The sequence below is a fragment of the Pseudophryne corroboree genome, chromosome 4, assembly GCF_028390025.1.
Source record: "Pseudophryne corroboree isolate aPseCor3 chromosome 4, aPseCor3.hap2, whole genome shotgun sequence".
NCBI classification, from domain to species: Eukaryota; Metazoa; Chordata; class Amphibia; order Anura; family Myobatrachidae; genus Pseudophryne; species Pseudophryne corroboree.
Genome location: NC_086447.1, coordinates 187,884,561 through 188,028,739, shown reverse-complemented (window position 1 = coordinate 188,028,739; position 144,179 = coordinate 187,884,561). Strand labels below are relative to the sequence as shown.

The window sequence follows — 144,179 nt, the reverse complement described above, 5'->3', positions numbered from 1 at the left end:
GAAGACGCGGAGGAGACAGCAGGGGTTGTGTTTGTACTGTGGGAATAAAGGTCATGTGGTAGTATCATGCCCAGAAAAGCCGGAAAACTTCAGGGCCTGAGGGTGATGGGAAATATCCTGTCAGGCCAGAAGTCAGAATTTCCCAAGAAGACTTTTATCATTCCGGTGACCATGAAGATCCTCGGTCAAACTGTCAAGACTGAGGCCTTTGTGGACAGTGGGGCCGACGGGGTTTTTATGGACCGCCAATTCGCCCTGAAACACTCTGTTCCCTTAGTACCCTTGGCATCGGAAATTGAGATTTGTGGGTTAAACGGGGAACCATTATCCCAAGGTAAAATTATCTCTTGCACTAGCCAGATTTCTTTGTTTATTGGAGCCACACACTCTGAAAAATTGTCCTTTTATGTGACTGTCTGTACTTTTGCCCCATTGGTGTTGGGGTTACCCTGGTTAAGGGCCCACAATCCTCAATTTGACTGGGTCTCTGGGGAGATTCTTAGTTGGGGTACTGATTGTTTCAGGAGTTGCTTGAGCCTTCCAGTCAGGCTCTCGCAGCTAAGTTTGCCAGGATTGCCAGGGTGTTATGCAGATTTTGCGGATGTGTTCTCCAAAAAAGTTGCAGAGGTACTACCTCCCCATCGCCCCTATGACTGTGCCATTGATTTGTTGCCAAATGCTAAGCTTCCCAAGAGCAGGTTGTACTCCCTGTCACGTCCTGAAACTCAGGCTATGGCAGAGTACATTCAGGAGAACTTGGCTAAGGGATTTATCAGACCTTCACAGTCTCCAGTTGGGTCGGGGTTCTTCTTCGTGGGTAAAAAGGACGGTTCGTTGCGACCCTGCATCGACTTCAGGGAATTGAACCGTATCACGATTAAAAACTCATACCCACTGCCTCTCATTTCGGTCTTGTTTGACCAGCTTCGTACTGCCACCATTTTTTCTAAGATTGACCTACGCGGTGCGTACAATCTAATCCGAATAAGAGAGGGGGATGAATGGAAGACTGCCTTTAATACCCACTCAGGGCATTATGAATATTTGGTGATGCCTTTTGGGCTCTGTAATGCCCCGGCAGTCTTCCAGGATTTCATGAATGATGTGCTCAGGGAATATTTGGATAGATTCTTAGTTGTATACTTAGATGACATCCTAATCTTCTCCCATTCCCTGGAGGAACATCGGAAGCATGTACGCTTAGTCTTCCAGAAACTCAGAGACCACCGGCTAGGGGCGAAGCTGGAGAAGTGCGAATTTGAAGTTCAGCAAATCGCATTTCTAGGATATATTATCTCCCCAGAAGGTTTCCAAATGGAGGGTTCCAAGGTACAGGCAGTCCTGGATTGGGTGCAGCCCACTAGTTTGAAGGCGCTTCAGCGTTTCCTGGGCTTTGCGAATTTTTATAGACGATTTATCGCTGGATTTTCGTCTATAGTGGCGCCCTTGGTGGCACTCACTAAGAAAGGGGCGGATGTTGCTCACTGGTCTTGTGAGGCTAAAGCGGCTTTTGCCCGTCTCAAAAGGGCATTTGTTTCGGCCAAGGTGCTGCGACACCCAGATCCAGAGCGTCCTTTTGTGGTGGAGGTGGATGCCTCTGAGATGGGTATTGGGGCAGTGCTTTCTCAGATGGGAGTGTCTGATAATCGCCTTCATCCCTGTGCTTACTTTTCCCGTAAATTTTCGCCTGCCGAGATGAATTATGACGTGGGTAACCGGGAATTGTTGGCTATTAAGGATGCACTCGAGACACTGGCTTGAGGGGGCCAAGTTTGTGGTCTCAATTCTCACTGACCATAAGAATCTGGCATATTTAGAGTCAGCGAAGCGTCTCAATGCCAGGCAGGCACGATGGGCTTTGTTTTTTGCTCGCTTTAATTTTTTGATAACATATCGCCCTGGGTCAAAAAACATCAAGGCTGATGCGCTCTCGCGGAGTTTTGCTCCAATCCAGGAGACCACCGAGGAGCCGTTGCCCATTGTTTCCCCATCATGTATTAAAGTGGGCATTACCCAGGACCTCTTATCATTAGTCCTTAGAGCACAGGAGCAGGCTCCTCCAGACCTTCCGGTAGGTCTTTTGTTTGTGCCTCCTAGGTTAAGACAGCGAGTGTTCCTGGAATTCCATGCCAAGAAGTCGGCAGGTCACCCGGGTATTGCCAGAACTCGGGAGTTGCTATCTAGGGCGGTGTGGTGGCCCTCGGTGGCTAAGGATGTGGATCAGTGGATTCGGGCATGTGACATCTGTGCCCGAAATAAGACTCCTAGAGGGGTTCCTGTTGGCCCATTACATCCACTCTCTATCCCATCTAAGCCATGGACCCACATTTCAATGGATTTTGTGGTGGACTTGCCCAAATCCTCGGGGATGACAGCCATCTGGGTTGTCGTTGACAGGTTTTCGAAGATGGCGCACTTCGTTCCACTGGTTGGGCTGCCATCGGCCAGACGCCTGTCTGAATTATTTATGCTGCATGTTGTGCGTCTCCACGGGTTGCCACTTGATGTGGTCTCTGACCGCGGATCCCAGTTTGTGGCCAAATTCTGGAGGGCATTTTGTTCAGATCTCCAGATTTCTGTCAGCTTGTCGTCAGGCTACCATCCGCAGTCTAATGGGCAGACTGAAAGGGTGAACCAGTCCTTGGAGCAGTTCCTCAGGTGTTATGTCTCCAAGTGTCAGACTGACTGGGTTGCTCATCTGTCCATGGCGGAGTTTGCCTATAACAACGTGGCTCACTCTGCTACAGGGATCTCTCCCTTCCTTTGTGTGTATGGGCATCATCCTAAGGCCAATTCTTTTGACCCCCTGGACTCCACGCCTGGTGGTTCCTCTGTGGTTTCGGTCCTTAGAGGTATTTGGCGGAAAGTGAAGAAAGCCCTTGTGTCTGTGTCATTAGTGACCAAAAGGGTTTTTGATAAGCGGAAAAGACCCTGCAGCTTCAAATTAGGAGACTTTGTCTGGTTGTCTACCAAGAATTTGAAGTTGAGACAGCCATCTCATAAGTTAGGCCCCCGGTTCATCGGCCCTTATAAGATCACCAGGGTTATCAATCCGGTGGCATTTCAGTTAGATCTGCCCCGTTCTTTGGGTATCAATAAAACATTTCATTGTTCCCTTTTAAAACGGGCGATTAGTAATCCTTCTTCCAGTGGAAGACCTTCCCCTCTTCTGATACGTGGCCAGAGGGAGTTTGTTGTTGAAAGGATTCTTGACTCCAAGGTGGTTCGGGGTCGGCTGTCATTTTTGGTGCAGTGGAAGGGGTATGGCCCGGAGGAGCGGTCGTGGGTGCGCAGTTGTGATCTTCATGCCCCCAGACTGATACGCTCTTTCTTCTCGCAGTTCCCCGATAAACCCGGTGGTAGGGGTTCTTTGACCCCTCGTCAGAGGGGGGGTACTGTTAGGGTCTCCTGCCCTGTGCTGCCACGTCATCATGGCAACCAGGAGACAAGTGCTAGCGGAGTAACCTGAGCGCAGCTGATACTCCGGTTCGGGTCTTTTGCTGTGCAGTGGTTATAGGCTCTGTGCACGGCAGGGGATCCGGTGCTGGTTTTTGTGCTCACAGTCTGTGAGGTCTGAGTAGGGCGTGGACAGCACCTGCTTTATAAGGTCTCTTCTCAGGTTAAGCAGATGCTGCTGAATCTTTGTTGGTTAGTCAGTTCCTGAAAGTTAGCCAGTACTGTGTAGCTTTGTATTTGTTTGTTGCTTACTGCAAATAGGCCTGGGGATTTGGTATTACACTCTGCCAATCCAGACCTAGCAGTAAGACTGGAGTCAGTCGTTTAGCTTGCTGGGGTTCTGTTACTACTCTGTGAACTTAGCAAGTTTGCGGCTGTATTCTAAGACTTGCCTGTCTAATCCTGTCTCACTGTGCTAGGTGTCAGGGGTCAGTTTAGTGGCAGTAAGCTGAACCTGTGCACTGCAAGTGAGAATTAGGATTGTGGAGACTCTCCTTGTGTCTATCATTCCATCTCTGACCAAGGAGTTTACTGCCACACCCGTTGGTAACCCTTTAGGGTTTTGCTGTTGCCCTTAGCAACAGCATTTCGGGTTCTCTACGTATTAAAACACAACATCTTGCTTTTCTCATCTGAGCATTACTAATACAAGGGAGACACCCAGTTCCTTAGCCTCTGGGCTTCTCTGTTCACTTTGTGTGTGTTTTGTTACCCTATCACCTTCTGTGTACGTAATGTCATATTCCCCAGTCTGTCTGTGAGTCCATTTGTTTTGCATACCTATCTGTTCTGACACCAGTGCTTTCCTGCAGGCACTGGTGTGCATAACAGACGGTGACAGTAAATCGACATCTCCGCCAAGAACCACTAACAAACCCGGGTTTGCAACATTCAAGTTTCAACTACTATGTCACTCCGACTTCTACTGTCAACCTAATTCATCAAAATATAACATTTACAACAGGGATAGTGACTTCACCCTTAAGGAAAGGAAGGGAACAGCTCTCACCCTAAGCGCGCCAACGGTATGTCAGTCAGCTGAACGGTCTTAAGTGAGCTCAAGGGAGAGTATTTAGTATACCTGATTATAGGGTAAAACGAGGGGTCAGGTACTTACTATTCTAATGTATGTATGTAATATCTGAATCTTCATACTAAGTCATAGAGGCGGCAACTATAAAAATGCTGTTGTAAAAGTCTTGTATAACGATATATAAATAATCCACTGTATTCACGTGCTAGTGTAGACACTATATTCATTTGAGTTAAATTAGATTATTTACTCTTGATTTCTAATTCTAAAGAAAAAAGGATACCCGTTCCAGTATAATAAATTGAAGTTTATTATTTATTCTGTTGTAATCAGTTATTATTCTGTCAGGAAATTCTGAATTGTCCGAAGTCCTACTATTCTTACCTTTGAAAGGCTGAAAGCTAGAAGATCTAGTCCATCGATCCAGGTAACAGAGATTCACAAACACTCTTGTCACCGAGTCTTAATAATACACTTGTCCGGGTATTACATAAGCACAGAATGTATTTATGTTTCATATACACCTGGGGGGTAATTCCAAGTTGATCGCAGCAGGAAATTTTTTAGCAGTTGGGCAAAACCATGTGCACTGCAGGGGAGGCAGATATAACATGTGCAGAGAGAGTTAGATTTGGGTGGGTTATTTTGTTTCTGTGCAGGGTAAATACTGGCTGCTTTATTTTTACACTGCAATTTAGATTGAAGATTGAACACACAACACCCAAATCTAACTCTCTCTGCACATGTTAAATCTGCCTCCCCTGCAGTACACATGATTTTGCCCAACTGCTCAGCCTGAAGGTCATTTAATACAATATTTTTAATAACTTTGTGTATTAAACAAAGTTTGTGTACATTGAGCCATCAGAAAACAAAGGTTTCACTATCTCAGTCTCACTCCAAAAATTCCATATTTCGGAATATTCCGTATTTTGCAATACTTGGTTATGGGATACTCAACCTGTACATAGATGCAGCAGTATATACATGTGGCCATTATACACAGATGCAGCAATATATACATGTGGGTATTCAGAGGCGGAACTACCGCCAGTGCAACCAGTGCGTTGCACTGGGGCCCGCCACTGTCCTGGGGCCCAAAGCATGTAATGAGTCAAACTGACTCATTACATGCCGCTGTGTGCTGCGGGCAACCGCTTCCCGCAGCACACAGCCGCCTGGACAGGAGAGGAGAGCAGCGCAGGCAGCGGACACGGGGGGGAAGGAGGAGGAGGGAGGTGGAGGAGGGAGGTGGAGGAGGGAGCCGCAGCAGCGCTGTGTTATAGGTTGAGGCGCTGCTGCTGCTCTCCCTCTCACTGGCGCACGCGTACCCAAAAAAAACCCCTGATTAACTTAAAAGATTTTTTTCGGATCGCGGGTCACGATCGTAGCTCCGCCCACTCGGGGCATTAGGCTCCGCCCAATCGCAGCATTTTATCCGCTATTCGCTTGCCTGTGGTGAGGGGATGTCATCATTCCAGGCAGGATCCCTAGTGCTGGAGAGAAGATTCAACGGAGTAAAATAGGTCTGTGCATTATGGTATAGTTCACTTATACACCCAGAATGCACATGTGCACAGATGTTCATTATGCTCAAATCTGCCTATTTGTCCTAGAGCTTGTCACATGGGCCCTGAAACGTTGGTTATTTCATGACACCTCAATATACGATCGATTATTTGCAGGGGGCGCATGTTGTGGCTGGGGGGGCTGTCTGCCGTAATGTGTAAAAAGGCACGCTGTCTGCCGTTATGTGTAACAAGGGCACGCTGTCTGCCGTTATGGGTAACAAGGGCACGCTGTCTGCCGTAATGTGTAAAAAAAGGAACGCTGTCTGCCGTTATGTGTAACAAGGGCACGCTGTCTGCCGTTATGTGTAAAAAGGGGAATCTGTCTGCCGTAAGGTGTAAAAGGGTCTCTACCTGGTGTAGTGATGCTACTGTGCGGCATAATTTGAATAATGGAGACTACTGTGCACCGTTTTATGAATTGGTATTATTTTGTGGCCACACCCCTTCCCCATGAAGCCACGGCCCTATGTATTTTTGCGCACGCCTACGGCGCGCACTGCCCCTGTTTTGCATGCAGGGGTGGGGCTCCGATGCTGTTTATTGCACACGGTGCTAAAATGTCTAGTTACGGCACTGTTGCTAGGTATCCATTTCTCTGGCCCTGAGCAGATCCCCCTCACCAGATCCTCTCCAGGGATGAGGGGGTGGACTTGGATGGGATGAGAGGGGGGGCCCAAAGCATTTGTCGCACCTGGGCCCACCGCTCGCTAGTTCCGCCACTGTGGGTATTATACACAGATGCAGCAATATATACTGCTGTAAATTTGGTGATTAGGAGGCACTGCATCACCTGTCATAGACTTTTTCCTCCAGAGTTTTGGCTATAAAAATGATTACAATAATACAAAGAAAATATTTCTAAAATTTTCTCTCTATTTTCCATATACTTTATATAATCAAAACTCTGTCGTATACATTAGTATGACCGGAAAAAAGGGCCGGATTAAGGTCTGTGGGGGCCCCCGGGCAACAAATTTATGGGGCCCCCACACACTGTCCTCACAAGTGCAAAAAAAACCATCGGAGTGGGAGTACAGCATTTACCTGTCTCCTCTCCGTCCTCCTCGGCAGCTGAGCTGTTCCTTTACTTCTGCGGCCGCCGAGGAGCTTTACAGCAGCGTGAAGTCTCGCAAGATAATGTCAAATCACGCTAGACTTCACACTGCAGTGAGTGAAGCTCCTCGGCGGCCACAGCTGTAATGGAACGTCTCAGCTGCCGAGGAGGACGGAGAGGAGACAGGTAAATGCTGTACGCCTACTCCAATATCTTTTTTGCAGTTGTGAGGACAGTTAATCCGGCTCTGCACAAAAGGCTCTGCCTCACCTCACTGCACATCACTGATGTCGCCCCCATTTTCTGGCTGGTGTCTACATCTTCCAACGCAGATGTACTGGCCTTGGCTACAGATCTGAGATGGCTATTCAGAGTAACTTGAGGATTCTTGCAAGTGATATGATGCTGCGCATGCCGACACAGCAGCGGATCACACGTTATGGAAAGCAGATGTTATCCCAGGGCATTATTTGCTGTGTTTTCATCTGCACTTTTGGATGCAGCTTTACTGGCCCTGGCAGCGTGATTTACCCAGACATCCTGAGTAACCTCTGGGTTGCTGAGATGTCCGATGTCCACACAGTTGATCTGATACTGCGTATTTGATTGTAGCAGTGGATCAGAGAAGCTGCCAGGAGGCATCTATTTACACAAGACGCCTCCAGTGGCATTTACATATAGTCACACAGCCACTCGTATAAAGACACATCGACGACAATAGACTCCACCTCTGAATCAGCCCCTCAGATCTAAATTGTAGTGTAAAATAAAACTGTCCAGGTTTTTGGCTACATGCAGTGGCATAGCCAGAACTTTGTAGGCCCCATAGCAGCAACATTTTAAGTAGCCTCCATCCTAATGCTTCTGGAGAAACACTTTCTTAGTATGGGTTGCTCATTGTATGCTCCATTGTAGTGCTCTAGTGGATTTTATGCCACATAGTAGTGACCTAGTTCATTTTATGCCCCATAGCAGTACCTCCAGTTCATATTATGCAACATTGTAGTGCCCCCAGGTTATATTATGCACACAGTGACCTGTGTCAACTCCATTGACTGTTCTGACTGTGTTGCTTTATACGGGTTCAGTATGAGTTCCCGATGGACAGGATGTCGGCGTTCAGAATACCGACAGCGGCATTTCGACTATCAGAATCCCAACAGTCCCATGTAAAGTACCCTAACCCTCCCCTGCCTCCTACCCCAACCCTCCCTTTCCCACTGCCTGAACCTAACCCTCCCCGCTTGGTGCCTAACCATGAGCTCCCCTTCTAAGTGCCTAAACCTAACCCACCCTCTCCTATACCTAACTCTATCCTTTCCGTCCCTGCACCCTAACTCTAACCCCCTTCTTGTGGTTAGATCTACCCTCTTATCTCCCGCATCCTGCTGGAAGAGCATTTGGGATTCCGGCTGCCGATATTTTGACGCTGGTATCGCGAGTGGCGTCGGTATCTAGATGCCAGGCTTGTGGTGTCCTTCGGGATCCCAGCGTCGGTATTTCGTCTGCCATGATTCCGTCCATTGGGAACTTAACTGCATCCCCTTTATGTTGTTTTGTAGTGCATGCATGTTAATCAAGGGAATGGGGGGGTATTAATGCAATGTCAGGCGTAAATATTTTGTCATTTGTATGCAGATTCTTCATTTCCATGTGATATTTTGAAACACCAGGGACTGAGATGCCTGTTTTCCCAACTTCACTCCCCCTTATGACAATAGCGGAATATGTCACCGCACATAGGCATGTATCTATAATAATTAAGCCCAGGATTCTTAGACTGTAACCTGTTCTAATCCTATCCCATTACACTAAGAATTTCAGTTTCATTTTATGTTTTATGCACCAGGGAATAACATACTGAATGTTTTCAGGACCTAAAATAACCTAATATGAGTGTCAGAACCTAAAATGACCAATTTTGACTGTTAGAAACTAAAAAGACCTAATTCTGTTACTTAAGAAACTATGAGCCTAATTCAGACCTGATCGCTCGCTAGGGTTTTTTTGCACTGCTGCGAACAGATAGTCGTCGCCAGGGGTTAAAGTGGGCCGGAACGGGGCGGAACTGTAATTGGAGGCAGAACGCAGTTCCGCCGCCGTTCCGCCCACATTTTCAAAGTAGCTATCTACAGAACAGTACTAACAGTAGAACTAGTATTGTGTACTGTCTGTCACGGTGGCACTGCTCTGCCGCGCGCCCCCCCCGCAAAGTGTACTAAGTGAGCTGCACTGCACTCACAGTCAATCAGGGGCAGGGCTGCTGCTTATGGTCACCACGGACGCGATTCACTGACCTGGCTGGCGCCCGTCCCCCATCACAGTCTTACTGGCTGACAAAGTTCCCGACTCCGCCCCCTTATCTCTCGGCATACTGCTGCTGCGTGCGCTGATAGTAGCCGTAAGGACATAGGATAGTCTCATAAGCAGAGAGAGAAGGGGGCGGAGTCGGGCACTTCGGCAGCCAGTAATACGGGGAGAGGGGGCGGAGTAATACGGGGGGTGGAGTTGGACACTTCGGCCCTTCACTACCGCGGGGCTGGGGGAGCGGGCGCCAGGGCGATGAGGTGAATCGTGTTCGTGCATGGTGAGCAGCACTGAGTGACTGTGACTGCTCAGCTCACTGTCTCAGCCTGAGACATCAGCTGAGCTGTATATAGTGTCTGTGTCTTTTTAACTTTGCGCAAGCGGAGGATGGCTTCTTCTGGGCGGGCTACCGTTGATGCTAGATTCAAGTGGCCTAAGGGACCTTTTACGCCAGGGGGAGGAGCCACGACACAAGGTTGAGGAGCTAGGCCAGGGGGATAGGTCCTCTACTATCCACGCCACCAACTATTACTTTTAGTAATCAGGTGGTGAGCGAAGTGAGCCTGTGAGGGTACTTTTTGGGATACCCTGTTCGCCCGTAGCTCCTCCACCTGGTGACGTGTCTCCTCCCCTAGTGAAGTCAGAAGGTCCCTTCTCCCACTCCGATTTAGAACCAACCTTACCGTTATGGCTGTGCTGTGGGTCTGCCCGCTCATGTCACTAGACGTGGTGAGAGGGGGTGGGCGGTACTAAAGATTAACCCGCCCCACCTCTAGTCCCTTTCTGGCGTCGGGAAAGAGACACCTCCTCCTCACGTATCCTTGTCTCCTGATGTGAGGATAGAGAAAAGCCACACCACCCTTACTGAGAATGCCCATGCGGATGCTGAATGAAGGGCCACACCACCCTTACTGAGAATGCCCATGCGGATGCTCAATGAAGGGACCAGAGACTGGTAAAAGTTAAAACCAGTTCCACCTTCTCTGACTCACCTCACCCGATGTTAGCCCGGTGCTGCAGGGAGATGCCGGGCACCCACTGAGATTGTTTTACCAGCGGGCGCCCAGCTCCCTCTCCACAGCAGAAGCCAGAGGCAGGAGCTCACTACTGAGCTCCGGCTTCCGGCTCTGTCAGTGTGCGCTATGGGAGAGATGTCATGACGTCTCTCCCATAGCGCTGAAGAGCGGATGCCCAGGGGACTGCAGTGGTCGGACGCGGGAGCGGGGCACGGTGAGTATGGTGTGGGTTTTTTTTTTCCATATGTGTAGCGGCGCGTCTACTGGGGCTAACTACTGGGGGGGTTTTACTATTGGGGGCAATCCACATGGGGCAAGCTACTGGGGGGCATTACTACAGGGGCATTACTACTGGGGGGAAAAATACAGGGGCATTACTACTTGGGGCATTACTACAGGGGCATTACTACAGGGGAGCAAACTATAAGGGGGAAAGCTACTGGGGGGCATTACTACAAGGGGGCTAAACTACAGGGCGGCTAAATTATTGGGGCGATTACTACTTGGGGGCATTACCAGTGGGGGCTAAACTACAAGGGGGCATAATTACAGGGGCTAAACTACAAGGGGGCAAGCTACTGGGGGCTAAACTGCTGGGGGCATTACTAATGGGGGCTAAACTACAGGGGCTAAACTACTGGTGGCATAACTGCATGGGGCATTACCACTGGAGGCTAAACTACATGGGGCAAACTACATGAGGACTAAACTATGGGGGGCATTACCACTGGGAGGCTAAACTAAAGAGGAGGTTAACTACTTGGGTCATAACTTCAGGGGCATTACCACTGGGGGGATAATAAAGCCAGCCTGGTCCCAGATCCGCTGCAGCCGCACTCAGCCTTATTTGCCGCCCTCAGACCTCTGCATGCCCACAGCCTCCTCCTCCGCAGTATCTCCGAGTCCCACAGCCTCCTCCACCCCACGCCTACCACAGCCTTCTCGTCCACCGCAGATCACTGCCGCTGCTAAACAGGTAATCTTACCCTGCTGCCTTTCTCTCTCCCTAGTCCCTACTGTATGTCCTCACCCTCTCTCTGTCACTCTCTCTGTCCCTGCTGTCACTTTCCATGTCCCTGCTGTCACTCTCCCTGTCCCTTTGTCACTCTATAATGTGAATTTCGGCTCATTCTGTGTGCTATAATGTGAATTTTGGCTCATACCGTGTGCTATAATGTGAATTTTGGCTCATACAGTGTGTTATAATGTGAATTTCGGCTCATTCTGTGTGCTATAATGTGAATTTCGGCTCATACCGTGTGGTATAATGTGAATTTTGGCTCATACCTTGTGCTATAATCTGAAGTTTTGCTCATACCGTGTGCTATAATGTGAATTTCGGCTCATACCGTGTGCTATAATGTAAAGTTTTGCTCATACCGTGTGCTATAATGTAAAGTTTTGCTCATACCGTGTGCTATAATGTGAATTTTCGGCTCATACCGTGTGCTATAATGTGAATTTTGGCTCATACCGTGTGCTATAATGTGAATTTCGGCTCATACTTTTTGGCATAATATGGAAGGGGCACCGGTAAGGGGTCCTACTATTGTGGTGCATAATGTGTATAAGGCGTATATGGGGGGTAATTCCAAGTTGATCGCAGCAGGAATTTTTTTAGCAATTGGGCAAAACCATGTGCACTGCAGGGGAGGCAGATTTAACATGTACAGAGAGAGTTAGATTTGGGTGGGGTGTGTTCAATCTGCAATCTAATTTGCAGTGTAAAAATAAAGCAGCCAGGATTTACCCTGCACAGAAATAAAATAACCCACCCAAATCTAACTCTTTCTGCACATGTTATAACTGCCTCCCCTGCAGTGCACATGGTTTTGCCCAATTGGTAAAAAAATTCCTGCTGCGATCAACTTGGAATTACCCCCATGGTGTGGTAAACTACACGGAAGGACATGCCCCCTCTGAGTGGCCATGCCCCCTTTTCCAGAGCGCGCGCGCCTTGGGCGCACACATAATTACAGCCTTCACTTGTCCATACCCCCACTTCAAAATTTCCACCTCAACCACTGGGTGCTAAAAACTGTGGGCATTATTACTATTGTGTGACCACACCCCTTTCTTTCTCAAGACCACAACCCTTTTTCTGCTGTGTGCGCCTACGCCGCGCACAATACCTTTATTCCATGGGCGCCGTGGGGAGGGGGGTGAGTTCCAACACCTCTCTAGGACCACTTTAAGCACTGGTCGCCGCCCATAGTGGAGTGGTTTTTCGCTTTGCAAGTGTGCGATCGCATGTGTAGCCGAGCGGTACAAAAAGATTTTGTGCAGTCTCTGAGTAGCCCAGGACTTACTCAGCCACTGCGAACACTTCAGCCTGCAAATGCACGGACACGCCTGCGTTTTTCCAGACACTCCCTGAAAATGGTCAGTTGATACCCACAAACGGCTTCTTTCGTCCGTACGAATGGATGCTTCGAACAAACCCATTGCTGAACGGCGATCCGCTTTTTACCTGTGCGACGCGCCTGCACATTGCAGTTCTGACGTGATCGCAGCACTGCAAAAAAACGAGCAATCAGGTCTGAGTTACCCCTTATATACATTTACTGTGGAAATGTGTGGCATGAGCAGTTTCATATGTAATTCATATATATAGATGTGTCCTTTACAGTGATAGTTTTTAGATCCTAAAAATCCGGGGACTAATAATAATGCACCCCAGAGCATGAGCCAATGGTTTGAAGACATTGCTGCAGAAATGGAACATATGCAGAAGATAGCAAGACCAGTACACCCTTGATGTCACAAAAGAACATTTCCATTCTTGCATGCATATGGGTGGTCATTCCGAGTTGATCGCTAGCTGCATTTGTTCGCAGCACAGCGATCAGGCTAAAAACGGCAGTTCTGCGCATGCGAATGCTGCGCAATGCGCACGGACGACGTATGGGCACAACGAACGATGCAGTTTTGCACAGGGTCTAGCAATGCATTTCAGTCGCACTAGTTGCCGCAGAGTGATTGACATGAAGTGGGCATTTCTGGGTGGCAACTGACCGTTCTCAGGGAGTGTTCGGAAAAACGCAGGCGTGGCTGGGCGAACGCTGGACGGGTGTGTGACGTCAAATCCGGAACTGAATAGTCTGAAGTGATCGCAAGTGCTGAATAGGTTTTGAGCTACTCTGAAACTACACAATTTTTTTTTGCAGGCGCTCTCTAATAAAACCGTTCGCACTTCTGCTAAGCTAAAATACACTCTCAGTAGGCGGCGGCATAGCGTTTGAACGGCTGCTAAAAACTGCTAGCGAGCGATCAACTCGGAATGACCCCCCTTATCATATGCAGAGGGAATGTGCTTATCTGGTACTTGTTATTCCTGAAAAAAGTACATATCACTCTTTCCAGAAACAGAAAGTCTGAGAAAAAACATTTGCGTAATTATATCATTTTCTTTGCTCTTATGGAACAGTATGACCCACTTTTATCATTATACCACAGTTCATCATTATAGCTCCTAGTCCTAACCATCTAAAGATGAATTACAAAACTGTCTTATCACTTTTACATGTAACCTACTTGAGTATCACTATAAAGCAAGATGATTCTCTAATGATGCACATATCTTCTTCGCTGCATAAAATAATGTGCAACACAAACAAAAAATGTGCAAATATGCCTGTTCCCTACTTATCTGCAAATAAACCCATTCCGTACTTATCTGCAAATAGACCTGTTCCCTACTTATCTGCAAATACTGTATACCGCTTCCCTACTTCTCTGGAAATATACCCGTTCCCTACTTATGTGCAAACATACCCATTCCCTAAATACTTGCAAATATACCCGCTCCCTACTTATCTGCAAATATTCATGTTCCCTAATTATGCGCAAATATACCCGTTCCCTACTTCTGTGCAAATATACCCATTCCCTACTTATTTGCAAATATACCGGTTCCCTACTTATCTTCAAATAGACCTTTTCCCTACTTATCTGCAAGTAGACCTTTTCCCTACTTATCTGCAAATATACCTGTTCCCTACTTATCTGCAAATACCTGTCTCCTAATTATGTGCAAATATACCCATTCCCTACTTAGTTGCAAATATTCATGATCCCTAATTATGCGCAAATATACCCGTTCCCTACTTATCACCAGGCTCCTTCTAGGCCAGGCAATAAATCTACCACTACCATTACACATTACAGCGGGCCTCTCCACCTCTGTCTTCTCAAGAGGTCTGAAGACCCAGATTGGCCCCAGTAAAATGAACCGTTCATGAGAGAGAACCTTTCTTTCCTGGCGGAACACTGTGTCATGTGTACTGTATTCAGAGCGGGACAGTGCTGGGCGGACGGGTCTTAAACTAATAGTGTGGGTCTGCGTGATGACAATAAACCCAGCTTCTCCCACTGTCTTGTCCTTTTGTATTTTATCTCATTGTCTCTGATCACATTGTCTTCTCACAACATACAGTGGGTGGGATGTACTAAAGGGAAAATGTGGTAAAACCAAAGTTTTCGGGTGTTTTACGGCATTTTCATATGTACTAACCCCCGGCCGCCGGGTTTTCAACGCCGTGGGTATCACCATCTTTTTTGTGGCGATACCCTACAGAAGCCTATGAGCTTCTTACCGCATCCTGCTGCCCCCAACCCCCCCCCCCCCCTGGCATACCTCCATCCAGTAAGCCTCCTGGTGAGGCTCCATGATGCTGGTGCGGCCCCCGCACCTCCTCCTCTCTTGCAGCACTGCCATTTATCCTTCCGGCTGCAGGGGGGAGGAGGAGGAGCCCGGACACCCCCTGCCCAGACCCGGGAGGTGATGGAGACCCCCGCTGATCCCTGCAGACCTCACCGCCAACATCGCAGGGGGCCTCTGATACTGCAGTGCAATGTTAATCGCATATGTTAGTATATATGCGATTAGCATCTCTGCAGTGCGCATGGAGGGGGGTCGATGTATTTTAATACATCCCGCCCAGTATCTGCTGTCCTGTGCTCCCACTGAATGTAGGAATTTATGTATCACCTTACCTCTCATGTACACTTGCTTCTGCCATCTCATTACACACTACCCCTTCTCTCCAGCCCCCTGAACACCCTTTACTATCTCCCCCACTCCACAGGCTTGTCGACAGGGGGGGACAAAGGGGACATCCATACCGGGCCCCGAAGGTCAGAGGGGCCCGAGGATCGAGGGAACAAAAAATGGGTACACAGTGCTTAAGAGTGATTTTTTAAGTTGTGCGCTCTGGACTGCAGACAAGTGAATTAAAAAAAAATATATTATCAGGCACACTAACTCTGAGGGACTCTTGGTAGCTAACCACCTGATGAGTATACGTTTGCCTCTGTCACCAGAGATTTTATATGCTTTTAACACTTCATTGTTTGTGAGTGTATTTTTATTACATTTATTTCCCTTTAAGTGGGAGTCTGCACTATTGCTTTGCTTCACTTTTGCAGTAGATCTCAGAAAGATGCCAAAAGAATTCACCTGAATCCAGAGCCGGATTAAGCCTTTGGGGGGGCCAGTGGCAAACGCAGGATTTTCATGGGGGGGTTTCCGACATATACAATATATATATATATATATATATATATATATAAAATAAGATTTTACTTACCGATAAATCTATTTCTCGTAGTCCGTAGTGGATGCTGGGACTCCGTCAGGACCATGGGGAATAGCGGCTCCGCAGGAGACAGGGCACAAAATTTAAAAGTTTGACCACTAGGTGGTGTGTACTGGCTCCTCCCCCTCTGACCCTCCTCCAAGCCTCAGTTAGGATACTGTGCCCGGACGAGCGTACACAATAAGGACGGATTTTGAATCCCGGGTAAGACTCATACCAGCCACACCAATCACACCGTACAACTTGTGATCTGAACCCAGTTAACAGTATGACAAATGTAGGAGCCTCTGAACAGACGGCTCACAACAATAACAACCCGATTTTTTTGTAACAATAACTATGTACAAGTATTGCAGACAATCCGCACTTGGGATGGGCGCCCAGCATCCACTACGGACTACGAGAAATAGATTTATCGGTAAGTAAAATCTTATTTTCTCTGACGTCCTAGTGGATGCTGGGACTCCGTCAGGACCATGGGGATTATACCAAAGCTCCCAAACGGGCGGGAGAGTGCGGATGACTCTGCAGCACCGAATGAGAGAACTCCAGGTCCTCCTTAGCCAGGGTATCAAATTTGTAGAATTTTACAAACGTGTTCTCCCCTGACCACGTAGCTGCTCGGCAGAGTTGTAATGCCGAGACCCCTCGGGCAGCCGCCCAAGATGAGCCCACCTTCCTTGTGGAATGGGCCTTGACAGATTTAGGCTGTGGCAGGCCTGCCACAGAATGTGCAAGTTGAATTGTGCTACAAATCCAACGAGCAATCGTCTGCTTAGAAGCAGGAGCACCCAGCTTGTTGGGTGCATACAGTATAAACAGCGAGTCAGATTTTCTGACTCCAGCCGTCCTTGAAATATATATTTTCAATGCTCTGACAACGTCCAGCAACTTGGAATCCTCCAAATCGCTAGTAGCCGCAGGCACCACAATAGGCTGGTTCAGGTGAAACGCTGAAACCACCTTAGGCAGAAAGTGAGGACGCGTCCGCAGTTCTGCCCTGTCCGAATGGAAAATCAGATATGGGCTTTTATACGATAAAGCCGCCAATTCTGACACTCTCCTGGCTGAAGCCAGGGCCAGTAGCATGGTTACTTTCCATGTAAGATATTTCAAATCCACCGATTTGAGTGGCTCAAACCAATGGGATTTGAGAAAATCCAAAACTACATTAAGATCCCACGGTGCCACTGGGGGCACAACCGGGGGCTGTATATGTAGTACTCCTTTTACAAAAGTCTGGACTTCAGGAACTGAAGCCAATTCTTTCTGGAAGAAAATCGACAGGGCCGAAATTTGAACCTTAATGGACCCTAATTTGAGGCCCATAGACAATCCTGTTTGCAGGAAATGTAGGAATCGACCCAGTTGAAATTCCTCCGTCGGGGCCTTCCTGGCCTCACACCACGCAACATATTTTCTCCAAATGCGGTGATAATGTTGTGCAGTCACCTCCTTCCTGGCTTTTACCAGGGTAGGGATGACCTCTTCCGGAATGCCTTTTCCCCTTAGGATTCGGCGTTCAACCGCCATGCCGTCAAACGCAGCCGCGGTAAGTCTTGGAATAGACACGGTCCCTGCTGAAGCAGGTCCCGTCTCAGAGGTAGAGGCCACGGATCTTCCGTGAGCATCTCCTGAAGTTCCGGGTACCAAGTTCTTCTTGGCCAATCCGGAGCCACGAGTATCGTTCTTACTCCCCTTTGCCGTATAATTCTCAGTACTTTTGGTATGAGAGGCAGAGGAGGAAACACATACACTGACTGGTACACCCATGGTGTTACCAGAGCGTCTACAGCTATTGCCTGAGGGTCTCTTGACCTGGCGCAATACCTGTCCAGTTTTTTGTTGAGGCGGGACGCCATCATGTCCACCATTGGTCTTTCCCAATGGACCACAATCATGTGGAAGACTTCTGGATGAAGTCCCCACTCTCCCGGGTGCAGATCGTGTCTGCTGAGGAAGTCTGCTTCCCAGTTGTCCACTCCCGGGATGAACACAGCTGACAGTGCTAACACATGATTTTCTGCCCAGCGGAGAATCCTTGCAGCTTCTGCCATTGCCCTCCTGCTTCTTGTGCCGCCCTGTCTGTTTACGTGGGCGACTGCCGTGATGTTGTCCGACTGAATCAACACCGGCTGACCCTGAAGCAGAGGTTTTGCCAGGCTTAGAGCATTGTAGATTGCTCTTAGCTCCAGTATATTTATGTGAAGAGACGTCTCCAGGCTTGACCACACGCCCTGGAAGTTTCTTCCCTGTGTGACCGCTCCCCAGCCTCTCAGGCTGGCATCCGTGGTCACTAGGACCCAGTTCTGTATGCCGAATCTGCGGCCCTCTAACAGATGAACACTCTGCAACCACCATAGCAGAGACACTCTTGTCCTTGTGGACAATTTTATCCGCTGATGCATCTGCAGATGCGATCCGGACCATTTGTCCAGCAGATCCCACTGAAAAGTTCGTGCATGGAATCTGCCGAATGGAATCGCTTCGTAAGAAGCTACCATTTTTCCCAGGACTCTTGTGCATTGATGCACAGATACTTTTCCTGGTTTTAGGAGGTTCCTGACTAGATCGGATAACTCCCTGGCTTTCTCCTCCGGAAGAAATACCTTTTTCTGAACAGTGTCCAGAATCATCCCTAGGAACAACAGACGTGTCGTCGGGATCAGTTGGGATTTTGGAAAATTCAGAATCCACCCGTGTTGTTGGAGCACTACTTGGGTTAGTGCTACTCCGACCTCCAGCTGTTCTCTGGATCTTGCCCTTATCAGGAGATCGTCCAAGTAAGGGATAATTAAGACGCCTTCTCTTCGAAGAAGGATCATCATTTCGGCCATTACCTTGGTAAAGACCCGGGGTGCCGTGGACAATCCAAACGGCAGCGTCTGAAACTGATAATGACAGTTTTGGACCACGAACCTGAGGTACCCTTGGTGTGAAGGACAAATTGGAACATGAAGGTAAGCATCCTTGATGTCCAAGGACACCATAAAATCCCCTTCTTCCAGATTCGCTATCACTGCTCTGAGTGACTCCATCTTGAACTTGAATTTTTGTATGTACAGGTTCAGAGATTTTAGATTTAGAATCGGTCTTACCGAGCCGTCCGGCTTCGGTACCACAAATAGCGTGGAGTAATACCCCTGTCCCTGTTGTAGGAGGGGTACCTTGACTATCACCTGCTGAGAATACAGCTTGTGAATGGCCTCCAATACCGTCGCCCTGTCGGAGGGAGACGTTGGCAAAGCAGACTTTAGGAAACGGCGAGGAGGGGACTTCTCGAATTCCAACCTGTAACCCTGAGATACTACCTGCAGGATCCAGGGGTCCACCTGCGAGTGAGCCCACTGTGCGCTGAAATGTTTGAGGCGACCCCCCACCGCCCCAGAGTCTGCTTGTAAGGTCCCAGCGTCATGCTGACGCCTTTGTAGAAGCCGGGGAGGGCTTCTGCTCCTGGGAAGGAGCTGCTTGTTGCAGTCTCTTACCCTTTCCTTTGCCTCGGGGCAAATAGGAATGTCCTTTTGCTCGTTTGTTCTTATAGGAACGAAAGGACTGCGGCTGAAAAGCCTGCGGCTTTTTCTGCTGGGAGGTGACCTGGGGTAAAAAGGTGGATTTTCCGGCCGTTGCCGTGGCCACCAGATCCGATAGACCGACCCCAAATAATTCCTCCCCCTTATACGGCAATACTTCCATATGTCGTTTGGAATCCGCATCACCTGACCACTGGCGCGTCCATAAACTTCTTCTGGCAGATATGGACATCGCACTTACTCTTGATGCCAGAGTGCAAATATCTCTCTGTGCATCTCGCATATAAAGAAATGCATCCTTTAACTGCTCTATAGTCAGTAAAATACTGTCCCTATCCAGGGTATCAATATTTTCAGACAGTGACTCCGACCAAGCCACGCCAGCACTGCACATCCAGGCTGAGGCGATTGCTGGTCTCAGTATAACACCCGTATGTGTGTATATACTTTTTAATGTATTCTCCAGCCTCCTATCAGCTGGATCCTTGAGGGCGGCCGTATCAGGAGACGGTAACGCCACTTGCTTTGATAAGCGTGTGAGCGCCTTATCCACCCTAGGAGGTGTTTCCCAGCGCGCCCTAACCTCTGGCGGGAAAGGGTATAATGCCAATAACTTCTTTGAAATTAGCAGTTTTCTGTCTGGGGTAACCCACGCTTCATCACACACTTCATTCAGTTCCTCTGATTCAGGAAAAACTATCGGTAGTTTTTTCACACCCCACATAATACCCCTTTTTGTGGTACTTGCAGTATCAGAGATATGCAAAGCCTCCTTCATTGCCGTGATCATATAACGTGTGGCCCTACTGGAAAATACGTTTGTTTCTTCACCGTCGACACTGGATTCAGTGTCAGTGTCTGGGTCTGTGTCGACCGACTGAGGTAAAGGGCGTTTTACAGCCCCTGACGGTGTCTGAGACGCCTGGACAGGTACTAACTGGTTTGCCGGCTGTCTCATGTCGTCAACCGACTTTTGTAGCGTGCTGACACTATCCCGTAATTCCATAAACAAAGCCATCCATTCTGGTGTCGACTCCCTAGGGGGTGACATCACCATTACAGGCAATTGCTCCGCCTCCACGCCAACATCGTCCTCATACATGTCGACACACACGTACCGACACACAGCAGACACACAGGGAATGCTCTGATAGAAGACAGGACCCCACTAGCCCTTTGGGGAGACAGAGGGAGAGTTTGCCAGCACACACCCAAGCGCTATAAATATATATAGGGACAACCTTAATAAGTGTGTTCCCTTTATAGCAGCTCAAATATTATAAATATCGCCAATAAGTGCCCCCCCCCCTCTCTGTTTTTACCCTGTTTCTGTAGTGCAGTGCAGGGGAGAGTCCTGGGAGCCTTCCTCGCAGCGGAGCTGGGCAGGAAAATGGCGCTGTGTGCTGAGGAGAATAGGCCCCACCCCCTTTTCGGCGGGCTTCTTCTCCCGTTTTTTTTGGAACCTGGCAGGGGTTAAATACATCCATATAGCCCCAGGGGCTATATGTGATATATTTTAGCCAGAATAGGTATATTACATTGCTGCCCAGGGCGCCTCCCCCAGCGCCCTGCACCCTCAGTGACCGCTGGTGTGAAGTGTGCGGAGAGCAATGGCGCACAGCTGCAGTGCTGTGCGCTACCTCATGAAGACTGAGACGTCTTCTGCCGCCGGTTTCTGGACCTCTTCTCTATTCGGCATCTGCAAGGGGGTCGGCGGCGCGGCTCCGGTGACCCATCCAGGCTGTACCTGTGATCGTCCCTCTGGAGCTAGTGTCCAGTAGCCTAAGAAGCAAATCCATCCTGCACGCAGGTGAGTTCACTTCTTCTCCCCTAAGTCCCTCGTTGCAGTGAGCCTGTTGCCAGCAGGACTCACTGAAAATAAAAAACCTAACAAACTTTTTCTAAGCAGCTCTTTAGGAGAGCCACCTAGATTGCACCCTGCTCGGACGGGCACAAAAACCTAACTGAGGCTTGGAGGAGGGTCATAGGGGGAGGAGCCAGTACACACCACCTAGTGGTCAAACTTTTAAATTTTGTGCCCTGTCTCCTGCGGAGCCGCTATTCCCCATGGTCCTGACGGAGTCCCAGCATCCACTAGGACGTCAGAGAAATATATATATATACACATACAGTACATCTGTGTACATAGACATACATACACACGCATACTGTACAGTAGCATACTTACGATCGCAGCATACATACATACATGCACACAGCATACGTACTTGCACAGCATACATACATGCAGACACACAGTATACATGCACACATACATGCATAGACACACAATATTCATGCGCACACAGTACATACATGCACACACAGTATACATACATGCATAGACACACAGTATACATGCACACAAACATACACAGCTTACATGCATACATATCACATAGTATACATGCACACAGCACACATATATACACACAATATACAGTACATGCACACATAAATACACAATATAGATGCACACAGCACACATACACACACACACAATATACAGTACATGCACACATACAGACACAATATACATGCACACAGCACACATATATATACACACACACACACACACACACACATATATATACACACACACACACACACACACAATATATACAGTACATGCACACATACATACACAATATACATGCACACAGCACACATATATATACACACACACACACACACACACACACACACACACACACATAATATACAGTATATGCACACAGCATACATACACAGCATACATACACAGTATACATGGACACAGCACACATATATACACACACAATATACAATACATGCACACATACATACATACATACACAATATACATGCACACAGCACACATATATATATACACACACACACACACACACACACACACACATAATATACAGTATATGCACACAGCATACATACACAGCATACATACACAGTATACATGGACACAGCACACATATATACACACACAATATACAATACATGCACACATACATACACAATATACATGCACACAATACATATACACACACCCATTAACAGGAAGCACAGCCCCCAGCACCTATACACATGACATGCTACTTGCACAAACAGTGCTGGCTGGGGGAGGTACATACTGCAGCAAATTATTTTCAGAGTGCCCCCTCCTTCAACCCCTAACATACAGTTGGTGGTAGATGCATCTGGCTGCTGCAGATTCAGTGTGTGTGTGATGAACACAACACACGCTGCCTGACCCGTCTCTGAATCAAAGTCCGTTGGCTTCTACTGCCTGAGAGGAGCTGCACGCTTCGCTGCAGCTCCCCCTACAGGCAGCCGGCTTCTCACTGTCACTAGGACACTGACAGTGAAGCCGAGGAGAGAGCTTCAGGAACGTAAGCTTATCTTTCTCAAAAAAAAAAAAAAAAAACCCTCGTCCACTAGCACCGATAGAGCGGCGGCCAGGGGGGGGTTTCTAGGTACTCGGAAACCCCCCCTGCGTGCGCGTGTGGGGGCTTAAATTTATTTTCCTTTAAGTGGGAGTCTGCACTATTGCTTTGCTTCACTTTTGCAGTAGAGCTCAGAAAGTAGAGATGAGCGGGTTCGGTTTCTCTGAATCCGAACCCGCACGAACTTCATGTTTTTTTCACGGGTCCGAGCAGACTCGGATCCTCCCGCCTTGCTCGGTTAACCCGAGCGCGCCCGAACGTCATCATGACGCTGTCGGATTCTCGCGAGACTCGGATTCTATATAAGGAGCCGCGCGTCGCCGCCATTTTCACACGTGCATTGAGATTGATAGGGAGAGGACGTGGCTGGCGTCCTCTCCATTTAGATTAGGGTTGAGAGAGAGAGAGAGAGATTGACCTGAGGCTGTGATACTGTAGAAGAGAGTGCAGAGTTTAGTGACTGACGACCACAGTGACCACCAGACAGTGCAGTTGTTTGTTTTATTTAATATATCCGTTCTCTGCCTGAAAAAAACGATACACACAGTGACTCAGTCACATACCATATCTGTGTGCACTGCTCAGCCCAGTGTGCTGCATCAATGTATATATATATCTGACTGTGCTCAGCTCACACAGCTTATAATTGTGGGGGAGACTGGGGAGCACTGCAGTGCCAGTTATAGGTTATAGCAGGAGCCAGGAGTACATAATATTATATTAAAATTAAACAGTGCACACTTTTGCTGCAGGAGTGCCACTGCCAGTGTGACTAGTGACCAGTGACCTGACCACCAGTATATATAATATTAGTAGTATACTATCTCTTTATCAACCAGTCTATATTAGCAGCAGACACAGTACAGTGCGGTAGTTCACGGCTGTGGCTACCTCTGTGTCGGCACTCGGCAGCCCGTCCATAATTGTATATACCACCTAACCGTGGTTTTTTTTTCTTTCTTTATAGTCATACTAGTTACGAGTATACTATCTCTTTATCAACCAGTCTATATTAGCAGCAGACACAGTACAGTGCGGTAGTTCACGGCTGTGGCTACCTCTGTGTCGGCACTCGGCAGCCCGTCCATAATTGTATATACCACCTAACCGTGGGTTTTTTTTCTTTCTTTATACATACATACTAGTTACGAGTATACTATCTCTTTATCAACCAGTCTATATATTAGCAGCAGACACAGTACAGTGCGGTAGTTCACGGCTGTGGCTACCTCTGTGTCGGCACTCGGCAGCCCGTCCATAATTGTATATACCACCTAACCGTGGTTTTTTTTTCTTTCTTTATACATACATACTAGTTACGAGTATACTATCTCTTTATCAACTAGTCTATATATTAGCAGCAGACACAGTACAGTGCGGTAGTTCACGGCTGTGGCTACCTCTGTGTCGGCACTCGGCAGCCCGTCCATAATTGTATATACCACCTAACCGTGGGTTTTTTTTCTTTCTTTATACATACATACTAGTTACGAGTATACTATCTCTTTATCAACCAGTCTATATATTAGCAGCAGACACAGTACAGTGCGGTAGTTCACGGCTGTGGCTACCTCTGTGTCGGCACTCGGCAGCCCGTCCATAATTGTATATACCACCTAACCGTGGTTTTTTTTTCTTTCTTTATAGTCATACTAGTTACGAGTATACTATCTCTTTATCAACCAGTCTATATTAGCAGCAGACACAGTACAGTGCGGTAGTTCACGGCTGTGGCTACCTCTGTGTCGGCACTCGGCAGCCCGTCCATAATTGTATATACCACCTAACCGTGGTTTTTTTTTCTTTCTTTATACATACATACTAGTTACGAGTATACTATCTCTTTATCAACCAGTCTATATATTAGCAGCAGACACAGTACAGTGCGGTAGTTCACGGCTGTGGCTACCTCTGTGTCGGCACTCGGCAGCCCGTCCATAATTGTATATACCACCTAACCGTGGTTTTTTTTTCTTTCTTTATACATACATACTAGTTACGAGTATACTATCTCTTTATCAACCAGTCTATATATTAGCAGCAGACACAGTACAGTGCGGTAGTTCACGGCTGTGGCTACCTCTGTGTCGGCACTCGGCAGCCCGTCCATAATTGTATACTAGTATCCAATCCATCCATCTCCATTGTTTACCTGAGGTGCCTTTTAGTTGTGCCTATTAAAATATGGAGAACAAAAATGTTGAGGTTCCAAAATTAGGGAAAAATCAAGATCCACTTCCACCTCGTGCTGAAGCTGCTGCCACTAGTCATGGCCGAGACGATGAAATGCCAGCAACGTCGTCTGCCAAGGCCGATGCCCAATGTCATAGTACAGAGCATGTCAAATCCAAAACACCAAATATCAGTAAAAAAAGGACTCCAAAACCTAAAATAAAATTGTCGGAGGAGAAGCGTAAACTTGCCAATATGCCATTTACCACACGGAGTGGCAAGGAACGGCTGAGGCCCTGGCCTATGTTCATGGCTAGTGGTTCAGCTTCACATGAGGATGGAAGCACTCAGCCTCTCGCTAGAAAAATGAAAAGACTAAAGCTGGCAAAAGCAGTAGCACCGCAAAGAACTGTGCGTTCTTCGAAATCCCAAATCCACAAGGAGAGTCCGACTCCAATTGTGTCGGTTGCGATGCCTGACCTTCCCAACACTGGACGTGAAGAGCATGCGCCTTCCACCATTTGCACGCCCCCTGCAAGTGATGGAAGGAGCACCCGCAGTCCAGTTCCTGATAGTCAGATTGAAGATGTCAGTGTTGAAGTACACCAGGATGAGGAGGATATGGGTGTTGCTGGCGCTGGGGAGGAAATTGACCAGGAGGATTCTGATGGTGAGGTGGTTTGTTTAAGTCAGGCACCCGGGGAGACACCTGTTGTCCGTGGTAGGAATATGGCCGTTGACATGCCTGGTGAAAATACCAAAAAAATCAGCTCTTCGGTGTGGAAGTATTTCACCAGAAATGCGGACAACAGGTGTCAAGCCGTGTGTTCCCTTTGTCAAGCTGTAATAAGTAGGGGTAAGGACGTTAACCACCTCGGAACATCCTCCCTTATACGTCACCTGCAGCGCATTCATAATAAGTCAGTGACAAGTTCAAAAACTTGGGCCGACAGCGGAAGCAGTCCACTGACCAGTAAATCCCTTCCTCTTGTAACCAAGCTCACGCAAACCACCCCACCAACTCCCTCAGTGTCAATTTCCTCCTTCCCCAGGAATGCCAATAGTCCTGCAGGCCATGTCACTGGCAATTCTGACGAGTCCTCTCCTGCCTGGGATTCCTCCGATGCATCCTTGCGTGTAACGCCTACTGCTGCTGGCGCTGCTGTTGTTGCTGCTGGGAGTCGATGGTCATCCCAGAGGGGAAGTCGTAAGACCACTTTTACTACTTCCACCAAGCAATTGACTGTCCAACAGTCCTTTGCGAGGAAGATGAAATATCACAGCAGTCATCCTACTGCAAAGCGGATAACTGAGGCCTTGACATCCTGGGTGGTGAGAAACGTGGTTCCGGTATCCATCATTACTGCAGAGCCAACTAGAGACTTGTTGGAGGTACTGTGTCCCCGGTACCAAATACCATCTAGGTTCCATTTCTCTAGGCAGGCGATACCGAAAATGTACACAGACCTCAGAAAAAGAGTCACCAGTGTCCTAAAAAATGCAGCTGTACCCAATGTCCACTTAACCACGGACATGTGGACAAGTGGAGCAGGGCAGGGTCAGGACTATATGACTGTGACAGCCCACTGGGTAGATGTATGGACTCCCGCCGCAAGAACAGCAGCGGCGGCACCAGTAGCAGCATCTCGCAAACGCCAACTCTTTCCTAGGCAGGCTACGCTTTGTATCACCGGTTTCCAGAATACGCACACAGCTGAAAACCTCTTACGGCAACTGAGGAAGATCATCGCGGAATGGCTTACCCCAATTGGACTCTCCTGTGGATTTGTGGCATCGGACAACGCCAGCAATATTGTGTGTGCATTAAATCTGGGCCAATTCCAGCACGTCCCATGTTTTGCACATACCTTGAATTTGGTGGTGCAGAATTTTTTTTAAAACGACAGGGGCGTGCAAGAGATGCTGTCGGTGGCCAGAAGAATTGCGGGACACTTTCGGCGTACAGGCACCACGTACAGAAAACTGGAGCACCACCAAAAACTACTGAACCTGCCCTGCCATCATCTGAAGCAAGAAGTGGTAACGAGGTGGAATTCAACCCTGTATATGCTTCAGAGGTTGGAGGAGCAGCAAAAGGCCATTCAAGCCTATACAATTGAGCACGATATAGGAGGTGGGATGCACCTGTCTCAAGCGCAGTGGAGAATGATTTCAACGTTGTGCAAGGTTCTGATGCCCTTTGAACTTGCCACACGTGAAGTCAGTTCAGACACTGCCAGCCTGAGTCAGGTCATTCCCCTCATCAGGCTTTTGCAGAAGAAGCTGGAGACATTGAAGGAGGAGCTAACACGGAGCGATTCCGCTAGGCATGTGGGACTTGTGGATGGAGCCCTTAATTCGCTTAGCAAGGATTCACGGGTGGTCAATCTGTTGAAATCAGAGCACTACATTTTGGCCACCGTGCTCGATCCTAGATTTAAAGCCTACCTTGGATCTCTCTTTCCGGCAGACACAAGTCTGCTGGGGTTCAAACACCTGCTGGTGAGTAAATTGTCAAGTCAAGCGGAACGCGACCTGTCAACAACATCTCCTCCTTCACATTCTCCCGCAACTGGGGGTGCGAGGAAAAGGCTCAGAATTCCGAGCCCACCCGCTGGCGGTGATGCAGGGCAGTCTGGAGCGACTGCTGATGCTGACATCTGGTCCGGACTGAAGGACCTGACAACGATTACGGACATGTCGTCTACTGTCACTGCATATGATTCTCTCCCCATTGAAAGAATGGTGGAGGATTATATGAGTGACCGCATCCAAGTAGGCACGTCACACAGTCCGTACTTATACTGGCAGGAAAAAGAGGCAATTTGGAGGCCCTTGCACAAACTGGCTTTATTCTACCTAAGTTGCCCTCCCACAAGTGTGTACTCCGAAAGAGTGTTTAGTGCCGCCGCTCACCTTGTCAGCAATCGGCGTACGAGGTTACATCCAGAAAATGTGGAGAAGATGATGTTCATTAAAATGAATTATAATCAATTCCTCCGTGGAGACATTGACCAGCAGCAATTGCCTCCACAAAGTACACAGGGAGCTGAGATGGTGGATTCCAGTGGGGACGAATTGATAATCTGTGAGGAGGGGGATGTACACGGTGATATATCGGAGGATGATGATGAGGTGGACATCTTGCCTCTGTAGAGCCAGTTTGTGCAAGGAGAGATTAATTGCTTCTTTTTTGGTGGGGGTCCAAACCAACCCGTCATATCAGTCACAGTCGTGTGGCAGACCCTGTCACTGAAATGATGGGTTGGTTAAAGTGTGCATGTCCTGTTTATACAACATAAGGGTGGGTGGGAGGGCCCAAGGACAATTCCATCTTGCACCTCTTTTTTCTTTTCTTTTTCTTTGCGTCATGTGCTGTTTGGGGAGGGTTTTTTGGAAGGGACATCCTGCGTGACACTGCAGTGACACTCCTAGATGGGCCAGGTGTTTGTGTCGGCCACTAGGGTCGCTAATCTTACTCACACAGCTACCTCATTGCGCCTCTTTTTTTCTTTGCGTCATGTGCTGTTTGTGGAGGGTTTTTTGGAATGGCCATCCTGCGTGACACTGCAGTGCCACTCCTAGATGGGCCCGGTGTTTGTGTCGGCCACTAGGGTCGCTTATCTTACTCACACAGCGACCTCGGTGCAAATTTTAGGACTAAAAATAATATTGTGAGGTGTGAGGTATTCAGAATAGACTGAAAATGAGTGGAAATTATGGTGTTTGAGGTTAATAATACTTTGGGATCAAAATGACCGCCAAATTCTATGATTTAAGCTGTTTTTTAGGTTTTTTGGAAAAAAACACCCGAATCCAAAACACACCCGAATCCGACAAAAAAAATTCGGTGAGGTTTTGCCAAAACGCGGTCGAACCCAAAACACGGCCGCGGAACCGAACCCAAAACCAAAACACAAAACCCGAAAAATTTCCGGCGCTCATCTCTATCAGAAAGATGCCAAAATAATTCACCTGAATCAATGTATCCATTTAAAGCAGCGATACATTACATGCCCTCTTTTGATTGACCCATTGTGAGTGCTATATCAGAATAAAACTCAATTTCATTGAATTGGATGCCTGCACTATTGCGTTCATTATCTTTTTCAGTTCATTTATCTTATTGTTGGATGGTATTTGAGGAATTCACCTCTGTCTAAAAAAGGGAAGTAATGTTATTTATGTAACCATGCAAACAGTTTTTGCACAATTATACATTTAACTTCTTGCTATATTGATTGTATGGAAAAACAGTGAATTTTTTCTTAAGTGTATATGCTGCAATTGTTTACTGTTTATTCAGCGCAGAAAACACAGTACCTATTGTTTATCTTGGCTAAGCTATAACTAAGAAATTGAACTAATTGAGTTGTAATACACAGGGTTGAAAAAGCGAAGGCAGGAGCTTATCTACCCCTTGGTCAAGAAGGCACTCAACAGGGGAGCCGTCCGGCGGTGTCACCCGTGGCCAAGGGGTAGAGTCATATAGTAGAGACAGTACTTGGTGCGTCCCTCTGGGCAGTGCCTGGCTCGGAGTCTCTCACAGCAGGCAGGAGCCACTGTTACTGGCATTGGGGTCTGGTACCGCACCGCACTACAGTGAAGAAACTCTAAATAAACTACAGCTCCCAGAAGCCCATGTGCCTGGGAGCTCCTGGCAGCAAAGAGCGGTAGTTTATACATGTATATAGTAGAGATGAGCGGGTTCGGTTCCTCTGAATCCGAACCCGCCCGAACTTCAGGTTTTTTACACGGGTCCGAGCAGGCTCGGATCTTCCCGCCTTGCTCGGCTAACCCGAGCGCGCCCGAACGTCATCATCACGCTGTCGGATTCTCGCGAGGCTCGGATTCTATATAAGGAGCCGCGCGTCGCCGCCATTTTCACACGTGCATTGAGAGTCATAGGGAGAGGACGTGGCTGGCGTCCTCTCCGTTTAGAGAAGAGAGAGACACAGTATTTTCGGGGAGCATTATTAGGAGGAGTACTACTGTATACTACTATACTACTTGCTGAAGTGATATTTATAGATTAAATAGTGTGACTGTAAGTGTATTATCTGACTTGTGGGGGAGACACTGACAGTGGGGAGCAGTTAGAGTCTGAGAGCAGGACTCAGGAGTACATATAACGTACAGTGCACACTTTTGCTGCCAGAGTCAGTGCCACACTGCCATTGTTGTGACCACACTGACCACCAGTATAATAATATATTTTGTGATTGTCTGCTTAGGCCTCGGAGTACTAGTTGCAAGTTGCTACGTGACCTGTCCTGAAGTGACCACCAGTTTAATAATCAATCACCACCAGTTTAATATATATATATATATATATATATATATATAATTGTATATAATATATATATATATATATATATATATAATATTGTATACCACCTACCCGTGGTTTTTTTTTTTCATTCTTCTTTATACATACTACTATAGTAGCTTACTGTAGCAGTCTGCGGTGCTGTGCTGACCTGACAGTGTCCAGCAGGTCCGTCATCAGTCATTACATAATAAATATATATAGTACCTGTCCGGCTGCAGTACTAGTGATATTATATTGATTTCATCTCATTATCAATAATTTATCATCCAGTCTAGACCCTATATTAGCAGCAGACACAGTACGTTAGTCCACGGCTGTAGCTACCTCTGTGTCGGCACTCGGCAGTCCATCCATAATTGTATACCACCTACCCGTGGGTTTTTTTTTTTTTCTTTCTTCTTTGTACATACTACTATAGAGTATAGTAGCTTACTGTAGCAGTCTGCGGTGCTGCTGAGCTGACAGTGTCCAGCAGGTCCGTCATCAGTCATCATTACCTAATAAATATATTATCTACCTGTCCGGCTGCAGTACTAGTGATATTATATATACATACATATATATATTGATTTCATCTCATTATCAATCATCCAGTCTATATTAGCAGCAGACACAGTACGTTAGTCCACGGCTGTAGCTACCTCTGTGTCGGCACTCAGCAGTCCATCCATAATTGTATACCACCTACCCGTGGTTTTTTTTTTTTCGTTCTTCTTTGTACATACTACTATAGTATAGTAGCTTACTGTAGCAGTCTGCGGTGCTGCTGAGCTGACAGTGTCCAGCAGGTCCGTCATCAGTCATCATTACCTAATAAATATATTATCTACCTGTCCGGCTGCAGTACTAGTGATATTATATATACATACATATATATATATTGATTTCATCTCATTATCAATCATCCAGTCTATATTAGCAGCAGACACAGTACGTTAGTCCACGGCTGTAGCTACCTCTGTGTCGGCACTCGGCAGTCCATCCATAATTGTATACCACCTACCCGTGGTTTTTTTTTTTCTTTCTTCTTTGTACATACTACTATAGAGTATAGTAGCTTACTGTAGCAGTCTGCGGTGCTGCTGAGCTGACAGTGTCCAGCAGGTCCGTCATCAGTCATCATTACCTAATAAATATATTATCTACCTGTCCGGCTGCAGTACTAGTGATATTATATATACATACATATATATATTGATTTCATCTCATTATCAATCATCCAGTCTATATTAGCAGCAGACACAGTACGTTAGTCCACGGCTGTAGCTACCTCTGTGTCGGCACTCAGCAGTCCATCCATAATTGTATACCACCTACCCGTGTTTTTTTTTTTTCTTTCTTCTTTGTACATACTACTATAGTATAGTAGCTTACTGTAGCAGTCTGCGGTGCTGCTGAGCTGACAGTGTCCAGCAGGTCCGTCATCAGTCATCATTACCTAATAAATATATTATCTACCTGTCCGGCTGCAGTACTAGTGATATTATATATACATACATATATATATTGATTTCATCTCATTATCAATCATCCAGTCTATATTAGCAGCAGACACAGTACGTTAGTCCACGGCTGTAGCTACCTCTGTGTCGGCACTCGGCAGTCCATCCATAATTGTATACCACCTACCCGTGGGTTTTTTTTTTCTTTCTTCTTTGTACATACTACTATAGAGTATAGTAGCTTACTGTAGCAGTCTGCGGTGCTGCTGAGCTGACAGTGTCCAGCAGGTCCGTCATCAGTCATCATTACCTAATAAATATATTATCTACCTGTCCGGCTGCAGTACTAGTGATATTATATATACATACATACATATATATATTGATTTCATCTCATTATCAATCATCCAGTCTATATTAGCAGCAGACACAGTACGTTAGTCCACGGCTGTAGCTACCTCTGTGTCGGAACTCGTCAGTCCATCCATAAGTATACTAGTATCCATCCATCTCCATTGTTTACCTGAGGTGCCTTTTAGTTGTGCCTATTAAAATATGGAGAACAAAAATGTTGAGGTTCCAAAATTAGGGAAAGATCAAGATCCACTTCCACCTCGTGCTGAAGCTGCTGCCACTAGTCATGGCCGAGACGATGAAATGCCAGCAACGTCGTCTGCCAAGGCCGATGCCCAATGTCATAGTACAGAGCATGTCAAATCCAAAACACCAAATATCAGTAAAAAAAGGACTCCAAAACCTAAAATAAAATTGTCGGAGGAGAAGCGTAAACTTGCCAATATGCCATTTACCACACGGAGTGGCAAGGAACGGCTGAGGCCCTGGCCTATGTTCATGGCTAGTGGTTCAGCTTCACATGAGGATGGAAGCACTCAGCCTCTCGCTAGAAAACTGAAAAGACTCAAGCTGGCAAAAGCACCGCAAAGAACTGTGCGTTCTTCGAAATCCCAAATCCACAAGGAGAGTCCAATTGTGTCGGTTGCGATGCCTGACCTTCCCAACACTGGACGTGAAGAGCATGCGCCTTCCACCATTTGCACGCCCCCTGCAAGTGCTGGAAGGAGCACCCGCAGTCCAGTTCCTGATAGTCAGATTGAAGATGTCAGTGTTGAAGTACACCAGGATGAGGAGGATATGGGTGTTGCTGGCGCTGGGGAGGAAATTGACCAGGAGGATTCTGATGGTGAGGTGGTTTGTTTAAGTCAGGCACCCGGGGAGACACCTGTTGTCCGTGGGAGGAATATGGCCACTGACATGCCTGGTGAAAATACCAAAAAAATCAGCTCTTCGGTGTGGAAGTATTTCAACAGAAATGCGGACAACAGGTGTCAAGCCATGTGTTGCCTTTGTCAAGCTGTAATAAGTAGGGGTAAGGACGTTAACCACCTCGGAACATCCTCCCTTATACGTCACCTGCAGCGCATTCATAATAAGTCAGTGACAAGTTCAAAAACTTTGGGTGACAGCGGAAGCAGTCCACTGACCAGTAAATCCCTTCCTCTTGTAACCAAGCTCACGCAAACCACCCCACCAACTCCTTCAGTGTCAATTTCCTCCTTCCCCAGGAATGCCAATAGTCCTGCAGGCCATGTCACTGGCAATTCTGACGATTCCTCTCCTGCCTGGGATTCCTCCGATGCATCCTTGCGTGTAACGCCTACTGCTGCTGGCGCTGCTGTTGTTGCTGCTGGGAGTCGATGGTCATCCCAGAGGGGAAGTCGTAAGACCACTTTTACTACTTCCACCAAGCAATTGACTGTCCAACAGTCCTTTGCGAGGAAGATGAAATATCACAGCAGTCATCCTACTGCAAAGCGGATAACTGAGGCCTTGGCATCCTGGGTGGTGAGAAACGTGGTTCCGGTATCCATCATTACTGCAGAGCCAACTAGAGACTTGTTGGAGGTACTGTGTCCCCGGTACCAAATACCATCTAGGTTCCATTACTCTAGGCAGGCGATACCGAAAATGTACACAGACCTCAGAAAAAGAGTCACCAGTGTCCTAAAAAATGCAGCTGTACCCAATGTCCACTTAACCACGGACATGTGGACAAGTGGAGCAGGGCAGGGTCAGGACTATATGACTGTGACAGCCCACTGGGTAGATGTATGGACTCCCGCCGCAAGAACAGCAGCGGCGGCACCAGTAGCAGCATCTCGCAAACGCCAACTCTTTCCTAGGCAGGCTACGCTTTGTATCACCGGTTTCCAGAATACGCACACAGCTTAAAACCTCTTACGGCAACTGAGGAAGATCATCGCGGAATGGCTTACCCCAATTGGACTCTCCTGTGGATTTGTGGCATCGGACAACGCCAGCAATATTGTGTGTGCATTAAATATGGGCAAATTCCAGCACGTCCCATGTTTTGCACATACCTTGAATTTGGTGGTGCAGAATTATTTAAAAAACGACAGGGGCGTGCAAGAGATGCTGTCGGTGGCCAGAAGAATTGCGGGACACTTTCGGCGTACAGGCACCACGTACAGAAGACTGGAGCACCACCAAAAACTACTGAACCTGCCCTGCCATCATCTGAAGCAAGAAGTGGTAACGAGGTGGAATTCAACCCTCTATATGCTTCAGAGGTTGGAGGAGCAGCAAAAGGCCATTCAAGCCTATACAATTGAGCACGATATAGGAGGTGGAATGCACCTGTCTCAAGCGCAGTGGAGAATGATTTCAACGTTGTGCAAGGTTCTGATGCCCTTTGAACTTGCCACACGTGAAGTCAGTTCAGACACTGCCAGCCTGAGTCAGGTCATTCCCCTCATCAGGCTTTTGCAGAAGAAGCTGGAGACATTGAAGGAGGAGCTAACACGGAGCGATTCCGCTAGGCATGTGGGACTTGTGGATGGAGCCCTTAATTCGCTTAACAAGGATTCACGGGTGGTCAATCTGTTGAAATCAGAGCACTACATTTTGGCCACCGTGCTCGATCCTAGATTTAAAGCCTACCTTGGATCTCTCTTTCCGGCAGACACAAGTCTGCTGGGGTTGAAAGACCTGCTGGTGACAAAATTGTCAAGTCAAGCGGAACGCGACCTGTCAACATCTCCTCCTTCACATTCTCCCGCAACTGGGGGTGCGAGGAAAAGGCTCAGAATTCCGAGCCCACCCGCTGGCGGTGATGCAGGGCAGTCTGGAGCGACTGCTGATGCTGACATCTGGTCCGGACTGAAGGACCTGACAACGATTACGGACATGTCGTCTACTGTCACTGCATATGATTCTCTCAACATTGAAAGAATGGTGGAGGATTATATGAGTGACCGCATCCAAGTAGGCACGTCACACAGTCCGTACTTATACTGGCAGGAAAAAGAGGCAATTTGGAGGCCCTTGCACAAACTGGCTTTATTCTACCTAAGTTGCCCTCCCACAAGTGTGTACTCCGAAAGAGTGTTTAGTGCCGCCGCTCACCTTGTCAGCAATCGGCGTACGAGGTTACATCCAGAAAATGTGGAGAAGATGATGTTCATTAAAATGAATTATAATCAATTCCTCCGTGGAGACATTGACCAGCAGCAATTGCCTCCACAAAGTACACAGGGAGCTGAGATGGTGGATTCCAGTGGGGACGAATTGATAATCTGTGAGGAGGGGGATGTACACGGTGATATATCGGAGGATGATGATGAGGTGGACATCTTGCCTCTGTAGAGCCAGTTTGTGCAAGGAGAGATTAATTGCTTCTTTTTTGGTGGGGGTCCAAACCAACCCGTCATTTCAGTCACAGTCGTGTGGCAGACCCTGTCACTGAAATGATGGGTTGGTTAAAGTGTGCATGTCCTGTTTATACAACATAAGGGTGGGTGGGAGGGCCCAAGGACAATTCCATCTTGCACCTCTTTTTCTTTAATTTTTCTTTGCGTCATGTGCTGTTTGGGGAGGGTTTTTTGGAAGGGACATCCTGCGTGACACTGCAGTGCCACTCCTAGATGGGCCCGGTGTTTGTGTCGGCCACTAGGGTCGCTTATCTTACTCACACAGCTACCTCATTGCGCCTCTTTTTTTCTTTGCGTCATGTGCTGTTTGGGGAGGGTTTTTTGGAAGGGACATCCTGCGTGACACTGCAGTGACACTCCTAGATGGGCCCGGTGTTTGTGTCGGCCACTAGGGTCGCTTATCTTACTCACACAGCTACCTCATTGCGCCTCTTTTTTTCTTTGCGTCATGTGCTGTTTGGGGAGGGTTTTTTGGAAGGGACATCCTGCGTGACACTGCAGTGACACTCCTAGATGGGCCCGGTGTTTGTGTCGGCCACTAGGGTCACTTATCTTACTCACACAGCTACCTCATTGCGCCTCTTTTTTTCTTTGCGTCATGTGCTGTTTGGGGAGGGTTTTTTGGAAGGGACATCCTGCGTGACACTGCAGTGCCACTCCTAGATGGGCCCGGTGTTTGTGTCGGCCACTAGGGTCGCTTATCTTACTCACACAGCTACCTCATTGCGCCTCTTTTTTTCTTTGCGTCATGTGCTGTTTGGGGAGGGTTTTTTGGAAGGGACATCCTGCGTGACACTGCAGTGCCACTCCTAGATGGGCCCGGTGTTTGTGTCGGCCACTAGGGTCGCTTATCTTACTCACACAGCTACCTCATTGCGCCTCTTGCGCCTCTTTTTTTCTTTGCGTCATGTGCTGTTTGGGGAGGGTTTTTTGGAAGGGACATCCTGCGTGACACTGCAGTGCCACTCCTAGATGGGCCCGGTGTTTGTGTCGGCCACTAGGGTCGCTTATCTTACTCACACAGCTACCTCATTGCGCCTCTTTTTTTCTTTGCGTCATGTGCTGTTTGGGGAGGGTTTTTTGGAAGGGACATCCTGCGTGACACTGCAGTGACACTCCTAGATGGGCCCGGTGTTTGTGTCGGCCACTAGGGTCGCTTAGCTTACTCACACAGCTACCTCATTGCGCCTCTTTTTTTCTTTGCGTCATGTGCTGTTTGGGGAGGGTTTTTTGGAAGGGACATCCTGCGTGACACTGCAGTGACACTCCTAGATGGGCCCGGTGTTTGTGTCGGCCACTAGGGTCGCTTATCTTACTCACACAGCTACCTCATTGCGCCTCTTTTTTTCTTTGCGTCATGTGCTGTTTGGGGAGGGTTTTTTGGAAGGGACATCCTGCGTGACACTGCAGTGCCACTCCTAGATGGGCCCGGTGTTTGTGTCGGCCACTAGGGTCGCTTATCTTACTCACACAGCTACCTCATTGCGCCTCTTTTTTTCTTTGCGTCATGTGCTGTTTGGGGAGGGTTTTTTGGAAGGGACATCCTGCGTGACACTGCAGTGCCACTCCTAGATGGGCCCGGTGTTTGTGTCGGCCACTAGGGTCGCTTATCTTACTCACACAGCTACCTCATTGCGCCTCTTTTTTTCTTTGCGTCATGTGCTGTTTGGGGAGGGTTTTTTGGAAGGGACATCCTGCGTGACACTGCAGTGACACTCCTAGATGGGCCCGGTGTTTGTGTCGGCCACTAGGGTCGCTTATCTTACTCACACAGCTACCTCATTGCGCCTCTTTTTTTCTTTGCGTCATGTGCTGTTTGGGGAGGGTTTTTTGGAAGGGACATCCTGCGTGACACTGCAGTGACACTCCTAGATGGGCCCGGTGTTTGTGTCGGCCACTAGGGTCGCTTAGCTTAGTCATCCAGCGACCTAGGTGCAAATTTTAGGACTAAAAATAATATTGTGAGGTGTGAGGTATTCAGAATAGACTGAAAATGAGTGTAAATTATGGTTTTTGAGGTTAATAATACTTTGGGATCAAAATGACCCCCAAATTCTATGATTTAAGCTGTTTTTTAGTGTTTTTTGAAAAAAACACCCGAATCCAAAACACACCCGAATCCGACAAAAAAAATTCGGTGAGGTTTTGCCAAAACGCGGTCGAACCCAAAACACGGCCGCGGAACCGAACCCAAAACCAAAACACAAAACCCGAAAAATTTCCGTCGCTCATCTCTAGTATATAGCAGTATACGTGTACAAAGCATTTATAGTACAAGCTACTGGCACTGGTTTCATTGCATGTTTTATTGTCCAGATTTAAAAGACATTTATGTCCCGGAAAGTGTTCCTTTTTTTCATTGTGACCAGTTGCTCAGTACAATTTATTCTGTAAAATGAATACAGCTCTCACGATCTATTCTTATTCATTGGGCGTTCTAAGTTAATATTTATTCAGAGTATACAAAATTCCAATTAGTTACATCAGTAAGTGTAGTACATAACATACAGAGACAATGTACCGGTTCATCAGAAACATTTTCAGGGGTATTGAAAACATAGTTTTCCATTTTATTTTCCATTTATACATACACACATACTGGCAAAGGAATGAGGGGCACCCTACAAGTCCGGCTCACCACTTGCAGCCCTCTACTGTCTGCCAAACCTGCCAAATGGCCCCCAAGCTGAAATAACTGCTCATCCCGGCCTTTCAGCCACAGCTCAGTGCAGGCAAGTTTGGTAGTGGTGAGCTGCTGCTGCTTCTACCGGCCATGGGCATGGGTAGGGAGAACAGAGGAATTACATTGCCTATGTCCCAGCATGTACCAGAGGTCAAGGGCGTAGCCAGAACTTTGTGGGCCCCATAGCAACATTTTGAAGGGGGCCCCTGTCCCAGTGCTTCTACACTTCTCTGCAGCAGTTGTTAATTTTATGCTCTACAATAGTGCTCTAGTTAATTTTCTGAACCATAGTAGAGCATTATTTAATGTTATGCCCCATAGTAGTGCCCTGGTTTCTTTTATGAATCGTTGTATTGATTAAGTTCACCCTAATGTATGTTACATTTCAGAGCTGCCAGTACACATTATGCCGCACAGTACCCCAATACACATTATTATATATAGTGCTCCCCATTAATATTGTGCCTCATTACAGAGCCCCGGTTCATATCATATAACATTAAAATGCCCTACAGTTCATTTTATACCACACTACAATGAGCAGGTCCAGAGGCATACATAGATATATTGCAGGCCCCAAGGAAAAAGTTTAAAAGGACCCCTACGTACCACCCAATGGCGAAAAATGTATATAACACATAACTTTGACAGGGAAGGTGGGCCTCTCTCAGCTCTGGGCCCCATAGCAGCTGTACTGCCTGCACCTATGGCAGCTACGCCCTTGCCAGAGGTGATGACATCCTGGCAGGAGCTTGAGCGCACACATAGTGTGTAAGAGGCACTACTGTGTAGTGTAATGTTAATAAGGGTCTCCTTGAGTGGCGTAATATGACCAAGAGACACTACTATTCAGTGTAATGTGAGAAAGGGGCAGTACAGCGTGGTGTAAATTGGATTGGGGGTAATATTGTGTGACCATGACACTTTTTCGGCATACGCGCCTTTCCTATTTCAAATATGGGCGGAGTGCCATTTCATTGCTTTGCCAGGGGCGCTCAGAGTCCCAGTTACCCCCGAGCAGGCTCGTACTGGCCTGCCGGGGAACCAGGGGATTCACTGGTGGGCCCTGGTGGTTTATAACAACGCCCACTTATGTAGAGGAGCAGGGCCTGCCACAGGTTTTCAGACCACAGCGGCATGGCAGTTGTGCTTGTGTTATCGCCGGCGCTGCAGAGCAGTGATCAGCTTATTTACCCGGCAGATGCAAGCTGGGAGGCAGCAGGATCTCACCTCTATTTTTGGGCTCTGTTCCCAGAGGAGCCGTGCGAGGAGCGGGGGCACGTCACGCCGCGTCATGATGTCACGCGGTGGATCCTCCTGCACTCGGAGTCTTCACAAGTAGCGGGGAGTGCTTGCCGGAGCCGCCCAGCCCCATCCAGCCTGCCCTCAGCACAGCCCCAGCACACAGCAACGCTGCAGAAACATGTTTTCCTGATTAGGTAAATTATCTGTGGGCTGCCTGTCATTCATACAGTAGATTGAAGGTTATTAGTGTCATAAAACTTCCCCAAATGGATGATATCGAACATTGTCTACACCATGATGTTTTATTTATTTATATATATATATATACATATATATATATATATATATATATATATAAATCATGGAGTGCATGATGTCTGATATCATGTCTTTATGCCTCTCTTTCAATATTGAGTGCTACAATATACACACATCGGGGGTCATTCTGAGTTGATCGCTAGCTGCCGTTGTTCGCAGCGCAGTGATCAGGCTAAAAATCGGCACTTCTGCGCATGCGTATGGCGCGCAGTGCACACGTGCAATGTACTTTCTCAAAAGCCGATGCAGTTTCACACAAGCTCTAGTGATGCTTTTCAGTCGCACTGCTGATCGTTCAGTGATTTACAGGAAGTGGGTGTTTCTGGGTGGAAACTGACCGTTTTTGGGGAGTGTGTGTAAAAACGCCGGCGTGCCAGATAAAAACGCAGGAGTGGCTGGAGAAACGTAGGCGTGGCTGGCCGAACGCAGGGCGTGTGTGTGACGTCAAAACAGGAACTAAATAGACTGAAGTGATCGCTAGCTAGGAGTAGGTCTCCAGCTACTATGAAACTGCACAATCTGTTTTTGTAGCAGCGCTGCGATCCTTTCGTTCGCACTTCTGCTAAGCTAAGATACACTCCCAGAGGGCGGCGGCTTAGCGTTTGCACTGCTGCTAAAAGCAGCTAGCGAGCGATCAACTCGGAATGAGGGCCATCTTTCAATGGCAGCACTCATGGATATATCAACGTTTCAGCGCTTTATTTCTCTTTTTTGAAGATCAGTGTACGCTGATCTTGAAAAAAGCGCATTAAGGGCCTGATTCAGGTTGGATTGCAAATTTTTCTAAGTAGCAGAATTTGCAATCCTTGTGAACGCATGCTGGGGGCCGCCCATCACAGGGTAATGGGCGGCATGCTGCCCGGCGCTCCCCCCCCATCCTTGATCAAGCAGAAGTAGCGATCTTACCGCAATTTCTGTTTGATCGCAGAAAGTAGGGTTGCCTGATGCCATATTTTTGATCGTGGTGGTTGCGTGTGATGTCACACAGCAGAAATGGGCAGAAACACTCGGCAGTTTATAACATATCTATGAAACACTGACACAGCAGTGGGAGAAATGAAGGTTGGCACCATGGGGGCATATGTGTATCTGGCACTGTGGGGTCAGTATGTGCATCTGCCACTGTGGGGCCATATGTATATCTGGCACTACTGGGGGCATATGTGTATCTTGCATTGGACTACTGCGAGTGTATGTGTATCTGGCACTGCTGGGGGCGTATGTGTTTCTGGCACTGTGGGGGCATATGTGTCTCAGACAATACTGGGGGCATGCAGCATATGTGTATCTGGCACTACTGGGGGCATATGTGTATCTGGCACTACAGGGGGCGTATGTGTATCTAGCACAATTGGGGGCATATGTATATCTGGCACTGCACTACTGAGGGCATATGTGTATCTGGCACTATACTGGGGTCATTATGTGTATTTGGCACAATACTGGGGTCTTTATGTGTATTTACTGTTTTCTCCCAGTGTAACCCAGGCACATATACAACAGCTTGAAGTGGGCAGTGAGACAGATCTCTTTTTCTTTATATACTATGCTAGGTGGTGCCTATAATGCTTGGCCACTCCTCTCTGGTCATGTGACCACACCCCTTCCAGCATATAGCAATGCTCCTTAGTGGGCCCCTGTGATTGCATTTCCCTGGTGGGCCTTACATGCCCCAGTCCGATACTGCCCCCGAGTGAAGGCTATACAGTATTTCCTCTTTTCTGCCTCCATGTCAGCATGCATAATAGGCTTCTGTTATTTATTCATGTTTGACACTGAATTTCCTTTTTGTCATTCTAAATAACAATGAGCTATTTTTATTTATGTCTCTCTTCTGTTAGAAATAGTTCCGCCATAAATAGGATAACAATTGCATTGGCTTAAAAATAAAATAAAGACGAGAACATCACACCTTACCAGCCACATATGATAACAGATACACTTTTATTTACAAGTTCCCACAAACTCAATCCCTGGTTCGGCCAGCATCTTGGGTGCTTGCTGAGAGGACTGTACGTACGACAACTCTATGTATGCAATTCCTCACTGCGGCAAGCTCTTCATTGCACTTCATACGAGCCCATTACACTAGTGACCGTCTGCTATCACACTCCAAACACAGGTTGATGCCAAATTATGGGAACGGCCAAGTGGAGAGGCTCATGGAGGACAACAAAGGACAAGGTGCAGAAAGTGGATGGACAGGAGCAATAACGAGGTCACAGGTGGAAGAAAGGTTTCCGCAGGGTTAAGTGCAGAAATAAACTGTAAGATACAAACAATAGGGAAAATTGCTATTTATTCATTGGATACAGCTCAGTGATGGGAAAACATAGGATAATTCATTTGTACTAAACATTTCCTCTTTTTTTTACAGCTTTAGACAAGATCCGACTGATTAGTGAATGAGCACTCCCGGGTTAGTGGGAGCCATGAAGGCTGTTTCAACATTAATGGGCATGTTTTTACAAAAAGAATGTGAAAAAGGGTGTTTTCACATTATTTTAGTATCACCTGATTGTACTAATGGGCAATTGAAGAATTTGCAAAATGCGCCTCCAAACCCTTAATTTTATTATTTTTTATTAATTATTATTATTATTATTATTATTCAGATCACATTTGCCATACTTGTAATGGAAATGCGATCTGCCTGACTTTACAAAAAAATAAAAAATTGTAAAAAAAAATACCGGAGAGAGCCCTATGACAATAACACTACCTTCAGATGGCGTTATCCAGCCTTTCCTCAGGTTCCCCGACTCCTGCAGAGCCTTCTCTGTTTGCTGGCAGTGAAGGGTGAGCTCACAGATGCTGCTGTTGATCAGCCATATTTGTCTAATAGACCACAGGCTGATCATTGTGTAAAAAAAAAAAAAAAAAAGTTAGAAAAAAACGTAATACTTACCTGCACCCAGGGACTGGTGATTGGTGTCCGGTGAGGGCAACTTCACTTGTCCCCTTTTAAGATTTGATACTGTACATTGCACCTTGTTGATGTCTCACTGTGTTTTGAAGGGGTGGATATGGAAACTGTGATCCTTCAGCAACAGTAGGCAGGGCGCAATGTTAAAATTCTAATACATGACTATTTTGCCTTCTAAACAATTACCACCTTAAAAATACGTGCTAACTCATTGGTACTACTCCCATGCCTCCATCTCGCAGAATGTTGCATTAAGCCCATAGGATAGTCAAAGATGCCGCTCAATTGATGAGGTTTTCACTTTTCAGGCTGTGCAAATGAAAGTATACAGTAAATATATGTGTCACAAAACCCTATAAAAGATTCTCTCCACCAGTGCCGTAACAGGGTGTGCTCCCTGTGACGGCCATGCCCCTGACTGGATAATTTCATGACATCACACAAGGGGCGGGGTCTGCCAGCCTAGGGAAATACAACACTGCCCGAAGCAGCCTCAGGTACAAGCTGCAACATGCATATTTAGGGAGCACTAATGCTGATGGGGGAGCAACTACTAATTACTTGGGCCCGGGCTTGCTGGTGGGGCCGGCAGGGGCTGGAGTCCGCCGTACCCCCTCCAAATCTTAGCAAATAACTCAGAAATGGCCGCAGCAGCCATTTTCCAAGTGATTTGTGCCCGCACTGCAGAGCTCCCGAACCTAGGGGCCTGTGTGCACAGCACACAATGCACCCATTATAGAAATGCCTATGCTTGCACAGCTGACAGTATAAGCAGGATGCATGCAGTTCAGCATAGGTTACATGCACCTGTTTTACTCCAGGAGAGAACAATAGTATATGCCCCTGATTTATGCCAGGAGGTGGGGCTGCACAGTGGGGGTTATTCAGATGTGGTTGATTATCGGTACTTTTACACATGTGCAGACCCTTTCTGCAACACAGGACGAAGGACGGCAGCAGTCAGTGATTAACAGTCTGATGCCATTTGGAGAGCGGTGATGACCTCCGTTTGTGAAAGGGATCTCTGTTGTTGCACAAAGATTTCTTGACCTCTGCGACGGGCAGCTTGCGCGTCCTCATGGGTGCCGCAAGCCGCCCAATGGTGAGTGAGTGATCCGATGTTGCGTCCTAGGATGCAGGTCGGATCCAGAGCTGGATTAAGGCTTCGGCGGGGCCCGGGTACTTAAAGCAGGGGGGCACTAAGATGGTTTGACATTCCGTTTTCAGTAAGAGGTGTGTGTAGTGGAAGTTATAAAGGTACGGGTGCACTGTAATGTGGCATAATATGAACTGGGGACACCGTATGTCATAATATGAATTGGGGGTACTGTGTGGCATAATGTGTACTGGCAGCCCTACACTACTATGGTTCATAAAATAAACTATGGGGCATAAAATTAACTAAGGCACTACTATGTAATTAGGGCATAAAAAGGTGTCTCTCTAGAGCATTGGGATGGTATCCGGTTGATAGATAGACAGTGTCTAGTTAGACAGTCAATAGATAGACACCATATGTTAGACAGACATTAGGTCGACAGGGTCAAAAGGTCGACATGAAAATGGTCGACATAAAAAAGATAAATACTTTTTTAAAATGTAAAGTTTTTGGACTATTTCATACCTTCTGTATCCATGTCGGCATAGAGTTGGTTATAAACCTTGTGGCGAGCGCAGTGAGCCACCGAGCCCGAAGCGTGGCGAGCGAAGCGGGCCCTGCAAGGGTATGTCTTTAACAATTGGGGGTCCCAGATGACAAAACTATCCACACAAACCACAAAAATGCAAAAAACATGGGTGGTCATTCCGAATTGATCGCTAGCTGCCGTTGTTCGCGGCGCAGTGATCAGGCTAAAAATCGGCACTTCTGCGCATGCGTATGGCCCGCAGTGCGCATGCGCGACGTACTTTCACAAAAAACTATGCAGTTTCACACAAGGGCGAGCGACTCTTTTCAGTCGCTCTGCTGATCGGTGAGTGATTTACATGAATGGGGCGTTTCTGGGAGGTAACTGACCACTTTCCGGGAGTGTGCTAAAAAACGCAGGCATGCCTGGGAAAATGGGGGAGTGGCTGGCCGAACGCAGGGCGTTTGTGACGTCAAAAGAGGGAACTAAATAGTCTGAAGTGATCGCAAGGTAGGAGCAGGTCTGCAGCTACTCTGAAACTGCATGAAAATATTTTGGAGCAGTTCTGTGATCCTTTCGTTCGCACTTCTGCTAAGATACACTCCCAGAGGGCGGCGGCCTAGCGTTTGCACTGTTGCTAAAAGCAGCTAGCGAGCGATCAACTCGGAATGAGGGTTATGGTGTCTACCTTTTTTATGTCGACCATTTTTATGTCGACCCTATTGGGACAGGGGCCCTTTCAAAATGGTGCTATTGGGAGCACAACGTTTTGGCTACGTCCCTGCATATGAGTACTGCTGTATATACACATACACACAATAACAATGATATATAAGACTAATAAATACTGATTAATATGGGTGTACTATGTTATGCTGGCGGTCAGGATCCCGGCACCCAGCATACCGGCGGCGGGATCCTGACAGCCAGCATGCAGGCAGCGGGGTGAGCACAAAAGAGCCCCTTGCGGGCACGCTGCGCTCACCATGCTGCGGGCACGGTGGTGCCCTCCCTACAACCCACGTCTCTCTATGCCGTCCCTACCACCCCGAGTCTCTCTATGCCCTCCCTGCCGCCCCCACATCTCTATACCCTCCCTACCGCCGCGCATCTCTCTATGCCGTCCCTGCCACCCCGAGTCTCTCTATGTCCTCCCTGCCACCCCGAGTCTCTCTATGTCCTCCCTGCCACCCCGAGTCTCTCTATGTCCTCCCTGCCGCCCCACATCTCTATGCCCTCCCTACCACCCCGGGTCTCTATGCCCTCCCTACACCCTGTGTCTCTATGCCTTCCCTACTGCCCGCGTGTCTCTATACCGTCCCTGATGCCCCACGTCTCTCTATGACCTCCCTCCCACACCGCGTCTCTCTATGCCCTCCCTACCGCCCCATGTCTCTCTATCCCCTCCCTACCACCCTGCGTGTTCACCCGCTGAATTACTTTTCCTTCACTCCTCCCTCAACTTCTTCACTGGGTACTTTGGTCAGGCATCTCTAAATCTCCCTACTGCCCGCGTCTCTCTTTACCCTCCCTAGTGCCCCGCATCTCTCTATGCCCTCCCTACCACCCGCGTCTCTCTATGCCCTCACCTACCACCTCGCGTCTCTATGCCCTCCCTACCACCCCACGTCTCTATGTCCTCCCTACCACCTCATGTCTCTATGCCCTCCCTACCACCCCACGTCTCTATGTCCTCCCTACCGCCTGCGTCTCTCCATGCCGTTCCTGCCACCCGCATCTTTCTATGCCCTCCCTACCACCCCGCGTCTCTATGCCCTCCCAACCACTCTGCGTCTCTATGCCCTCCCTACCACCCCACGTCTCCATGCCCTCCCTACCATCGCAAGTCTCTCTGTGCCCTCCCTGCCACCCCACGTTCTCTACGCCCTCCCTACCACTCCGCGTCTCTCTATGCCTTCCCTTCCACCCCGAGTCTCTCTATGCGCTCCATGCCACCCCACGTCTCTATGCCCTCCCAACCGCCCTGTGTCTCTATGCCCTCCCTACCACCCCGCGTCTCTATGCCCTCCCGACCACCAAGCGTCACTCTATGCCATCCCTGTCACCCCAAGTCTCTCTATGCCCTCCCTGCTGCCCCACATCTCTATGCCTTCCCAACTGCCCCACGTCTCTTTGCCCTCCCTACCACCCCGCGCCTCGATATTCCCTGCTTACTGTCCTGCATCATTATATTCCCTCTCTATCAAACTGCGTGTCTGTCCCCGTCTTACCCTGTCTTTATCGCTACACTATGTAGTTTAGTATATGTGCCTCTGCCTCCCACTCCACACCCCATATGTGTCTCTGCCCTTCCTCCACTTCCCACGTGTCCACATAAAAGCCCTTCCCTTGTGTCTACATAAACATTATTTATACAGCACTAATAACACCCTCATATCAGTATTCACACATCTGCCGTGCAAGTCACACTACCTGCAGTGGCACATAATAGTATTCCTCCAAATTCATGGAGGCGATGGGTCGGGACCTTTACACCCCGGAGCCAGTGTGGCCTATGGGAAAGGGTGCGCGGCCTCGCGGCAGTGCAGCGATCACAAGCCACTCCCCCATTTTCCGTTACTGTAGAGGCATGCCAAACGCTGTGTGAGCTGCTGGTATGCTCCCAGTACAGCTTTGCTAACAGATCAGCAAGTGGCAGGAGCCTCCCAACTGGCCCCATCCGCTCCCCCCCACCACCGTGGGACACTGCTGCCCTCAGGTGGGAGAGTCCCAAAAAAAATGACTGTCCCACGAAAATCAGAACAGTCGGGAGGTATGTAATAGGCCCTGCAGAAATTTCAGCTCCAGGCCCATAAGGACCTTAATCTGGAACTGCCTTCGTGGCGTGCGGTGCCCGCGCTGGTATTTTTATAATGAATGTAGACGGGAGCTAGGAGAGCCGGAACAGCCGTCGCCCAGTTGCCTGCCCTGCTTGTGGCGTCACAGCGGCCGCTCAAGAATCTGGCAGTGCAGTGGGAAGCTGGGAGCACAGCACTGCAAAATGGATCTGAGATCCGATCTGTGGTGGGTGGTGGGGCCGCGGGAGGCCCTTTTAAAAAGGGGGGCCTGGGTACTTAACCCCAGGCCAGCCCCCTTAATCCGGCTCTGGTCATATCAGTTTTGCAGCAGGAGGCATCTGCTTGCAATAGACGCCTCCTGCTGCATTACCATACAGCACTACCACTGCTGCTTCTAAGGAAGCAGTAGTGATAGCAACTCCAACCACATCTGAATTAGTCCCAGTGTTACTAGTAAATGCTAAAAATACTGTATAACACACAATTCATACACAATATAGTACATAATCTATAAACACGAAGAAGAAAAGCTCCTAAATGTAGTGCACTGTTGAGATCTTGCAGCTATTTCATGTATATTTGACTTTTATTTCAAAAGTTAATATTTATTAATTTCAATGAGGGAAATCTCAAATCAAAGTGAAATATCCAATATAGTAATAAAAGAAAAAGTAAGGTGTGATAGGAATTAAGATTGTGTGCAGGGGCAGATTAGGAGAGGAGGGCGCCCTCCTCTCTGGCAGCTGCTGCAGTGCTGTAGCCTGGGTTTGCGCCTTGTTCCTGGGGACATATGTACTGCACATGCACAAATCACCAGGAAAATGGCCACCAAGCCATTCTCCCAGTGATTTATGTCTACAGCGCCAGCCTCTGCAGGATCCCAGAGGGGTAAGTAAGTATAATTACTTGGGGCCCCCTGGACCATACTTGCCAACTGGACTCCCGATTTTTCAACAGTCCCCACACCCACCAAAGAGTGGCTGAATCTCCAGCATCCAACCCACTTCTTAGAGAAGTGGGCAGGATAAGGAGATTATAGCTGGGATTCGAGACTCCATATATAGGGGTGGGGCTAAATGAAGCAAATTCCCATAATTAGGCCCCACCTCCTCCAGCGGACACACGAATCACAGCATTTTGCAGTGATGGGGTTGGGGCTTAGCCAGTGGCACCAAGAGGGGGAATAGCGCAGTGGCTAACGTAGTAGTTCTAGAGGAAGGTTTCTAAATGCAGTCCACAATCTCCCACTCTGCAGAACATTGGAGCAAGTGTGAGAGTCTGTGGGAGAAGTAGATAAAACTAGTACCGACTCTCTTGGAACTTTTTTTACAAGCTTCTCCATCGCCTATATCTAACCCCGTCCAGACTCCATTCCATTTGGCCGTCCAGCTCCAACATGTGTTGGCGCAATTGTAATAATGTTGGTACTTTGCTCCATACGTTTTGGTCCTATCCAGCTCTCACAAATTTTTGGTCAGCGATATTTACTCTTATTTCTAATGTATTAGGTTTCCGTATCGCCCCACTACCTAAATTGGCCCTCCTTCATATATCCCCAGGTTATATTACTCCAACCGATCAATATTTGATAGGCCATATCCTGATTTCATCCAAATTACTGATTGCTCAATATTGGCGTACGGCTCAAATTCCAACTGTAATAGCGGTTGAACGTGCGGTTCAATCTCACTACGAATTTGAGACTGCAGGCTTACCATTCTCCAACTGCCAAACGAACCATTCGCTCCGCTGGTCTTCCTGGTGTGTTTATAGGTCTCATGGTACCACAATAGACCCCTGACATCCTCTTCCGTTTTCTTATTCTCAAATGTTTGTTGTATTTGCTTACTGACTAGTATACGTTTATATATGTTTCTGTGTTTATATACGTCTATGTACGCATGTTAATTTTCTATAGGCGGAATGCCTAGCCGCCTTGTATCTGTGTATTTGTTCCCCTCCCGCCCCCCCAGTTCCCTTTTCTTCTTTCTGTATCCCCCCCCCCCCATTCTTCTATATTTTGTGTTGTATAAACTCTCAATAAAAATCTAATTATAAAAAAAAAACTAGTACCGACTCTGGAATATAAATGTGCACATTAGTCTTTTTAAAAACTAAATAGTGTACTGAATACAGTATTAATAGTTATCACTATAGTCTATAGCAGTGGTTCTCAAACTCGGTCCTCAGGACCCCACACGGTTCACGTTTTCCATGTCACCCAGCAGGTGACCTGCAAAACATGAACCGTGTGGTGTCCTGAGGACTGAGTTTGAGAACCTGTGTTCTATAGTATAGACCAGGGGTGGGCAATTATTTCAGCTGAGGGGCCACTTGACATTTCCTGTCAGTATCCGAGGGCCACATACAAAATAGCAGCTCCCCCACTTGCCAAAAATATAGGGACGTGCTTCATGTGGAAGGGGTGTGGGCAAAAAATAATACAGATTCATATTAGGCTGCACAATAGTCTCCATTATTCAAATTGCGCCACACAGCGCCACTTACACACATTACACCAGATAGAGCCCCTTTTACACAGTATGGAAGGTAGAGCACCTTTTACACATTACAGCAGGTAGAGCCCCCTTTTACACATTAACATTTTATTTAGGATAATTATTGTGCAGCAAGCAAATTATCCAGTGTCTTATGGCCCCTGGGGAAAGGTGTGACACAGTGACAGAACACGGGGAGGGGGGGTGACAGTGACAGAACACGGGGGGGGGGTGACACGGTGACAGAACACGGGGGGGGGGTGACACGGTGACAGAGCACGGGGGTGACACGGTGACAGAACACGGGGAGGGGGGGTGACAGTGACAGAACACGGGGGGGTGACACGGTGACAGAACACGGGGGGGGTGACACGGTGACAGAACACGGGGGTGTGACACGGTGACAGAACACGGGCGTGTGACACGGTGACAGAACACGGGGGGGGGGACACAGTGACAGAACACGGGGAGGGGGGGTGACAGTGACAGAACACGGGGTGTGTGACACGGTGACAGAACACGGGAGGGGGTGACACAGTGACAGAACACGGGGTGTGTGACACGGTGACAACACGGTGGGGGTGACACGGTGACAGAACACGGCGGGTGTGACACAGTGACAGAACACGGGGGGTGTGACACAGTGACAGAACACGGTGGGGGTGACACGGTGACAGAACACGGGGGGGGTGACACGGTGACAGAACACGGGGGGGGTGACACCGTGACAGAACACGGGGGGGGTGACAGTGACAGAACACGGGGGGGTGACAGTGACAGAACACGGGGGGGTTATACGTGACAGAACACGGGGGTGACATGGTGACAGAACACGGGAGGGGTTGGTACAGCGAGAGCTAAAGATCTCTCCCCCAAACCTAAAAACAGACTGACGCCACTGCCCGCACACACAAATATACGCACACTATCCCGTGTAGCTCCGCCCCCTGATGTCCAGTGTATCCCCGCCCCCTCCTCGGCACGTAACTCCGCCCCTTTTCGGCTGAACCCAGCCGTGGTCACTGGGGACTCTGGAGGAGGGAGGAGGCTGCTACAACGCAGCAGCAGGGGAGAGAGGTGCCGCCGGCAGCTTGGAGGTACTGCAGCTCAGAGCAATGACAAGCAGCTCAGCCGTTCGGGCCGCTTGTCATTGCTCGCTGGTGGGAGGCAGTGGGCCGGACAGGATCGGTTTGCGGGCCGCATCCAGCCCGCGGGCCGTATTTTGCCCACCCCTAGTATAGACTGTATCAAACATGCTTAATATAAATAACATACAGCATAGGTGTGCGCAGGGGGGGTGCCTGGTGCGCACAGGCACCCCCTAATGTCTGGCATCTCGATCTCACATGCCTGATGCAGCGATCGCCGAGCAGGCTGATTACTGTCCCCTCTCCGCTGCACCCTGTCAGGATTGCCTTACTGACCGGACGCCTGATTTAATCAAGGGTGCCACTGACACCAACTTTCAAACTCCCGGCTCCACCTCCATGTACAAAAACAGTGTGATGTGACGTGACTGCGTCATGCTGCTCGCATGCCCACCCATCACACCCACACCTCTCTCCTTCTATGCTATGCCAACGCCAGCCACTGATGAGGAGCAGCATGCAGCCAGCGTTCCTCTTAGGAAGACAAATTCAATACTGGCAGGCGGTCGGTAGCAGCATTGACACGTCACTCGTTTTTCCAGCAGCAGCAGTACTAGTCTGCGACTGTCAGTGTCAGTGAGTGACTGACTTGTAAGTAAGCTGCTGCAGCTTGCAGGGGAAAGAGAGGGGCAGCCAGACCAGGCTGAGAAGGAGCAGTGTAATTACAGTGAGTGCCATCAGGTGTGTTTGTTTGGTGCACACCACAACATCTGACAATGTATCTGCTTTATTAAGATTGATACAAAGATGGATATTTTATATGCATTGACCATCAATAGATGGTACTAAACATGCCCAAAAGGTGGTGCTAGACACACCCCTCCGACGGTGCACCCCCTAATAAAATGTTCTGCGCACGCCAGTGACATACAGATGTAGACATGCTCAGCTTACTTTGATGCATTATGATGCATCACATGCCAGGACCTCCCCTTTTGCCTATGCAGCAGGTACTAATTACCTGGGCCTTATACTCAAGGTCAGAGCCAAGATGGTGCCGGCGAGGAGGAGGGAGAGGAGACCAGGTGCACCATGTGTCCAAGAGACCCATGTGCACTGCACATCTTGCACCTATTATGGATACTGTACGCCAATGATTGTGCAATTAAAGATTATTTTGTACTGTAGCATCAGTTGTCAGCATATGGGCCGGGATGTAATGAAGTCCGAGTTTGGCAGCTGTGCGGGATGCCGCCGAACTTAGACTTTTTTTAAACATGCAATTATTTACAAGGCATGGTTTAGGTACGTGATTGGCCTTTTAAAAAAAACGTCTGAGTTCAGCCGTCATCCCAAACTTGGACTTCATTACGTCCCGGCATGTTCTTTCTTTGTGTTACGCATATGTATTCAATCACTATTTTTTCATAGTATTGTAGCTGTTAGGTACAGTGTGTTTTTGTAATGTTCAGCGATCAAAAATAATTAAATGGTTTTGCTAATTAATTGGTTAGTGTTTTGTTCATATGTTTGTAAATCCATTCATAAGGACACAGAGACATGTGAGTTCACTGCTGTGCTGTTTATTCCATCACCAACTCCAGGCACACTGCACACTGGACCACCCACTTCCCAGCATCCCCCTTGTCCCAGGGACCATCACTGAAGATTCAGGCTTACACATATTAGTAAGGGAGTGTCTACAAATATTAAGCATTCTAATACACTAACATCACATCCTCTTTTCTTTAAAGATAAGCCCTGTACGCTTCAATGCAACAATTAACAACGTCATATTAAGAACATCATCTAACACGTTTCAATGAGTCTCTCAGGTCTGCGTATTTCCCTTTTGGGTCTTTCATACACAGTCTGCATTTCATCGACCATGTTGGACCTTTCTAGAATCGTGGTTTGTTCACCATTATCAGGATCATCATACATGTCAGATGAAGGTTATTCTTCAGTCATGTTGTCTTCATTATGGTTAGGTTGAGATCTTAAATCCACCTGATTTCTTCTTACTTCCGTTCCACGCTCTGTACGTATAGTATAAGATCTTGGTGCTACTTGTGCTTGCACAATACCTTTCTGCACCCAAATACCTTTCTCGTGATCTCTGAGACGGACTTGGTCATCTGATTTTAGATCAGACAAGCTTTTTGCTCGCCTGTCATGAAACAGTTTCTTTTTCGCCTGTTGACGTTCCTTACTCAGTCTGACCAACGCTGAGTTATGTTTATTAAGCAGTTCATCATGTATCGGGAGATTTGCTCTAATCCTCCTTCCCATCAGCATTTGTGCAGGAGAAAGTCCATTCTGTAAAGGTGTACTGCGGTAGATTAAAAGACTTTTGTAGAAATCTTCTTTACCTTCTTGAGCTTTTTTCATGAGACTCTTTACAGTTTTTACTGAACTTTCCACCAACCCATTTGAGCGTGGATAGTGGGGACTTGACGTAGTATGGACAAATTCCCACTCATCAGCAAATTATCTAAATTCAGCACTGGAAAACTGAGGACCATTGTCAGTGAACACTTCCATAGGAACACCATGCCTTGCAAAGATTGACTTCATGCAATTGATTACGGCTTTACTAGTAGTTGTATGTAGTGTCTTCACTTCAGGGTAGTTAGAGTAATAATCAGTCACGACAATGTATGTTTTCCCATTACAATCATTACATTACAAATCTGCGCCAACTTTCTGGTACGGTCTCTCTGCCACTGTGTGAGGACTCAGTGGCTCGACCCGTTGTTTCGGTCTATACGTAAGACATAATTCACATGTAGCTGTAGTCTGTGCTATGTCTTGGTTCATTCTTGGCCAATACATAACTTTACGCGCTCTCCGCTTACATTTTTCTTCTCCTAAGTGGCCTTCATGTATCTTGCACAGCATAGTTTTTCTTAGTCGTACAGGTATGACAAACCTATTGCCTTTGTAAATAATACCATCGACAACTGTAAGGTCACTGCGGTACATCCAGTAATCATGGATAGACAGCGAGCACGCAGCTTTTTCTGCTGGCCAACCTTTCAGAATGATATCTTTTAACACTTTCATTGTGTCATCTGTCTCAGTTTCTTTCCTAATCTGTTCTGGTCTTGCAAGAGACACTGGTAGAGAAGCTACGATCAAATTAACATAGGCTTCTATCTCTTCATCCATCAGACTTTTGGAACCTTCACTTTTGTCCACAGCACGAGAAAGTGTATCAGCAATGTACATGTATTTGCCGGGACAGTACAGCAAGTGTACATCATATTTCTGTAGTCTGATAAGCATTCGTTGAATTCTCATGGGACAGTCATGCAATGATTTAGTCATGATAGCTACCAATGGCTTGTGGTCAGTTTCCACTATAAATGTTTGACCATACACAAACTGATGAAATCGCTCACATGCATATGTGATCGCTAGAAGTTCTTTTTCTTACCGAATTTACTCACTGACCATCAACTCGGTTTTGTAGCGGGTCGGCATTCGGTTCGGGCTATAAGATCTGCGATTGCAGCGACCATTTCCTCTATGCAGTCTCCCAACTCAGATAATATGGTGCTAAGTGTAGACACTCATAAGGCATTTGACACAGTGCTTTGGCAACATATGTTTGCTGTTCTAGAACGGAGGGACTTTGATGAAAATTTTATACGACTCATTTCTTTTTTTTATCAATCTCCCTCTACCTCAATTTTGGTTAACGGTTTAAGAAGTAGCACGCTTGCCTTACAGAGAGGCACCCGACAGGGCTGTCCGCTTTCCCCCTTGCTCTTTAATTTATCTTTGGACCCTGTTTAACGGATCCTTCAACATTGGCCACAATTTAGGGGAATACGTATTGGGTCAAGTGAGGTGAAAATCTCGGCTTTCGCAGACGATCTCTTGCTGTACATTAACAATCCTAGTACTACAGTCCCTCTTCTTTTGGATAAAATTAATTCTTATGGCGAGATCTCTGGACTGGTTATCAATGCGGACAAGTCAGTGGGAATGCTTCTAGGGCATGGTGGGTCTATTCTGCATTGGAATGAACGGGTTCCCATCCAATGGTCTTCTTCATCTATCAACTACTTAGGCATAACTCTATCTAGAAATCCTTCTCAATTATATAAACACAACATTAGCAAAGCCATATCTACTATTTCCACAGAATTGGCTAGCTGGAAAAATTTAACTCTTTCCTATTTAGGAAGAGCGAATCTGATCAAAATGGTCACTTTCCCTAGGCTGCTCTATCTGTTACAGGTTCTCCCTTTGCTCCTTACTCAAAGAGATGCAAAACTCATTAACAGTCTCTTCCGCTCCTTTATCTGGCAAGGTAAACGTCCCCGTATTAATTTTCTTAAATTGTGCCAGACTAGGGAACATGGGGGCATTAACTTCCCAGACATAGTGCGTTATAGTCACGCAGCTCACCTACGGTATATAATTGATTGGATACATGGAACCAATATTTATGCAAACACGGTACTAGAATCTCAACTACTGGGAGACTTAAATATAATTAGTTTTCTCCACATCCAAGACCAGAATATGCCGATGGCTCTTCGAGATAATTTTCTCTTGTGGAACACGAGGAAGGTCTGGCATATTTTGAGACACAAGGGCGGGATTAATGGTCACTTATCTGTTCACCTCCCCTTCTGCAAAAATCCTGACTTTCAGGGCGGCATGGCGGCTCACCCCTTCACCTTGTGGCGGGTGGGGGGGATCTCTTCAATAGGGAATTTAATCCACTTCAAGGACAGGAGGACCCTCACTTTCTCGGAAGCAGCGACTAAATTTGATATACTCCAATACTACCCAGTAGCGTTTTTACAGGCACAACATTACACTGCCCAGGTGTTGAGAGAATTCAAAAGCCTGGACTGGGATAATCCCTTGGACATTTTGATGCGGAAGGGTCCCTCTAAAAAAAAAAGCGATTTCCTACCACTACACCTTCCTTGATAACCCTATTGATCATACCAATATACGAACTGGAATGAGTCAATGGTTGGTTCATTTTCCAACCTTCTCTACTGAGGACCTTTTGAAATCTCTCAACAACTCATGTAAACTCCTTTCCTCAAACATGTATCAGGAATTATTTTACAATGTTATACATAGAACTTATCTCTCTCCCACTCGACAGTTCCTTATGGGCTTAATCCCTTCTGATAGATGTCCCAAATGCTCCAAGGACGCGGCAAATTTATTTCATTGCTTTTGGGAATGCCCAATAATTAGAGGCTTTTGGATGAGAATCAAACGAGATGCAGAAACTAAGCTTCTAAATTATGTCCCTTTCTCCCCTGAGTGGGCCATTTTCGGATTCCCCTCAAAATCGCAGCGTATAACCAAGGGAGGGAGAAAGCTGCTTTTGGCCATAAGCTCGGCAGCAAAAAAAACAATTTTACAGAATTGGATCCATCCAGGTCCCCCTTCAATCTCCTTATACAAGGAAAAGTTCCATAACATTTTTAGGATGGACTGGTTGGAAACCATGTTTGATAAGGATAGATGGGTGGGCCCTTTCTTCGATGTATGGGAAAGCTATATAGCAACACAACCTTTATCGGTACGGGAGGGAATCTATAAGAGTCTGCGTCTGACCTCGTGGTACGGGCTACGTGTCCTTGATGGGGACCTCCCCATTGCCTTGGATGAACCATTGATCTAATCTATACAAAAAGGGGAAAAGAGAGAGAGAATTTTTTTTTTTTGTCTTGTTGTTTGAGATGAGAGGTGGTAGCCACGTATTCTATTAAGGGTTTGGATCGAATATTTGTAACCTCAAACTATGGTCGCCAAGTGATAATGGTTTCTTCTTTTACTTTTTGACTTTCCTTACGGGTTGATAATTAATGACTTTCACCAGAAAATTTCACTGATGTTATACCATTGTTTCACTATATCTTTATTGTATTATAATACTTTGTGAACTTTGTATGTTCTTATCCATGCTTCAACAAATAAAAAAATAAATAAAAAAAAAGAAGTTCTTTTTCTATCTGAGCATACCTTGTTTCAGCACTTGTCAGTGCTCTTGATGCATAGATTACTGGTTGCCATGTATCCTCATGTTCTTGTAACAGCACTGAGCCTAGGCCAAATTGCGAAGCATCTGCTGAAATTCTTATTCTTTTCGCAGGATCAAAGAATTTTAGCACTGGTTGCTCTGTAATGATCTGTTTCAAGTTTTGCCAACTTTCTTCTTGTTCATGTGACCACATCCACTCGTTATCTTTGTCCAACAACCATCTAAGAGAGGCTGTTCGTTCAGAGAGTTGAGAAATAAACTTTCCTAAGTAATCATTCCTAGGAATCTTCTGACGTCGTCTTTGTTGTTAGGACGTTCCATGTTCACTATGGCTGATATTTTTTATCTTGGGTCTGGTTTTACACCTTGATCCGAGACCACGTCGCCCATAAAGGTAAATTCACATTTGTCCTTGTTTAGCTTTAGATTCACTTTCTTGACAAGTTCCATTACTTGTCTCAGTCTAGAATCATGTACTTCCTTTGTAGATCCCCAAACAATAATGTCATTCATCATTGTTTCAACACCTGGAATTTGTTCAAAAATCATGTGTATCTTTTTGTAATATACTTCTGGAGCAGACAATATTCCATATGGTAATCGAAGAAATCTGTATCGACCTTCTGGTGTATTAAATGTACAAAGCTTTGAGCTGGCCTCATCTAGCTTCATTTGCCAGAATCCTGAAGATGCATCCAATTTACTGAACCATTTTGCTCCCGCAAATTGCGACATGATTTCATCTCTGGTTGGTAGTTTGAAATGTTCTCGTTTAATAGCTTTGTTTAAAACTCTGGGGTCTAGACATATTCTGAGTTGTCCATTTTTCTTTTCAACAATTACTAAGGAGCTTACCCATTCAGTAGGCTCATCAACTTTCTGTATCACACCCAAGGCTTTCATGTGATTTAACTCGTTTCATTTTTTCTCTCAGCGCAAATGGCACTTTTCTACAGGGGTGTATCACTGAAAAAACTTGCGTGTCTATATTTATTTTATGCTCTCCAGGCAAACAACCTAGACCTTCAAACAAGTCTCTGTATTCTGTAAACATCGATTTGCAGTCATCGTCTACTTGTGATGTCACCATAAAAACTTTATTTAGCAAGCTTAGTTTCTCACAGGAACTTAATCCTAGAATCGGTTGCACATTTTTATCCACAATCAGTAGAGATGTTTTAAACTGTTGTCCCTTATATTTCAGTGTCACTATGCATGTACCTTTCACAGAAATTTCCTCCCCAGTGTACCCTGTAACTTTCACTTTGGCTGGATGAATTTTAGGTTTTACTCTAAAAGTCTTATAGTCTTGAAACAATATTAAATTCACCTGCGTGCCAGTATCAAGCTTAAAGGGAATGACAATCTCGTTCACAGTTAAAGGGACAATCCATTCTTTCTTATCTGCACTGCAAAGTTCAATGCAATCCACAAAGAATTCCTCTGTTTAACAGCATGCACATTGGTTGCTTCACTTTTCATTTTACTGCATTTGGCAAAGTGATTAAGTCTACCACATTTCATGCAGGTTTTACCATATACCGGGCACATTTTAAGATTGTGAGCATTTCCACATCTACAACACATTTCCTTATTAGACTGTGGCTTAGACTGCTTCATTCTTGAGAATGGAGGTTTGCTTGGCTCTGTTTTCTGCACTACATGGACAGCAGCATCAACTTCCTTGTGTAACGTTTTGGCTTGAAATCTAGTTATTTCTGCAGATCTACACATAGTCACTACCTTGTCTAGTGTTAGGTCTTGCTCTCTCAGCAGTCTCTCTCTGAGTCCATTATCAGGTATTCCACAGACAATACGATCTCTAATCAGTGAATCCTTTGAATCACCAAACTCACAGGTTTTACTGAGTGATTGCAGCTCTGTAACATACTGATCAAATCCATCTACAGACTTCTGATCACGTGAAAAACTTATATCTTTCATATGTCACATTTTTCCTTGGCACAAAGTAATGTTCAAACTTTTGCATTATAGAAGATAGCACCATATTCTGCCCCTCAGCAAACTGAAAACTATTATAAATGTCCAGCACATCCTCTCCTATTACATGGAGGGAAATGGATGCCTTAGTTTTGTCAGCCTCTGTATCAGCTCCACATGCAGCAAGATATATATTAAACCTTTGCTTAAATCTTTTCCAGTTTTCAGACAAGTTACCAGACATCAGCATGCCAGTTGGAGGAGCTAGTTTATCCATGGTTACTCACTGTTTGAAGATAGGAGCACACGGCAGGCTTTGCAGACACTGAGTATCACAGCCTTACAGACTTCTGCAAGATTCTTTCACACTCTGAGAGCACTAGCAGTCCAAGTTAAACTTCTTCTGACACCATGTTTTGTTCATATGTTTGTAAATCCAGTCATCAGGACACAGAGACATGTGAGTTCACTGCTGTGCTGTTTATTCCATCACCAACTCCAGGCACACTGCACACTGGACCACCCACTTCCCAGCATCCCCCTGGTCCCAGGGACCATCACTGAAGATTCAGACTTACACATATTAGTAAGAGAGTGTCTACAAATATTAAGCATTCTAATACACTAACATCACAGTTAGTATGTCAGAAACCTATTTAGTGGCCCTGATTCTCATTAATCCGCATGATCTCTGATTAGGGTTGCTAATAGAAGTACAGTATATGGGAGTGATTCAAAGATGTATAATAATAATGCCACCACCACTGCGAATGTGCGCTCAGATACTGTGTGAAAATACACAAATGCTGCAGCCACCTGATTTGTATTGAGACTCCCACCAGTGGCAATATGATTCCCAGCAGCTGCGTACGGAGATGCAGCGCCGGACACAGATCAGTAGCCCAATGGCCATGCAGCATGGCCACAGGAAGTGAGCCGCTGGATACACAGTTACTGCGTATGGGATCAGGCTGAGACATGCCTCAAAACCCATTGTGCCATGCCTGCATTTTTGATGCCACTCCCCATAACTGCCTCCAAATGGTCCCTGACTGTCAAATGATGAATATTAAGCCCACTTCACTATCCACCCCTCCCCTCCGTATTAAACACCCCCTACCACCCTGGAAGTCAAGTACCAGGGCCCCTTCATTCAGCCTAATGCCCCCTTCTACAGTTAAGTGTTCTCCCTCCCGCCCCATCACCCACCATCTGTGCAGTAAAGGAGTAATTAGCAGAAATTACTGCTCTATATCCTACATGTTGAGCAGAAGATAGAACACCCCATACCGCCCACAGGATATCAAAGCTGCCACTCATAGCACCCCGCACCCCTACCGCTGGAGGATGGGTAGGGGGCCCAGTGCATTGCTGTGCCCAGGGGTCTACACTGCTGTTAAGACGGCTCTGGTTGGGTAACCTGCCGCCAAATCGCACTAGGCAAATAGGAGTCAAATATGTTCTGTGCAAAAGAAGTAACTGTATCTGTTTAAATCTGATAGATGTGGTCGTCTCGCAGTGAAAATCCCGAGCTGTGTAAGATTCCTCATCACTAAAGGGTCCCACTAAATCTTTCTATCTACTACGCACCACTACAGACTAAGTACCTTTATGATAAAAGGACAGTAAAAAAATAATATGTAAGGGAAACAGATTTCACCGGTTCCAGATTTAGCACAAACTTTTTCACAGGCAAAGGGGTAATAGTTGGGGGACCGTGCCTAAATTGGACGTTTGGGGTGTGTCGGATTTGCAAAAATCTATAAAAGTAAGTATTCGGTAAACCAAACTCAACCATCAATTGCCTAAAAGATTTCAGAATGCCATTAAAATATAATTGCCCTAATATACCAATATCTCCAGTGTCCCAGATCTGCCTCATTGGGAGAGCACCCAATTCAGAAAGCCAACAGGAATGCCATAGGGGTGTGTCCGGGTCAAGATCAGAACATTTGACTAACAAACGTACTTCACAACAGATCTTAATTGACTGAATAAGTAACGGATGACTATGAGTAGAAATCTTACCACCTAACAAGGCCTGTAAGGGAGTATGTCCTGAAGATGATGCAAAACAGAGTAGGCAAGGAGTTAACAGAGCTATCCTGTAATCATGACCGAATCTGTGACAGCTGAGCAGCATAGAACCGGAAATGCAAAGTGCTAAACCACCATCCACTCTGGCCATGGTGAGCACATCTAGTCTAATCCAGGGCTGCTTACCTGCGCATGTCAAAGAAGTAAGCATACTATTCAATTTCCTAATAGGGAGGCCTGATTCAGAGATGGACACAGTGAGCATTGTCATTCAGGACACAGCACTGCAGTGACCGCCATACAGTATGCACAGCAGCCAAATAACTGCCACACAGGACACAGAATTGCAGCGACCACCATACAGTACACACAGCAGCCCAGTGACTGTTATACAGAACACACAGCAGGGAGCTTCTGTATTTATTGACATATCAGCCAGGTTGGATGACAGGGACTCGAAGCACTCCTCTCAGTCAGATGGGAATATGAGCAATGCAATCTACTGCTTTAAAAACCCTCCCTAGTGCTGTATGTGAGGAGGAGAGATCCCAACTCGTGCACGCCATCCTCCTTTATGTGCATTGCGCAGAGGGGGCAAGTTATCTATTTATGGGGCCTGGGGAGGTATTTTAATGTACAATAAAAAAAACCTGTAAACCTGAGAGTGACCACCCCACTGCTAATCCAGCACTGGATTTCCCTCCATGCAGACACATATGTGTCTGACTTGTCATCAGCAAAAGATTCATTTTGTGCAATTGTGCCCATAGATGTGGAGCAGGTGGAACTTGTCTTTTTTACTTTCAAACCTTTAATTAGATCATTGGGACCATCCACAAGTGTCAGGCAGAGCTGCACCTATAACTACCGCGTCTTTCAGTACCCAGTATTGGTCCTATAAGGCTTCTGTAGGATCAATCCTGGTATTATGAGTGACTCCATAACTAGTGGAATGTTTTAGTGCAGTGACAGGGTTCCATCCTTCAGATGCACTCGACACTGACTGACCTCTTGAACTTGCAGCAGCACAGAGCTTGGAGGTAAGTGTGTCCAATTATTACACATTTATCTCCATATGCACCCACATGAGAGAAGACTGAGGTGTGATGAGACAGGAGCAAGAAGCAGGAATGGCAAGAGGGTGGGGTGAAGTGAAAAAAAGAGACTTCAGGGATGGGAGATGCAGGTGACCGCTATCCCCAGGCAGGGCCGGATCAAGGCTCCAGGGGGCCCGGGGTACTTTAGACCAGGGGGGCCCCTGAGGGCTAAATATAGTGTATATACTGTAGGAAGGGGAGGTTCCTTACAAATATATATATATATATATATAAGATTGATAAAAGTGTGCTGTTGGAGGCAGAAACAAAGGATAGCACATTTTATTAAATAGAAAATTAGCATACATTCACACAACACACACATAGCATACATAAACTCACAAACAACATACATACATACATACATACCACACAGCATACATACACACATAGACATACACACCATGCATACACACACACTACACACCAACATATACACACACACACACTACACACCAACATATACACACACACACTACACACCAACATATACACACACACACTACACTCCAACAACATAGACACACACACACACACACACACACACACACACACACACACACACTTACAACATATATATATACACACACACCACTAACCAACTGAACAGAGGAGAAAAGGAGGAGATTCTGCCGGAGTCCATGTGAGTTAAACACAGCAGCTGCTGCTGCACATGCTCATCAGCTCCCTCCACTGTGTGAGAGAGGCTAGAGAGCTCAGCTGATCAGAGACAGAGCTCAGTGAGAAGCAGCGTACACTTCATTCACGGCCATTCGTTAGTGCCTGTGGGTGGCCCCACCGGGTGCAGAGACGGAGATAAGGCTGTCTCCGTCTCTGAAACACAAAATTTGTCTGCAGAGGGGAAAGTTTACACCACTGCCACCAATGAATGAACTTCCTAAAATAAAATAAAAACTACCAGTGCTTGACGGCAGGCACGGGGGGCCCTTAAATATGGGGGGCCCAGGGTAATGTGTCCCCTGGGCTCCCCCCTTAATCCGGCTCTGTCCCCAGGATGTTCCTAGAGAGTAGGCAAATAAAATCTAACAACTGAGCATTTGACTTCCAGCTCCAAATGATGCCCAGTAAAAAGAGTGCAGCAATAGAGTATAAATACAATTAGCACTGCACATGGGCCCTCATTCCGAGTTGTTCGCTCGGTATTTTTCATCGCATCGCAGTGAAAATCCGCTTAGTACGCATGCGCAATGTTCGCACTGCGACTGCGCCAAGTAACTTTACTATGTAGAAAGTATTTTTACTCACGGCTTTTTCTTCGCTCCGGCGATCGTAATGTGATTGACAGGAAATGGGTGTTACTGGGCGGAAACACGGCGTTTCAGGGGCGTGTGGCTGAAAACGCTACCGTTTCCGGAAAAAACGCAGGAGTGGCCGGAGAAACGGTGGGAGTGCCTGGGCGAACGCTGGGTGTGTTTGTGACGTCAACCAGGAACGACAAGCACTGAACTGATCGCACAGGCAGAGTAAGTCTGGAGCTACTCTGAAACTGCTAAGTAGTTAGTAATCGCAATATTGCGAATACATCGGTCGCAATTTTAAGAAGCTAAGATTCACTCCCAGTAGGCGGCGGCTTAGCGTGTGTAACTCTGCTAAATTCGCCTTGCGACCGATCAACTCGGAATGAGGGCCATTATTCTGTATGTGGTTAAGGAGACATTGCATTTACTTACTGATAAGAATGATGAATATTATTGCACACACCAATCCCATGACTATCATCATCTGTGGAGAGATAGAGACATTTATTGTCACACTACTAGACATGAATAACTGAACTGCTACTATAATACCCCTTTCACACCGCACAAATAACCCAGTATCGACCCAGCATATTGCCGGGTCAACACGGGTCAACCTACGGTGTGAAAGCGCCATGTCGGAAATCCTGGCTCGCCTGACCCGGCAATTCAACCCGGGAATAAAGCAGTGTTATACCCAGGTTGAATACCGGGTCATTGGCAGCGTAAACGGGCTCGACACTGGATCACTTTTCCACTCTTTTCACTGCTTCATGAATAGACTTCAAAGTACTAACCAATCAGCTCCTAACTGTCATATTATAGAGAAATGACTCAGTCCGTATTGCCCTATTTGCTCAAAACACATTGGACCAGGAGAGAGTGAGCATACTGTATGTTTTGGAATCCTACCTAGAGAAACTTACTGAGGTACTGATAACCAGTTGGATATGCTATAGATCTTTTGGAGCCTCCAGAATCCATTGACTCATTTCCCCATGCTGTTTATAGGATACTCAGCATAGGAAGCTAAAATCATGTAATTTTTATCTGCTTTTGTTCCTACAGTATTATTAACCTCAATGACATTGATTTCCAGTCAATGTTGACCACCTCACAATTCACAATATTGTTCAACAATATAGGACAAAGGCTGCAGCGAGCTGGCTAAAGTAAGGAACAGAGCAGCCGTACAAACACACAGCACTTTAAAAGACTAAAGCATATCTATGAAACATTGCCACGCAGCAGTGGTAGACAGGATGGTAGTTTAATTAACTATATGACCCAAAGGAGGACTTTTATCAGTACCTACAATCTCCCGTAATTCACCTGAGGGGGGGGGGGGGGGGTGTCTGGGGGCTTTTAGCTATGCTATTATTATTATTATTATTATTATTATTATTATTATTACTACTACTACTATTTTTAAATCACAAGAATCTGTTTGGCAGCCAGAAAAGGCCATAAAACAAGAGTACAGCCTTGTTTGGCAGCCATCTGTTTGGCAGCCAGAAAAGGCCATAAAACAAGAGTACAAGATTGATAGCCAAGGGTCCCTGACAATGGTTAAAAGAACTGATTAATTTGTTGATTCATTTATTAATTCAGAGTATAAAAATCATAAACTGTTTTGCAGCCACTGACAAAAGGCCATTAAGAATATTCTATTATTAGCCAGGAATTCCTAATAAGGGTTAAAAGAACTGACTTATTTATTGATGAATTGATAAATTTAGAATAAAAAAAAAATCACACTAATAAATATTGGAAATTTGCAAGATGAAATTAAACTCCCACCCACCATTATGTGATATATTAAAAAGGACATACATAAGCTGCGTCTGTCGCTTACTATCCTTTAGGACCCTTTAATTTCATTTATCTTTTTGACTTCTTTTATTGGACAAATGCTGTTATTGTGCATGTGTATTACAAGTTGTCAGTTGCAGAACTGTGTCTACTTTACTTTGCTTTTTTATGTACAATGCATATCTCAAGGTGTGCTCCCTTCCCGTCTCCCTCCCTTTTTCTTTTCTGTATCCCACCCCCCTGACTCTTGGTTTGAAAATCTAATAAAAATGTAATATTGAAAAAAAAGGACATACATAGTTTAACAAACCAAGCACTTCAGTGACAAGGACTGCCACTTTATTTGGGCCCCCTACAAATTTTTTTTTTGGAAGGACTACCTCCGATTATTAACCACTTGATGCGACAACACCAGCAAGTGCTTTATCTGACCTAGTAGCACAGAATGCGACGAAGTCAGATAGTGTGTGCAGCTTCAGCGAAGATAAACTTAAAGCTACTGCTGCTCTCAGAGGGACCCTCCCCCATTGCTGATAGGTCAGCATGGCAGGACCCCCACCCAGCGACACAGAGAATAGCAGCCGCTGGGGAAGTGTAAACTAACCGCCCCATAAAAAATGAAAGCCACAATGGTCACAATAGTTTTGATGTTCAGTTAGTGTCAACAGATGTTCCGATGTTGTTGTTTTTTTTTAAACTATGTTTTTACAAATATAAAAAAGGTGTTTTTTTGTTTTTTTATTATAAAATCATTCTGGGTAAAATTAAATATATGTTCTTCACCTAGTTCACTCATAACCCCCCCCCCCATCCCCCCAACAATTTCTGAGTGGTTTTTGGAATTCAAATTTGTCAATTAATTGGTTAATGAGGAGGTTGATGATGAGGGTGTTGGTGGTGAATATAAATAAAATTATTATTATTATTATTATTATTATTATTAAATCACACTCTCTTTTGCAGCCACTAAGAGAAAAGGCCATAAAAGAATAAAATGCAATAGCCAAGGATTCCTGACAAGGATTGAAACTAGCTAAGAAAATGAATAGTTGCACTGCAGAGCTGCAAAATCCAAATCATCCTATCTTACACTAATACATATTAGGAGGCTGACCTGTTGGCCATACTACCTCCCTCCTTCTTAATTGTGTAACACACCCCAGTAGTACATTTTTGAGGTGCATGAGAAAGTCTGAGTATGAGGGATTAGTACCATTTTATTTCTACTAAATCTAGTCCACAAGTAGTGCAAGATGGAATTGTCCTTGAAAGTTCCACCAACCCCCTTATAGGATGTGCACAGTTTAGCAAACTAAGCACTTCAGTGACAGGAACTGCCACTTTTGTGGTTAAAGTGCTTGTTTTGTTTGTTTGTTTGTTTTTTGGAAGGACTACCTCTGATCACTAAATGAGGTTGATGATTATGATGATGGTGTTGGCGGTGGAGATTGTATGTGCTGGTCTATACTGCTGGTAGCTGATAGTGGACTGCTTGTTATTATTTTGCAGGATTTTTTTTTTCTTCAGATTTTGATAAATTACTTGCATGAACTCTCTGCAAATGTTGTAACAGGGTGGAAGTGTTTAGATGGTTTATGTCCCTACTTCTAATAACTTTGACCTCACAAATGGAACAGATGCCTTCACAAATGTTGGCAGGATTTGGGTAAAAATAATTCCACATATAAGAGGTGGCTTTTGGTCTTATGCCCAGGCATGACAATGGCCTTCTTTTTTATCACAGGCAAGAACTTCTACCACTGGCGGCTGACTTACACAAACAAAATCCTTATTAGCGTCAGATATTACACAAATATTCCTCTCATCCTGTTGCACTTCCACACTAGCATCTTTATTTTCTATGTCACCATCTTTAGTTTTACTGCCCATCCTCACATTTGCAGATGGTGCAGAAAAGTGGAATGATTCTTCCCTACAAGTACATTGTTAGAAATGTCAGACTCACACATACTGTTGCTAACATGGGCATTCTCCTCAGCCTTATTGTTCTTCTTGTTTTTTTGGGCACTGATTTGTCTGTTTTAAAGGTGACAACTCTCCTCTTTTCTTTAACGTTGTGAAATATGCAGGTGCCCTTTCTAAAACTTTGTGTCCCCTGGTACACTTTTAGTAGAAGTTGAAGTACTATCATGACTGGCAGCAGCCTTAGTACTAGTACTGGGTTGCTAGCTACCCATCTATTCTGATCCATATAAACTCACAGCGCTAGTAGCGATGGTGGCACCTTTTGGATGCTATTTTTTAATCATAGTGCCTGAACAACAACACGTTTTTTTTTTTTTGTTTTTTTTTAATAATGATGATTTACCTAACACTGACAAAATCACATGTGCTGCAGCCCATGGCCCTTCACTGATGACTCTGAGTCTTACGGCAGGATGTACTAACCATTGCATCTGCAAAGCGGTACATCCCAGCTCTTATCGTGTACATACTAATCGCATATGTACTTACAGAGGACAGCTCTCCTGATAAGAGCTGTCCTTTGCAATCACAGTACTCCCAGGATTAAAGTGACGCTGGAGCCACGGGGGGTGCTGGGAGGGATCCGACTGGGGAATCCCCCCTCTCAGAGGGAATTGTGAAGAGAAGCCTATAGGCTTCTATTGGGTAATGCTAGTTACAGATGGCATTACCCATTGTATCCAAGCTTTGGAATGCATTGAATTCTGAAGCTTGGTACAGTAAATCCCGCCTTGAGGGTGACACAGTATCCCACTCTCCCTTAATCACAGTAGCTCTTAATTATTATTAACAGTCATAGCAGCGCACGATAACCCTTAATCACACTGCAGCCTGTCCCACACCCTCTCCCTCTGGCATTCTGGGTGAAATGGCACCTGAACCATGAGGGAGGGACTTTTATTGAATCCAATACATGCAAAATCCAACACCAGGAGAATGGCATTTTGCCTCATTTTCAGATCTGAGCATGGAAGGAAATACCAAGCTCGGCCTTGGAAATACTCTGAAACTGATCAACACATCTCTAGTTTGGAAAATGACAGGAGCTGATTGGTTGGTACTTTATCTCTCTCTACTTTATCACTCTCCAAGGTCTAGTACATCTGCCCATTTGTGTCTATTGTTCTTCCACACATCACTTTGCAAAGACGAAAGGCTCCCTATGATATTTGCATGAAGGCTGTAAACGAGAGAGAGAGGAGAAAGAGAAAGAAAGAAATAAAGAGAGGGGAGAGAGGGAGATAAAGAGGGAAGAGTGAGGGCGCGAATGGGAGAGAAAGAGAGATAGGGCGTGAGTGGGAAAGAAAGAGGGAGAGAGAGAGGAGACGGAGGAGAGAGAGAGAGAGAGAGAATAGAGAAAGAGGAAGAGTGAGGGACAGAAAGAAGAGATGGAGTGGGGGTAAGAGAAGAGAGTGAGAGATGGGGAGAGAGGGAGAGAGAGAGAGAGAGAGAGAGAGAGAGAGACAACACCTTTTTAAAGAACATCATTTTAGGTCTTGAACGAAGAGCTGAAGGACGCTATTGAAGCATCCTGGTCTTCCATAACACCTCAGCAGTGCCACAGGCTGATAGAATCCATGCCACACCGCATTGAGGCAGTAATTCATGCAAAAGGGACCCAAACCAAGTACTGAGTACATATGCATGATTATACTTTTCAGAGGGCCGACATTTCTGTATTTAAAATCCTTTTTTTATTGATTTTATGTAATATTCTAATTTTCTGAGATTTTGGATTTGGGGTTATCTTAAGCTGTAAGCCACAATCATCAAAATTATAACAAATAAAGGCTTGAAATATCTCACTTTGCATGTAATGAGTCTATATAATATATTAGTTTCACTTTTTAAGTTGAATTACTGAAATAAATGAACTTTTAATCAATATTCTAATTTTCTGAGTTTCACCTGTATGTATACATAATAAAAATAAAAAAAAAGCCATAGTTAGTAGCATTTTTTTATTATTCCATTAAATGGTCTATAATCAAATGAGGACTTATAACCAATTGATAAAAAATAATAAAAATTGGCCATTACTGTTGTGCCTAAGGGCGGCCTCACTCCTAAATCCATCCCTGATAGCACCATTGTAACCCTTCTTCACCACCCCCTCCCCTTTTGTCTACGTATTTTATGGGCCAGCATATAGTATACTGTACTTTTGAAAAAATAAACCTTAATAATACACATTCAGTAAAAGCGCTTAAATTTGTCAGTAAATTGTTTGTAAATTTGGCTCATCTATTATATTGCAAATTAGCTATCAAGAGCCATTCAGGAGTAATACATAGTCTACTGTAAGACTGCTTCATGATGCCTCAAAAAACCTTTTCAGGAACATAGTAAGAATGATGAGCAAGGGCAAGGATGTTCATAATCTCATGAATTTATATATAACTTACAGTAAGTAGGGGACTTTACTGATCTTAGGGGGTTATTCAGAGTTGGTTGCAGATATTACTCTCTTTTTGCAAAATCTGTGTAGCACCCCACAGCTGTGGAACTACATGTCCCAGCATGCCCGTGCAGGGGCGCTTCTAGAGAGGAGAAGGCTTGTGTGCAGGCTCTGTCTGGGCCCCCTCCTCTCTAGTCGGCAGCACTGTATTTCTGGGCACTAGGGTCCCTAGGGAATCCTAGCGCTGCCCCAGAGTATACAGCACAAGCGCAGATCTTTTCCTACTGCGCATGCGCAAAACACCAGGAAAATGGCACCACACTATTTTTCCAGTGATTTCTGCAGCCCTGCTGCTGCACCGCGGGACTCCGGAGGGTAAGAATTAAAAATAATGGGTGCAGAGTGTGCGGGTTGGGCCACCCTGGACCCGGGGGCCCGTGTGCACCGCACACACTGCAGCCATTATACAGTAAATACGCCACTGTGTCCTTGACTGGAAGTCACTGGAGACATGTAGCCCACAGTACACCAACTTTGCCTCACAAGCTGCAGGGACAATAGGGGTTAACCAAGCTAGGGGATAATACATTATGGCCAGCTACAAGCTCCCTACCTGTACCTGATTGGTTGATAAAGAGCGAGAATCCCTGGGAATAGAATGTTGCCCTGGATCCAGAAAAGAGTAAATATACCCTGCGCAGGATAGGAAGCTGTGAAGTGCAGAGTGTCAGTACAGAGAAAGTGTCACTGTAAGGCATGGAGGGAGTCAGTGAGGAGTGCCATGGTGAAGAGAGCCAGCACGGCTGCTGTGGAAGGTAGAGAGTGCTGACCAGCTCAGAAGGGACAGCCACAGAGTCAGGAGCCACAAGTCCCAGCAGCCCGGCTTGTGTGGAGACCGCGGCCAGGTGTGAGCAGCGGTTACGTGTGGGGACAGCCAGCAGGAGCCATGACAGCAGCAGCCTGGTCCATGTGGATGCAGCCCAGCATTGGCAGAGACCTGGAATGTCTGACCGTCCAGAGTGTACAGGTGAAGAAGCCACAGGAGGTAACGCAGGGTCAGAGAGTTGGTCCAGCAGCAGCCAGGAGAATGGTGGGGTAAGCAAAAAGTGCCCTATGATAGGAGCCCACAGTGCCCTGTACCCACAGACATTTAGAGAAACCATGGGCCTGGAAGGACCTAGTCTACACATTTCCAGTTAAGAGGGATCTTTACTACCCAAACTGTGTCCAATGCTGATTGCCCAACACTGATAGCGTTAAAGGGAGCCTTTCGCCATTCATAAGTACATGCACTACCTTGTTCTTTTAAGGGACCAATTACTGGTCCAAGGGTTTTATGTATATGCATATACTGAACATCCCTGCTTACATTGGGATCCTAATCTCTGGATATAGAGCCCTAAAACTATCTTCCAGGAACATTGCTACTGTGAACTGTGTTAGAATTGTATTATACAGTACTTATTACATGCATATTGATTTTTGACAATACGTTAGAAAATGTTCTCCTTATTTCATAGAGTAATTGAAAGTGCTTTATATTGTGAATAGTTGAGAATATGTAAAGGTATCTGATGCCATCACAGATATTAGTAGGAAGTGATTTGTGATGTATATTTAAAGATGATTTATATAGTCAGAATATTGTTGAAGTGATTACTGTTGATCTTGACTAATTTGCATAGCAGGTGTCTGTATTGCCTGATATTATGTTGGTCCCGTCTTACGGGCAGTGTTTCCGTTGCTTAGCCTTAACCTTGTTAGTTTACTAAAATAACCTCACTGAGGTTTTGCATGACATTCCAGAGACTGGTCCAGTACTGTCATCTCTCCACTATCGTCCGTGAACCTGTAGCAGAAGCAACTCGGCTGAAGAATTTACTGAGGTTATTGAAATTTGCATACACTGTGAATTATCCCTACCGGGGTAACACATTTGGCATCACTAAGAACAGGATAGGGATAAAGGAAAATTTCGACAAAAAAAGCCATCCCAGTGGGGGAGAGAAAGGAAGGCGGACTCGGACCAAGCATAAAAGGAAACAGCGGTACAGACCAACTGACTATGCCAGGGCCCCATGGATCCCTACCTATAGTGGTGACCCTTACAGTCAAGATGGAAGCCCCTTCACAGATTTTAAAAGTAGGATGAAATTGATGTTTATTGTGTATATGCTGAACGACCAACAACAGGTTGAAATTCTAATGGGACAGTTGAAAGGTCCAGCTTGCAGAGAAGTCATCTCATAGCCACCAGACAAAAAGATAAATATCAATCAAGTGAGGAAATGGCTGGCCGCCACCTTCGAGACATGAACCATATCTGAATTGAAGATGACGTTCTATGGATTTAACCAATGCTCTGGAGAGACCTTGCGGGACTACGCACTAAACCTACAAGAGGTATTACGCGCAATAACAGCCATTGACGCACAAGAGATCAGGAACACTGATGAGGCCCCAATCACCAAACTGGTCGAATGATCGCTGAGAGAGAACACTGAGGCACAACTGCAACTCCTAAGATAACAGATGCCGAAATGCTCATTCTTAGACTTCAAAGAGGCTGCATTTTTTATAGTTGTGAGACCAGGCGCTAACTGAAATGTAGGATTCACAGAAATGCCTGAATTCCAAGAGCAATCAAGTCTTTGTGGACCGATGCAAGCCACTGGTAGAAGCAAAGAGACTGCGAGTCAAGGGGCCTAGCCCCCAGCCACAGATCCCCTACAGGCAATAAATAAATAATTGGAAGAATTGACCATGGGAATGGCAGACATGAAGAGGGGAATGCAAGATCAACCAAAACCATGGAATCCTGAACAAACTGGATCGGGATGGCGGTCAGGATGGAGAAGACTACAATCCGATTGGTGGGAGCCTCCACAAGAAGGGGGAAGCAGACCCACCGACAAGTTTGACAGCCAGTGGCGACTGATATGCAGGCGCTGCCAGAGAGACAGCCATGTAGAAAGAAGCTGTAACCACCCAGAGAATTTAAAACTCCACCACCCCAGAAATGAAGGGAGAACAAAGGGAGTAGATCCAAACCCCGGAGAATGGTGCCCCCAGTGAAGATTCCCAACGATCCCAATAGTCATCGATGGAGTCGAAACTCTGGCAATGCTAGAAACCGGATCACAAGTAAAGATTTTCCAGTTATCTGCCTTTCAATTACTTTGGGGAGATAGCCAACTGTTGTTACCACCACCTACGTGGCTACAACTCATCGCAAGTAATAGTCTGGGAATTTTATGTGTAGGCTACTAGGAGGTGGATGTGAAGATAGGAAAGACACTCCTTCCACGACAGGGATGCCTAGTGACGGAAACCAGCAAAGCCAAAGTTACACCTTTCATACTGGGGATGAACATCCTACAAAAGTGTCCTGAATAGTTAGTGTCAACATTGAAGGGGAGCTGACCAAGATAGTGCCAAATGGCCAACAGGTAATACAAAAGACCATCAAAATCCTACAGGGGCACCAAAGATTTGTTAAGAATAATGGAGAAATCAGGAAAGTATGACTTACAGATGGCAAGCCTGTCAGGCTACAGCCCAATTCAGAGACAATCTTGTGGGGGAAAACCCTCTATGGACCCATCGGCCAAACTTATGAAGCTATGATCGAACCTTGCCTGATTTCAGCTGAAAGAGATGTAGTGGTGGCCAGTGCACTAGTGATGGTGAAGAATGGGCGAGTCCCAGTAAGCATACTTAACCCCTATAACTACGCGGTCAGGATATACCGAAGCCAGCCTTTAGCGAAACTCCTGTGGACAACGTTCAAAGATTTTATCCATACTTCGCTGCAGATCGAACAGCAGGTCACAACAGCAGGAGACAGCCGAGAAGACGGAGGCACTCATGAATGGTGGACGGAGATACAAGTAGGAGATGCCCAGACACCAGAAAGTCAGAATCAGGGTGTCCTACAAGTAGTCAAGGAGCATGCGGAAGACTTTAGCCAATGCGCAGCTTACCTGGGGGTGGTGGAAGACATACAACACTGATACTTTACTGGAACAACAGCACTCATCAAAGAACAACACAGACCGTTAACACTGGCCCTGTACCAGCCTGACCAGCAGATGTTAGAGGACATGAAAGCTACAGGAATTATTAGAGAGAGCCACAGCCTGTGGGCTGCACCCATGGTGCTGGTCTGAAGGAAAGATGGCCAATTGCATTTTTGCATTGATTACCGCAAGTTGAACAATGCCACCCTCAAAGACGCATATCCTCTACCGCGGATTGAGGAATCTCTCACTGTGCTCAAAGTCTGCCTGGTACTTCTCCACATTAGACCTGACCAGCGGTTATTGACAAATTCCCATGGCTGAAGAAAACAAAGAGAAGACCCCTTCCGCATGTACACTGATACCAGTAAACAAGGGCCCGGAGCAGTTCTCACCTAGAAACAGAATGGTCAAGAATATGTGATTGCATGCGCCAGCAGGAGTCTTCGTAGTATGGAAAGAAACTATGCTAATTATAGCACCTTCAAGCTCGAATTCCCGGCACTGGTGTGGGCAGTGATCGATAAATTCAAGAAATACCTCCCTATGACCCCATTCATTGCTGTTACCGATTGCAACCCATTAGCTCACCAGTCGACTAGCCAACTAGGGGCATTAGAACAGAGATGGGCCTCCAGACTTGCCAACTACATCTACAAGGTGGAATACAGAAGTGGGCGTAGTAACGCTAATGCGGATGCATTATCCCAGTTACCTTGTTCGTACGAAGATCCGATAGAACAGTCATGTCCAAACTGCGGCCCTCCAGCTGTTGAGAAACTATGCATCCCAGCATGCCTTGACACAGCTTTAGCATTCTCTGACAGCAAAACTGTGTCAGGGCATGCTGGGATATGTAGTTTCACAACAGCTGGAGCGCCGCAGTTTGGACATGCCTGCGATAGAAGATGACAAGTGGGAACAGGTCGAGATTCCCAGTTTTGGTTCTTACCCTAAAGTACCTGAGCAGCACACTATGATTTCAGCCACCAACAAAAATGATGCCGCTGAAGAATGGGAAGTAGCAAGTGAATGGGTACAGTGGCAAGAAGAAAGTCTTTGCTTCCGCCAGTTGAAGAGGTGGATAACCAGTCCCTATGGCCTGTCTTGTGCGGAGTGGCAGGCGGCTGAGACAGAAGTAACCCAGTGGTGGCGTCAACGTGACCGACTTGAATTACAAGACAGACTGCTGATTCAGCATAGTATCGACCCAAAGACGCACCAGCCAGTTAAGCAAATTGCGGTGCCTCGAGCCACAGTGGCTATGGTATTGCAGGCTTACCATGATCAGTCTGGTCACTTCGGATGTCAGAAGACGGAATCCAACATCCAGAGGAGGTTCTACAGGAACAATCTGTGTCACGATATGGAACACTGGTGTAAGAATTGCTTAACTTGTGCTACTCACCAACCAGCACTGTCAAGCCAAAGAGCATCACTGCACACTGTCAGTCACCAGCCTCTAGAACTTGTCTCGATTGACCATGTAAAGCTGGAGCCAAGTTGGGTGGGATACAGCTATGCCATTACTATCATCGACCACTTAACAAAATTTGCAGTGACACTCCCAGTTCATTACCTGACGGCCAAGGCAACTGCTGACGTACTCTGGCGGGCCTTCGTGAGACCATAAGGTTACCCAAATTGCATACTCACTGATCAAGGGGAGTAATTCAGACCTGATCGCTCGCTAGCGTTTTTTGCAACGCTGCAATCAGGTCACTACTGCGCATGCGTATGCACCTCAATGCGCAGGCACGTCGCACGGGTACAAAGCGGATTGTTGCTGTGTTTTACGGAGAATCCATTCGCACAGCCGATCGCAAGGAGATTGACAGGAAGAAGGTGTTTGTGGGTGGCAACTGACCGTTTTCAGAGAGTGGTTGGAAAAACGTAGGCGTGTCCAAGCATTTGCAGGGCGGGTGTCTGATGTCAATTCCGGCGTCAGACAGGCTGAAGTGATTGCAGCAGCTGAGTAAGTTCTGGGAAACTCAGAAACTGCACAAAGTTTTTTTGTACCGCTCAGCTGCGCATGCGATCGCACACTTGCACAGCTGAAATACACTCCCCGGTGGGCGACGACTATGCGAACACTGGACTGCAAAAAAACACCAGCAAGCGATCAGGTCTGAATTAACCCCAAGGCCTGGCATTCGAGTCCCAACTCTTTCAGGAGCTATGTGCACTGTACGGATGCAAAGACGTTATGAGTGACCGCATACCACCCCCAGGGCAATGGAACATGTGAAAGAATGAACAATCTACTACGAACTCTTCCACTTGAACAAAGGTCAGGGTGGACCACCTTGTTGGCTGAATTAATCTCCGTGTACAATAACATTACCCATAGCTCAATGGGATATACTCCCTACTACCTGCTCTTTGGGAGTCAGGGAAAACTGCCAGCAGATCTTCAGCTTGACCTTGCCTGTGAGACAACAGTGCAGGAAACCCCGTGGGTGCAAGAGCATCAGAACAGACTGCAAGAGGCCCAACCCATAGTGTCACAGCGCATCGACCTTGCTAGAGAATGACAGAAACAGAACTATGATACTCATGCCAATGTAGACCCGATACCTGTGGGAAGCCGGGTAATCAGCATCACAGTAAATTAGATTCCCAATGGGAACTCGCCTCATACCAAGTAATAAGCTCCCCTGAAGCTGATATTGCTGTCTATTACATTGAAAAGGAAGGTTGCGGTGGCCGAATGTTTGTCCATCGAGATCAACTCAAACTCCATCCCATTCAGCATGGTGAAACCAATGCAAGTAGAATAACCACAACAGAACACTCATCTCAAGTTGACCTAGTTTCCTCTAAAATGCTGAGTGATCCCATAGAACTGTTGATGGGCAGGCATGGCCCCCTCTGGTCCAGTCATGTGTACCCTGGACAAGGAGGGTCACCACAGACTTTAGAAGATGTATTTGTTCCAGAAGCTCAAGACACAGACTGTGGTCCAACAGAGCTCAACTGTTACTGGCCCCGAATTGAGACGCTCAACTAGGAGCACAAGAGGAACACTGCCTGCTGTAAAATACAGGGAATAATGATAATACTGTATTGATGACTGTTAATAACTCAGTGTAACATTCTGAATACCTTAACGTACTTTGATTTATACGTTATTTACTTTTAAATTTATGATGTGTGGACTTTTATGCCTCCGGTGGTATTGGTGGTCAAAGACTTTGGTTTGAGGAAATTCTGGGGGTCATTCTGACCTGATCGTAGCTGTGCTAAATTTAGCACTGCTATGATCACTTACACTGACATGCGGGGGGACGCCCAGCACACCGCTAGTCCGCCCCGCACGTCAGGTGGCCCCTCCCCCCGCACAAGTACAAAAGCATCGCACAGGGGCAAAGCTTTTGTACTTGAAGAGTAACTCCCAGCCAGTGCAGCTCCTGCGGCTGGCTGGGAGTTACTCGTCACTGCCCGGATCGCAGCGGATGCATGTGATGTCACGTAGGCGCTGTGGCCCGCCCCCCTGCACGGTCCGTCCACACCTGTGTTGGCATGACTGTGCCCACAAACGCCACTGTGCCCACCCAATGACCACCTCTACCTGTCAATCAGGCAGAGACGATCACTAGTCAATGACAGCCATGCGCCGGTGCACTGCGGCGCATGTGCAGTTCTGACCTGATCGCTGCGCTGCGATGAACTGCAGCAAGCGATCAGTTCAGAATGACCCCCTCTATGCACAGGGATGTGCATCATTCAAAGTGGGGATGAATGTGGCACCCCACAGCTGTGGAACTACATGTCCCAGCATGTCCATGACCGGAAGTCACTGGAGACATGCAGCCCACAGTACACAGACTTTGCCACACAAGCTGCAGTGACAACAGGGGTTAACCAAGCTAGGGGATAATACATTATGGCCAGCTACAAGGAATCCCTGGGAATGGAATGTTTCCCTGGATCCAGAAAAGAGTAAATATACCCTGCACAGGATAGGAAGCTGTGAAGTGCAGAGTGTCAGTACAGAGAAAGTGTCACCATGAGCTATAGAAAGAGTCAGTGAGGAGTGTCAGGGTGAAGAGAGCCAGCACGGCTGCTGTGGAAGGTAGAGAGGCTGTCCAGCTCAGAAGGGATAGCCGCAGAGTCAGGGGTCACAAGTCCCAGCAGCCCGGCTCGTGTGGAGACCCCGGCCAGGAAAGAGCAGCGGGTACACGTGGGGACAGCCATCGGGAGCAGCAGCCTGGCCCATGTGGAGGCAGCCCATCATTGGCAGAGACCTGGAATGTCTGACCGGCCAGAGTGTACAGGTGACGAAGTTGCAGGAGGTACCGCAGGGTCAGAGAGTTGGCCCAGCAGCAGCAGCAGCAGCCAGGAGAATGGTGGTGTAAGCAAACAGTGCCCTATGATAGGAGCCCACAGTGCCCACAGTGCCCTGTACCCACAGACATTTAGAGAAACCATGGGCATGGAAGGACCTAGTCTACACATTTCCAGTTAAGAGGGATCTTTACTACCCAAACTGTGTCCAAACTAATTGCCCAACACTGATAGCGTTAAAGGAAGCAATGCTTTTCGCTGTTCAGAAGTAATTGCACTAACTTGTTCTTTTAAGGGACCAATTACAGGTCCAAGGGTTTTATGTATATATGCATATACTGAACATCCCTGCTTACATTGGGATCCTAATCTCTAGCTATAGAGCCCTGAAACTATCTTCCAGGAACAATGCTATCGTGAACTGTGTTAGAATTATATTATACAGTACTTATTGCATGCATATTGATTTTTGCCAATACATTAGAAAATGTTCTATTTATTTAATAGAGTAATTGAAAGTGCTTTATATTGTGAATAGTTGAGAATATATAAAGGTATCTGATGCCATCACAGATATTAGTAGGAAGTGATTTGTGGTGTATATTTAAAGATGATTTATATAGTCAGAATATTGTTGAAGTGATTACTGTTGTTCTTGACTAATTTGCATAGCAGGTGTCTGTATTGCCTGATATTGGCCCTCATTCCGAGTTGTTCACTCGTTCTTTTCCTTCGCATCGGTGCGATTTTCCGCTAACTGCGCATGCGCAATGTTCGCACTGCGGCTGCGCCAAGTAAATTTGCTAAGAAGTTTGGTATTTTACTCACGGCATTACGAGGTTTTTTTCTTCGTTCTGCTGATCGTAGTGTGATTGACAGGAAGTGGGTGTTTCTGGGCGGAAATTGGCCGTTTTATGGGAGTGTGTGAAAAAACGCTGCCATTTCTGAGAAAAACTCGGGAGTGGCTGGAGAAACGGGGGAGTGTCTGGGCGAACGCTGGGTGTGTTTGTGACATCAAACCAGGAACGACAAGCACTGAACTGATCACACTGGAAGAGTAAGTCTCGAGCTACTCAGAAACTGCAAAGAAAAATCTTTTCGCAATATTGCGAATACTTAGTTCGCAATTCTGCTAAGCGAAGATTCACTCCCAGAGGGCGGCGGCTTAGCGTGTGCACTGCTGCGAAAAGCGGCTAGCGAGCGAACAACTCGGTATGAGGGCCATTGTGTTGATCCCGTCTTACGGGCAGTGTTACCGTTGCTTAGCCTTAACCTTGTTAGTTTAATAAAACAACCTCACTGAGGTTTTGCATGACATCCCAGAGACTGGTCCAGTACTGTCATCTCTCCACTATCGCCCGCAAACCTGTATCAGAAGCAACTCGGCTGAAGAATTTACAGAAGTTAGTGACATTTGCATACACTGGTAATTATCCCTACCAGGGTATTACATCTGCAAACTCTAAAATCACATGCTGGGTGCTGGCAAGCACAGGGCAAGGCTGCATAGCATGTGCGGCCCTACCCCGCAATGCAATGGCAATTCAATTGTAATTGCATCGCTAAAACCTAAAATAGAGGTTAACCACTACCTACGCAGCGATGGCTGTCTATACAGAGGCACCGCCGCTATGTTTCCACTCGCAGGAAACGCAGGCAATGTCATTGAACTTCCCCAAAACTGCAATGACATGCCCACATTTCCTGCTCTCCTCCCCCCAACGCTGCACCACTGCCCTCAGATGCCCATCTGGCTGCAAAGACAGGCACAGGTCTGCCATCTTACCTCTCACAGCAGCCAAGCGTGACATCACGTGGCCACCCCGAAAATGGCCCAGACCTGCCCATGTTCTGGGCGTCCAGTCCCCTCAATGCCATATCACCACCCCTGACCGCCCCTCAAATGCCTCTACCTGTCAGTCAGGCAGAGGCTTTTGCATCAGTGAGATGCAAATGCAGGTCCCGGCTGTGCATGCGCAGAATGAGTGCAGCGTGTGTGCACAGGCCCGACAATCATCAGTTGGAGAAGTATTAATACTAATTTTATGTGAGTTTGCATGTACTCTCAAACTATTACCTACGGCAACGGGATCGGTATGTGATCCCACCGCACGGGATCCCGAATGTCAGTATACCGACATCAGCATCCCGGGCTATAGAATGCCGGCAGGGGGCACGCACAACGAATCCCCTTGCAGGCTTGCTGCATTCACCACGCTGTGGGCTTGGTGGTGAACTTGACTCACCACAGGTTCTATTCGCCCTCTATGGGTGTCGTGGACACCCATAGACGGGGAATCACCTACCTCGCCGGTATTCTGACAGTGGTATAGGACCCTCGTTGAGATCCCAGCGTCGGTATTGAGACAGCAGTGATCCCGACAGGTGGTATTTTAACCGCATACCACGGCAACTGCAAACTTGCATGTTTCAAACTGCAAACTCACACATTTTTAGAACTCAGAACCTATTACACTTCCCCCCTGGGGTGGGTAGCATTGCTGGGCTCTAATCTGCTTCCTCTTTATAAACTTTCTGCAAAAATTGTTTCATGCCACAATTACAGTACATTTCTGTATGCAGTGTCTCTTGTGCCTCTCACCTTACAGTTCTTCCACCAGTATTTCCTTTTCAGTTTTGCTGCATTTGTCTCAAACTTGGAAGCCCCTGCTTGGAGGGCGTCTGCCCTGTTATCCAGTTCTGACAGCTTTTGATCTCTTTCCAGTACCTTGTCCACATTTACACGCATGATGTCCACCACCTGCCATCACCGTCGGCATAAAAGAGAAAACAAACATGGTAATTATCAGTAAATGAGAGACGTTAATGGGGTGGAGGGACAAAATAGTAGAAAAGCAGGTTCCCATTTACAGAGTACTGAAAATCAGAGACAAGGTGTAAAAACTATGGGGGTCATTCCGAGTTGTTCGCTCGTTGCCGATTTTCGCAACGGAGCGATTAAGGCAATAATGCGCATGCGCATGGTTCGCAGTGCGCATGCGGTTAGTATTTTAACACAAAACTTAGTAGATTTACTCACGCCCGAACTAAGATTTTTCATCGTTGAAGTGATCGTAGCGTGATTGACAGGAAGTGGGTGTTTCTGGGCGGAAACTGGCCGTTTTCTGGGAGTGTGCGGAAAAACGCAGATGTGCCAGGGAAAAATGCGGGAGTGTCTGGAGAAACGGGGGAGTGGCTGGCCGAACTCTGGGCGTGTGTGTGACATCAAACCAGGAATGAAACTGACTGAACTGATCGCTATTTGTGAGTAAGTCTCGAGCTACTCAGAAACTGCTAAGAAATTTCTATTCGCAATTCTGCTAAGCTAAGATACACTCCAAGAGGGCGGCGGCTTAGCGTGTGCAATGCTGCTAAAAGCAGCTAGCGAGCGAACAACTCGGAATGAGGGCCAATATATCTACTCATACAGAATGGATGATTATAAACACCTGAATATAATAGCTGTAAAAGATTATTTTCTGATGTCATTACTTTGCTCGTTAGGAAAAACTATGATAAGGAATAATACGTTCCCTACTGTTAATCATTATAGATATTAGTCACATTTGTCCACAGATTAATGTTTTATATGGGTTTCAGGACTCCTCAGGGGATGGTATCAGGATCTTGGTGCTTGGGATGCTGGCGGCCAGAATACCAACAGTGGCATCCCAATGCGCAGAATCCCGACACCTGGTAGGTAAGTAGTCTAATCCTCCCACTCTACCACCCTAACCCTAACTCTCCTTTCCCGCAGCCTGACCCTAACCCTTTCCGGTTGTGCCAAATCCTAACCCTACCTCCCCGCAGCCTAACCCTAACCCCTCCTTCTTAGTGCCTAAACCTAACTTCCCCCATCCCCCACAGGCTAATCCTAACACCCCACCACCACCCCCCACAGGATAATCCTAACCCTCCACTCTTGCAAAGCGAAAATACACTCCCTCGTGGGCGGCGACTATGCGTCTGCATGGCTGCTAAAAGTAGCTAGCGAGCGATCAACTCGGAATGAGGGCCAATGTCTAATGTGTGTAGACAGATCGTCCACATCCCTGTGTTGCTTCCCATACACTTGTATGCACGTGCACCTAAGGAGTAAGGACATGCATGCGCAAGGACAGGTTCTAGTTAACCTATCGACATTCCGAATGTCAATAATCAAAATGCTGACTTCAGATTGTCAACATGTTCTAAAAGTCAAAATTCTGGATGTCAACGTGTTTAGAATGCTGACAGATAACAATGTTGACACCTACCAATGTTGATAATAATGTCAGAAATGATGGGAATACATATGTAGACCCGGGAGATGGGATTCCAGCTGTCAGTAACCCGACAGCGACATCCCACCTGCCAGAATGCCGGCAGCGACGCGAGCGCTATGAGTCCCCCTGTGGGCTCGCTGCTCTTGCCACGCTGCGTGCTCTGTGTCTAGCTGTGCGTGCCACAGGATATATTCCCACTCTATGGGTGTCATTGACACCCGCGAGTTGGAATAGCCCCTGTCCGCCGGGATCCCGACAGCTGGCACATTCATTGCATCCCAAATGATGTGTGTGCAGGTGTTGATATTGCAGAGCTAAATAGTCACCCACCCAAACGAATAACTCTAACTATGAATAGCCCAGTGGTTACTTAACCAGTGGTGTTGGTTTATTGATAAATAGCAGGTACAGCCGTACTCACTATTACATGTACACTGGTGACTGAGTGGCGCTTGAGCAGAGTGGTTTCATACAGCAAGTGGAGTGCATGTTGCAAATAGTAGTGCAGGGATGCCTAAACAGCTTTATAGCAGGTATTAACCAGGTCTCTCATAGGAGCTAAGCGGGAGACAAGAATGAGCCCTGCACATACTCAGCAGAGATCTTGTGACCATCTTGGGATAGGGCATGACGCCTCCCCAGAGAACAGGATGACTGGAATAATTGCAGCAGTATACAAAATGTTGACATTGTGACTATCGACAGTAACATTGTCAGCACATGCAATTAGGGTTAGGGTTATGCTGCAATTAGGGTTAGGGCTAGGCTGTGATAAGAGTTAGGGTTAGTTTTAGGCTAAAATAGTACTGTCGACATATGACAGTGCCAACATTGTGGATGTCAACATGTCATATGACTACATTCTAAACATGTAGACACGCTGAATGTTGACATGCCAACATTATGGTGTCAGCAAATTAAAGTCGGCCTAATTAGACAGCCTGTAAAAAACATTGATCATTTTTTGCACCCAATGTTTTACCGTGGCTAATAGAATACCGCCTTATATATGATGCTGCCTCATCTACAATGTCAGAGAGTTAGTTCTGGTCCACAATTACCCATGTCACAAATGTCATATGTATTGTTTTGCAATTCAGGGTGCGCATCCATAGGTATATATTATTGAGTGATACCTTTTTAAGCACATCTTAGCCTGTGATATTAATCAAGAGTGTAATCTTTAACATGTTACTGAGGTACTGATACACAGCAGCAATCTGGTAGCCAGCAGTTGATGCCAACTTATAACAGAGTGGCATTTAAAAGTATTACCATTGACAAAAACACAAATGTTCATATATTGAGTGTTGCTACCGGTCATCATCATCATTAATTGCTTCCTATATATGTCAATATCCAATGCCAGTGTTTAGATCATCTTCTTCCGCAAGCATATCATTGCTATTATATGTCTTTTCCATTAATGGTTACACTGATTTCAACCACTATATCCCTATCAGAGATTCAATTTGTTATACGTTACCCATTGCTTAAAATAATATTATACGTCTTTACATTACACAGCCATTTAGTAAATGTACTGATGACTTATCCTCTTTCCTGGTGTGTGGGAGTGTATGAGTGGGTTTTCACAAGCCATTAGTATACAGACAGGCATTGGTTTCCCGAATGAAGTCCTTGGAAAGAATTACACCACCAGCAGGAGAATATGACTCAGGTGGAGGTGTTTTGTTTGAGATATTGGGAAAAGGTGACATTAATCATGAGATGTACCAGCCCTCCCTCTCTATAGAGTGCTGGGACTACTTTTATTGTATGGACCATGATTGAAACACTGTCATTCATCGGTGTCTGACAGCGACACTACCTTATTCAAAGCACGGTGAAGCCTATTTACCAAGAATTGCATCATTACTTGTAGTCTTATAATGGCGACAACAGAGGAAAATGAATGACAAATGCATTATTATTTTAATACAAACCTTTTACGTGACCAATAGGGATTAAATATTTGTATTTATTTTAATCCATTTTTTTGTTACAATTTAGTTCAATTGCACATGCCCTAAATTAGCCCTCAGTGTCGCTGGTGATATGCTATTGATATTTTATTGATAAATCACAGTAACAAGTGATTATTTATGACCACGATAAGCGGCAATTAAAAAAAAAAGTCATACTTACTGTATCTCTGTATATTGATAATAAAAGAACGTTGTGTTATGTAATATTGTATTATTATTATTATTATTATTATTAATATGACAAATACAAATGCAGTCGCTTCACATGGATGCATAGTATTGAAGGAAATTGTAGACGAATGGAATGGAAAAATGTAAAAACACTTTATTTGAACTATGTAGAACTATGTAGTATATGGTTGAAGATGAAACTGTTTGAATGTTTGGTTTATATTGCCACCTAGCTGTGAGGGCTGCACTATGCGCAGGAAAAAGGAGCTTAGCAATGGAACAACATATCAGATACCACTTAAGTGCATACTTGATACAAAGAGAAATCTAACTGTTGACAGCAAATTGCTCATCAACTGAAATACAGTAGGTTAGTCAGAAACTATAGTTATTGTGCTGGGCATTTTGCTGCCTCAAATTTTCTAAATTACTGCAGCTTCACCTTGTAATTCTGCACATTTTGGCAGAGGCGGTGTAAGAGCAGAGGGCCCATGAGCAGACTCCTTGTACACCGCCTCCTCTCTGGCATTGCAGTAGACTGTGGCCTTGTCTCCAGGAACATGGCGCCTGAGATACTTCTCTACTGCACATGGGCAAATCAATGGGAAAATGGCCGCCGCACCATTTTCCCTGTGATTTCTGCTGCTCTGCAGCACTGGGCTGCTGCCCGACATGTGACTCCAGAGGCGGTGGAGAGGTATAACTCGTATATATGGGTGCAGGGTGTGCGGTGTGGGCCGCCTGGACCCAGGGGTCTGTGTGCTCCACTCACCTTGCACCCATTATAGATACGCCACTGCATTGTTGCTTAACATTATTATTATTTCTATTATTGCATTCTGTCATCACTCATTTTACAGTATGGCGCCCGTGTTATTAAGTTATTTTACCATGTACTTGTATAGCTGCAATACTTACCCACCCTCTATTCTGCCATTCCTTCCCCCTAACCCTTATTCCAAATCCTACTTACCCAATCTTATGCAATATCTTTGCCCACTTCAACCTACACTACTTGTGTTTTCTGTAATCGCCACTGCATGTTACACTTCTATGACTTGCTCATCTTGCCCACTGAAACCGATGTAGTGCTCCCTAGGTGGCAGCCTGGTACGTTCAAGGGCAAGATGAGCAACATGTGGAATTATTTATACAGTGGGCATTGGGCCTAATTCAGAGTTGATCGCATCAGCAAATTTGTTAGCAGTTGGGCGAAATCATGTGCATTGCAAGGGGGGCAGATATAACATGTGCAAAGAGAATTAGATTTGGGTGGGGTGTGTTCAAACTGAAATCTAAATTGCAGTGTTAAAATAAAGTAGACAGTATTTACCCTGCACAGAAACAAAATAACCCACCCAAATCTAACACTCTCTGCAAGTGTTATGTCTGCCCCACCTGCAGTGCACATGGTTTTGCCCAACTGCTAACAAATTTGCTGCTGCGATCAACTCTGTATTACCCCCATTGTGTTAATTGCTTTTCACTTTACCCTTGTATGTCTTAATTCCATGTACAGCTTATCTCGCACATGGTAACCAAAGTAGTACACCCAAGATGTCTGCCTCATCTGGTGCTCTGGAATAGATTGAACAATGCATAGTTCTGTTGGTTTTGCAAGAATTGTTTATCTTGCCTAGTACTTTTATCTCCCCAATTATGGGGGTAATTCTGAGTTGATCGCAGCAGCAATTTTGTTAGCAATTGGGCAAAACCATGTGCACTGCAGGGGGGGGGGCAGATACAACATTTGCAGTGAGAGTTAGATTTGGGTGGGTTATTTTGTTTCTGTGCAGGGTAAATACTGGCTGCTTTATTTTTACACTGCAATTTTGATTTCAGTTTGAACACACCCCACCCAAATCTAACTCTCTCTGCACATGTTATATCTGCCCCTACTGCAGTGCACATGGTTTTGCCCAACTGCTAAATAATTTCCTGCTGCGATCAACTTGGAATTACCCCCTATGTGTCACTTCTTCCAGGGGAATCAGTATGAAAGGCCAGCAGACGGGATCTCGGCTGTCATGATTCCGACAACGGGATCCCATCCATCGTAATGCCGGCAGTGGGGCGAGCACTAGAAAGCCCCTTGTGGGCTTGCTATGCTCACCACGCTCTGGGCACGGTGGCTCGCTGCGCTCGCCACAAGTTCTATTCTCCCTCTATGAGTTTCAAATTCTGGCGGCGGCATTTAACCGCTAGTCGGGATTGCGGTGCCAGTATTGTGACTGCAGGGATCCCGACTAGAGGAATGTTAACCGCTTCCCCTTCCAGGCAATGTTTTTTCTGCCCCGCATAATCCTATGTAGTGAGACTGTAGTTAGACTATCAGGCTGCCTCACTTGGATTCTCTGTGGGTAGGATGAAAAATCCTTAGAACTGATGCCCCAAAATGGCTGCCACACCCTTTGTATCATATTCATGGTTTCAGCATTTTGCAAAAATCTAAACTGCTGTATTTTCATGGTACCTGTAAAGCACCTTGAGTCCTATTGGATAAAAGCACTATATCAGTTTTGTAATTATATTCATAAATAGTATAATACACTTAGTTAAATAATGATCCTTATTATATTGATTAATATTACACTTAGTACATAATCTATTCACTGGGGCATAGCCAGAATTAGCAACATACAGTATTGTAGGGGTGTTATGCGGACTACAGTGTGCTATGGGCTATCTGATGGTTCTTGTTGATGCTCACGCAATTACCTTTGCCCAGCAGTCTTTTAGCCTCCTGCAGCCAAAGACTTCACCTATAGCAGCCGCCTTTCCTTGCAGGTTCGGTCCACCCTGTACTCAGATGCCCCCAGGTTTTATGTACAGACAAGGCGGCTATTGGAGGCTGGGCAAGAGTAGGTTGCAGTACGGTGGGATGTACACTGAACCCTATCTAGATACCGCTGCACTACACGCGGACAGATAGAAATAACCGAATGCACATGAGTGCAACAATTGGCAGGTTGGAATATAATCTTAACACAATCAATATGTATATACTACAATGTACAGGATGTTATTAGCAACAAGATCATATATAGATATAGATCATGTATACATGTATAGATCATATATACATGTACAATGCACAGGGTGTTATTAGCAACAAGAGTGTATATACATGCAACAATGCACAGGATGGTATGAATAATAAATTATTTAGCAGTGAGTTCCTAAAGGAGCTTGGCAGAGCAAGGCAAGGTACAGATAACAAGATTACTTAGCTGCAGGAGACCCCTGGATTCCAGGCAAGGCAGGACAAACCAAGACAATGCAAGGTAAGGCTGGAGATGTCTGAAAGTACTTCCAGGCTAGGTCTCACATGTACAGGAACTCAGGTGACAGGTAATGAACTCAGGATTCTCGCAGGACAGTGTACACAGGATTCTAACTGGACTGGGTATCACAAGTAATGTAATAGCACCAACTGAACAGGTTCCAGAAACCGCCACAGGACAGGGACCAGTCACAGGTACCAACAGGAACATGGAGCTTCAAGCTATAACCAGCAACAGATGAGGGGCAGGCTGGGTAATAAAGGAATCAAGCCCCAATCAGGATGGCTGGAAGCCAGAAACAAGGTAATGGCCAAGTATCTGACAGGTGAGACTGCACAGACCACACATACAGGAGACAGACTGCAGTTACACAGAGTCACCAAAGGTGGCCCGCAGCAGTACCCGAAACAAGTACATAAGAAAACCTGGAATGCTAACAGAATACAACAGACTCACAACATAAAAACATAAACAGGAATGAGTCACAACGCTGGCTCATGACAAGGGGTCCCTGTCCCAATGCTTCTAGAGACAACTCTCTGCCGAAATTCTTAATATTATCAGTGGTGCCATTGTAGGCAGCGGCAACTTGGGTCAGGGAGAGAGAGGAGTGACTGCTGTAGCAACAGCCTCTCTCCCCAGCCAAGCACACAACCTGCTGTGTGCTACGCTGGGGAGATTGACAGCAGAAGAGGCAGTCAATGCTCTCTCTCACTGATGTGCAGGTGGTGATCGATCGCACCCGGCCTTGCCACCCACCTGCCCTCATGCTGTCCAGTGTGTGCGACCACGATCATATTTTTTATATTTCATAAGGAGGGGGGCTGGCCACACCTCCCTTCACTGGCTACAACCCCTCCAATTAACTGGGCTCGGTACAACTGTTGGCGCCCCTGGAATATTATGCCCCATATCAGTTTCCTAGTTCATTTTCTGAACATCAGTAGTGCCCTAGTTAATATTATGCCCCATAATAGTGCCCTAGTTTATTTTATGAACCATAGTAGTGCCCTAGTTTACATTATGTCACATTGTATGGCTGCCAGTAAATATTATGAAACACAGTTTTCGACAATTCACAATATGACATACAGTGTCCCCATTTTATTTTATGCCACATTACAGTGCCCAGTTCATATTATGCTACATTAGTGCCCCCTGTTCATATTATTCCACACTATAGTGCCCTCTGTTCATATTATTCCACACTATAGTGCCCTCTGTTCATATTATTCCACACTATAGTGCCTCCACTTTATATTGTGCCTCATTACAGTGCCACAGTTCATATTATGTAACATTATAAGGCCCTCCAGTTCATAATTTATCTTATTACAATGAGTAGGCCAGAGTATGCCACACTGCAGTGTCCCCTTACCATTATAACATCCACTACACACACCTCCACTTGAAAATGTAATGTCTCCCCTATTAGGCTGGGTAACGGGTCGGACCCAATTGCTTAGCAGGAAAATCTAGTATATTGGTATGCAACTACAGTATATAACAGGGGCACACACAGAGACATAACTCACCTTGAATGCGCCTGATGCGGCTGCAAAATGGGCATGACTTCACAGACATGGATTCGTGAGAGGGGGCATGGTAAAGCTTCCCGACCCCCGTTTTTGTCACCATTGGGGTCCGGGATATGCAGGCTGCCCCCAGATACTGGCATGCCTGCAGTGCTGGTTACTAAAAGGTGACAGGAGCCGGGTTGCTGCTCGGAATGTTACAGTGCAGCACCTGGCTCCTGTCACTGAGCAGGAGCCAGCACTTTGGTGTCACCCCTTGGTAGGTGACACCCGGTGTGGGCCACACCCCCGGCACCCCCTTGTGATGCCACTGTGCACACACACTTGCTGATGCTGGCAACGACGAGCAATGGCAGGAGAACGAGAGCAGAGATGGGCCATGCTACATTCAGCAGCATGGCATCATTCACCACCTTCTCAGATCCTTCTGTATGTTCCAAAGATCTGAGGAGGCGACGAATGATCCACGGGTGTGCGCAGTGCATCATTGACATGCTCACACATGGACCATTTTTATTTATTTTTCAGGAAATAATTTGATTGAGTATTTTTATAGAAATACGTCAGATACAGAAAGGAAAATTCACCTCATCACACACAAAAAATATAACAACATATCCATAGCCAGATTAAGGGGGGGATGCAGGGCATACTGTACCCCGGGCCCCCCTTTGTCAGGGCCCCCCCGGCCATAGCACACTAATAACACTAGCTTTAACTCTTAAGCAGCAGCAGAACCAGCACCCAGAATGTGAGCAGGACAGTATGCAGTGCAGGAATATCATGTTTCATGAGCTACCAACAGAGCTTTCTGACCAGAGGAGAGGTAAGAGGGTGGAGAAAGCTGTAAGTGGCACAGGGATCCCAGCTTCTCCTCCTCCCTGCCTGGGTGTCTGAGTCCTGTGTAAACGTTTATGCAACTACACCATTTGGGTCTAGAGATAGAGACACACACAGAGAGTCCTCCTGAGTCCTGTCCCAGTGTGTAAGTAGTACAGAGGCTGCTGCTAATCTTGCATGTGACAAGATAAATTATTGTATTTTTCTATGTGTATTTTAAAGGTTAAGTTGTCTTTGTTCCACTATAAGAAAACTTTATAAAATAGTCGTCTCTCAGTTAGGTAAAGCTATAAACAGTACCCAGGCATAATTAAACTATTAGTTTAAAACTAATGCGGACTTCCGGTTCCGGCTGCAATGTGAACGGCAGCGTGAGGAGAGAGCTCCGTGCTGCCCGCCAGCTACCGCATCTTTAACAAGGCTATTAGCCTCCAACGACGACCACAAAAGCCTCCCCACTGCAGCCAAAAGCCGGGACCGCTGTATGGAGCGGTATCTAACGCCGAACATGACCACCAGAAAGAAGGAGAAGGAAAAAGAGAAGCGCCGCACAGAATCCAAAATGGCGCCGGACGCCGGAGCTCTGCTGCACGCTCCGTCCCCTTCTCCTACACCCATCCTGCACAGCCTGTCTGAGGTCCCACCTGCATCAGCCACCCAGGTCAGTGACCCCAAGACTATACCCTCAGGGGACCAAATCCTATTTACCCCAGCAACACCTGTCACGTATAATGACATGGTGGGGGCTATCCGCATAGCCATGGGTCCTCTGTTACAGGCTCAAACGGCAGATATAAGTAAACAGATAGCACAGCTCTCACACAGAGTGTTACAAACCGAACAACGTACTGGGGAACTATTCCAGGACGTATCTGTGCTTAAGCAAGACATGCAGCATATCACTAAATCACAACACCAGATCTGGAATAAACTGGATGATCTTGAAAATCGATCTCGCAGATCGAATCTCCGTGTAATAGGTCTCCCAGAAACACTTAAAGGCACCGAATTATACACATTTCTGTGAATCACCCTACCCGAGTTACTCGGTATATCCGCTGCCTGCAACGATATGGTGATCGAGCGTGCACACAGACTTGGCGCCCAGAAAACACATGATGGGGCCAGACCACGAGTGGTACTTTTTAAGTGTCTAAATTTCTTACATAAAGAGGTGATATGGAGGGCATCCCGTAAAACACGCAATATTACATGGAATTCCTATAAGATCCTGTTGTTCCAGGACTATTCAGCAGAACTTTCCAAAGCACGAAAAGCTTTCTCTCCCCTTTGCTCTCATCTCATTCAGCAAAACAGAAAGTTTTCCCTATTGTATCCTGCACGATTACGCATATACTCAGGCACATCCTTTGCTGACTTTCTCTCCGTAGCGGACGCTGAAGCCTTCTTGAAAGAAGAAGAGAATTACGCTGATACGCCTGATGACAATGATGAGAATTGACACGATACCAGTTGTTTACTCACAGAATATTCCACATACCTAAACCTGAATGTGCCGGTCATCACTCGCTAGATCACACATTAATACACCCCCCGGACACTTCATTACATATGTGTGCCCACACCGGCACATACATGGGACTTCTGCACTGTAATATGATAGACAATCATATACCTCCAGGCATAGTTTCTGCCTACGATCAAATGGCAATACAACACTGCTGCGGGACGATTCCCAGATTACTAACCCGATCTTAATGCTCGCGGGATCGGCGAGGGCACGCTCTGTCCTTGTTCTGATCCATACATATATACTAGTATACCACGGAAGTCGTGATGTACTCATATTCATGTTTAAAATTGTTGGCTACATGCCTTGTAAGTACCCCTTTGCTAGTCAGGGGGTTACTTTCCTTTTACTTACAAAGTTATGTTCTTGGTACAGATAATTCTAACTGTACCATATTGTTCCTGTTCTCACAACTTTCTTTCCTCCTCTTCTACCCCCCCTCCACTTTCCCAGTTATCCCCCCTCCACACAGAGCAATGCCATTGTATTACTGTACATTTAGAGTATGCCTATTTCTAACCACGTATAATATGAATAATGTCTACAATTAAATTAGGCTCCTGGAATATTGGCGGGATTAACTCGCCGCAGAAAAGGAAGAAAATACTATTGTACTTGAACAAACTGAAACTAGATATTGTATACCTGCAGGAAACACACTTAGTGGTATCTGAAATATTGAAGCTTAATACTTTGAAATGGAAGGTGCTAGCTGCTTCTCCATTTTCCTCTAAAGCCAGAGGAGTGGCGATCTTAGTCAAGAATACAATCCCTATTGAACTCACATCAGTGAAGGAAGACCCTGAAGGTAGATATATTTTATGTAATGTGTTATTGAATCAACGCCCATACCTCCTGTGCAATGTATATGCTCCCAACACCAAAATACCTATTTTTTTACGTAAAATGCTACATATTCTCACACCACTACATGACACACCTCTCATTCTGGGTGGCGACTTCAACATGATCACCTCTCCTCAACTAGATAAACAAGCCACAGGCACTAGGGGCACCTCCCTACCCAAAAAAGGTATATCATGGTTTACACAATCCCTGCATCTTTTAGACACCTGGAGGTCATTTAACCCCATAGAAAAAGATTATACATGTCTCTCTGCAGCACATGGAACATTGTCTCGAATAGACTATGTTTTTATTTCTGAGCACCTACTGCCCCGCACCCGCAGGGTCATGATAGAGCCCATTGCACTGTCTGACCACGCGGTAGTTTGGATAGAACTACACATGCATACTGAGAAAAGTTCCTTCCGATCTTGGAGATTCCCATCCTCGCTATCCCACTCCCTTACCTTTAAGAATAAACTTGAATCAACTTGGGACTCATTTTGCGACACCAATGCCGAAACCCTCACAGACTCACCTCAGATGTTTTGGCAAGCCTCAAAAACAGTCCTTAGAGGCGAGATTATCTCATATACTTCCCAAACATACAAATCCCTAAACTATGAATACTTACAGGCACAGTCTACTCTGACAGACTCATTCCAATCCTACAAATCTGACCCGACTCCGAATAACAGAACCCTATACCACTCAGCCAAACGAGAATTCGATAGCTTACTTCTTAAAATGGAGTCTAGATATTCCTTTAAAAAAGATGCTAGATTCCACCGGTTTGGAAACATCCGGCAAATTACTCTCACACCTTCTACAAGGCCAACGAACACCGAAATTGATACACCCCCTCAAGACTCCTGGAGGGTCACTCACCTCAACTAATGCCCAAATTGCCCAGATCATGCACCAATATTACAACACCTTATACTCCAAACCAACCACACCCTCTTCCTCAACCCAGACCAAAAGCTTTTGGAATGATTTACCCATTCCACAACTTGACCCCAACTTAGGAACCGCACTAACGGCGGCTGTAACTGAGACGGAGGTCTCTCGGACCATAGCTCACCTGAAACCCGGGAAGGCCCCAGGCCCAGATGGTCTTTCCTCTGAATTCTACAAAATATTAGCACCTAAATTGACGCCATTACTAACGAAGGTTTTCAATAATATTCTCTCCACAGGACAACTACCCCTATACTTTAACTCTGCCACAATTACCATCCTACCCAAACCGGGCAGAGACCTGTCGGACCCTGGCTCTTACCGCCCAATCTCCCTGCTTAACCAGGACTACAAAATGTTGACAAAAATACTTGCAGAAAGACTCAAACTAGTACTGCCTTCAATCATTCATGGAGACCAAACTGGTTTTATCATGGGCCGCACCTCCACGGTGAACATTAGAAAGGTCTTATCGGCAATTATTACTTCCCAGTGTGCCATGCCCGATATTCCCGCAGCTATACTATCTTTAGATGCGGAGAAAGCTTTTGATATGGTACACTGGGATCACCTATTTGACACAATGTCTAGATTTGGACTTCCTCCCCGTTTTATTGACTACATAAGAATCCTATATAATAACCCTGATTCGAGAATCCTCTGCAATGGTTTTATGTCACAACCTTTTCGTATCCAACGGGGTACCCGTCAGGGCTGCCCGCTATCCCCACTACTATTCGCATTGACATTAGAACCACTAGCCATATCAATCAGACAATCCCCCCAATACCATGGCATTAAAGTGGGTGATCTTGACCTCCGTCTCTCATTATTTGCCGATGACATGTTGCTACTAATGTCCCACCCAGATTTAACACTGCCAACAGTTTTTGACCTAATCAATGCTTTTGGTACATTCTCTGGATATTCCATAAATATACATAAATCAGAATTACTCCCACTGAACGGCCCACCCACTTATTTAGATACACACGGCCCGTATAACACCATTAAAATAGCTACTAAAGCTATAAAATATCTAGGGGTACAAATACCCATACACCTCCGAGATCTGTATTATCTGAATTTCACCCCGGTTATCAAGGCTATCTCCAAGAAACTGGATAACTGGACATCTCTCCCACTCTCAGTATTGGGTAGAAATGCATTGATCAAGTCGGTACTCTTTCCCCAATTGTCATACCTAATACAATTGCTCCCCCTACGCATGTCAAAATCAGACATACAATTGGTAGAATCCCTGTTCAGTAAATTCCTTTGGAAAGGAGGCAAACCTAGAACAGCAAGTAAATTCTTGCAGCTACCATGTGAGGGAGGGGGTGTCGGTTTTCCGGACATATCTCTCTTTTCTCAATCGGTTCACTTTAGATATGTACTAGACTGGTTCTATGAACGCAGTGTGTTCACCTGGTTTGAATTAGACTGTGCTCTTTTCGCCCCATACTCTCCTTGCGCTTTGCTACACACACCCAGCTCCATGATCCCAGACAAAATACGTTTCCATGTGCTGTTCAGAGACATTTACCTGTCATGGGGTGCAATTAACAGGAAATTATCTAGAAACCCAATGTATTCTCATTTTCTACCTCTATGGGGTAATCCACTCTTCTTACCAGGCATGGAGGATGCAATCTTCCACCGCCTACAATTAAAAGGCATAAAGAAAATTGCAGACATATTTGACCCGGGTGGAACTCTCTTACCATTTCCCTCTTTACAAGAGAGATTTGGTTTACATGCCTCACACTTCTATGCTTACCTCCAAATGCGACACTACATTAACTCGTTGCCCCCAGCGATGAGTGACACCACCTTGTCTGACCCTCTCTTCCCATTGCTGAATATATCACGCTCCCGCCCATACAAAACCAGATACCTATACAAAGACTTACTCAACACCACACGCGACAAATTACAAAACAAAATTGCAACTTCTTGGTGTAGTTTTATTCCAAGTATTACAAATTCGGAATACATATTCCAACATTATGATAAAACATTACAAATACTGAAGACATCCTCTCTACAAGAGATTCATGTTAAAACTGTGTACAGGGCATATATCTCCCAGACACAGAGACGACATTTCGTAGAGGAAGAGACTGGAAGTTGTATGAAATGCTTTCACTCTTCGGCAACCTTTTTCCACAACTTCTGGGAATGTGGTATCATTAAAAAGTTCTGGAATAAAATAGTGCAATATATTAACAACAATCTTGGAATAAGGGCTACACTACATCCACAGGCATTACTACTGACAAACTTCTCGGTATGGGACTTAGACATATCCCAAACACACCTTCACCCATTCCTAACTATGCTAGTAACCATTGCAAAAAAGGTTATTCTCCAGAAGTGGATATCTAAACACACCCCAACTCTGTCAGCAGTACACACTATACTCCTCAAGGTTTTATATATAGAACGTTTTTCTACTATAGCTGACTCAGAAGGAGGTGTGAAAAAATTCTACAAACGGTGGAGCCCCTATATTAATACCCTTTCACATGCAGCTCAAGAACAGATCTTTTCCAGATTTGATTCCACTGATTGGTACTTGCATCGGAAAGGGCAAATGACACCCTGACTATATACTCTGATGAGTTATGGTGTTGGAGTACTGTATCCGGCAGTTGATCTTGATCTGTATCGATAAGAAAGTTGCTAATCTCATATATCCAAATATAGATTTATGCCACTGTATCCCTCCCCCATTAAAATGTCTTCCATGCATATTGATATCAACTACACTAGAATATACGAGCCCAGTGATCATATAGCTAGGCATTGACTACTCCTACCCCACCTCTCCCTCTTCCCTTTCTCCCCCTCTTCTCTTCTCCTACTCTGTTTTCTCTGTTATGTTAAATTTAGAGGTCAACCCTAAGACTGTATGGACTTGCATCTTATACAAAGTTCATAGATCCTCCATAAGATAACTATATGTTCCAATTATGTCACATTTTCTGACCCAACTATACCTACCCATGATTGACCATGTTGGTCCATATTTTGTCTACTGCAAATGTTTGTTACTTCATTTATGAAAACTCAATAAACATTATTTGAAAAAAAAACTAATGTATCCCATTGGTTTCAATTTAATGTACACAATCTATACCTCCCACCATGACCCATTCCAGGAGGGACAAAATGCTCTCTACCTGGACTTCCTTCTTAATTTATGATTGCAGTCACCTGTGTTGAAGTACCTTTCTTATCAATTAAATAGTTTAATACAGGTGACGCCAATCATATATTAAGTGGGAAGTCCAGGTAGAGAGCTGTCACTGGCCTAGACTGAAGGTGTTGGGAACTCGGGGATTCTTCCGATGGTTGGGAAGAGGAACCACAACTGAGCCGGAAAAGGGGTGGCCTAATATAGGATTTCCTCATACAGGACGCTGAAAGTGGAGTTTGATGAAATATTGAAGAACTTTCTTGCAGGGATAAAACAACTTAAAGTCATATGTTAAAAAGGAATTAATGAGGGAATGTCCAGACCCACTGAAGGGTTTTGTGAGCAATATTAGAGATACTGATAACTGAAGAAACTGTGGGTGATGTTTAAAAGTCACTGATAACTTGAGGAACTTGAAAGTGATGATTAAAGGCACGGATGGGAAAGGAACTTGTTAGCGGAGGTGAAGACACTGGTAAATTGAAGAACTTAAGTGCAGAGGTTTAGGACGCTGATGATTTGAAGAACTTAACTGTAGTGGTTTAAGACGCTGTTGACTGTAGAACTTGTGAACGATGACTGAGCCACTGATGATGTGAAGAACTGAAGTGCAGGGGTTTAAGACGCTGTTGATTTGTAGAACTTGTGATCGGTGACTGAGACGCTGATGATGTGAAGAACTCAAGTGCAGGGGTCTAAGACGCTGGTGATTCGTAGAACATGAGAACGGTGATTGAGACGCTGATGATGTGAAGAACTGAAGTGCAGGGGTCTAAGACGCTGGTGATTCGTAGAACTTGAGAAAGGTGATTGAGACACTGATGATGTGAAGAACTGAAAGGCAGGGGTTTTAGACACTGTTGATTTGTAGAACTTGTGAACGGTGACTGAGACGCTGATGATGTGAAGAACTGAAGTGCAGGGGTTTAAGACGCTGTTGATTTGTAGAACTTGTGATCGGTGACTGAGACGCTGGTGATTCGTATAACTTGAGAACGGTGATTTGGGCCCGCAGCCCACGCTGATTCCTAGGAGAACTGTTGACTGGACCGCAGAGAGATATACCGGTCGCTGAATACACTGGAGCCGGTGCAGAGAACTGGCACCTGGAAATGCCGGAGACACTGGAGTACAACTGCAGAGATCCTTGCCGGGAACAAGAGCGCTGGCATCCACATCAGAGAAAGACGATACTCAGGCACTGAGGCTCTGTCCGGCGTCTGACTTTGAATTCCCCGCCACCGCTGGATTGGCGGAGCAGTCTGATGACGTCACCTGCCCCCCGTCCACGTGATGCCGGGTGTCATGGCAGCGCCCATGCCCCGGAGAACCGCCGGGAGCCGCGCCAGCCAGATGCCGGAGCCCGTGGCCCACCGAAGGCAGAGGCCGCAACACCGACCAGCAGACACGCAGGGGTAAGCGCGGCGAACACTGCCTCTGGTGTGTGACAGTACCCCCTCCTCCAGGAGTGGCCCCGGGACACTTTCCAGGTTTTGTTGGATGTCTGGAATGGAACATCCGCACCAGTCGGGGAGCCGTAACCTCAGTAGCTTTGACCCAGCTCCTTTCCTCGGGGCCAAAACCTTTCCATTCCACCAAATACTGTAGATTCTTGTGAAGATAGCGAGAATCAAGAATAGCTTTGATCTCAAAGTCCGTTCCCTCTTCAGCCTCCGCAGAGGTTGGCCTTGGGGACTTGGAATGAAACCGGTTCAAAACAAGAGGGCGAAGAAGAGAGACATGGAAGGAATTTGGTATCCAGAGATGGGAAGGCAATCCCAATTTGCAGGCAACCGGATTCAAGACTTGTAACACGGGATAAGGACCAATGAATCTTGGAGCGAACTTCATAGTGGGTACCTTTAAATGGAGATTGCGGGTAGAGAGCCATACCCTGTCACCAACCTTGTATTGAGGAGCTGCCCGTCGCTTCCTATCCGCAAAGAACTTATAGCGACCGGAAACTCTCTTGAGGTTGGCATGAACTCGACTCCAGATTTGACTGAAATGCCGGAGAGTAGAGGCTGCAGCAGGAACTTCTTCTGGAGGACAAATGGGTAATTCTGGAACTTGGGGATGAAATCCGTAATTAATGAAAAATGGAGACTCACCAGTCGAGGAGTGATATAGATGATTATGGGCGAACTCGGCCCAAGGCAACAACTCCACCCAATTATCTTGTGAGGGGGAGAGGTAAACACGGAGAAAAGTCTCTAAATCTTGATTGACGCGTTCAGTTTGCCCATTGGTCTGTGTATGGTAAGCAGATGAAAACTTGAGTTTTATTTGTAGGGCCGTGCAGAGGGCTCTCCAGAATCTTGCCGTAAACTGTACCCCGCGATCTGAGACTATTTCCAGAGGTAACCCGTGCAGGCAGAAGTGTTCCCGAATGAATAACAAAGCCAACTTAGAAGCTGATGGTAATCCGGTCAACGGAACAAAATGTGCCATCGTAGAGAATCGGTCGATAATCACCCAGATGGTGTTATGACCTTTAGAGAGAGGCAGTTCAGTAACAAAGTCCATGGAGATATGAATCCAAGGCCTCTTAGGAATGGACAATGAGTGCAACAACCCCGCAGGAGGCAGACGAAGAATTTTGTGCTGAGCACATTGAGGACACGAGTTGACATACTCTTGAACGTCCTTCTTCATAGTGTCCCACCAGTAAGATCTTCGTAGAAATTCCCACATCTTCTGAACTCCAGGATGGCCAGAAAACTTGGAAATGTGAGCCCACTGCAACAATCTTGGTCGAAATTTAGCTGGCACTGACATTCTTCCAGGAGGAGGACCCAACACTGTGGGAGCCGCAGAAATAGAAACTGGACTGAGGATCAACGCCTTTTCAGCGGAATTCTCCTCATCCGAAGCCATTAAAGAACGAGATAGGTCATCCACTTTGGTGTTAAGAGTTCCAGCCCGGTACTTAATGACAAACGAAAATCGGGCAAAGAAGAGCGCCCATCTTGCTTGACGGGGATTCAAGCACTGGGCCGTCTTGAGATACAGTAAATTCTTGTGATCCGTGAAAATCGTAATTAGGTGTTTAGCACCTTCCAAAAGATATCTCCATTCTTCTAAGGCAGATTTTATTGCTAACAGCTCTTTGTCTCCAATGGTGTAATTTAATTCAGCAGGGGAGAACTTGCGAGAATGGAAACCACATGGATGTAACTTCCCATCTGGAGCGTACTGCGAAAGTACGGCACCTATGCCTACCGTAGAAGCATCAACCTCCAGAAAGAATGGTTTTAGAAAGTCTGGTTGCTGAAGTACTGGAGCGGTCATAAAGGCTGCTACAGCTTCAGAGGACCAATGGCTTGGGTCAGCCCCCTTCTTGGTTAGGGCAATAATAGGCACAACAATAGTAGAGAAACCCCTTATGAATTTCCGGTAGTAATTTGCGAACCCTAGAAATCGTTGCACTGCTTTCAAGGAAAGAGGCTGAGTCCAGTTCCGAATAGCAGAAAGTTTCTCCGGATCCATACGCAACTCCATACCTTAAATAATGTAGCCCAGAAATGGACTAGAGGGGACATCAAAGGTGCACTTGGAAATCTTGCCGTAAAGATGGTTCTCTCGCAACCGAAGGAGTACCTCCTTAACTTGTATTCTGTGCTCAGTGAGATTCTTCGAAAATATCGGGATGTCATCCAAATATACCACCACATTTAGGTATAACATGTCCCGAAAGACTTCATTAATGAATCCCTAGAAGACGGCGGGGGCGTTGCTGAGGCCAGACGGCATTACCAGGTACTCATAATGCCCGTCCCTAGTATTGAAGGCCGTCTTCCATTCGTCCCCTTGTCGGATACGTATCAAGTTATAAGCTCCCCTTAAATCGAGCTTAGTGAAGACTCGAGCTCCGCGAACTCTATCGAAAAGCTCCGTGATGAGCGGCAGAGGATACTTATTCTTAATGGTGACTTCATTTAGACCACGATAATCGATACATGGCCTCAGGCCTCCGTCTTTTTTCTTCACAAAGAAGAAGCCTGCTCCCGCTGGGGAAGTAGAGGGGCGGATGAATCCCTTCTGCAGATTAGACTTGATATATTCTGACATGGCTTGAGTCTCAGGTACTGACAAAGGATAGGTACGACCTCGAGGTGGCATTTTACCCGGAATGAGCTCAATAGGACAGTCCCAGGTTCTATGCGGTGGTAACTTATCGGCCGCCTGTTCCGAGAAGACATCTGTAAACTCCCGATAAGCCTCTGGAATAAGCTCTACATCCGACTTGGATGATGCACGAAGCGGGTAGACAGGAGTAAGACAATTCGAGTGACAGAATGGACTCCAAGAAATTATCTGTGTCGACCTCCAGTCGACGTGAGGGTTGTGAAGCTTGAGCCAGGGAAGACCAAGGACGAGATCGTGAGACATCTCCTGAATCACAAGGAACTCCAGATGTTCTTGGTGCAAAGCTCCCACTTGCAGCTTGATTGGCATAGTACGACTTGTAATCAGAGCATTAGGAATTTGGGTACCATTAATAGCAGTTATCGTAATAGGTCGTTCGACCGACTGTAACTTCAAACCCAGATTCTAGGCGCAGGAAAGGGAAATAAAATTCCCCGCAGCTCCTGAGTCCAACAGTGCCTTAACGGTTTTGACTTCAGACTCAGAAAACAGAGATACAGAAAGTAGACAGTCCACTGCCAGAGAAGATTGAGAAACAACCCCTAGCTTGACTTCTCCAGAACAAGCTAGGACTGCCCGTTTCCCGGGCGAGACTTGCAAGACTTGAGGAAATGATCCGCGGCTCCACAGTAGAGGCAAAGTCTACCCTCACGCCGACGCTGACGCTCTTCTGGGGACAGCCGAGACCGATTAATCTGCATGGGTTCGTCTGGACTGGATTTAACTGTTTGCTTAGAAGGAAGAGATCGGAGTCTCAACCGGTCTGACCGACTACGTTCACCACCTCGTTCCTGCATACGAAGATCCACCTTTACACAGAGTGAGATCAACTGTTCCAAGGAATCTGGCAGATCTCTAGTAATCAATTCGTCTTTTAAACGATCCAAGAGCCCGTTCCAAAAAGCAGCCCGAAGGGCATCATTATTCCAGCTCAGTTCAGAAGCTATAGTTTGAAAGTGAATTACATACTGTCCCACTGTACGAGAGCCTTGTCGAACTCGGAGCAAGTCAGCTGAGGCAGCAGTCGTCCTGCCAGGCTCATCAAAGATCCTTCGGAACGACGCAATGAAGTTGGTATAACTAGAAACTAACGGATCTGATCGCTCCCACAACGGTGACACCCACTCCAACGCTGAACCCTCAAGCAAAGAGATAATGTATGCCACTTTAGACCGATCAGTAGGGAAGTTGTGTGAGAGGAGTTCGAAATGTACCTCACACTGATTGAGGAATCCACAGCAATTTTTCGGATTCCCGTTATAACGAGGAGGAGTGGGAAGCTGAAGGCGTGGCCTGGTTCCACACAAGGAGGGAACATTGCCAGAGACAACCACTGGAGCGGATACTGGAACTGGAGCTGGAACCACTGAAGCCAGCGAAGTCTGGATTTGATCCAGCCAGCCAGATAACTCCTGGAGATAATGCATCACCTGATTCTGTGCTGCTTCCTGACTCTGTACTCGGGAAACCAGGTCCTGCATGGTGCTTGCCTCTGGGTTCCGATTCCCCGGGTCCATGGGGCCTGAGTATACTGTCACTTGCCTAGACTGAAGGTGTTGTGAACTCGGGGATTCTTCCGATGGTTGGGAAGAGGAACCACAACTGAGCCGGAAAAGGGGAGGCCTAATATAGGATTTCCTCATACAGGACGCTGACAGTGGAGTTTGATGAAATATTGAAGAACTTTATTGCAGGGATAAAACAACTTAAAGTCATATGTCAAAGAGGAATTAATGCGGGAATGTCCAGACCCACTGAAGGGTTTTGTGAGCAATATTAGAGATACTGATAACTGAAGAAACTGTGGGTGATATTTAAAAGTCAATGATAACTTGAGGAACTTGAAAGTGATGATTAAAGGCACGGATGGGAAAGGAACTTGTTAGCGGAGGTGAAGACACTGGTAAATTGAAGAACTTAAGTGCAGAGGTTTAGGACGCTGATGATTTGAAGAACTTAACTGTAGTGGTTTAAGACGCTGTTGACTGTAGAACTTGTGAACGATGACTGAGCCGCTGATGATGTGAAGAACTGAAGTGCAGGGGTTTAAGACGCTGTTGATTTGTAGAACTTGTGATCGGTGACTGAGACACTGATGATGTGAAGAACTGAAGTGCAGGGGTCTAAGACGCTGGTGATTCGTAGAACCACCGAAGGCAGAGGCCCCAACACCGACCAGCAGACACGCGGGGGTAAGCGCGGCGAACGCCGCCTCTGGTGTGTGACAAGACCACTTTGTCGCTCCTGGAATGGGACATGTTGGGAGGTATGCACAATTTAATATACGTTTGCTACCTTTCATCGAGGCCCCCCTGTCTTAAGTGCCCTGGGCACCCCCAAGGCTTAATCCGGCCCTGAACATATCGAAGCTTTACAATCCAATAAAATAAGCAACATTCTAATGGTGCGAAAACGAACAATCTGTCACACTACAAATGCTGTAGCTAAACCAAGCAGAAAATACAATATGGAGAGAACCATAACGAGAAAGAAGGAAAAGAAAAGCTAAGAAATAGAAGGAGAGGAAGAAAACAGAACAAAAATAGAGCTTCGCAACCCCAGGATAAAAATATGAACACTACATAGAATAAAAGGAAAAAGAAAAAAAAATCAAAAAGGGAGTGACTTATATCTCAGGGATTTGAAATGATCCATTTCTTCATAGACCAACCAGGGGTACCAAGTAGCAGTGAAATTCTGATTTTGAGAGGTCAGGGAGGAAATAAGATCGCCCATAACAAAATATTGGTCTATCCTAGCACACCATTAAGACATGGAGGGGACAACATTGGACATCCAATGCACCGGGATCACTGCTTTAGAAGCACTAATAATATGGCGGAGAAGCATCTTTTTGAATTGGGAGTGAGGGCGCCGTAAAAGGCTAAGTAGCCAATAACTAGGGCATTAAGGGAGGTCCTCCCCTAAGATGAGGCTTGCCGTTTCTATTACTTTCAGCCAGTATGGTTTAAGCAGGGGACATTCCCACCAGATATTTAAGGGAGTTCCCACCATCTGCTTACATCTCCAGTGAGTGTTTGGAACCCCTGGGTACATTTTAGGCAGCAGACTAGGGCAACGATACCATTGTGTCAATTCTTTATAATGCATTTCCAGCACCAGTACATTCAAGGAAGAGGAAGACGTATTTTAAAAAATCTCAGTCCAGTCATCTTCCCCTATCAAGCCATTTAGATCAGCCTCCCAGGCTCCAACAAATTTAGGTTTGGTAGGAAAGGCATGCTCAATTAAAAATGTATAAATGGTTGAGAGGGAATGACACGGATAGGATTCGGAGTGGCACATATTCTCAAAAGAGGTGGCTGAATGCAAGGCAGCTCCAGGAAGACTCAAGCCAGACAAGAAATGTTTGATCTGCAGATACCGCCAGATTTCTTTGTTAGGGAGATCCCAAGTGGATTGGATTACTGGGAAGCTCAGAATTCCCTAAGAGGCCAAAAGTTGGTCTATCTTATAAAAACCTCTAAGTTGCCACCAATAGAACGAAGAGTCTGGGATCCCGGGAGGAAAATCCGGGTTCCTGTACAATGGTATAAGTGGCGAGGAAATTGGTGAAAGAAGGGGCAGGAAGCATAAATGCCGCCAACACCGAAGCATAAAGCCTACTAAGGGGTGGGCAATAGAAGGGAACATCAAAAGTCAAGGAAGGCTAGGGGCTAAAGAGGGAAGCTAATGCAGTTAAATATCCACCCACTGTTTCCTATCAAATTCACGACTCCATTCCATCATTCTGATGATAAGAACCACGTAATGACAGGAAAGGAAATGGGGCAGTTGAAGACCGCCTTTATGCTCATGGACCATTTTTAAATTTTGTGTCGTTCTGATCGGTCGGAAGCGCCACCATCGTTTAAAAAATTGTATTGTGTGTGGGCACCTTTAGTGTTGCAGATGTAGGAAAGTGGTTGTGAAACAGGTGGGATTTTTTAAGCTTATTTGGGGGGGGGGGGGGGCTTCAAAATTAGAAGGTCTGGGCAGGGGTGTATCTAGGGGTCTGAGCGCACCTGGCAAACTAAGGAACTGGCACCCCCCACCTCCCCCACCCAGGGACACAGAGGGGGGAGTTACAGATAGGCTGAGGTCAGGGACACTGAGGGAGAATTACAGGGAGGGTGCGAGTAGGGGCAATGAGGTGGAGGGCTTACAGTGAGGCTGTGGTCAGGGACACTGAGGGACAATTACAGGGAGGGTGTGGGCAGGGACACTGAGTGGGAATTACAGGAGTGTGCGGGCAGGGACACTGAGGGGGAATTACAGGGAGGGTATGGGCAGGGACACTGTGGGGCAATTACAGGGAGGCTATGGGCAGGGACACTGAGTGGGAATTACAGGAGTGTGCGGGCAGGGACACTGAGAGGGAAGTACATGGAGGGTATGGGCAGGGACACTGAGGGGGAATTATAGGAGGGTGTGGGCAGGGACACTGAGGGGGGAGTCACAGGGAGGCTGAGGTAAGGGAGACTAAGGAGGTATTATAGGGAGGGTTCCGGTAGGGAAAATGAGAGGGAGGGGCTACAGGGTGGCTGAGGTCAAGAACACTGAGGGGCAATTACAGGGAAGGTGCAGGAAGGGACGCAGAGGGAATTACAGGAGTGCGCGGGCAGGAACACTGAGGGGGGAGTCACAAGGAGGCTGAGGTCAGGAACACTGAGGGAGAATTACAGTTAGGGTGCAGGCGGGGACACTGAGGAGGAATTACGGTTAGGGTGCAGGCAGGGACAGTGAGATGGAATTACGGGAGGGTGCAGGCAGGGAGACTGAGGGTGAATTACGAGGAGTGTTCAGGCAGGGACAGTAAGAGGGAATTACGGTTTGGGTGCGGGCAGGTACACTGAGAGGAAATTACGGGGAGGGTGCGGGCAGGGATACAGAGGGGTTATTATGGGAAGGGTGCGGGCAGGGACACTGAGAGGGAATTACAGGAGTGTATGGGCAGGGTCACTGAGGGGGCAGTTACAGGGGTGGTGCGGGCAGGGACACTGAGGGGGAATTACAAGGAGGGTGCAGGCAGGGACAGAGAGGGGATATACACACACATACAGTTAAAAACGCCTCTCTAGGTGTGATGGCACTACATGTCCCAGCAAATCCAGCTGACAAGGTGTGCTGGGACTTGTAGTATCAACACAGCTGGACAGGCAGTCACTGGTCTAGATACCTCTCCATACAGAGCTCTTGTAAGCTGTGATCCAGACTGACAGGCAGGGGTGTATCTAGGGGTCCGAGCGCCCCTGGCAAAGTAAGGGTCTGGTGCCCCCACCCCCCCTCTCCTGTTAGGGAGATCCCAAGTGGATTGGATTACTGGGAAGCTCAGAATTCCCTAAGAGGCCAAAAGTTGGTCTATCTTATAAAAACCTCTAAGTTGCCACCAATAGAACGAAGAGTCTGGGATCCCGGGAGGAAAATCCGGGTTCCTGTACAATGGTATAAGTGGCGAGGAAATTGGTGAAAGAAGGGGCAGGAAGCATAAATGCCGCCAACACCGAAGCATAAAGCCTACTAAGGGGTGGGCAATAGAAGGGAACATCAAAAGTCAAGGAAGGCTAGGGGCTAAAGAGGGAAGCTAATGCAGTTAAATATCCACCCACTGTTTCCTATCAAATTCACGACTCCATTCCATCATTCTGATGATAAGAACCACGTAATGACAGGAAAGGAAATGGGGCAGTTGAAGACCGCCTTTATGCTCATGGACCATTTTTAAATTTTGTGTCGTTCTGATCGGTCGGAAGCGCCACCATCGTTTAAAAAATTGTATTGTGTGTGGGCACCTTTAGTGTTGCAGATGTAGGAAAGTGGTTGTGAAACAGGTGGGATTTTTTAAGCTTATTTGGGGGGGGCGGCTTCAAAATTAGAAGATCTGGGCAGGGGTGTATCTAGGGGTCTGAGCGCACCTGGCAAACTAAGGAACTGGCACCCCCCACCTCCCCCACCCAGGGACACAGAGGGGGGAGTTACAGATAGGCTGAGGTCAGGGACACTGAGGGAGAATTACAGTGAGGGTGCGAGTAGGGGCAATTAGGTGGAGGGCTTACAGTGAGGCTGTGGTCAGGGACACTGAGGGACAATTACAGGGAGGGTGTGGGCAGGGACACTGAGTGGGAATTACAGGAGTGTGCGGGCAGGGACACTGAGGGGGAATTACAGGGAGGGTATGGGCAGGGACACTGTGGGGCAATTACAGGGAGGCTATGGGCAGGGACACTGAGTGGGAATTACAGGAGTGTGCGGGCAGGGACACTGAGAGGGAAGTACATGGAGGGTATGGGCAGGGACACTGAGGGGGAATTATAGGAGGGTGTGGGCAGGGACACTGAGGGGGGAGTCACAGGGAGGCTGAGGTAAGGGAGACTAAGGAGGTATTACAGGGAGGGTTCCGGTAGGGAAAATGAGAGGGAGGGGCTACAGGGTGGCTGAGGTCAAGAACACTGAGGGGCAATTACAGGGAAGGTGCAGGAAGGGACGCAGAGGGAATTACAGGAGTGCGCGGGCAGGAACACTGAGGGGGGAGTCACAAGGAGGCTGAGGTCAGGAACACTGAGGGAGAATTACAGTTAGGGTGCAGGCGGGGACACTGAGGAGGAATTACGGTTAGGGTGCAGGCAGGGACAGTGAGATGGAATTACGGGAGGGTGCAGGCAGGGAGACTGAGGGTGAATTACGAGGAGTGTTCAGGCAGGGACAGTAAGAGGGAATTACGGTTTGGGTGCGGGCAGGTACACTGAGAGGAAATTACGGGGAGGGTGCGGGCAGGGATACAGAGGGGTTATTATGGGAAGGGTGTGGGCAGGGACACTGAGAGGGAATTACAGGAGTGTATGGGCAGGGTCACTGAGGGGGCAGTTACAGGGGTGGTGCGGGCAGGGACACTGAGGGGGAATTACAAGGAGGGTGCAGGCAGGGACAGAGAGGGGATATACACACACATACAGTTAAAAACGCCTCTCTAGGTGTGATGGCACTACATGTCCCAGCAAATCCAGCTGACAAGGTGTGCTGGGACTTGTAGTATCAACACAGCTGGACAGGCAGTCACTGGTCTAGATACCTCTCCATACAGAGCTCTTGTAAGCTGTGATCCAGACTGACAGGCAGGGGTGTATCTAGGGGTCCGAGCGCCCCTGGCAAAGTAAGGGTCTGGTGCCCCCACCCCACCCCCTACACACATTTGAAATAAGGTGCGAGTATTGGAAATGGGGCATGGTCTTGTGGGGGATGGGGCGTGGACACAATAGTACTTCCAATTCAAATTATGACACACAGTAGTGTCCCTGATTCACATTACACCGTACAGTAGTGTCTCGTATTCACGTTACACCATCCCTCCCCCCTAACCCTAACCCACCTTTCCCACAGACTGACCCTAACACCCCCCCCCCCCCCAGCCTCTTCAGTGGTGCCTAACCCTAACCCACCCTTCCTAATCTCCCTCCCTGCAGCCTAACCCTCCCACCCTCACAGCCTAACCCTAACCCTCCCACACGGCTGGCCAGTGGAGACTTTGGCACCAACTCGATCCGGATTTTGGCATTCTGCATCGTTATCTATGTTGGGATGCCAGCATCAGCATTCCGAGCAGTTTCTGGATGCTGGCGTCGGCTTTCCGACCGCCAGGATGCCAAACGCCTTAATGTCTCATATGTCACCCCTGCCTGAACTTCCTCCTTCCCTTACTTACCCCCTTGCACCTCTCATGCCCCCTGTTCCTCTTTAGCCCTGTAGTTTTCAGTCCCTCTTTCCATCTCTCAGTCTCACCCCCCCGCATCTCTCACTCCCTCCCTCTATCACCCATGTACCTCACTCTCTCCTTCCATCTCTCACATCACACCTGTACCTCACTCCCACCTTCCATCTCCCACACCTCTTCTTCACTCCCACCTTCCGTCTCCCCTGCACCTCGCTCCCACCTTCCATCTCCCCTGCACCTCGCTCCCACCTTCCATCTCCCCTGCACCTCGCTCCCACCTTCCATTTCTCAAACCTCGTTTTCACTCCCACCTTCCGTCTCCGTTGCACCTCGCTCCCACCTTCCATCTCCCCTGCACCTCGCTCCCACCTTCCATTTCTCAAACCTCGTTTTCACTCCCACCTTCCGTCTCCCCTGCACCTTGCTCCCACCTTCCATTTCCCCTGCACCTCGCTCCCACCTTCCATCTCCCCTGCACCTCGCTCCCACCTTCCATCTCTCACATCTCTTCTTCACTCATACCTTCCGTCTCCCCTGCACCTCACTCCCACCTTCCATCTCCCCTGCACCTCGCTCTCACCTTCCATCTCCCCTGTACCTCACTCCCACCTTCCATCTCTCACACCTCTTCTTCACTCCCAACTTCCGTCTCCCCTGCACCTCGCTCCTACCTTCTATCTCCCCTGCACCTCGCTCCCACCTTCCGTCCCCCTATACCTCACTCCCACCTTCCATCTCTCACACCTCTTCTACACTCCCACCTTCCGTCTCCCCTGCACCTTGCTCTCACCTTCCATCTCCCCTGTACCTCACTCCCACCTTCCATCTCTCACACCTCTTCTTCACTCCCACCTTCCGTCTCCCCTGCACCTCGCTCCCACCTTCCATCTCCCCTGCAGCTCGCTCCCACCTTCCATCTCTCACACCTCTTCTTCACTCCCACCTTCCGTCTCCCCTGCACCTCGCTCCCACCTTCCATCTCTCGCACCTCTTCTTCACTCCCACCTTCCGTCTCCCCTGCACCTCGCTCCCACTTTCTATCTCCCTTGCACTCACTCCCACCTTCCATGTCTCCCACCTGCACCTCGCTCCCACCTTCCGTCTCCCCTGCACCTCGCTCCCACCTTCCATCTCCCCTGCACCTCGCTCCCACCTTCCATTTCTCAAACCTCATTTTCACTCCCACCTTCCGACTCCCCTGCACCTCGCTCCCACCTTCCATCTCCCCTGCACCTCGCTCCCACCTTCCATCTCTCACATCTCTTCTTCACTCCCACCTTCCGTCTCCCCTGCACCTCGCTTCCACCTTCTATCTCTCACATCTCTTCTTCACTCCCACCTTCCATCTCCCCTGCACCTCGCTCCCACTTTCTATCTCCCCTACACCTCACTCCCACCTTCCATGTCTCACACCTGCACCTCGCTCCCACCTTCCATCTCCGCTGCACCTCGCTCTCACCTTCTGTCTCCCCTGTACCTCACTCCCACCTTCCATCTCTCACACCTCTTATTCACTCCCACCTTCCATCTCCCCTGCACCTCGCTCTCACCTTCTGTCTCCCCTGTACCTCACTCCCACCTTCCATCTCTCACACCTCTTCTTCACTCCCACCTTCCGTCTCCCCTGCACCTCGCTCCCACCTTCTATCTCCCCTGCACCAGGCTCCCACCTTCCGTCTCCCCTGTACCTCACTCCCACCTTCCATTTCTCAAACCTCGTTTTTACTCCCACCTTCCGTCTCCCCTGCACCTCGCTCCCACCTTCTATCTTTCCTGCACCTCGCGCCCACCTTCCATCTCTCACACCTCTTCTTCACTCCCACCTTCTATCTCCCCTACACCTCGCTCCCACCTTCCGTCTCCCCTACACCTCACTCCCACCTTCCATGTCTCACACTTGCACCTTGGTCCCAGCTTCCATCTCCCCTGCACTTCACTCCCACCTTCCATCTCCCCTGCACCTCACTCCCACTTTCCATCTCTCACACCTGCACCTTGCTCCCTCAGATTATTTCCCGCTAGTCCAGGGATCCCCTTCCTCTCAGACACATTATCTCCCTTACACAGAATAGCCCCCTCCTCCCAATATAGAAGATTCCCCCATCCCCCTGAGACAGATCTCCCCCTATCAGGCAGTACAGCTCACACACAGAACCTTCTCCTGGTATGCGGTGTCCGCTTCCATTGGCAGGTTAGGAATCACGGCGGAAAGTGTCACAGTGGGAGCCGGGAAGAGATGGTACCCGCACATTGTGACTGCATAGTGTGTATTATGTGGAATTAGTCAGCAAGTGCTGGCCAGGGCTGGTTCTATAATAAATATTTGTGCAGTGTCTGACTAGGCATGTTGGGGGTGCCCAACATCAGGGTGTGCCTGTGCACACATGCCACCCACCGTGTGCATGCCTAAGCCCCCTCGCCCATAGCAGAGCAATTAGCCCCCTGAGCCCCACCTCCCCATGTGTCTCTGCCTCATGCCCTACCCCCTAATAGTAGTGTAATCAGCTGCTCCTACACCCCCATGTCTCCCCCCAATAACAGTGTCATATTCCCCTGTGCCCCCACTTTTCATAGTTCTCCCCCTCATAGCAGTGTCATTACCCCCTTCCCCCACTCTCCATAGGTCTCCCACTCCTACATAGCAGTGTCATCACCCCCTTCCCCCACTCCCCATAGGTCTCCCACATAGCAGTGTCATTACCCCCTTCCCCCACTCCCCATAGGTCTCCCACATAGCAGTGTCATTACCCCCTTCCCCCACTCCCCATAGGTCTCCCACATAGCAGTGTCATTACCACCTTCCCCCACTCCTCATAGGTCTCCCACTCCCCCATAGCAGTGTCATTACCTCCTTCCCCCACTCCCCATAGGTCTCCCACTCCCACATAGCAGTGTCATTACCCCCTTCCCCAACTTCCCATAGGTCTCCCACTCCCACATAGCAGTGTCATTACCCCCTTCCCCCACTCTCCATAGGTCTCCCACATAGTGTCATTACCCCCTTCCCCCACTCCCCATAGGTCTCCCACATAGCAGTGTCATTACCCCCCTTCCCCCACTCCCCATAGGTCTCCCACATAGCAGTGTCATTACCCCCTTCCCCCACTCCCCATAGGTCTCCCACATAGCAGTGTCATTACCCCTTCCCCCACTCCCCATAGGTCTCCCACATAGCAGTGTCATTACCCCCTTCCCCCACTCCCCATAGGTCTCCCACTCCCACATAGCAGTGTCATTACCCTCTTCCCCCACTCCCCATAGGTCTCCCACATAGCAGTGTCATTACCCCCTTCCCCCACTCCTCATAGGTCTCCCACTCCCCCATAGCAGTGTCATTACCCCCTTCCCCCACTCCCCATAGGTCTCCCACTCCCACATAGCAGTGTCATTACCCCCTTCCCCAACTCCCCATAGGTCTCCCTCTCCCACATAGCAGTGTCATTACCCCCTTCCCCCACTCCCCATAGGTCTCCCACATAGCAGTGTCATTACCCCCTTCCCCCACTCCCCATAGGTCTCCCACATAGCAGTGTCATTACCCCCTTCCCCCACTCCTCATAGGTCTCCCACTCCCCCATAGCAGTGTCATTACCCCCTTCCCCCACTCCCCATAGGTCTTCCACATAGCAGTGTCATTACCCCCTTCCCCCACTCCCCATAGGTCTCCCACATAGCAGTGTCATTACCCCCTTCCCCCACTCCTCATAGGTCTCCCACTCCCCCATAGCAGTGTCATTACCCCCTTCCCCCACTCCCCATAGGTCTCCCACATAGCAGTGTCATTACCCCTTCCCCCACTCCCCATAGGTCTCCCACATAGCAGTGTCATTACCCCCTTCCCCCACTCCCCATAGGTCTCCCACTCCCACATAGCAGTGTCATTACCCTCTTCCCCCACTCCCCATAGGTCTCCCACATAGCAGTGTCATTACCCCCTTCCCCCACTCCTCATAGGTCTCCCACTCCCCCATAGCAGTGTCATTACCCCCTTCCCCCACTCCCCATAGGTCTCCCACTCCCACATAGCAGTGTCATTACCCCCTTCCCCCACTCCTCATAGGTCTCCCACTCCCCCATAGCAGTGTCATTACCCCCTTCCCCCACTCCCCATAGGTCTCCCACTCCCACATAGCAGTGTCATTACCCCCTTCCCCCACTCCTCATAGGTCTCCCACTCCCCCATAGCAGTGCCATTACCCCCTTCCCCCACTCCCCTTAGGTCTCCCACATAGCAGTGTCATTACCCCCTTCCCCCACTCCCCATAGGTCTCCCACATAGCAGTGTCATTACCCCCTTCCCCCACTCCTCATAGGTCTCCCACTCCCCCATAGCAGTGTCATTACCCCCTTCCCCCACTCCCCATAGGTCTCCCACATAGCAGTGTCATTACCCCCTTCCCCCACTCCCCATAGGTCTCCCACATAGCAGTGTCATTACCCCCTTCCCCCACTCCTCATAGGTCTCCCACTCCCCCATAGCAGTGCCATTACCCCCTTCCCCCACTCCCCATAGGTCTCCCACATAGCAGTGTCATTACCCCCTTCCCCCACTCCCCATAGGTCTCCCACATAGCAGTGTCATTACCCCCTTCCCCCACTCCCCATAGGTCTCCCACATAGCAGTGTCATTAGCCCCTTCCCCCACTCCCCATAGGTCTCCCACATAGCAGTGTCATTACCCCCTTCCCGCACTCCCCATAGGTCTCCCACTCCCACATAGCAGTGTCATTACCCCCCTTCACCCACTCCTCATAGGTCCCCCCCCCATAGCAGTGTAATTAGCCACCCTCCCTCTCCTCATAAGTCCCCCGTTGCCCCATCCATATCTTACCTTTGTGCTGTGATGCTGCAGTGCGGGGGCAGGGTCCTGCTCCGCAGGCTCAGTGCCCGGCTTCCTCTGCAGCTGCCATCTGTGCTCAGCCACAGGGCAGGCAGAAAGTGAAAGTAAAGTCACTTCCTGCCTGTGTGAGCAGAGATCCGGCTCTGTGTGCTGCTGCTGCTGCAGCCTCCGTCCTAAAGGGCCCCATACACTAGAACGATAATGCCCGATTTCGCCCCAATTCGGGCCTATATATTGGGTGAAATTGGACATTTTCGTTGTGCTTTACAGTACACCCGATCCGATCCGATGCACATTCCCGTAAGCATCGGATCGGATCACCCTAGATCCGACATATCACAAGTGCATGTCGGACGCCGCAGGAATGGCTGGGATAGTAAAAGATACATCGTATGCAAAAGGACCGCATACGATGTATCTTTTACTATCCTGCCGCCCGGGAGGCTGCCGGGAGGTTGAAGGGAAATCCTAGACGAGATGACGGACCGTCATGTCGTATAAGTGTATGGGGCCCTTAACTCTCCTCTCTCCTCCTGGCTGGCTGCGATAACACAGCTGGCACTAGCCTTGGGAACGGATGCCCCTGGGCATTCCAGTTGCCCTAGACATTTGCCTATAATGCCTATTGGCTAGGGCCAGCTCTGGGTGAGAGTGTGTTACTGCCGGTGTCCGTCAGCACCGCACTGCACTAGTGATCAGACTAGTGTCCAGCAGCACCGCACTTGTAATCAGACTCAAAATAAACTACAGCTCCCAGCAGCCCTTGCTGCCAGGAGCTCCCAGCAACAAGGGCTGCTGGGAGCTGTAGTTTATTTTGAGTCTGATTACAAGTGCGGTGCTGCCGGACACTAGTCTGATCACTAGTGCAGTGCGGTGCTGACGGACACCGGCGCCGTGCCGGCAGTAACACTCTCACCAGGTACAATCTGACAGTACTACTCTTCTACCCTTTGGCTGCGGGTGGCACCGCCAGGCGGCGCCCCCTCCTTGCCTGGCGCCCCTGGCGAGTGCCATCCTGGCCAATGGGTAGATACACCCCTGCTGACAGGATAGACCATGCATTGCAGCTACGGTACCGCAGAAAATGTACAGCATACTCGCCTACCTGACCCTCTCCATGAGGGAGAAAATGCTCTGTTCCTGGACTTTCCTGGTAATGTATGATTGCCATCACCTGTGGTGAAACACCTTTCTTATCAATTAACTAGCTCACCACAGGTGATGGCAATCATACATTACCAGGAAAGTCCAGGAACAGAGCATTTTCTCCCTCATGGAGAGGGTCAGGTAGGCAAGTATGATGTACAGGTATGCTCAGGCTGCACTGCTGACTGGTGCTGATTGTAGTGGCTGGTGTTTTGTGACAGACCGAGTGGGACCAATGAGAAGGGGAGCGGATGAGGAAGAGGAGGTGCCACACCCCTCCCCTTACATGAAAGTGCCCCGCTCCCCGGCTATATTCACTATCATTGTTACTGTAGTCACAGAGAGTGTCAGAGTGCAATACGCTTCTGAGAGTCCGGCAGTGGATGAGCACTGCTAAGGGGTGTACTCAGTGAGAACTACTATGTCATTCTACCCCCTGTCGCGGGTGGCATTGCCGGGCGGCGCCTTCCCCCCCTTGACTGGCGCCCCTGGCAAATGCCATCCTGGCCAATATGAAGATACACCCCTGGGTCTGGGACCCTGCCTTAGAGGTTCTACACACTTACTAGATACTGAAAAGTAATCCCACAGGTTTATAAAATGACTGTACATACATGTAATGGAGGGTTGTCACTTACCTCATTGACTTGGGCCTGTGTTTGAAGCAGTTTGCGGTTGCTACTACTTGGGGGGACGCCTGCTGCACCTGACCTGAAAAAACAAATATTATTTATTTCAAGAATGGCTGCATACACAATTTCTCAACTGAACTGTTCTCAATTTCTCAACAGCGGAACTGTTCAGCATACAAAATGAACACGTCACACCAAAGTTTTATGATTGAAAAGACAACAGCCCATCAGAATACTGTAATTCTAAATAATAACTATTGTTTTCCAAATCCAGAAAAGAAGAGAAAAACCTAAACAATTGTAAATTTTTCCTGACCTGAAAAAAATTACAAATATTCCTTCCTGGAACCAAAGTGGCAGCTGGGCTTCATCATGCACGTACACTTGTCAGTCTCCTGAAATTCCACTCCTTATCTTTTAAATGTGTGCGTGAAATTAGTACTATGTTACGTTCCTGTTGTTATTAATACTAGCGTTTTCCTGTGGCTTTGCTCGTGTGGATGTCTATTATTGCTCAGTGGAACTAATTTTACAAAGACAATAGTGACATCTAGTATTGTGATATATATTTTAAATTGTAAACATTGATCACAACATTTCTTTGTAAACAATATTTGCAGTTTTTCCTTCAAGGGTAGACAAAATAAGATGCTATGTGCTACTAACTTGTGAGCAAGTCACGTAAAGCTGCCCATGGGAGAAGCAGCTGCTCCTGAGATCTACACCTGCAGCCCTGAGCATTTTTGGGGGGGTGCAATATGGTATCTGGATGGTAGGTCAACAGTACTTAGGTCAACAGTCAATAGGTCAACCACTATTGGTTGACATAGGCAAAGTCAACATGGGAAAAAGGTCGACACTGGACATGTTGACACATGAAAATGTAGACATTACTTTTTTGACACATTTTTAACCTTTTCATACTTTACCATCCACGTGGTCTACGATGGGGAATAGTAACGAAAGCTAGCCATGCAAGGGGACGGAGTGCACTGACTGTGGTTCCTGGTCATGTTATGCAAAAAAACAACAGCAAAAACAAAAAAAATCTCATGTTGACCTTTTCATGTGTTGACCTGTCATGTGTCATCCATTTCACTGTCTGAACCTTTACCTATGTCCTATTTTTTTGTCGACCTTATCTATCACAACCGATTGATCCATAACCGTGCAATATATGTATGTATTGTATATAATCGTGGCAGTAGAGGTACTTTGCCACCTGGAAATAGCCCTAGGGAATTAATACTGGCTTGTGCTGCTGATAGAGTGGCTGGTGGAAGCCACTTACAGGGGGAGGGGAATGGATGGGAAGTGTGGAAGAACCGGGTTCCCATCCATTGGGCTCAGAACAGGTCTTGTGAATTTCTCAGCCCAGGATGCTGTTTCATCAGTCAGCACCTGGCTGCTGGGTTTAAAGTCTTTCCCACAAGTCAGAGCTCCTGATGGCAGTTTTGCATGCGATAGGCCTGCTAGGGACAGTGGTATCCGGAAGACTGGAGCACTAGTGTCAGGATGCTGGGACCTGAAGTGTTCCTTATTAAAGGAAAGAGAGTGGGGCAGGGCCTAACCTCCCTGGCTGTTTATACTAGACACAGTGATTTATGATTTATGTTTAACCTTGTAACTTTGTACTCTCTTGTTGTTTTTTTTAACAAGCCTTAAATTGTTTGCAAGACTCCTGTTACAATATGTATACAGCTATAGTCATTTTGAAATGTATTTCCTTTATTGCTTCTCTCCCTGGTGTCACATTGAGCTCATACATACCTCAGTTTCTTTATAGGTCATTAAGCTATATAACAGTATATATAATGTAGTCCGTAAATGGGATGTAGTCTGTAATTGGGCGCTGCGGAACCCTTGTGTCACCATATAAAGGATAATAATAATAATAATTATAACAGTAAAAAACGCCATCCAAATGCATCCAGTAGTTTTTGTGTGATGACAGAACGAACAGACACACATACACATAGACAAATTCTGAATGTTTTTTTTCATCTCCATAGTTCCTAGAATAACATTTCTCCCAAAAAATGCTATGTACAAACACAACCCATACAGTTGTATAATATGTTAATATTATTATTATTATTATTATTATTATTATTATGATTCTGGCTTCCCCCTCTTGGAAGGGAGTAGTTTTGTCAGCACAGTGGGCGGCTTGGCACGGCTTTTTTTTAAATTGTGAATATTTTTAATGTGTTGTTTCACACTGTTAATCACACTATCTTCACCTATATTTTTGCCTCACACTACAGTCACAATATTCTCTGTAGCATTGAACTCTTCATTCTCTTTCTTTCACTTCTCTTTTCCTCAAATTATTTCCTATAAACATGGTGCTATAACCCTGTTATACAGCAGTTAGGTTTGAGTTATTTGTATTCATTGTACCCCTTTAGATACTACAATATTGAATTTATTTTCATCACAGCTGTATTTATGTAAGGTAGGGGCATTTGTATTTCTTTGTTTTAAGCTTCTGTGGTCTTGATACTTACGATAGTGCTAGTTGTTACATTTTAAATTTGAGAATATAGGTTATGCGCGGTATTCAGTTAGCTGCGGTTATTTTCCATGGCTAATGAATTCACCAGGAGCCATCTAATTACCGGCACTTATCGGGATTATGTGGTACACAAAGCATAATCCCCAATAACCATCCCTCATAGCCGGCGGTAGCACATGGGTCCGGGAAACTTATTCCAGATCCCACGTGTTTTTGGACAAAAACAGGACACTTATGAATGCTAAAAACGGGCTATAATTGGATAGCCCAATAATGACCAATGACTGAGGGGCTAATTCAGACTTGATCGCTGCTGTGCATTTTTGCACAGCGGGCAATTAGGTCTGAACTGTGTATGCGCAGGTGGCGCAGCGCGCCGACGCATGCCAGAGATGTGTTTGGCATCTCAGCCCAGCGATCGCCTCTGCCTGGTTGACAGGCAGAGGCATTCGCTGGGCGGGAGGGGACGGGCCGGCAGTGTTAGGCCGCCATTTTGGAGGCACGGTCAGGGCAATGCGGGGGGGGGGGGGGGTGGCAGCTGCATGACGTTACACGCAGCCGCTGCGGCCCGGAGAGCAACGGGTAGCTTCCTGCCAGCGCACAGAAGCTGCGCTGGTAGGGAGCTACTCTTCAGATACAAAAGCATCGCCGCTGTGCAATGCTTATGTACCTGTGCTGGGGGGGGGGGGGGCAGTGCCAGATGTGCAAGGCGGACTAGCCCTGTGCTGGGCATCCCATCACATGTCTGTGAAAGTGATCGTAGATGTGCTAAATTTAGCACATCTACGATCAAGTCTGAATTACCCCCTAGGATCGCGAGGTAAGCCTGTTAACATGGCTAACTGGATATATCCGAACATTTTATTAACTCCCTGAAAGTGTGCCCTAGCTAGGGAATAGTGTTCTGTTGCTCTTGTTTTTCTGTATGCATAGTTTACGCCTGAGAACACCTTTCCTTTCTGCATATTATTTTAAGTGGCATTAATGTTGGATTAATATCTTAGCTATGGGACTATACTGAATTGTATTTTAGACAACATTAAACAATTGTACTGATTATGAGATCTCCTGTGTTTTGAACTCATTTCCCATAAGTTCCCTTTTTTTTCACTCCAATTATACTGAATTCTATAATCATCAGCCCTGCATCCAACTAATAAATGTACCAGTTGTATACAGTATATGCCCTAATTATCTAGTTTTGAATATACATTCTAGATATCAGCATTTGGGTTTTGTTAGCAAGTAAAATCTGATTAAGCAGCGCAAGAATAAATTTGACACCAACAACTAACAGAAAATTAGCAGAATTCTTCACACATTTCCAGGTCCTCAAGATTGGTGATGAAAAGATCAGCTTAACCAGGTTTATTTTTGGTATGCAGCTAAAACACGTTCAGTCTGAATAAAGAAAAAAGACACAGTATTTGCAGGCGAGTATGATTATTCTGTACCTTAAGCAAGAGCTTTTCTGTGGTTTTTGGAAATAATTCTTGTTATTTTAAACACAGTGGTCAATGATTGGGTGTACACTTTCCAGTGCAATGAGCCGCCAACGCAAACCACCTGATAACTGTGTATACCATATATTTGTAGTGCTACTCATGTATTTCTTTCCATTGGCAGGCACTATAAATTTGAAGGTACATTATCAGCGGGCGACTACAAATTATAAACCTTCTACTATACGAACCTTGAATAGAGCTGCTCTGTACGAACATTTTTTTTCTGGCCAGTATACAGTATGTATCAATTGTGGGGTTTTAGACCAGACAATTATAATTCCTTGTTGTTGATCTTTGCACTAATAAGAAATTAGCAATCACCTGAATGTGTAAAAAAACAAAACACATGCAGGGACAGGGGCTCCAAAAGGACCCTATCCATGTGATGTGTAAGTAGTGAGGTGATCGTATTCTCAGTCACATCACTTCTGTTTTGTGCCTCTACAAGGCTACTGTGCACGTGTGGCGGCCATTGCCGGGGAGTGTCCCAGGGAATCCTCTCCCAGTATGTTTGGTGGAATGTAACCCATTCGCTACAGCTGCTATCGCAATCTTCATCTTGGCAGATCTGACAGCTTCTCAGCCCAATAGAAATCTGTGGAAGCTGCAGCAGAAATATCTTCAGTATCTGCAGCGCTGGATCCATCATACATTAAAGTGATACTAAATACTAAATATTTGTAGGTATCCCCTGAAAATGGGTGCTTTCAAGCATATGCCGCACATATTTAATGATTATTAAGTCCCTAAGAGATTGCAGATGGTATTATAACCATAATAGCCTATGGGCTACTTTAATGCATTCTTATGGGGAGGGATTCATGGGATCCTCAGGATCTCTGTGTATCACACTGATGCATGCACAGCCCCATGGTCATACATGTGCAGTACTCACTCCGAGACTGAACCTGGAAGCAAAGTGATAGTGCAAGCTATCACGTGCTTCCAACTCTTTGCTGGCATAGGCTGTCCCAGGAAAAAGGTACACAGGGATGCAGTAACACATACCAATCCCACACAGGGATGCAGTAACCAGGACCGTAACTAGGGGGGGGCCAAGGGGGCATGTGCCCCGGGTGCAGGATTTGAGGGGGGCGCCAAAGAGTTACAGAAGAGCAGGGTTCCCCCCCACACACACCGCCAGTGCTGTGACAGCAGACAGCTCCCGGGGCAGTGCCTCTGACCCACCTGTCTGTCCGCAGCTGGCTCTGACACTGTGCGGGTGAGCTCCAGTACCTGGGATCTTTCCTATGCCGGCTACTGTCTTAAACTTTTTTCTTTGCCATGCAGTGCTGCGACTAGCGTGCAGTGCACCATACAAGCTATGTGCACTGTGCTCCCAGTTAACAGTATCAACCTCCTCTTTGCCTCCCAGATGGGGGAAATTGATGTAGCTTACAGGGGGGTGTAGTATAGTGATGTAGTGTACCATATAGGGGATGTAGTGTAGTAATGTATTGCAGTATATAGAAACATAGAAACATAGAATTTGACGGCAGATAAGAACGACTTGGCCCATCTAGACTGCCCTTCTTTTTTTTTTTTTTTTTTTACCATATTTATATCTCAAACCTAATTTGATCCTTATTACTTTGTAAGGATATCCTTATAACCCTTGTTATATTTGAAAGTCTCTATCATGTCCCCATGGGCGGAGACAGAACTTTGTGGGCCCCATAGCAAAATTTTGAAGGGGCCCCTGTTCCAATGCTTCTAGAGAGACACCTCTCTGCAGGAATTGTTAATTTTATGCCACATAGTAGTGCCGGTGCCCTAGTTCATTTTCTGAACCATAGTAGAGCCTTAGTTAATATTATGCCCCATAGTAGTTTATTTTATGAACCATAATAGTGCCCTAGTTCACATTATGTTACATTGTAGGGCTGCCAATACATATTATGTAATACACTATCCCTAGTTTACATTATGACATACAGTGCCCTCAGTTCATATTATCCCACACTATAGTGCCTACACTTCATATCGTACCACATTACAGTGCCCCCATTTCATATAATTTAACACTATAATGCCCTCCAGTTCATTTTATACCGAATTACAACGAGCAGTTCCACTCTAGTATATTGCAGGCCTCAAAAAGTGTGTAAGGGCCCTTATGTATCTACCAATGGTGAAAAAATGTATATAACACATGTAACTGTTACAGGGAAGGGGGCCCCTCTCAGCTCTTGGACCCATAGCAGCTGCACTCCCTGCACCTATGGTAACTACACCCTTGCATGTCCCCCCTTTCCCTTCTCTGCTCCAAACTATACATATTAAGATTTCTTACTCTTTCTGGGTATGTTTTGTGATGTAGGCCATGCACCATTTTAGTTGCCCTTCTTTGTACAGTCTCTAATGTATTAATGTCCTTTTGAAGATATGGCCTCCAGAATTGAACACAGTATTCCAGATGAGGCCATACCAATGACCTATACAGTGGCATTATTACTTTCTTTCTGCTGCTGATTCCTCTGCCAATGCAGCCAAGCATCTGACTAGCCTTCCTTATTGCTTTGTTACAAAGCTTACCTGCCTTTAAGTCACCTGAAATAGTGTCGCCTAGATCCCTTTCCTTCTCAGTATAGTGCCATTAATACTATATTTAGCATTTGGGTTTTTGAGACCCAAATGCATGATTTTGCATTTTTTGGCAATAAACTGTAATTGCCACATTCTTGACTATTCCTCTAGTCTACCTAGATCCTCAATCATTTGTTTTACTCCACCTGGTGTGTCTACCTTGATATAGGGGCATGTAGTGCACTGATGTGGTGTAGCATGTAAGGGGATGTAGTGTAGTAATGTAGTGTAGCATATAGGGCAGGCATGTCCAAACTGCGGCCCTCCAGCTGTTGACAAACTACACATCCCAGCATGCCCTTACACAGCTTTAGCATTCTCTGACAGCAAAACTGTGTCAGGGCATGCTGGGATATGTAGTTTCACAACAGCTGGAGGGCCGCAGTTTGGACATGCCTGATATAGGGTATGTAGTGCAGTGCATAGGGGCATGTAGTATAATGATGTAGTTCAGCGTGTAAGGGATGTAGTATAATGATGTAGTGCAGTGGATACTGGAATGTAGTGCAGTGATGAAGTGTTATGATATAGTGCAATGTATGGAGACACACAGAGGAGCATGTAGTTGAACACGCTGGCGCTGCCGCATAGCGCTTTTGAGGCACATAGGGGAATACTGTCCAATAGTATCCACTTTTCTCAAAATTTTGATAATCTGATTATTTTAGTCTGGCAAGGTTTTTTTTTTGGGTGGGGTGGGGGGTGCGCCAAATTACTGCCTTGCCCCGGGTGATGAAAATCCTAGTTTCAGCCCTGCAGTAACACATACCGATCCCACACAGGGATACACTCTGGTCAATCACAGAGAGAAAAAAAAGATGCTCTGAGGAGGATAAAAAGTGAGGATGTCCCAAAAAATAGAACAGCAAAGATGAAAAGAAAAGAAAGCAATAGGAAGGATAATTCATAACAGTGCTACTCAAATGCAGTCCACGGGACTCACTAACAGTGCAAGTTTTCCATATTTCCTTGTTGGAGCATAGGCTATTATCTGTTTTAAGGAGTCAGTCATTATTCCATGTGTTTTCACAGAGAGAAATCATCAACATAGATTTTTCCAAACGCCGCCATTACAGTACAGATTTTAAGGAAATCAGTGCTTAAGTCCAGATGATTAAATACAATCAACGGTGGTACTACTGTACTTAAATCACCTGTGCTGAAATGTGGATATCCTTAAAAACTGGACTGTAATGGCAGAGTTTAAGGGGCAGACAAAATGGGCCAAATGGTTCATATCTGCCATCAAATTCTATGTTTCAAACTCTATGTTGCCTTGCCTCAACACATGATTTGGGAAAACTGCAGGGTTGAGGTTGAGACCCACTGATATAGTATATTTATAAGAGTGCTTTAGTATTTTACTATAGAATAACTAAGTTGCTCCCTGCTTGTATTTGATCCTCTGTTACATGTTGAGAACCCCTGCCCTAGATCAATACTAAAGCTTGCTACACACAGCACATTTGTGATCAGTAAGGTCCCAATATTGGCGCTACACACTAAGTGATATAGGGGCAGATGTATGATTAGGCCTTAGGCGGATTAGTGGGATCAGCGTTCTATGCACCTATACTACTTCTCCCCCATGTATTAAGGAGATGTGTCAAATGTGCCCCTGTCATTATTGGTGCTGCTATCTTTAAGACACGAATGTTCCACGAGCAGCAGCTATTGATGCAGACAGCCCATATACCACAGCACGGTCTCTGGCTGCGGTTGTTGCCATGCGTCAGGCTGCATGGGAGATCTCACGCAATACCCAGTGGAGCCAGCTGGACAGTGAGACATGGGTGTGGTATACAAGACCTACATTCAAGATCTACATTCACTAGGTCACCAGTCATAAGGTCAACCCCATATGGTAGACCGGCACAAGGTCGACATGGACAAAAGGTTTCATATGAAAGATCAACACTAGAAAAGGTCAACATGAAGAAAAGGTCAACAGGGTCAAAATGTCGACATGACAATGGTTGACACCCTTTTTCTACATTTTAGGGGTTAGTGTGGATAGGTTTTTCCATCTGGGACCACCACTTGTAGAAACGAGTCCCCTCATGGGTTTGCTTCGCTTGCCACGCTTCGGGCACAGTGTTATGATTTGTGGCATGGAAAAGTCCAAAAATATGAAAAAACAAAAAACATGTGCCCACCATTGTCATGTCGACCATATGAGCCCGTTGACTTTTTCCAGTGTTGACCTTTCATATGTTGACATTTTGTCCATATCGACCATTGTGCCTGTCGAGCATATGAGGTTGACCTAATGACTGTTGACCCATAGTCCGGATCCCGTGAGACACAGTGCATCAGCACTAGTCTGAGGCACTGTGGGCTCTGGCAAGGATCGCCGGTGGGAAGAGTTTTCATGACCCCACTCCGTCAAATAAGATTTTAAGTATATCCATGCTTGGCCACAGTTGACTTAATTAATACCTTGGTCAATTTATTTTAACCATCTTTGCTGAGCCATGGATATCTTTAAAACCTGAATCGTTAGGGTGCCCTGAGGATCACATTTGGTAACCTCTGGTATACAGGAGTAGTGTGTACCTAGCTTAACTAACACAGTTTCTTTATCAGAGTCTTGGGAATGTTCTGGCAGATGTCCCCTCTTTACATGCACAGATTTCAAATTCAGCGTAATAAACACAAATAGCTGGGGTGTCAGTCTCTAGGGATTACTGTGTGACATATTAATTAAACAGTTCTGCAGAAAGAGAAGTAACAGTTCTGCGTGTGAGAAAGAAGGGAATTCATAAGCTTAGCATTCTATATGCCCGGAAAATTGTCTATGTATTTTAATGATATTATACAATGCTATTCCTACACAGTAAAGATCGTTAAACATCAGAAAGGATTCTTTACAGATAATAGATTAAGGGGTCGAATTACTAAGGGCCTAATTCAGATCTGATCGCAGCTGCAAATTTGTTAGCTCATGGACTGAGAGAGTTAGATGTGGGTGGGGTGTGTTCAAACTGAAATCTAAATTGTAGTGTAAAAATAAAGCAGACAGTATTTACCCGGCACAGAAACAATATAACCCACCCAAATCTAACTCTCTCTGCACATGTTATATCTGCCCCACCTGCAGTGCACATGGTTTTGCCCATTAGCTAACAAATTTGCTGCTGCGATCAGATCTGAATTACCCCCTAAGCCTTGAACTGAGATAGAGTACCAAACAATGAGCTCCTGTCATGTCACAGGCTGGATTTGAAAAATAACAGGAGCTGGTTGGCTGGTACTTTATCTCCGTGCACTTTATCTTCATCTAAGGTTTAGTAAATAATAGACCCCTATATGAAGTGAGGGAATCTGCAAACACATACTGCAATTTAGATTTAGGCTAGGACCCAAGGTGTATTACAGGGACATAGAGTGAGCAGCGTACTGAGAATATCAACCCCAAGTATATAAATAATGACTGAAGTGATATTGGTATCAGCACTGAGTACAGGAATAATGACTGAAGTGATACTGGTATCAGCACTGAGTACAGGCATAATGACTGAAGTGATACTGGTATCAGCACTGAGTACAGGAATAATGACTGAGGTTATGCTGGTATCAGCACTGAGTATATGAAGAATGACTGAAATGATGCTGGTATCAGCACTGAGTACAGGAATGATGACTGAAGTGATGCTGGTATCAGCACTGAGTACAGGAATAATGACTGGAGTGATACTGGTATCAGCACCGAGTACAGGAATAATGAATACAGTGATGCTGGTATCAGCACGGAGTATCTAATGATTGGAGTGATGGTGATATCAGCACTGAGTACAGGAATAATGACTGAAGTGATGCTGGTATCAGCACTGAGTACAGGAATAATGACTGAAGTGATGCTGGCATCAGCACTGAGCACAGGAATAATTACTGAAGTTATGCTGGTATCAGCACTGAGTATATGAAGAATGACTGAAATGATGCTGGTATCAGCATGGAGTATATAATGATTGGAGTGATGGTGGTATCAGCACTGAGTACAGGAATAATAACTGAAGTGATACTGGTATCAGCACAGAGTACAGGAATAATGACTGAAGTGATGCTGGTATCAGAACTGAGTACAGGAATAATGACTGAAGTGATGCTGGTATCAGCACTGAGTGCAGGAATGATGACTGAAGTGATACTGGTATCTGCACTGAGTACAGGAATAATTACTGGAGTGATACTGGTATCACCACTGAGTACAGGAATAAAGACTGAAGTGATGCTGGTATCAGAACAGAGTACAGGAATAATGACTGAAGTGATACTGGTATCAGCACTGAGTACAGGAATAATGACTGGAGTGATACTGGTATCAGCACTGAGTGCAGGAATAATAACTGATGTGATGCTGGCATCAGCACTGAGTACAGGAATAATGACTGAAGTGATACTGGTATCAGCACTGAGTACAGGAATAATGACTGAAGTTATGCTGGTATCAGCACTGAATACAGGAATAATGACTGGAGTGATACTGGTATCAGCACTGAGTACAGGAATAATGACTGAAGTTATGCTGGTATCAACACTGAGTATATGAAGAATGACTGAAATGATGCTGGTATCAGCACTGAGTACAGGGATAATGAATAAAGTGATGCTGGTATCAGCATGGAGTATATTATGATTGGAGTGATGGTGGTATCAGCACTGAGTACAGGAATAATGACTGAAGTGATGCTGGTATCAGAAATGAGTACAGGAATAATGACTGAAGTGATGCTGGTATCAGCACTGAGTACAGGAATAATGACTGGAGTGATACTGGTATCAGCACTGAGTGCAGGAATAATGACTGATGTGATGCTGGTATCAGCATTGAGTACAGGAATAATGACTGAAGTGATGCTGGTATCAGCACTGAGTACAGGAATAATGAATAAAGTGATGCTGGTATCAGCACTGAGTACAGGAATAATGACTGAAATGATGCTGGTATCAGCACTGAGTACAGGGATAATGAATAAAGTGATGCTGGTATCAGCATGGAGTATATAATGATTGGAGTGATGGTGGTATCAGCACTGAGTACAGGAATAATGACTGAAGTGATGCTGGTATCAGAAATGAGTACAGGAATAATGACTGAAGTGATGCTGGTATCAGCACTGAGTACAGGAATAATGACTGGAGTGATACTGGTATCAGCACTGAGTGCAGGAATAATGACTGATGTTATGCTGGTATCAGCATTGAGTACAGGAATAATGACTGAAGTGATGCTGGTATCAGCACTGAGTACAGGAATGAGGACTGAAGTGATACTGGTATCAGCGCTGAGTACAGGAATAATGACTGAAGTTATGCTGGTATCAGCACTGAGTATATGAAGAATGACTGAAGTTATGCTGGTATCAGCACTGAGTACAGGAATGATGACTGAGGTGATACTGATATCAGCACTGAATACAGGAATAAGGACTGGAGTGATACTGGTATCACCACTGAGTGCAGGAATAATGACTGATGTTATGCTGGTATCAGCACTGAGTACAGGAATGATGACTGAAGTGATACTGGTATCAGCACTGAGTACAGGAATAATTACTGAAGTTATGCTGGTATCAGCACTGAGTATATGAAGAATGACTGAAGTGATACTGATATCAGCACTGAGTACAGGAATAATGACTGGAGTGATACTGGTATCACCACTGAGTGCAGGAATAATGACTGGAGTGATGCTGGTATCAGCACTGAGTACAGGAATAATGACTGGAGTGATACTGGTATCAGCACAGAGTACAGGAATAATGACTGAAGTGATGCTGGTATCAGAACTGAGTACAGGAATAATGACTGAAGTGATGCTGGTATCAGCACTGAGTACAGGAATAATGACTGGAGTGATACTGGTATCACCACTGAGTGCAGGAATAATGACTGGAGTGATGCTAGTATCAGCACTGAGTACAGGAATAATGACTGGAGTGATACTGGTATTAGCACTGAGTACATGAATAATGACTGAAGTTATGCTGGTATCAGCACTGAATACAGGAATAATGAATAAAGTGATGCTGGTATCAGCACGGAGTATATAATGATTGGAGTGATGGAGATATCAGCACTGAGTATATGAAGAATGACTGAAGTGATACTGGTATCAGAACTGAGTACAGGAATGACGACTGAAGTGATGCTGGTATCAGGACTGAGTACAGGAATAATGACTGAAGTGATGCTGGTATCAGCACAGAGTATATAATGATTGGAGTGATGCTGGTATCAGCACTGAGTACAGGAATAATGACTGAAGTCATGCTGGTATCAGCATGGAGTATATAATGATTGGAGTGATGGTGATATCATCACTGAGTAGCACAGAAACAGAGAATTTGACGGCAGAAAAGAAATACTTGGCTCATCTAGTCTGCCCTCAGAGTATATGTATAATAACTGGAGTGATGGTGGTATGTGCAATGAGTATATGTCAGTGAGGAGAGCTGGATCAGCAATGAGTACATGGACAGTATGGACAGAGGAGAACTGGTTCAGCACTGAGTATATGGACAGTAAGGAGAGAGTGTTTCAGCACTGAGTGAATGGACAGCTCCCGTTACTCACATGGCTGCTGCTGCTGCTCTCCGCAGATCTTGATCTTCTCTTCGTACGGAGGAGTGAATGTGGCAGGTTGCTGGTGTCGGTAGCAGCCAGGCTGGGGAGTGTCATAGACTGAGAGGAGGGGGGAGTTTAGACTGGGGATCCTGAGATCTTATCTACAGGTACGGACTTTATACAGACCTATTGTTAGGGTCAGGTAGGCACAAAATAAAACATGTACTGTATAGCCCAATTGTTAGGGTGAGATAAGCTCAGGGACTCAGAAACAAAGGAAAAAGACACTTACCTACTGAATATGATCACTGGAATATTTCAAGCTATACAAACTGGTAAATAAATCCCAGATGTTTTTTTTCCTAATGACTAAAGAGTCCATGAATATCTAACCCACATTCTGCCATAGCGGTTACATTACATACTGTATGTGTTCTGCAAAGCTTGCAATCTAGTAGACCTAGATGAATAGAGCGATTACTCCCAGGACAGAGTGGGGCTCAGTATGCCATATTACAGGAACATATTCCTGCAAGTGAGCCAACCTGTGGTCCCTCTGTCCCTTCATAACCTGATCAAGTGCCCATATGACATGTGAGTTGTGTGTAGCAACCTCGTCTTGTTTACTTCACAAGAACAAACCACTACAGGCAATGACATTACAGTTAATGAATTGTGTCCAGCAGAATGTGGCAGCTATACATATAGCTGGAGCCTGTGTTGGAGGAGAGTCCATCCTGGTTTAAATGCAATTAGTGAATTACACGTTCTGATTTGGTTAGGTAATCCAATTAAAAAGGCTGAAGGGACAATTATATCAGAAAGAGAACATTACTATGAGGAAATGAAGACTGATCAGCCCTGGAAACCAGAAGACATCTAATAAAACAGCTGCCTGGACCTCTGCTCTCACTGTAGGACCTGCTGGCAGCCAGCTCTCATCATATCCAGCCAAAGTAGCAGAGACTTCATACTGCAGGGGCACCTCGGGCAAGGTTTGTACTTCTAGTGAGATGATTTTTGGGGTAATCTATCATCTAACCCCTTAAAAATTACAATTACAGATATATTTGTTTATACAAACTCACTGGGAAATGAGAATCGCTGTAGAAGAGATAGCCATAAGCTACTAGCACTTACTGACAGCCAACACTAAAGCCACTAGGGTTTCTTACATTAATGCTGCTTTTCCTTTAGTAATGACTTACCCTAAACACAGTGCATTGTGCTGGAGAGACTATTACTATGGTGTAATGCAGATTATTGATGTAGTGGGATAGTAGGGTTTAAAGTGCACAAGGTATTGTTCTAGGGATTTATAAGGGGTCTATTTACTAAGCCTTGGAGGGAGATACAGTGGCCTGAGATAAAGTGCCAGTCAATCAGCTCCTCGCATTTTTCAAACCAAGCCTGTAACATGGCAGTTAGGAGCTGATTGGCTGGTACTTTATCTCCATCCAAGAATTAGTAAATAGACCCTTTAGCTTGCTCATCCAGGATGTCTTCAGTTTTGATGGTGTAAGGTAAACAATACTGTAAAAAGGAGGATGGATCAGGACAGATTATTGCTGTAGTACAATTGTGGAATTAAATTGAAAATACATTGTTGTAGATCAGTGTTCGCCAGACTCAGTCCTCATGGACCCTAACAGTGCATGTTTTCTATATCTCCTAGCTTTTGCACAGGTGTATGTATTACTGGCACTGGGGTGGTTCTAATTATTTCACTTGTGATAACCAGGAGATCTGTAAAACATGCAGTGGTAGGGGTCCCTGAAGAACAAGTTTGCAGTTGGCCACGGAAGTTTATTTTTATGGTATGTTTGACTAGGTTGCCAGCACTTTATTGAAAGTTTAACTCTAGGCAATCTTGGTTGTTGTCGAGGGTAAAAGCTGAACACCCAGGAGGAGATTTATCAAAGCTTGGAGACACCAATCAGCTTTTCAGTTTGTGCTTTAAAATGAGAGTTAGGAGCTGATTGCTTGGTACTTTATCTCTCTCCAAGCTTTGATAATTGTCCCTTAAGTCATTTGGAGTATAATAATTTGAGTGTGCATGCTATAAACTGAGAGGTGATGGAATGAGCAGGTTTCCCTAACAGCATGGAGCAGTGGTGTCAGGCAGATGGGTACTGGATGTAGTGCAGTGGTTGATGTAGTGTAATAGAGGATTTGATCAGGGCAGATTATGGTTTTAGTGTAACAGGAGGAGAGTACAATGAGAGTGCAATTCTGTTATAGTGTAATAAGGGAATTTAGCTAAAGGTTTATTGCTGTAGCCTAGTTGGGGTATTTCAAAAGGATAACTTTTATAGTGTAATAAAAACATTTGCTAGGCACAGGTGATTGTTGCAGTATTATAGGGGCATTTGGTCAGGAGAGATATTGTACTATAATAGAAGGATTTGGCCAGGTCAGACTGTAGAGGTATGCTAAGGATTCTTGTAGTATTATAAGGGAAGTAAGCCAGGACAGGTTATTTCTGTAGGGTACCAGTGGGATTATGCCAGAATATATTGTAGTAACAGGTAACTTTGGTCAGGACAGATTACTGTGTGTCCTACTAGGATATATGCACCTTGTCAGTCTATAACAGAGTCCTCTGTGAATGTATGATTTTAACATTCTGCAGCTGATTGAATAAACCCCGGTGTTGGAGTTCTGCTGAAACATTGTCCACCATACTATTATAAAGACAGTTGGAAATTGCATTTCCCAAAATTTCTATTCTATGAATACAGCAGGAACAATGAAAGCTTATGTATCCTGCTGTATGGGATAATTGGCGTAGAACCAGGAAAACTTAAGACCAAATTCCATCAGTAAAAGTTCAAGAGTTTGTGGCCAATATGGTAACAAGTATAACATTATTTTCGTATCTATTGTTATAGTGTGGCATGGTGATTTGATTAAGACAGATGATTGTTGCAGTGTAATAAGACATTTTGTCCACCACTGATTATTGATATGAGATAAGAGATCATTTGATCTATTTGGTCAGGACGGATGATGTTGCAGTGTAACATGGTGATTTAGTGTAGTATGGTGATTTGGTCAGTACAGCTAAAGTTGCAGTATAACATGGTGATTCGATTAGTACGTATGATGACCAAGAATATATTCGCTCAGAACGGATGGTGTTGCGGTGTAATATGGTGATTTGGTCAGGACACATGATGTTGTAGTGTAATATGGTGATTTGGTCAGGACCGATGATGTTGCGGTGTAATATGGTGATTTGATCAGGATGGATGAGGTTTTACTGTAATGTGGTGCTTTGGTCAGGATGGATGATCGTCTCAGTGTAACATGGTGGTTTGGTCAGGACTGATGATGTTGTATTGTAATATGGTGACTTGGTCAGGACGGATGAGGATGCAGTGTAATATGGTGGTTTGGTCAGGACGGATGAGGTTGGAGTGTAATATGGTGGTTTGTTCAGGACGGATGAGGTTCCAGTGTAATATGGTGGTTTGTTCAGGACAGATGATATCGTAGTGTAATATGGTATCTTGGTCAGGACGGATGAGGTTGTAGTGTAATATGGTGGTTTGGTCAGGTCAGATAATGTCGTAGTTTAATATGGTGCCTTGATTAGGATGGATGAGGTTGCAGTGTAATAAGGTGATTTGGTCAGGATGGATGAGGTTGTAGTGCAATATGGTGATTTGGTTAGGACGGATGAGGTTGTAGTGTAATATGGTGGCTTGGTCAGGATGGATGAGGTTGCAGTGTAATATTATGGTTTGGTCAGGACGGATGAGGTTGCAGTGTAATATGGTGATTCGATCAGGATGGATGAGGTTGTAGTGCAATATGGTGGCTTGCTCAGGACGGATGAGGTTCCAGTGTAATATGGTGGTTTGGTCAGGGCGGATGATGTTGTAGTGTAATATGGTGGTTTGGTCAGGACGGATGAGGTTGTAGTGTAATATGGTGGTTTGGTCAGGACGGATGAGGTTGTAATGTAATATGGTGGTTTGGTAAGGACGGATGAGGTTGTAATGTAATATGGTGGTTTGTTTAGGATGGATGAGGTTCCAGTGTAATATGGTGGTTTGTTCAGGACGGATGAGGTTGTAGTGTAATATGGTGGCTTGGTCAGGATGGATGAGATTGCAATGTGATATGGTGTCTTGGTCAGGATGGATGAGGTTGTAGTATAATATGGTGGTTTGGTCAGAATGGACGATGTTGTAGTGTTATATGGTGATTTGGTCAGGACGGATGAGGTTGCAGTGTAATATGGTGATTTGGTCAGGATAGATGAGATTGTAGTGTAATATGGTGGTTTGGTCAGGTCAGATAATGTCGTAGTGTAATATGGTGGCTTGGTTAGTATGGATGAGGTTGCAGTGTAATAAGGTGATTTGGTCAGGACAGATAATGTCGTAGTGTAATATGGTGGCTTGGTCAGGACGGATGAAGTTGCAGTGTAATATGGTGGTTTGGTCAGGACGGATGAGGTTCCAGTGTAATATGGTGGTTTGTTCAGGACGGATGAGGTTGTAGTGTAATATGGTGGCTTGCTCAGGACGGATGAGGTTCCAGTGTAATATGGTGGTTTGGTCAGGGCGGATGATGTCGTAGGGTAATATGATGGCTTGGTCAGGACGGATGAGGTTGTAGTGTAATATGGTGGTTTGGTCAGGACGGATGAGGTTGTATTGTAAGTAATATGGTGGTTTGGTCAGGACGGATGAGGTTGTAATGTAATATGGTGGTTTGTTTAGGATGGATCAGGTTCCAGTGTAATATGGTGGTTTGTTTAGGATGGATGAGGTTCCAGTGTAATATGGTGGTTTGTTCAGGACGGATGAGGTTGTAGTGTAATATGGTGGCTTGGTCAGGACGGATGAAATTGCAATGTGATATGGTGTCTTGGTCAGGACGGATGAGGTTGTAGTGCAATATGGTGGTTTGGTCAGAATGGACGATGTTGTAGTGTAATATGGTGATTTGGTCAGGACGGATGAGGTTGCAGTGTAATATGGTGATTTGGTCAGGACGGATGAGGTTGTAGTGTAAAATGGTAGTTTGGTCAGGATGGATGAGGTTGTAGTGCAATATGGTGATTTGGTTAGGATGGATGAGGTTGTAGTGTAATATTATGGTTTGGTCAGGATGGATGAGGTTGCAGTGTAATATGATGATTCGGTCAGGATGGATGAGGTTGTAGTGCAATATGGTGATTTGGTTAGAACGGATGAGGCTGTAATGTAACTTGGTGATTTGGTCAGGACGGATGAGGTTGTAGTGTAATATGGTGGCTTGCTCAGGGCGGATGAGGTTCCAGTGTAATATGGTGGTTTGGTCAGGATGGATGAGGTTGTATTGTAATATGGTGGTTTGGTCAGGACGGATGAGGTTGTAATGTAATATGGTGGTTTGTTTAGGATGGATGAGGTTCCAGTGTAATATGGTGGTTTGTTCAGGACGGATGAGGTTCCAGTGTAATATGGTGGTTTGTTCAGGACGGATGAGGTTGTAGTGTAATATGGTGGCTTGGTCAGGACGGATGAAATTGCAATGTGATATGGTGTCTTGGTCAGGACGGATGAGGTTGTAGTGTAATATGGTGGTTTGGTTAGAATGGACGATGTTGTAGTGTAATATGGTGATTTGGTCAGGACGGATGAGGTTGCAGTGTAATATGGCGATTTGGTCAGGACAGATGAGATTGTAGTGTAATATGGTGGCTTGGTCAGGACGGATGAAGTTGCAGTGTAATATGGTGGTTTGGTCAGGATGGATGAGGTTCCAGTGTAATATGGTGGTTTGTTCAGGACGGATGAGGTTGTAGTGTAATATGGTGGCTTGGTCAGGATGGATGAGATTGCAATGTGATATGGTGTCTTGGTCAGGACGGATGAGGTTGTAGTGCAATATGGTGGTTTGGTCAGAATGGACGATGTTGTAGTGTAACATGGTGATTTGGTCAGGACGGATGAGGTTGCAGTGTAATATGGTGATTTGGTCAGGATGGATGAGGTTGTAGTGCAATATGGTGATTTGGTTAGGACGGATGAGGTTGTAATGTAACTTGGTGATTTGGTCAGGACGGATGAGGTTGTAGTGTAATATGGTGGCTTGCTCAGGACGGATGAGGTTCCAGTGTAATATGGTGGTTTGGTCAGGATGGATGAGGTTGTATTGTAATATGGTGGTTTGGTCAGGACGGATAAGGTTGTAATGTAATATGGTGGTTTGTTTAGGATGGATGAGGTTCCAGTGTAATATGGTGGTTTGTTCAGGACGGATGAGGTTGTAGTGTAATATGGTGGCTTGGTCAGGACGGATGAAATTGCAATGTGATATGGTGTCTTGGTCAGGACGGATGAGGTTGTAGTGTAATATGGTGGTTTGGTTAGAATGGACGATGTTGTAGTGTAATATGGTGATTTGGTCAGGACGGATGAGGTTGCAGTGTAATATGGTGATTTGGTCAGGACAGATGAGATTGTAGTGTAATATGGTGGCTTGGTCAGGACGGATGAAGTTGCAGTGTAATATGGTGGTTTGGTCAGGACGGATGAGGTTCCAGTGTAATATGGTGGTTTGTTCAGGACGGATGAGGTTGTAGTGTAATATGGTGGCTTGGTCAGGATGGATGAGATTGCAATGTGATATGGTGTCTTGGTCAGGACGGATGAGGTTGTAGTGCAATATGGTGGTTTGGTCAGAATGGACGATGTTGTAGTATAACATGGTGATTTGGTCAGGACGGATGAGGTTGCAGTGTAATATGGTGATTTGGTCAGGATAGATGAGATTGTGAAATATGGTGGTTTGGTCAGGTCAGATAATGTCGTAGTGTAATATGGTGGCTTGGTTAGTATGGATGAGGTTGCAGTGTAATAAGGTGATTTGGTCAGGACAGATAATGTCGTAGTGTAATATGATGGCTTGGTCAGGATGGATGAGGTTGCAGTGTAATAAGGTGATTTGGTCAGGACGGATGAGGTTGTAGTGTAAAATGGTAGTTTGGTCAGGATGGATGAGGTTGTAGTGCAATATGGTGATTTGGTTAGGACGGATGAGGTTGTAGTGTAATATGGTGGCTTGGTCAGGACGGATGAGGTTGCAGTCTAATATTATGGTTTGGTCAGGATGGATGAGGTTGCAGTGTAATATGATGATTCGGTCAGGATGGATGAGGTTGTAGTGCAATATGGTGATTTGGTTAGGACGGATGAGGTTGTAATGTAACTTGGTGATTTGGTCATGACTGATGAGGTTGTAGTGTAATATGGTGGCTTGGTCAGGACGGATGAGGTTGTAGTGTAATATGGTGGCTTGCTCAGGACGGATGAGGTTCCAGTGTAATATGGTGGTTTGGTCAGGGCGGATGATGTCGTAGGGTAATATGATGGCTTGGTCAGGACAGATGAGGTTGTAGTGTAATATGGTGGTTTGGTCAGGACGGATGAGGTTGTAGTGTAATATGGTGGTTTGGTCAGGACGGATGAGGTTGTAATGTAATATGGTGGTTTGTTTAGGATGGATGAGGTTCCAGTGTAATATGGTGGTTTGTTCAGGACGGATGAGGTTGTAGTGTAATATGGTGGCTTGGTCAGGACGGATGAAATTGCAATGTGATATGGTGTCTTGGTCAGGATGGGTGAGGTTGTAGTGTAATATGGTGGTTTGGTTAGAATGGACGATGTTGTAGTGTAATATGGTGATTTGGTCAGGACGGATGAGGTTGCAGTGTAATATGGTGATTTGGTCAGGACAGATGAGATTGTAGTGTAATATGGTGGCTTGGTCAGGACGGATGAAGTTGCAGTGTAATATGGTGGTTTGGTCAGGACGGATGAGGTTCCAGTGTAATATGGTGGTTTGTTCAGGACGGATGAGGTTGTAGTGTAATATGGTGGCTTGGTCAGGATGGATGAGATTGCAATGTGATATGGTGTCTTGGTCAGGACGGATGAGGTTGCAGTGTAATATGGTGATTTGGTCAGGATAGATGAGATTGTAGTGTAATATGGTGGTTTGGTCAGGTCAGATAATGTCGTAGTGTAATATGGTGGCTTGGTTAGTATGGATGAGGTTGCAGTGTAATAAGGTGATTTGGTCAGGACAGATAATGTCGTAGTGTAATATGGTGGCTTGGTCAGGACGGATGAAGTTGCAGTGTAATATGGTGGTTTGGTCAGGACGGATGAGGTTCCAGTGTAATATGGTGGTTTGTTCAGGACGGATGAGGTTGTAGTGTAATATGGTGGCTTGCTCAGGACGGATGAGGTTCCAGTGTAATATGGTGGTTTGGTCAGGGCGGATGATGTCGTAGGGTAATATGATGGCTTGGTCAGGACGGATGAGGTTGTAGTGTAATATGGTGGTTTGGTCAGGACGGATGAGGTTGTATTGTAAGTAATATGGTGGTTTGGTCAGGACGGATGAGGTTGTAATGTAATATGGTGGTTTGTTTAGGATGGATGAGGTTCCAGTGTAATATGGTGGTTTGTTCAGGACGGATGAGGTTGTAGTGTAATATGGTGGCTTGGTCAGGACGGATGAAATTGCAATGTGATATGGTGTCTTGGTCAGGATGGGTGAGGTTGTAGTGTAATATGGTGGCTTGGTCAGGACGGATGAGGTTGCAGTCTAATATTATGGTTTGGTCAGGATGGATGAGGTTGCAGTGTAATATGATGATTCGGTCAGGATGGATGAGGTTGTAGTGCAATATGGTGATTTGGTTAGGACGGATGAGGTTGTAATGTAACTTGGTGATTTGGTCATGACTGATGAGGTTGTAGTGTAATATGGTGGCTTGGTCAGGACGGATGAGGTTGTAGTGTAATATGGTGATTTGGTCAGGACGGATGAGGTTGCAGTGTAATATGGTGATTTGGTCAGGACAGATGAGATTGTAGTGTAATATGGTGGCTTGGTCAGGACGGATGAAGTTGCAGTGTAATATGGTGGTTTGGTCAGGATGGATGAGGTTCCAGTGTAATATGGTGGTTTGTTCAGGACGGATGAGGTTGTAGTGTAATATGGTGGCTTGGTCAGGATGGATGAGATTGCAATGTGATATGGTGTCTTGGTCAGGACAGATGAGGTTGTAGTGCAATATGGTGGTTTGGTCAGAATGGACGATGTTGTAGTGTAACATGGTGATTTGGTCAGGACGGATGAGGTTGCAGTGTAATATGGTGATTTGGTCAGGATGGATGAGGTTGTAGTGCAATATGGTGATTTGGTTAGGACGGATGAGGTTGTAATGTAACTTGGTGATTTGGTCAGGACGGATGAGGTTGTAGTGTAATATGGTGGCTTGCTCAGGACGGATGAGGTTCCAGTGTAATATGGTGGTTTGGTCAGGATGGATGAGGTTGTATTGTAATATGGTGGTTTGGTCAGGACGGATAAGGTTGTAATGTAATATGGTGGTTTGTTTAGGATGGATGAGGTTCCAGTGTAATATGGTGGTTTGTTCAGGACGGATGAGGTTGTAGTGTAATATGGTGGCTTGGTCAGGACGGATGAAATTGCAATGTGATATGGTGTCTTGGTCAGGACGGATGAGGTTGTAGTGTAATATGGTGGTTTGGTTAGAATGGACGATGTTGTAGTGTAATATGGTGATTTGGTCAGGACGGATGAGGTTGCAGTGTAATATGGTGATTTGGTCAGGACAGATGAGATTGTAGTGTAATATGGTGGCTTGGTCAGGACGGATGAAGTTGCAGTGTAATATGGTGGTTTGGTCAGGACGGATGAGGTTCCAGTGTAATATGGTGGTTTGTTCAGGACGGATGAGGTTGTAGTGTAATATGGTGGCTTGGTCAGGATGGATGAGATTGCAATGTGATATGGTGTCTTGGTCAGGACGGATGAGGTTGTAGTGCAATATGGTGGTTTGGTCAGAATGGACGATGTTGTAGTGTAACATGGTGATTTGGTCAGGACGGATGAGGTTGCAGTGTAATATGGTGATTTGGTCAGGATAGATGAGATTGTGAAATATGGTGGTTTGGTCAGGTCAGATAATGTCGTAGTGTAATATGGTGGCTTGGTTAGTATGGATGAGGTTGCAGTGTAATAAGGTGATTTGGTCAGGACAGATAATGTCGTAGTGTAATATGATGGCTTGGTCAGGATGGATGAGGTTGCAGTGTAATAAGGTGATTTGGTCAGGACGGATGAGGTTGTAGTGTAAAATGGTAGTTTGGTCAGGATGGATGAGGTTGTAGTGCAATATGGTGATTTGGTTAGGACGGATGAGGTTGTAGTGTAATATGGTGGCTTGGTCAGGACGGATGAGGTTGCAGTCTAATATTATGGTTTGGTCAGGATGGATGAGGTTGCAGTGTAATATGATGATTCGGTCAGGATGGATGAGGTTGTAGTGCAATATGGTGATTTGGTTAGGACGGATGAGGTTGTAATGTAACTTGGTGATTTGGTCATGACTGATGAGGTTGTAGTGTAATATGGTGGCTTGGTCAGGACGGATGAGGTTGTAGTGTAATATGGTGGCTTGCTCAGGACGGATGAGGTTCCAGTGTAATATGGTGGTTTGGTCAGGGCGGATGATGTCGTAGGGTAATATGATGGCTTGGTCAGGACGGATGAGGTTGTAGTGTAATATGGTGGTTTGGTCAGGACGGATGAGGTTGTAGTGTAATATGGTGGTTTGGTCAGGACGGATGAGGTTGTAATGTAATATGGTGGTTTGTTTAGGATGGATGAGGTTCCAGTGTAATATGGTGGTTTGTTCAGGACGGATGAGGTTGTAGTGTAATATGGTGGCTTGGTCAGGACGGATGAAATTGCAATGTGATATGGTGTCTTGGTCAGGATGGGTGAGGTTGTAGTGTAATATGGTGGTTTGGTTAGAATGGACGATGTTGTAGTGTAATATGGTGATTTGGTCAGGACGGATGAGGTTGCAGTGTAATATGGTGATTTGGTCAGGACAGATGAGATTGTAGTGTAATATGGTGGCTTGGTCAGGACGGATGAAGTTGCAGTGTAATATGGTGGTTTGGTCAGGACGGATGAGGTTCCAGTGTAATATGGCGGTTTGTTCAGGACGGATGAGGTTGTAGTGTAATATGGTGGCTTGGTCAGGACGGATGAAATTGCAATGTGATATGGTGTCTTGGTCAGGACGGATGAGGTTGTAGTGTAATATGGTGGTTTGGTTAGAATGGACGATGTTGTAGTGTAATATGGTGATTTGGTCAGGACGGATGAGGTTGCAGTGTAATATGGTGATTTGGTCAGGACAGATGAGATTGTAGTGTAATATGGTGGCTTGGTCAGGACGGATGAAGTTGCAGTGTAATATGGTGGTTTGGTCAGGACGGATAATGTCATAGTGTAATATGGTGGCTTGGTCAGGACTGATGAGGTTGTAGTGTAAAATGGTAATTCGGTCAGGGCAGATGGTGTTGCAGGGTAATATGGTGGTTTGGTCAGGACAGATGAGGTTGTAGTGTAATATGGTGGTTTGGTCAGGACAGATGAGGTTCCAGTGTAATATGGTGGTTTGGTCAGGGCGGATGATGTTGTAGTGTAATATGGTGGTTTGTTTAGGACGGATGAGGTTCCAGTGTAATAGGGTGGTTTGTTCAGGACGGATGAGGTTCCAGTGTAATATGGTGGTTTGTTCAGGACGGATGAGGTTGCAATGTAATATGGTATCTTGGTCAGGACGGGTGAGGTTGTAGTGTAATATGGTGGTTTGGTCAGGATGGATTATGTTGTAGTGTAAAATGGTGATTCGGTCAGGACGGATGAGGTTGCAGGGTAATATGGTGGCTTGGTCAGGACTGATGAGGTCGTAGTGTAATATGGTGATTTGGTCAGGATGGATGATGTCGTAGTGTAAAATGGTAATTCAGTCAGGATGCATGGTGTTGCAGTGTAATATGGTGATTCGGTCAGGACGGATGAGGTTGCAGTGTAATATGGTGATTCGGTCAGGACGGATGAGGCTGCAGTGTAGTATGGTGATTCGGTCAGGACGGATGAGGCTGCAGTGTAATATGATGGGTTGGTCAGGACGGATGAGGTTGCAGTGTAATATGGTGATTCGGTCAGGCCGGTGATGCTGTAGTGTAATATGATGGGTTGGTCAGGATGGATGAGGTTGTAGTGTAATATGATGGGTTGGTCAGGATGGATGAGGCTGTAGTGTAATATGGTGATTCTGTCAGGATGGATGAGGCTGCAGTGTAATATGGTGATTCGGTCAGGCCGGTGAGGCTGCAGTGTAATATGATGGGTTGGTCAGGACGGATGATGTCGTAGGGTAAAATGATGATTCGATCAGGATGGATGTTGTTGCAGTGTAATATGGTGATTCGGTCAGGACGGATAAATGTCATAATGTAATATGGAGAGACCTGGTCCGGATAGGCGATTGCCACAGGATATAAAGGAGATTTGATCAGGACAGATGATTGTTGTAATAAATCAGTGGGGTTTGGACAGTATAGTTTATTATTACAGTATAATGGAAGGATTTGTTTATACCAGATAATTGTTGGATTGTATTAAATGGATTTGACCAGGGCAGATTTTTACTGTAATGTAATTAGAATTTAGTTTGGAACAGATTCTTACAGTAAAGAAATATAAGCTTATCCAGAACACGCTTTATAGTAGGAGGAATGAACATGTACAGTATAGAGTATTGCTGTTCCAAGTTTTTGATCAGGGGAACAACTGGTGATAAAGAGTATATGGCCTTTGGGGATTATTATGGTCATCTAAATGTGATATTTAACAGTAACAGGATATTGCTGTATTATATTATTGCTGTAAATATTTAATCATAAAATACCATCAATGTATACAGAATAATTAGGCCATATTTAGAGTTTGTATTGACTTTCACCTCCGGCTCTTTACACCTGGAGAGATGAATCAGGACCATGCACACATAAGTGTAGTACAGTAGTACACCCTACTGCAGAGGTGGCCAATAAGCGGCCCTCTAGCTGTTGTTGAACTACACATCCCTGCATGGCCTGCCACAGTTTTAGCATGGCCTGACAGCAAAACTGTGATTGGGCATACTGTTGTGTATAGTCCCACAGTACCTGTAGGCAGGGTTGGACTGGCCCACAGGGGTACAGGGGGAACCCCAGGTGAGCTCCACTGCCTGGGGCCCTCTAGGAATCAGGTTCCAGACTGTGCACTAAAAATATACATTATACATGTGTTACCTTATACTGCACAGGACTGTGGTGTATTTTGTACAGTACATTGCTCTTATTAATCTGGTAGATTATCATGATGCACTAGCAGTATTTACTATATATATTTATCAAGGGGCCCAGACCACGCACTCTCTAATGATTAGCCAAACCTCTGTGGTGGCTGGCCTCACCCCATCTGGAAACTGGCCACACCACCAAGCATGGGCCCCTACCACTGCATTTCCCCAGTGGGCCCTTTATGCTCCAGTCCGACACTGCCTGTAGGTCTGCTTATTGCCCACCCCTGCCATACTGTAATGTGGTCTGACATCTCAGGTATGCCTATTAGGAGATATTACGATTGCTGATGATGGTGACAATAAATAAGGTAACAAAACCTCTCATGTGTTATGTTCCCTATCTAATTCTAATTTCCCACCAGGCCAGAGCAGGTAGATCACTGCTTCTCCTCACGGCCATCAGACTGCGTCTCATATCAATAATACTGTCCCAACATCAGGTGTAAGATGGTGAAGCTGGTGGAAACATGGTCAAACATTGAGGTGCGTAGTTTGATCAGATTTCTGCATGTAAAGGGCACACCTGCAGCTGAAACTCATTGCCAGCTTGTTGAGGTGTACAGTGATAACGTCATGTTGCGGGAATAGGTTGGTGCATTGCCTCTAATAATGGCAGGACAGATGTACAAGATGAGCAGCGATCCAGCTGGCCAAGCGCATCCACCGCAGGCAGTGCACCAAACCTGTCCCCGTGACATAACTATCACTGTACACTTCCACAAGTTGGCGATGAATTTCAGCTGTAGATGTGCCTTTTAGATGCTGAAATCTGATCACACTACGCACCTCATGTTAGGACAGTTAGACACCTGATGTTAGGACAGTATAACTAATATGAGGTGCAGTCTAATACCTGCTCTGGCCTGGTGGGATATTAGAATGAAACAGAGAACATTGCACACGTGAGATGTATTGTTACCTTACTTATTGAACCACCCTCGTAGTTTGTGTTTAATTAAGAATAACATTTTCTTTTAAATGGCAGGTTCCCCATCCACCTCAGGTAAGTAACCAGCACCAATGCTACAATTACTACTGGTTACAGCTAGAGATGAGCAGGTTCGGTTCGTCGAGATCCGAACCCCCCGAACTTCATCTATTTTACATGGTTCCGAGGCAGCCTCAGATCTTCCCGCCTTGCTCGGTTAACCCGAACGCGGCCGAACGTCATCATCCCGCTGTCGGATTCTCGCGAGATTCGTATTCTATATAAAGAGCCGCGCGTCACCGCCATTTTCACTCATGCATTGGAGATTGAATGGAGAGGACGTGGCTACGTTCTCTGCCTGAAAAGCTCCATATCTGTGCTCAGTGTGCTGCAAATATCTACGTTCTCTGCCTGAAAAGCTCCATATCTGTGCTCAGTGTGCTGCAAATATCTGTGCTCAGTATGCTGCATTTTGGTGACCAACAGTATATAGTTGTACAGTACAGTAGGCCATTGCTGTATCTTGCAGCTCTGTGTCACTGCAAGTATCCATTCCATATCTGTGCTGCATTTTTGTGACAGTATATATAGTAGTACAGTGCAGCATTATGGTGACAAACAGTATATAGTTGTACAGTACAGTAGGCCATTGCTATTGATATAATTATATTACTGGCATATAATTCCTGTAAATGCTGATTTACATACAGGACTAAAGCACCACTTTAAAAAGACATTTCATACACTATAAATGAAGCCGCTGCGCCCGCTATACTTAATCCGCAACCTACGTACCTATTACACCATTAGCGTACAGAGTCCCGTACCGTGTACGGACTTTGCGTACAAACGCCGCGCTGACAGTACAAAGTACACTCAGCACGTACACACCCAAAGATACACCGTGAACCCTTAATAGCTATGCATGCGATAGTAATACACTTTAAACCTTAGCAGGGAAAGGAAAACACAACACCAGATTGTATTTAAACTGCTGGGTTCCGACACCACAACATATTATTACTGAAAGGGGGTTACAATCACAAAGCAATACAATACAAAATAATGGCTACAGTCAATGGTACATACTTTTGGTTTTGCCTGCGCTTCCCGGTCTGGTCCTCAGTCATCAAGGGTGATGACCTTCAGAGTCTGTGAAAGTGACCTGGCATGCAGCTGGCTCTTTATACAGTAGATCAAAACATAATACAATAGACACTGTGTGCTCTTCTTCCATTGGTTCGGGGGTGGGACATATCCTGTGCACCGGGGATCATTGGTCAGCTCAAGAAGTGGGTGATGGCTAAGACTTGAGATGTGATTTCTGTTGTTTGCATCTGAGTTCCCGCCCCATGACCAGTTAAACCCATCACATTAATCATACATAAATCTGGTATTGTTAATAACTTAATGTGGTAATATATAGTAATATTATTATTCCCACCAGATTAATGTTTACGTGACTCTGAACAATATGATCCCACACATGATATGATTATCTATTTCCATCCTCAAGATATACATATATCCATATACTCATATATATATATATATATATATATACACACATACACACACATACTCCTATTACAATTTGTTAGGAATTATATATATATATATATATATATATATATATTGTCAAAGTCGAAAAATATTGCAGTACACACATCACGTACAAATTACATACAGATGGCCTGCTGCGCGTGTACTTGTTCTGCCGTACATGCACATATCCGCAATTTGCGTACGGTCGCTCCCGCGGTCCTGCGCGTGGTGTGGGTATTTACGGCAGAGTTTGTGAATGCATGGAGGGCTGTCAAAACATTACATATTTAATTCAAATAGTGCACATTGTACACATAGTCCCCTTGCACCACATCAGAAAATTATAGCTGTTTAAATGGTAACAGAACAAAGGGATTCACCTTTACAGGATAGGAGGGGACAGAACAAGGTTACAAGGTGGTGTTTGGTATCCAGCTGTA

The 144,179-nt window shown here is 46.2% G+C and overlaps 1 protein-coding gene across 1 annotated transcript; it reads right to left on the bottom strand.

The window, feature by feature from the left end:
• Positions 1–38,117: 38,117 nt before the first annotated feature.
• On the bottom strand, positions 38,118–128,132 carry LOC134911243 (vesicle-associated membrane protein 1-like). Its single transcript, XM_063919542.1, has 5 exons — positions 128,030–128,132; positions 114,848–114,920; positions 80,347–80,505; positions 63,675–63,726; positions 38,118–42,210 (listed from the first exon to the last, which is right to left on the bottom strand). Coding segments are annotated over exons 1-5 (303 nt in total). The 5' UTR covers positions 128,032–128,132; the 3' UTR covers positions 38,118–42,193.
• Positions 128,133–144,179: the final 16,047 nt, after the last annotated feature.

Bases quoted from the DNA above. Each gene is read 5' to 3' on its own strand.
- LOC134911243 (XM_063919542.1), bottom strand. The intron at 80,506-114,847 runs GTAAGTGACAAC...CGGTGATGGCAG, and splicing joins CACAGGCCCAAGTCAATGAG to GTGGTGGACATCATGCGTGT. The intron at 63,727-80,346 runs GTGAGAGGCACA...ATCTCTCCACAG, and splicing joins ACTGGTGGAAGAACTGTAAG to ATGATGATAGTCATGGGATT.